The sequence below is a fragment of the Notamacropus eugenii genome, chromosome 1, assembly GCF_028372415.1.
Source record: "Notamacropus eugenii isolate mMacEug1 chromosome 1, mMacEug1.pri_v2, whole genome shotgun sequence".
Classification (NCBI taxonomy): domain Eukaryota; kingdom Metazoa; phylum Chordata; class Mammalia; order Diprotodontia; family Macropodidae; genus Notamacropus; species Notamacropus eugenii.
Window position 1 is genome coordinate 418,133,776 of NC_092872.1, and position 144,179 is coordinate 418,277,954.

General features: G+C 41.4%; 2 protein-coding genes across 13 annotated transcripts; one reads left to right on the forward strand and one right to left on the reverse strand.

Annotated features, from left to right (window-relative positions):
• Positions 1-779: 779 nt before the first annotated feature.
• RALY (RALY heterogeneous nuclear ribonucleoprotein) lies at positions 780-64,168 on the forward strand. 12 transcript variants are annotated; one of them, XM_072631288.1, is made up of 10 exons: positions 780-1,256; positions 51,419-51,683; positions 52,744-52,816; positions 55,629-55,676; positions 56,119-56,280; positions 57,137-57,294; positions 58,538-58,651; positions 59,207-59,346; positions 61,974-62,021; positions 63,675-64,168. In XM_072631288.1, the coding sequence occupies exons 2-9, from the start codon at positions 51,428-51,430 to the stop codon at positions 62,016-62,018; spliced, it is 996 nt and encodes a 331-aa protein (XP_072487389.1). In that variant the 5' UTR covers positions 780-1,256; positions 51,419-51,427; the 3' UTR covers positions 62,019-62,021; positions 63,675-64,168. The 12 variants fall into 12 exon arrangements, with proteins under 12 accessions (XP_072487389.1, XP_072487391.1, XP_072487390.1 ...); XM_072631290.1 differs by lacking the exon at positions 63,675-64,168 and adding an exon at positions 62,303-62,775; XM_072631289.1 differs by lacking the exon at positions 63,675-64,168 and adding an exon at positions 62,401-62,775.
• A 15,328-nt stretch (positions 64,169-79,496) lies between these two features.
• Positions 79,497-99,110, reverse strand: EIF2S2 (eukaryotic translation initiation factor 2 subunit beta). Its single transcript, XM_072631287.1, has 10 exons — positions 98,812-99,110; positions 98,228-98,622; positions 92,502-92,679; positions 91,299-91,402; positions 87,603-87,738; positions 85,274-85,374; positions 84,562-84,710; positions 83,953-84,009; positions 82,205-82,290; positions 79,497-81,397 (listed from the first exon to the last, which is right to left on the reverse strand). The coding sequence occupies exons 2-10, from the start codon at positions 98,240-98,242 to the stop codon at positions 81,222-81,224; spliced, it is 1,002 nt and encodes a 333-aa protein (XP_072487388.1). The 5' UTR covers positions 98,243-98,622; positions 98,812-99,110; the 3' UTR covers positions 79,497-81,221.
• Between the last annotated feature and the right edge of the window lie 45,069 nt (positions 99,111-144,179).

Here is a 144,179-nt window from a genome sequence, read left to right on the forward strand (position 1 = left end):
CTTTAGGTTGCAGTTTTTTTCATCTGCAAAATGAAGATAACAGTAAACCCTGGTCTTGCCTCATTTACAGGGTAGTTGGGAGGATCAAATGAGATAATGCAGAAGTGTTTTGTAAGCGTCTCCATCTGGCTCAGTTACACACACAGAGAATTATTGTTGTTACAGGCCTTTGTCTTCCTCTTCAATTTTAGGCAAGTTTCTTCCCCTCAGTTTCCCCATCTGCAAAACTGAGGGTAAGTGTAAGGAGAATCTCCGATCTTTGTAGCTCAATATACACACGATCTTTCCAACCTCGGTGTTTCTACAGATTCAAAAGGTACCTGTCCCAAGCGTAAAGGGGGTTTAAGTTGGGTTGGGAGACCAGGCAGGCTGGGACTTGGCCTCTTTCGATCAGGGGCATTCAGGTGCACCTGGAGGAGGGCAGGCAGGCCCTGGACTAAGCTGTCTCCTGCACTTGCTGCGTCCAGCCTCTCGGAGACCAGACAGAGGCAGAAAGCAGGAGATGCGGGGGGGATGGGGTCCCCCTCGCTAGCTCAGCTCCGCAGCAATCCGCCCATGGATGAGGGCGGGGCGGCTCTGCTCCCGGGAGCCCGGTCCCCATCCCCGGAGAGGGTGGGGCTTGCACCGGAGGGCTGCCCCCTCCCGAAGACCCTCCCGGGTTGCTCGCGCCCCGCCCCTGGCCCCGCCTTCCCCCGCGAGACCTAGGGCCTATCCAAAGCCGAGCTGAGAGAAGGGGTATCGAAAAGCCTACCCTGTCCAAGCCTCCTCCCGGCTCGGTCGCATCTCCTTCAGCAGTGCCCTCAGATGCAAGGGGAAAAGGGCGTTCGCTGAGTGGACAGGAGCGCAGGGGGGTCGAGCTGCGAAGGTGCCGATTCGTCCTCATCCTTCCCCTCTGAGTTCCCCCTCCTCCTCCCGCCTCAGTGGTGTGGACCGCGAGAACGACTAGCCACAGCCCGACTGGCGCCGCTGTCAGTGCGTCCGGGCTCCCCAGCGGTGTGCGCGGGGGGCCTGCTGGAGGCGGCAGCGGCGGCGACAACGACGACGACGACTTACGGGGGCGGCCACCTCTTCTCTGGCCCCCACCCCAGCATTAGTTCCCTCAATTGCCCCCGCCCTTGGGCTTTTTCTGCAGCCCGTGCGAGACTCGCGGGCTCTCCCGCCTCTCGGTCCCCTCCTCCACCCGGCCCTCGCTCCTCCCCGCCTCCGCCTCTCGTTGTTTCTCGGAACCTTTTTTGCTCCCGACCTTTCCTCTCTGGGTGAGTGGGGCTCGGGGGTGGAGCGGGGCGGGTGGGTCTTGCTTCCTCTTCTTTGGGTGTTTTTTCTTCTTGGGTTCTCCGACCACCCCCACCCCACCCCCACCCCCTCCTATTTTTAGAAACACTTTCAGCTCCGGGAGGGAACCACGTGCTGGCCCGGGACGGAGTAAATACACAAATAAATAGAGGCGCTGGCGGGGCAGGGTCCCCGAGGCCTCGGCGGGCCCCGTTCTGGGTGCTGCAAGCCCTTGGCCGAGCGCGGCTCCGATGCGCCCCTCTCGGGCCTCGGTCCCCAGAGCCGCCGCCGCCCCGGGCTCCGGCTCGCCGCCGGCAACGATGGTGGCCCCTGGGGCTGCTCTCGGGGCCGGGCCTGGGAACTGGGGGAGGGGTGGGGGACCGAGCAGGAAGGAGGGGGGTGGCGATGGCGTCAGGGCCGCTCCGAAGGGATGCTGCTGGCGTCGGACCCTACGAGCGGCCCCCGGGCTCCGATGCTTGCCCTCGGCCCTGGGCCCAAGCGGCTGACCTCCCCGCAGTGAGACGCGCCCTCCCCCGGCTCTTCCGGGCCGAGGCTTGGAGGCCGCCCCAGCCGGACGGGGCCCAGCGTGGGGGGGCTGGCCGTGCCCCAGCGAGAGCGGGGCCGCAGGTAGCCGGCTCTCCCGCCCTGCCCAGAAGCGGTCCCCTACTAGAGAGCCCCCGGGGCCTTTACCAGGGAGATGCTCTTCCCCCGCGCAACGAAAAAGTACTTTTTATAATCTAATGTGAGTTATAGGGAACTTAAAGGGGGTCACCCGTACAAGCTCCCAGCCTTTAGGAATTATTTTTCCTGTTTTGACTCCCAGACCAGCGAAAATGCAAAGAAAATTAAAATTATTTTAAGACTTTCTCGGTACCCTCTCCCCCTACCCCCGTCGGCTTCTCCGGACTTGGGGAGGGGAACAATGGGGAAGGAAGGATTTTTGAGGGGAAAGAGGAAAAACAACAATTCATCCCTAACCACGACTCTGGAGAACTTTGGAGAATTTCTGTCCAAGGGGTCGGTTCCATCTGGAGACCTGGGGTGGAAGATAATATAGCTATAAATTTACCTTCTCATAGAATGTAAGATCCTTGAGGGCTGGGGCTGTTTTTCCTTTTGTCTCCAGCACTTGATAGGCTCGTTGAATGGAATTGTTGGATTGCTGCCATCCTGTTGGTTCTTTGAACTCTGGGGAAGTTCCTGGCAGGGTGTCTCTTCTGATATGTTTGGAATTAGGATTGAATGAAAACTGTGGTCCCTTACTGCTTTAGCATCCTGTCTGAAGCCGGTTTGGGGGCTGGCTAAGCAACAAGCAGGGCCTCTCAGTCCTTAAGAGGTCTCAGCTGGAGATCCCCTAGAGCTGGAAAAAACGAGGGGGCTGAGCAGATCTTTCCCTGACCTAGCTGGGACCAAGGAATGGACTGGCGATTTGGGGAGGGAGGATCTGGCACCTCTTTGGTTAAAGGGAGTTGGGTAAGGAAAACTGGATTTGTGGGAGGATAAGGTATCCAAGTTTGAGCTTTCAACGCAGCTTCCTCTCTGCCTTTGGAACTTCCAGAAACTCTTAGTGTCTCAGTGAGTTTGACCTAAAGCCTCTCATGAACTGGATGCAAAGAGCATTAAAAATTGTCTTCTCTAAGTATGTCAGGGAAAGAAGGTATAAGGTAAGCTGCTTATGCAGTCCTGGGGAGTCAGCTGGTTTCAGTCTTCTACTCCATTCAACTTCTTTGTACTGAGCAGAAGGCATATTCAGAGAGGAAGTGACAAAGCATAGTAAAGTAGCTGAGACTGGAACCCAGTTCTCTTGGCTATTAGTCCAGATCTTCTCTCCCCTCCACCCCCACACCCCTCACCACTGCTTAGGCCCCTGTCTAGAGGAAGGTAAGATCTGAATTTAAAACTCCCAGTGGTATATAGATCAAAAGGATTACTTGGGTAGATCACCTTTCTGAAAGATTGTTCCCTTAACCTTGCTGACCCTGGGGAGGGATTAGTTCTGGGGGAAGGATTAGTTTTTGGCAACTGCAAGAATCCTGACCTACAATGCTAGGACCCAGTTAGGGGCAGCATTTGGCTGAGAGCCTGGGCTTAGGAAGAGTTCCTCACATTCTTATCAGATGCAAACAGGGTTTTGAAGGGTTGGGGCAAAGGATATAAGGGAGGTGGGCAGTGTTTCTCATACAAGATGCAGCTGGTATTCAATGCCTTGCTCTGGGGTGGCAGAAGATAAGAGATGGGGACAAAGGAGTTACTTTGACCACAAACTCCTGGGACCTTCAATGACCCAAATAACTGCTCAGGCATGGAGGACAAGATCAAGATTTAGATAATGACGATGTTGTGTGGTCATCAAAAGATCCTAGCAGTACTAGTATTACCGTAATGATCTGTGGTGGTGGAAAAGCAGCCTGGCATATCATCTAGAGCTGTGAACTGGGAGGCAAAGAAGACCTGACTCCAAGTTTAAGCTTGTATTGTTCTAGCTCTCTGGCTATTGGCAAATCACTTAAAGTCCCTGAGCCTTAGTTTCCTCTTCTGTAGAATAGGGATAATGGAGAATCAAAGGAAATAAAGTATGTAAAGAACTTTGCAAACTTCTTAAGTGCTATGTAAACATTAGCTGTTATTTATTATTCTCCGGGGGCTGCCTTTGTGCTTTCTGGTAGAAAGTGACCAGAAACCTGTGCCACGTGGCTTAATTTGCCCAAGGTCTTTTTAATGTAGTAGGACCAAGGAGGGAGCCCTAGCCAGGGGATCTGAAGAATATATGGTCATTTCCCCTCCATGGGCCTCAGATTCGATGTCTTTAAAAAGAATTCAACTAAAATATCTCTAATTTCCCTTTCTGTTCAGAGTCTGATTCTGTGATTATATGAGGGTGAAACTGAAAGAACTGAAAGCAAAGATTGGTGCATCTCTCCCATTACCTTTCATCTCAGCACTGATGGCAACTTCTTGGTCCTGTGTTCCCTTATTTCCCAGAATGTTTCCATGCTTCTCCCTCTCTACTTAGCTGAGTTAAAGGCAGCCTTTGTGGGGGCAAAAAGTGATATACATGGTGTCATGTCAAGAATAAATTTGTGGGCCTAATTTCTGGCTTTGCTGCTTACTGCAATCTTGAGTAAGGTGCTTCTGCCTTCTGGGCTTCAGTTTCCTTATCTGTAGAATGAGGGGTTTGGACGAGAGTCCTCCAAATACCCTCCCAACTCTAACTCCTATGATTTAGGGAATGAGGATCATAGATCTAGTGTTGAAAGGGACAGTCTAGTTCAACCTTCTCATTTCGCAGATGAGGAAACTCAGACTCAGAAGAGGTTAAGTGACTTACCTAGGGTCCTACAGATAGAATCAGAGATGGGAGTTGAACACAGGTCCTGTGACTCCAGAGGTATTGTGGTTTGATTTTGTTTTTTCCAGTGTCCCACAATGCCTCCTGAAGTCATGACTAGACAAAACTGCTTGTGTCAAAAATCTTGAATTTACAGTGAACTGCAAGCCCAAAATGAGTTGTGTGATAAGAGCATTCAGAAAAGTTAATTCAGTGGTGAGCTGCATTAATAGAAGCACAGTGTCCTGAATGAGGATGGTGATAGTCCTCTGACACTTTGCCCAGGTCAGACCACATCTGAGATACTGTGTTCAGTTGTAGGCACCATATTTTTAGGAAGGATTTAACAAGCTGGAGCTTGTCTAAAGGAAGACAGCCATGATGATGAATGGACTGGGGACCATGATATATGATGATAGAATATGGGAAATCAGAATGTTTTCACCTAGAAAAGGGAAGACTTAGGATGTGATTACTGCCTTCATGTGTTTGAGAAAATGTCACATGAAATCAAGAATAGTCTTGTTTTGCTTTGCCCCAAGAGACAGAGCAATATGTAGAAACAGTTCTTGCTATAAGGGAAAACTTCCTAACAATTAGAGCTGTCCAGAATTAAAATGGTGACTCTCCAGTAACTATCACTTGTCAGTATCCTAGAAAAGATTCTTGTTAGGGTATGGATAAGGTAGATTGGAAGGCTTAGGAGATCCCTTTAAAAAAAGTTTTATTGATGTTCTTTTCTTTTTTTACATTATTGTCTCTTCCCAGTCACATCTTTCCTATGTAAAAGTGGATATAGTCAAGCAAAGCAAAGTGTTGGCCATGTCGAAAGTGTATGCCTCATTCTATGTCTATAGTCTGCCACCTCTCTGCTTAGAGGCAGGATACCTATTTCACCATTATTCTTGTAAAATCTTGATAGGTCACTGCTTTGATCAGAAGTTTTGAAGTTTTTCTCTGTTGTTTTCTTTGACAGTATTGTGGTCATGAAAATGAGACACCTAAGTGACAATCAGTTAACTGAGACCCAGAGAAGGGAAGAAACTTGATAGAGCTAACACAGTAGGTTAGCTTCAGAGCTAGGATTAGCTTCCAAGGCTCCTGGGCCCTTTCTACCACACGATTCTCTTGCAAAAATTTTTTCTTTCATAGTTCTCTGAGTAGAGATAGTCCCAGTGATTAACATCATGCTTAATCTCATTTTGGGCCAGACCATTGAGTTTTTAAAAAATTATATTTGTTTTAAAGTATTATGAGGTTAAAACTTTCTTAGGTGGGGTAGAGGGACCTTTCCTTAGGCCCCAGTGAATCCTGGTCAGGATTGAGGTATGAGAAGTGAGATCTCAAGGAGTTTACAGTCCAAAGAGTGAGGAGGATCTCTGGATTTGTAGTCAAATGACCAGAGTTTGAGTTCATTTTTGTTATAAGATGTGACAAGGTTGGACTAGATTATTTCTAGAACTTCTTCTAGTTCTGACATTTGAGGATTCTGTAAACACCATTTGTAAGGACGGAAACCCTGCTTGCTACCTGTCAGGATAAATCATTACTACATTCTCATTAAGTATTCTTCTATTAAAAGACTAAATTTAAGTTCCCTACTATTGGCTAAGTAATGTTTATCCTAGAGGAGTTTATCTCTTGTTTTCTAGTTTCTTGTTTGGGCTTTTTGACCATGGGCTTTGCTTTATTTCTGTTGATCTTACTTTCCTTTGTAGCTTGTAGGGAATCAAAAAGGGTCATTTCTCTCATTCTCCATCTTTATCAGAGTAGGGTTTTCTCTAAGCAAGATTTGTCTAGGCTGTGGTGAGAAAGAAAACAAAACCTGCCATGTAAACAGGCCAGTTCTGTATTCTGGGGCTTTTTACAGAATATCCTGAGGAAGCTCCAGTAGAGGAGAACTCTAAATAAGAAAATTTTTTTCCTTATATCTTAAAGACTCACTCTGAATAGATTTTTCACAATTTTTGTTCCCTTCAGGTGTGTAACTGCACTAAAATTGTTGTTCCGTCATCTTGGTCTGTTCAACTCTTTGTGACCCCATTTGGGTCTTTTTTGGCAGAGATACTGCAGCATTTTGCTGTTTCATTCTCCAGGTCATTTTATAGATGAGGAAACTGGGGCCAATAGAGTTAAGTGACTTGCCCAGGGTCACATAACTAAGTGTCTGAGGCTACATTTGAACTCAGAAAGATGAGCCTTCTGACTTCAGGTCCAGAACTCTACCCCTGCGACACCTAACTGCCCTGCACTGAAATTAGCTTCTCAGATTCTGTTCCTGGCTGAAGGAAACTTTTAAAGTTATGTACATTTATTTAATCTTCTTCAGCCTTCCCAAGTAAACCTCATTCATTTATCAGTACTTAGTATTGCTGGGCCCAGTGCTAGACTGTCAATCCTAATGATAACTCTTTTATATAATGACTAAGAGTTTACACATATGCCATAATGCTGCTATCTCATTCAGTAGACAGACTTGTGAAGTAGGTACTGAAAGGAGGTTTTCTTATTTTGCAAATGAGGAGACTGAGGTTCAGAGAGAGGTTTACACAGGCTTATAAGTCTCAGAGGCTTCTGACTCAATGCATTATTCTCTTTGCCTGCACCTCTCTACCCTTCTAAAAACAACTCACATTTATCTAGCCTTCTGTGATTTAAAAAGTACATTATCTCATTTGATATGCTGTATGAATGAAATCTAGTCCCTGCCTTCAAGGATAGCACAAACACTATAATTCATCTTGGAGCCAGTCAAGTACATGAAAGAAATACAGATTATTATGAGGTCACATGGAGGGATGGGGGTGGGGAAATCACTTTAGGCTTGAGGAGATCCTGGAAAGCTCCATGGAAGCAGTGGCAATGTTAGAGTTGAGTTTTGAAGAAAAGAATTCTAGACCTAGAGATGTTTCTGAGTTCTGCCGCAGGCATTTGTTAACCCGAGACCCAGTTTCTTTTTCTGTAAAATGGGCATAGAGAATACTTGCATTGCCTACCTGAAAAGGTTGTTGTGGGAGAGCATTTTGCAAACCTTAAAATGCTATACAAATGTGAGATGGTTATTTCAGTAGGTGGAAATGATATGAGCAAAAGTATTGAGTGAAGATAGAATGAAATTTATATGGAAAACAGTAATCCTTTGGGGATAGACTATATAGGGTGCATGGGAGGGAAACGTGAAGTACGAGATCCCTGAAAAGAGAAGTTGGAGCAAAACTATGGAGGTCCTTGAATATCAGGCTGAAGAGGTTGGACTTTTATCTTGTAGTCAGTGGGGGGAGTGGAAGGTTTTTTGAGCTACGTAGAGATGTGGCTAGAGCAGGGAGGGTATTAGGAAGCTGAATCTGGTGGCATGTACTGGATAGATTGGAGACCAGTTTGCAGCTTGACTTCTATTAATGACACTCATTCTAGAGAAGAAATTTGTCTCAAGAATGAGCAGTTCCCCAAAGGGTGTATTGCAGGAGGGTTTCTTTTCTATTTACAAACAAACAAGAGTTAGGGTCTATCAGCATTCATCCATTAGTTGTATGTTTGGTCAGGGAAAAAAATATAATTTCTTTGTCTGCTTTTATCCGCCTTGTGGACCTGACTACCTGTTTATGTTCTGCAGTTTTACCAAATCACTTTGAAGACTGAAGTGAACATGGGTCATATCTTAGAGCTTTTCTCTTCTCTTTGTTCTGTCAGTGAATATTAGAAAATGTGCCTTGAATTACCCAGCTTGGAGAAATAAAGCGGCTCTGCCTGTTCCCTGGTACACTTTCATGTTTCACAGCAGTCAGGTCAGCTCCTGCTCAGTTTGGCCAGGCCACGGCTGCTTCATGTGTTTGGGGCCCACAACTGTGGTCGGTGAAAGTGGCTGATGGATCCTAGTTGGAGAGCTGCACGGGGGACTGTAGAGGTCATTTAGTCCAAACCTCTTACCTCACAGAGAAGGAAACTGAGGCCCAGTAAGGTAAAGTGACTTTGGTGAAGGTCACATGGGTAAAAAGTGACAGGGCTAGGATTCTAATCACTTTTTCCACTGCACCACAGTGCCCTTTAGGGGGAAGCAGGACTGACCAAAACCACATGCAGCACTATAGGTGTGGATTAGATTTTGATCTGATCACTCAGTAATGAATTTCCGACCAGCTAATCTGTGCAGGCCTTGAGCTGGGTGAGGACACAGATGCGTGAGACCAGTGACCTGTCCTGTAGGTACAGTGATAACACACAGGTAAAGGAGAACTCCCATTTCTATAGGGCTCTAAAAAAAAAGCACTTCCCTTGCAGCAGCTCTGAGAAACCTGCTGTATAGTTATTTTATAGATGAGGAAAGTGATGCTCAAAGAAATTGACTTGCCCAGGGCTACACAGTTATTGTTAGAACCAGGATTTGAACCCAGGTCCCCTGATTCAAAGGTGAGTGCTGCTTCCACTATGCCATGCTGCCTCAGATATCTGTAATACAAGGTTGTACAGGATAAGTCCATTGTGGAGGTGATAGCAAAGTGCTGGGAGAGCTTATTTTTAGCCAAAGGGATCAGGGAAGGCTTTGTAAGGAAGGTGGCCTTGAGCAGGGATTTGAAGAATGGGTGAGATACTGACAGGCTGGAGGAACAGCATGAATGGGGCCTCGCCAGTCTTTACCAGCAGTCAGTCAGTAAACATGAAGTGCTTATTGTGTGTCAGGCACTGGGAGGACAATGAGAAGCAAAATTAGAATGTAAGCTCTGCCATCAGAAAGCTTACATTCAAATTGTTTTTACATGTAATTAGAAAAAAGCTTATATTCTGAAAGAGACAACATGTGAACAAGCATATATGAAATATATACACAGTATCTTTGACTTCACTTCCTCCAGCTACTCTGATACTGTAATCCCTGTGGCCTGAAACATTCTTTTCTCTTAGGCTCTGTAAAGGACTCGTGGTGGAGTTAACTATGTTCTTCTGGGTTTACCTCTTGGGTTTCTCTCAATCTATAATGCTTTTTCATTGTGTTTGGCAGTTTTTTGTTTACTTATGTCTCCAGCCTCAGTTTCTGGACTAGGCACTAAGCCTAGTCACCACCTTCTGCAAGAATTTCTGGGTTTGAACTCAGTCTCCTGGGCTTTGGCTTGGACAGTTCTCTCTCTCTCCCTCCCCTTGTGCTTTCCTGAGCCCAGGGTTGACTTTGTTCCTTACTGACAAGCCCCAACCAGATGATGTTTGTACTGGTATCAGGCCTCTTGAGAGGCCCCCAGGTGCTTTTCTTCTCAGGTACAGTGCTGGTCCTTTGTTCTTTAATGGCTCTAGCAATGGGCTACCTAGGTTCTGGTTTGGCCTTGTCTCCTGCTGAGCCTTGCGAAGGGCTGCCTGGTCCTTTGCCTTGTGTCTTGTGGTGGCTGGGGTGTAAACTGGATGGCCTGGTTCTGTCGCTGGTTTTATGCTTCACCTTCCACTCATCCTGGGTTTTTTCTGCTTATAGCTTCTGTAGGGTTCTGGCAGGATTTTGTGCTGTATGGAAGAGCTTAATAATAAGAATTTTTTATACTTATCATTATTCCTTCTGCTACGTTTATTTTTAAGAGTTTTATTAGGATATTTATAAGTGATCTGGGCTCCAGTAGGTCCATAAATGCTGCCATCTTCTCACAATTAGATACATATATACAGAGTAGATAGAAGTTACTAGTAGCTGCAGGGAGGAGGGGGATCACAAAAGGTATCCTGCAGATATTGAAGGAATTGTATCTTGAAGGAAGTCAGGATTTCTAAGAGGCAGAGTTCGGAGGGAGACACAGTAAGACACAAGATGGAGTGTCTTGTTCATGGAACAGTAAGGAGACTATTGTCCTTGGATTACAGAGTGTGGAGGGGAATAAAGTATAAGAAGAGCTTTCAGTGCTAAATAGAAGACTTTGCCTTTGATTCTGGATCAGATAGAGTTAGGGACAGAGATGGGACATGGTCAGCCCTGCACTTGAAAATCAGAGTGGCAGCAAAGTGGAGAAATGATTGGAGTCAGCAGAGGCACAAAATGGGATGACCACATAGAAGGCTATTACTGTCATTCAAGCAAGAGGTTATCAGGGCCTGAACTAGGGTGATCACTGTTATATGAGGGGAGGGGAAGTGATTTATAAAAGAATTGTAAGGGTAGAATGACAGGATTTGGAAGTAGATTGGACATATGAGGTGAGTGATAAAACTGGATGATTGAGAAGGTGGTGATGGTGACAGAGAGGCTCAGAAGAGGGGAGGGTTTGAGGGAAGGTAGAATGGCTTACTCATAGATGGAACAGGCATGTACCTACCTATAGGCAGCGGTGGAGAACCTGCAGCTTCCAGGCCACATGTAGCCTTTAGGTCTTCAAGTGCAGCACTTTGACTCCAAACTTGACAGAGCAAATCCCCTTAATAAAAGGATTTGTTCTGTAAAACTTGGTTTCAGTTAAAAGCCTGCACCTAAGGACCTGGAAGGTCACACGTGGCCTCTAGGCCACAGGTTCCCTACCCCTGCTATAGGGGGTGAATTCCAGCAACTTGCACCCTTCCCTTTAACCTGTGAGGAAGCAGCCATGATTAATGGCAAGTGTGGGTTTGGAATTAGAAAGCCTGAGTTCAAGCCCTCTCTCACATTTACCACTTATGTAACTTTGGGCAGTCCCTTTTCCTTTCTGGGCTTCAGTTTTCTCATTTTAAAACCAAGAGGGTTGGAACCTTTGGGGTCCTTTCCAGCTTTAAATCTTGTGGTGTCTGTAATTTCAACATTAGAACTTCATTCTGTGGAAATCCTTCTCTTGAAGACCCTAAGATGCTATAGCTCCTTCATAGAGCACTCCATGATCTCCCTGCCTTCCTGAGGTGAAAGTAACCTCTTATTCTCCACTCCCACCCCAAAATGGCACCAAGTACCTTGCCTGGACCTCACTTTTCCCCTCCTCTCTCTTTGTGTCATCATTACTTTTGTACTTCTCCACCCCATGTAAGTTCTATTCCATGTAAAGTCCTTGTAAGCAGGACCTGTAACTCTAGCATTTAGCACAGTAAGATGTGTCCTGCACATAGTAGGTGCTTAATAAATATTGAACAAATTAATTATTTTACCTCAAGGGTTCTTAACTTATGATTCTTGAAATTGTTTGGTTTCTTAAAAAAATTATTTTGGCAACTGTAGTTCAGCTTAATAGGTTTCCTTTGCCATCCTGTGTTTTGTTTTATGCATTTAAAAAACATTCTTCTGAGAAGTCATTGATAGATTCACCAGATTGCCCAAGTGGCTTATGACAAAAAAGAAGAAAAAGGTTGAGAACCCCTCACTGATCTTTGTTAAAAGGCCAATCCCCTTGAGAGGAATTTATATTCAGCTATTCTATGAAAACTTGAGAGCAAGTTTGGGTTTGGAAAAACTAGCAGTTAGGTGGCACAGTGAATAAAGCATGGGACGTTGAGTCAGGAGGACTTGAGTTTGAATCTTGCCTCAAACATTAGTTAACTGTGTGATTTTGGGCAAGTCACCTAATTCTCTGTGCCTCAACTTCCTCATCTGTAAAATGGGGATCATAATAGCACCTATCTCCCAGAGCTGTTATGAATAACAAATGAGGTTAACATATGTAGTGGGCTTTGCAAACCTTAAAGCGTTATATAAATTCTGTTTTTTATTATTACTACTAGCTGCCATCAGGACTCTGATACCTGAGGGGGAATAGAGAACTGATAGGCTCAGGGACTGAATTCGTTGTCTACTTTCAGAGTTTTGACTCTGGGATGATAGACATGGAGCCAAACCAACTCTGCCTAGCTCCACTTGGACTCCCCTCCTTTGAGGGGCAGAGCACAATGAAGTGACTACTTTGAAAAAGGTGGGAAAATTTTGAGTGTACTTGAAGGGCTGTACTGGAGAGTGCTGAGCTAAGCCAGGGAACTGGGTCTTCAGAATTTCTCAGACTCAGGGTTCCCTTGCATTGACCATACGTCTTTTGACCAGCCTTCCTTAGGGCTCCAGGGACACTGAACTGACTTTTTCAGGGACAGATTGCTGTCAGATGAGACTGTCCCAGGTGCTGAGAGCAGGTTCAGATTGCAGCCTTTAGGCTTTCTTACTGTCCAACTTGGTGAGCTTGGTCCCCTTGTGTGGTTTCCCCACCCACTCAATCAGTCTGAGTTTATAATACTTTGACCTCTTTGTAGCATAAATTTGGCGAAACATTGCCCTCCTTACGACTTTTCTTTCAACTTTCTCTAACCCCAGAAACCTGACTCCCATTGGCCTTCTTTGTGCCTCAGTTTCTTGATCTATAAAATGGAAATTATATCCTGGATAATAATTCCTGTTCTGGCAACCTTAGAGGGATGCTATTAGGATGAAATGAGATCATTCATGAATGTGTTTTTCCAATGCGTAAGGCTAGAACAGATGTGAAAGATAATTATCCCAGAGAACCAGAGGGAATCCTTGCTCTGCTTTACCGTTTGTGAGCTTTGTGGCCATAGACAAGTTGCTTTCCTTTCTCCTCTTTGGACCTATTTTCCCTTCTGAAAAATGAGAGAGTAGGACCTTCAGGTTCCCTTCCAACTCAAAATTCTAATAATCCTACAGTGATGGTCACTACTTTTATTCTTGGGGAAGCTGGGGCACAGAGAAACACATAAGTGATTCCCTCAGGCCCCTCCACTCAGGTATGACCCTCCTCAAGATATTTACATTTTGTGTTTGTAGAATTGGGGCCTGTTTTACCAGGCTGGTTCCTCAGAGGAGCTGAGAATACCACCTTCTGCAAACTTTTCTCAGTTCCTAGTTATCATTCACTCCTCGAAGATGTGTTGTTCACTCATGGTGAGCTCTAGGCACAAAGAGAGAATTTTCAAACAATGTATACCTTCCTGTATGGATATTCTGTAACCAGATAAAGATTGTTTTCTTCTGTTCTAGTAGAAAGCAGAGCTACGCTGTCAGGGGCAAGAGCAGGGAAGGCTTTAGCCCCCCAAATCCTATCACCTCAGTGTCTTTCCTAAAGGTTTCTTCTCTACATTCACAAGTCTAACAATTTGGTTTTGTCCTGTCCCTCGGCACATTTGCCATTCTATATTCTCATTGGCTCCAAGTTGCTTGTACTTGGCATTACACTTTCTTCATCTCCACCTGTTGGAAGTTCTTCCTTTAAGGAAGGTCTACCTCAAGTGCTGTTCCCTCTTCCTTCACCTTTCTAGCTAAAGGTGGCTTTTTCTGCCTTGTTTTCCTAGAGTATTTTTGTATATAGTGCATGCTGCGTTCTTGGAGTCCCATCCAACATCCCTTTCCACTCCCCCCCACCTTAGTTTGTAGTTTTGAGTACTGAGAGGCGCTTATTGACTTAACTTGATGGGAAAGGAGGGAGTGGATTGGTCAGAACTAATGCTCAAAGCCCCACTTCAGCTCTCACACTTTATCCTGTGGGTTCTCTCTGCTGTAGATTTCTACCTGCCTGCTCTCATAACTCATCCATGAGTCCTTTTCTTCTGGATCCTATCCATATGTACCCTCCTGAGCCTCCATCCCTGTCTCTGTGTCCCTGCCTCTCTTAACATTGGCAAGTTATGTGCCCTGATCCCTTATTTCTGGGTCAGTTCAAAGGATCATAGATTTAGAGCTGGGAGGGAACTTAGAGGTCATCATTTTACACATGAGGAAACTGAGGAACTGAGAATTCTCTGGGATGGTGTTTTTTCTCTAGGGGATAAGACTGGAGAGTATCTGAAGGGGAGATGCGTTGGAGACCGAGACCTAAAGGACCTGAGATGATTATCACTAAGGTTGCTCCTCATTAATTTTTATTTCCTTTCTTTCCCACCTTCCTTTCCTTTCTTTTCCCTTTTTAAACCTCTCCTGTACCAGTGGCCTGGAACCTGCCATTTGGTGTCTCCAAATCCCTTGGAATCAAGAACTAAGGCGGGCTGTAGTTCCATCGCTTCCTCATTTCTGTTTTTTAAGTCCTCAGACCACAGGCTTAACACTATTAACATCCACTTCCTTTCATGATTAGATACAAAATGGTAACATTACCCCTTGCATTGTAAATGTTAAGATCTGGTAGGACACAGCAGAATAATCACTTAATAACATTGTTATCTCAGACCATTTGACTGACTGGAAGATGCTTACACTAGTACCATCTCTCCTGTTGTTTTTTTTTTTTTAATGTAATTATTATTTTTTTTATTTTTTTTTTTAATGTTTAACAATCACTGCCATATAATTGCGATTTTATCCCCCCCGCCTACCCCCCACTACCCCCCTCCCTCCCCACGACTGCATACAATTCTGTATAGATTCTACATATACTTTCCTATTGAGTATATTTTCACTATAGTCATGCTGTGTAGTCAGACTAAGATAAATGAAAGAAATCATATAACAAATCAGAACATGATACACAAACACATACACATACACAAACATGATCTGCTACATTATGTGAGTGACTTCCATATTTCTCTCTCTGAGTGTGGAAGGCATTTTGCCTTGAGATCCACCATTGGGATTTTTTTTTTTTTTAAGAAGTTCTTGTGTTATTACAAAAATCTAAGTCTACCAGAAAAAACTCTCACACACTGTGGTTGTTGCTGTGCATAAAGTTCTCCTGGTTCTGCTCCTTTCACTCAGCATCAGGTCATATAAGTCCTTCCAGGCCTCTCTGAAGTCTTCTTGTTCATCATTTCTTATGGCACAATAGTACTCCATTACATTCATATACCATAATTTATTCAGTCATTCCCCAATTGATGGACATCCCCTTGACTTCCAGTTTTTGGCAACTACATAGAGTGCTGCTATAAATATTTTTGTACATGTGGGACCTTTTCCCATTTTTATGATCTCTTGGGGATATAGTCCTAGTAGCGATATTGCTGGGTCAAAGGGTATGCACATTTTTGTAGCCCTTTGGGCATAGTTCCAAATTGCTCTCCAGAATGGTTGGATGCGCTCACAGCTCCACCAACAATGAATTAGTGTTCCAACTCTCCCACATCCTCTCCAGCATTTATCATTTTCTTGTTCTGTCATGTTTGCCAATCTTATAGGTGTGATGTGGTACCTCAGAGTTGTTTTGATTTGCATCTCTCTAACCAATAGTGATTTAGAGCATTTTTTCATATGATTATAGATAGCTTTAATTTCTTCCTCTGAAAATTGCCTGTTCATATCCTTTGACCATTTATCAATTGGGGAATGACTTGTATGATTATACATTTGGGTCCGTCTCTCCTGTTATAAAGTGTCTTGCTGATGAGTTTAAACTACCCTGACTGCGGCAGAGCCTACTAAATCATCACCAAGGACTGAAGTTGACCCTGTGTTTCAGAGTCACCCTTTACCTAGATAGCTCACCTTCCATTTGAATATTCAAGCAAAATATTTGTATCTATGACTGCCTTGGCCTCAGAGTAAAGTGTTTCGTTCCAGTTGTAACTCTTTTCTTTTTCCAGTAGGCCATAAGCCTTAAAAGTACCTTGGACTTAGAATCCTGAAACCTAGATTTGAGCCCTGTTCTCAGCCACTTATTAGATGTATGACCTTAATTCTGTCTCTAGTTTTCATTCCTTCATCTGGAAAATGGGGAATAATTATACATATAATATTTATCTTCCACAGTTGCTGTGAAGATGAATGAGTTGAAGGATGAAAAAGAACTCTATCGTTGGAACGTACTGTATAAATGAGTTATCTCTGTCTCTGATCTGTTAAATAGCATTTATTAAACAACTGTTATATGACTGGCACTATGCTAAGCACTTTACAAATATTATCTCATTTGATACAACTCTGGGAGATAGGTACAGTTATTATATCCTTTTCATAGATGAGGAAACTTAAGCAGAAGTTAAGTGACTTGTGCAGGATCAGACAGCCACTAAGTGTCTGAGGCTCAATGTGAAATCAGGTCTTCCTGACTCCAGTCCAAGATGCCTAGGTGGCATCATAGAGTGCTGGATTTGGAATTAAGAACTGGATTCAAATCCTTCCTCAGTCACTACCTTTGTAACCCCTTCAGGCATCTCTTTTGATTTCTTGGAGTCTCAGTTTCCTCATCTGTAAAATAATCTGAATGCTTCCTAAAGCCCTGTCTACATCTTAAATCTATTGTCCTGTCATTCTTCCACCTATACTGCCTACTAATTGAAGTTCCTTCTGACATGTCTTTCTCTGTTAGCCCATAGCTGCTGCCAGGTTAACCTCTAAGTGAGGTCAGGAATACTTACACCCATTGTTCTTAGGAGGAGTGAACCTCATTCAGGCAGACATTCCCCTTTTGGTAGAAGCCTGGAGGACTACAGGTGGGAACAAAGATTTTTCCAATTCTTAGGAGTCCCAGGTGACCATACTCTTATCCTCGGGAGTGTGCAGAAAGAAATTTCCTCCTTCACCCTACCTCAGGTTCTCATACTTCTTTCTTTACATAGCATGAGCTATTGTTCTGTGTTTCTTTCAAGGTTCCATAATTTTGTTTCTATGAATGCTCCCTCCAGTGATGCAAATCTATACACTGAGGAGTTCATAGAATCAGAGGCTTAGGGTTAGAAGGAATTGTGTCCCATTTCCAACTCCCTGATTTTACAGAGGAGGAAACTGAGGCCCAGAAAGATGATGAGGTGATTAGCTTGAGATCACATGGGTATGCAGCAAAGTCAGGATTCAAATCCAGGTCCTCTAACTGCAAATGGGTGTAAGTTATAACCTCAGAGTAATTTCCCTAATTAGTGATTTGGAGCATTTTTTTTTTAATGGGGTTGTTAATAACATAGATTTCTTCCTTTGAAAACTTCCTATTCATATGTTTATTGGGAATGACTCTGTCACCTTCACGTAGAGTCATTTCTTGGAACGAAGAAGACAAAAAGAAAGGAAAAAATCAGCACAACCAACACATAAGTCAAATGAAATTGACAGAATATGTAACATTTCTCTATCCATACTTCCTGATGTCTGTGAGGGAGTGAAATACCTTTATCATCTCTCCTACAGGGTCAAGTGCCTTGGTCATCATAATTATAAAGTATCCATAATTATAAAGTATTTTTTGTTCTTTTTGTATTGTTGTCACTGTGTGTGTATACATATATATGTATATATGTTTGACTTACTTTAGTATGCATTATTTCATATGTCTTCCAATGCTTCTCCAAATTCTTAATATTCATTTTTTCATATATCACAGTAATATATTGCAACTTATCCAGTGATTCCCCAATAGCTAGGCATCTACTTTCCAGTCTTTGCTACCACGAGAAAAGTGTATATGGGACTTTTCTTTGTGTCTTTGACCCCCACTGAGTATACCTGTAGCTGTGAGGCCTTTATATCAAAGAGCATGGACATTGTTAACACATTTTTTAAAGTCCGGATTGCTTTCTAGAATGGTTAAACCAGTTCACAGAATACCAACAGTTTATTGTTAGTCTCCCTGGCAGCCAATTCCCCTCATTTAAGGTTACTTTCCATCTACAATGTATTTATCTTGTTATGTTCTGATTTACCTCTGAGTCTCCCCATTAGAACATATGCTCCTTGAGGGCAGGGGCCAATTTTGCTTATTTCTTTGTATTCTCAGTGCTTAACACAATGACTGGCACATAGTGAGCCCTTAATCAATTCTTAATGATCGGCCATCTTTCCAGCCCCTCCAATGACTTTGTCATACTTTGTCACCTTTGTTCATTTGTTGGAGATGATTAGAGCTTCTGATCTAACTCAGGACTCTGCTAAGAGGATGTCTCCCCTCAACATCCTTTAGCAATGTATCCACAGGAGGATGCGGAGAATTGGTCCAGTGGGTCTGTGTGGCTTTGTGCTTCGAAAGTTCACCTCTTGAGCCCCATATCTCACCCAGGACTGCATCACAATTTGGGGAAAGAAACTTTTCAAAATTATTTCTAAAAAAGAATTCAAAACCAAGCTGATTTTCCAAGTTAGTCCCTGGTCTGTTTCCTGTCTCACCTCTGAAAACTGGGCAGCCATAAGCAACAGCTCTTACTTTTCTAAAGTACTTGTTTAAGGAGTAGTTCTTCTTGATTAAAGTCTACCATATTTTCCACATAGTCTTCATGTGTGAAGCACCACAGTGATCTCCATAATAACTGGCTTTAATTTCCATAATAAAAATGGAAGGCTAATCATCTTGAAAAAGGCTTGACTGAATGAATCTTCTGTCTCGTGACACCAGTAGAATCACAGTGTTCAAGTTAGAAGGACCTTAGAACACAGAATACCCTCCTTGCTCAAGTCAGCCTCTTCGAATCCCTACCAGGTCCTTCAGAGCTCAGCTCCCCAGACTCTACGTGAACAAGACCCAACCTTGATGACCTCCTCCACAGAATACATTGTAATGGTGTAAGCTCCTTGAGGGCAGTGATTTTTATTTTTTCCCCACTGTGTCTCTTCAGGTGTATCCTTAGCACCTGACCTGGCACATACTTGGCACTTAATAGATGCTTATTGGTTGATTGATAGAATTTCAAAACTGTGAGGGACTTCAGAATGCCGAAGTCTTTAATAAAAATTAACTAGTATCTAATCACATGATTGTGTAGATTGTATAGAAAACAGGCTTTGGGAAAGAAAATGACTTGCCCACAGTCACATAGATAACAGATATCAGCTGGAATTTGAGTTCTGACATTTCTTGGTTCAGGTGTACAAAAGGAAACCATTACAATTGAAGATTACATGTCCTCTGCTAATTTGAGGTCAGAGTTCACTGTTACTTGAAAACACAAGCCTTCTGGCCACTCAGTCTTCTGCTAACCTCATGTGAGACATCATGTAGCCTAATATATTTTCCCACCTCCTTGTGTTTTTGCACAGCAGTATATTTCCTTTTAAAAAATTTTTATTGATGCTTTTCAAAAAAATTACTTTCTTCCCAATGACTTCCTCCTCCCCCCAGTATAATTCTCTCTTGTAGCAAAGAAGTACAGTTGAGAAAAAAATAAACAAAAACAGGCCATTTTGGAAACTAAGTGCTGCATTCTACACCTATCGTCCACTATCTCTCTGCTGAGAGGAGAGAGTCCTGCTTCACTGCCAGGCCTCTGAAGTCACAATTGGTGACTGTTATATCTATTAGATCCAGCTGATCTAAATAGTCCTATGAGGAAGACCAGGAAAATTATTGTTCTCCCCATCTTATAGACAAAGAAACCAAGGCCTAGAGGGGCAGAGGTGGGATACTGGGGTAGACAGCTGCCTGAGGCACAATACTTAGGCAATGCCACCAGGGATGTTTTTTAAAGATTTTTATAAATGCACATATTTTTAACACCAGAAAATCCCACTCTCCTGTGCCTGGAGGGATTTATTTTGTGAGAAGTCAAGTCACATATGTTACTGTGAAGGTTCAAGTTCCCCTATGAGCAGTAACACACTTTTGCTTGTACACTACTGTGAAAGAGAACATGCTTTTTCCACCATTCTCTTTGTCTTTCATTGATGGGTGGCTAACTGGGAGTACCACTCACCTGGTTTTAAAACCTAGCCTTTGGTACAGCAGTGCCTTGGCTCTGGGAAGGAGGTTATCATCTCCCACACATCTAGCACTTAATTCTGTGCTGCTAGTGTGGACTGAGGTAAAAACAAAACAAAACAAAACAAAAAATTCGCAGGTAACTGACTGAGGGAAGGCCTATATCAAGAAAAGGGGCTGGGTTTGTGGAGCCAGAAACCCAGCTCAGGTCTCAGCAAAACAAACCATCTCTAAGGCTGAGCTTGTGCCTGCTCTTCAACTGCCTGATTTGTAAATAGCTTGCCCCTGTGGAATTCAAACTGCCTGCACTTTGTGCGGTGACATCTCAGGGGCCCTCAGAAAACAGCCTGAAGGATGTTACTGACAGGAGAGCTCCTTTGAGTGGGGGTGGGGGAAGAGGAGAGCTGCATTCCCAAGCCCAGAGCTCAAATCTCCCTGGAGAGGTGGTAACCACTGTGTCTCTTCAGGCTGCAATTGATCTGCCTCTCTGACAAATGGGAAGTTCAGGGTGATGTCTGCCCACAAGCAATGGCAGGTCTAAGGTATCTACCCATACTAGAGCTCTGGAGGCTTCCTCAGCTCCTAGGGGCAGAGTCCAATCCCTTATTTTCCTGGCCACAGGTGACAGGAAACCCCAGGTCCCAACTCACTTGGTTGGCCCCTATCTAGTTTTACCTTTGATGAGGCCCCTACTTCGTAGAAGAAGTTGGGAAGTTAGATCCCTCCTCTCAGCCTTTGCCAGACAAGCCCTGCCTCAAATACCAGTCCCTGTTGATGTTTCTTGTTCTGAGGAGTTTCTGACTAGGGGCAGGAAGTCTTCCATATGTACAAGGATTGAGACAGACCTCCTTCATCCTAGGGGGAGGAGGAGGATGGGTTTTTAGTTTCAGTTGGCACAACTGGCTGTACTAAGCCTGAGTCTTAGTACTGAAGGTCTATTTCTGTAACATGCATGAAGGTGACCTTATTCCTCTGTCTGCCTAGAGAGACATTAAAGACTGGCCCAGTCCCCAAGAGTCTCCCTCCCCCCTTTCTCCCTCTGCTTCTTCCTCTCATAGAATCCAAAATTTAAGGTTTGGAAGGGACCTTTGACTATCTAGTTCAATCATCCCTGAAAAAGAATCCTTTCTGCAACATGCCTGACAAATGATCATTCAACCTTTGCTTGAAGACCTCCAGGGAAGGTGAACTCCCTACCTCTTTGGGAGCCCTTCCTGTGATTCCTTTCCATCTCCTTCCTTCCCCTCTTCCATCTCATTTTTTCTCTCCTTTTCTTTCTCATCTTCCATTTGTCTCACTATACCCTTCTCATTCTTCTTTCTCCCTCTATCTCATTCTTTCTCTTTCTGCTCTCTTTTCCACTCATCTCTCTATTCTTCCTACTTCTTTTACCTTTTCTCCTCTCTCCTCTCCTTTCCTGTCCTCTCCTTTACCCATCATTCTCTTACCTTACCAGACTCTGTTAGTGTTAGAGCCAGAAGAACCTTAAATAATTTGTCCAACACCTTCATTTTACAGAAGAATTATTTACAGAAGAATTTATTATCTTCATTCCAGAAGAATTACAGAAGAAGAGGCTAAGCAAAGGAACGTGACTCACTTAATGTCAAGAGTTGGTAGCACTAGAGAGTCAACTACAAAACTAGTCAAAATAATGAACAACTTTAGCAAAGTTACAGCCTATCAAATAAACCCACACAAATCATCAGCATTTCTGTATGTTACCAACAAAACTGAACAGGAGGAGATAGAGAAATTCCGTTTAAGATAACTGTATACAGCATAAAATATTTGGGAGTCTGCTTGCCAACACAAACAGGAATTATATGAACACAATTACAAAACACTTTATATAAATAAAGACAGAGCTAAATGACTGAAGAAATATTAGTTGCTCATGGGTGGGACGAGCCAATATAATAACAATGACAATACTACCTAAATTAATTTACTTATTCAGTACCATACCAATCAAACTACCAAAGAATTACTTGATAGAGCTATAAAAAAGTACTAACAAAATTCATCTATAAGAAAAAAGGTTAAGAACATCAAGGGAATCAATGAAAATAAGTAAAGGAAGACAGTCTAGCAATGAGATATCATTACATTATATCATCAAAACAACCTTGGTACTGGATAAGAAATAGAGAGGTTCACCAGTGGAACCCATTAGGTGCACAATATAGAGAAGGAAATGAGCACAGTATCCTGAGCGTTTGATAAATCCTAAGAGCCTAGCTATTGCAGCAAGAACTTGGTATCTGACAAAAACTGCTGGGAAAACTAGAAAGTCTGGTAAAAATAGTCATGGACCTGCATCTCACAGCATATACCAAGAGAATCTCAAAATAAGTACATGATTTAGACAGTAAAGGTGGTATAAGCAAATCAGAAAAGCTTGGAAGAAATTATCCGTGAAATCTATTGAAAGTTTCACAGAAGTAAAATGAATAATTTTGTTTACATAAAATTTAAAAGTTTTTGCACAAACAACTAATGCAGCCAAAATTAAAAGTAGGAAACTGAGGGTGTGGGATTTGAAGCAAATTTTTCTGACAGCGATCTCATTTCTCAAATATATAGAGAAATGAGTCAGATTTATAAAAATCTGAGCCATTTCCCAATTGATAAGGAAGTGGTCAAAGGATATGAGCAGGTCGTTTTCACAGAAGAAATCAAAGCTATTAATATACAAAAAAAAGCTTTAAATACTAATAATTAGAGAAATGCACATTAAAACCACTCTGAGGTACCACCTCAGACTCATCAGATTGGTAAAGACAGGAAAGGAAAAATGACAAATGCTAGTGCAGAAAGTAGGTACGTTAATGCACTGTTGGAGGAGCTGTGAACTAGGCCAATCATTCTGGAGAACATTTTGTAAATATGTCCACAGAACTGTGAAATTGTGCATACCCTTCAACTCAGCAATGTCACTGCTAGGTCTATACCTCTAGGAGATTAAAGGGAAAGGATCCATAGGTACCAAAGTAATAGCAAAGAACTGGAAATTTAGGGGATGCCCATCAGTTGGGGAGTAGCTGAACAAGTTATTGTATACGGATATGATGGAATACTATTGTGCTATAAGAAATGTTGAACGGGATGGTTTCAGAAAAATCTAGGAAGACCTATATGAACTAATGCAAAGTGAAGTCAGAACTAGGAGAACAGTCTACACAGTAATAGCAATATTGTAAAGAAAATCAACTGTGAAAGACTTAGTGACTGATCACTATAATGATCTACCATAACTTCACAGAACTCATAATATAAAATGCTCTTTCTAGGTAGAGAACTGATGAACTCAGAATACAGATTGAAGCATTTTTCCCCGTTATTTTTCTTACCGTTTCCCCCCTTTTATTAGATAACTAATGAGGAAATATGCATGACTGTATAGTATATCTATAATGGATGTCGTATTTCTTACCTTCTTAAAGGGAGGGGAGGGGGAGATAGGGAATGTAGAACTGAAAAATAAAATATAAATTTTAAAAAAGAGTTGTGACAAAGCTGGAAATAGAAGCCATATCTCCTGACTCAAGCTCAAGGTTTTCTTTTACACAGCATTTCTTGTCAATCTATATGATACCACAGCAAAACTTGGGATCAGGGGATGGAGAGTTGGACTTTGAATTGCTGGTGGCCTCTATAATGTCACACAAATGGACTGGAGGGAGAGGACCACAAAGGATGGGATCCTCTGATGGTACGGGAGTGGAAAAACTCCAACCCTGTGGCTCCTACCAGTCCCTCAACTTTGTTTTATCCTGTCTCTGGGTAATATTGTCATAGGAGATCAGGGAACCCTTTCACCTTGGCAGGCTCCTGTGAGCCTGCCCATTTCAGAGGAACCTATGGAGGATCAGGGATAAAGAGCAATTGACAAACTGTGAATCCTGGTTAATCAGCTAATTAAGCTTTCCCTGCCTGATAACTGAGCTCCTGAAGCTCATAGCTCAAATGATCAACAGAGCCCAACCGAATGTTTAGTTTAGGGTCTGTGCAATAGAAGTGAAAGAACATTGAATTTGGAGTTATCAGGCAAATCAGTTATCAGTTGAAATCTTTAGATGAAATTTATTAGCTGTGTGATCTTGGACAAATTGTCCAGCTTCCCTGAGCCTCCATAGGGATGATCAGTCTTGCACTGCTCTCCTCTCAGGGGTATAAAGGGGAAAGCAGACTGTGAATATGTGCCTGGAAAAGGTTATTGGCTGCCTTCCCCCACTCTTCCCTCTATCTTTGCTTGACTCCCTTTCGTTCTGTCTCTTCCTTTCCTCATTCTACTTCAGTGAACAAATTGTACATTGAGTGTGTGTGGTTCCCTCAGTGTCATTTTTTCTTGACTCTCTATGAACTAATAAAATTCAGTAGCTCCCCTGACCTCACAGTTACCTGCTGTTACTGGGAAAGAGCAGGCTCTAAATAGCTTATCCCTGCTTCTGGGCCCACCTGCTAATCAACCACAGACAGAATTGTTCTTTTTTACCTCAGGTCACTCAGTCAACCAACCTTAAAGACACTTCCTGCAGGCCTTCACTCATCTGCCTCATGCCTTGGTGTTTTGCCTTTTCTGAAGTTCTTGGTTTTGGACTAGCTAGAGTCATTCAAGGGTAGAGGCCTGTCCCAGCCCTGGGAACTCATCACTTTTGTTCTCTGTCCTCTGACGGAAGCAAACAGTACAATTCAAAAAACCTTAATTAATACCTGACTGTATACTGAGAACTAGGAATACAAAGACAAAGACAGACCCTCCCCTCAAAGAACTTACATTCTGTAGGGGTGAGGGAGACTTACAACATACAAGCTGGCATACTGTGGTTTACAGTTGGAAAAAGCATTTTGACATCCATCCATTTTTCTCATTTGATCCTTAACAAACATCCCATGATCAATGGAGGACACTAATTAGTCTCATTTTATTGAGGAGAAAATAGGCTCCTAGACAATATCCCACAGCTAGTAAGAAAGTCACGGCATCTGGAGCATCAGAGTCTGTTGAGTTCAGCTTCTAGCTGACCTCTCTATGTAGCATGAAGATCTAACATGGTAAGAGACAGTGTAAAAAGATTGCATTTAGAGTCAGAGGGGAGTCAGGGAACCTGGGTTCAAATCTGCTGTTCATGCCATGTGTAACCTTGGGCAAGTCATAGCTTCCTAAGTTCTAGGCTTCCTCATCTATAAAAAGAGGCATTGGATGAGATGGCCTTTAAAGTCCTTTCCAGTTCTAAACATATTATTCTGTGGCTCACTACCTCCTGAGACAGGCTCATCCTTTTTTGGCCAGCTCTAATTGTTAAGAAGTTTTTCCATAAACCAAACCTTAATCTCATTCAAACTTCCAGCCATTGTGCATAAATAGGTCTACCACCTTGGACTAAACATACAATTATAGGATAGTAGACTTAGAGCTTGAAGGAACTTTGGAGATCATCGGAGTTGGACCCTTTCACTTTGCAGGTGAGATAACTGAAGCCCAGAGAGGTTAAGTGACTTGCCTAGCGTCACATAGCTTTGGTAAGTATTTAAGGCTTCAAATCCTGGCTCCAAGCCTACCTACACCTTGGTGTCTCTTAACAGAGCAAGAGTACATGTTACAACCCTTCTAATGCAGCAGTCTTGTCTCATCCTCCACTCCCAAGTTTGCTTTTCTCCAGGTTTCAGTATCTGCAGTTACTTCTGCACACTGCCCTCACCAAAAGCAGTTTAAGAGGGTAGGAATGGGCCATTTAGTAGGCACTAACAAACATTAAGCACATACTGTGCTCTTGCAGGGCTGGTGAAGATTTAGAAGTGAATAAAACATGGTCCCTGTCTTCAGGAAGCTCACTGTTTAGTTGGGGGGGGGGGGGGAGGTGCAGTGAAACACTGGCAAATAATAGAATAGAGAGTGTGATAAGTGACTAAGGAATATAAAGTACTATAAGATTAGGTCGGGGAGCTAGGTGATGTGGTGCAGGGAGCACCAAGCCTGGAGTCAGGAAAACTTATCTTTCTGAGTTCAGATCTGTCCTCAGACGTACTGGCTGTGTGGCCTATGGCAAGTCACTTAACCCTGTTTGCTTCAGTTCCTCATCTGTAAGATGAGTTGGAGGAGGAAAGTTGGAACCACTCCAGTATCTTTGCTGAGAAAACCCCTAAAGTGGTCACAAAGAGTCAGACACAACTGAAAAACTGACCAAAAAACAAGTGAGTCAATAGTGAATTTTAGTGAAGGATTGGAAAGGGTATGAGCATTAGGGAAGGCTTTCTGGAGGAGGGGGAATTTGAGATAGGCTTTGAAGTATGGGTAGGACTTGAGCATTTGGAGATGTATGCATCTGTGGATTTAAGCTCAAGACAGTCACTGAACTTCATCTAGTCTTTTTCTTTGCTCTTCCCATAGTTGAAACCCTTGGTATCCGCACTTGCTAAGTCTGGATGGTCACCAGCTTCTGCTACTCACAGGAACTGGCCTTTTCAGCACTAACGCTGTGTCCAACACAGTGTTTTATCAAGTGTATCTAGCACATGCTACTTTTAGCAGTGTTCCCACAGCTTTTGTATCAAGATGTCCCCTTTCCACACACATGTTACCACACGAATGCCTAGACACACATGGCATCCTCTCATTTAGGCACATCCTCTTGTCAGTGTCTTCTTGTTGTTTCTTCCTCTCCCCTTAGGTAATCTAGCTTTTCTATAGACTGTGACTGTGTGTTTTACTCCAACACTTCTCCTGCAAAACAGTGCAGTGACTGGTGGATAGATAGGAGCATCTGCCTTACCAATAGCAATGTTTTCTTTGACTTCCCACTGCATTGAGGACATCTCTCTCTCTACACAAGCATTTATATTTAGAGTTTCTGGTCCAGCTTCTTCATCTTACATATGAGGAAACTGAGGCTCAGAGTCCATGTAATTTATCTAGGTCACACGTAGGCCCTCTGACTCCAAATCCACTGCCTTTTGCTTTGCCCATGCTTTTCTCTTAATCTGTATGTATGTTTTTCTGTGTGTGTCTCTTTGCTTGTCTCTGTCTCTTTAGATATGCTTTTTCTTTTTTATTTTTTTACTTATTTTTAAAATAATTGTCAAAATGCCAGTTCTAATGAGGAATATTTCCAGACAGGCCTGCCCCTCAGTGGTATGAACCTCCAGGCAAAGCTGGAGTGGGATGAGTCAGAAATGTGCCCAGTTCCCCCTACCTCCTATACATCTCCGCACATCACTGCCTCTCACACATACACACACATACACAACACATTTCTCCTCACATACCTCCACATGGACACATGCCTCCTTTGCACATACATCACAGCTGTATCTCCAACACTTGAGAGTAAAGAATAGGCTGGGAGTCAGGAGACCCAGTGTCTAGGCCCTTCTTTACTCTGTTAGAGACAGCTAGATGGCCTAATGGGTAGACCTATGGTTCTGGAATGCAGAAGACTTGAGTTTAAATCTGGCCTCAGACACTTACTGTCTGTGTGACCCTGGGCAAATCACTTAAACTCTATGCCTCAGTTTCCTCATCTGTAAAATGGGGGTAATAATAGTACCTATTTCTCAGGGCTATTGTAAGGTCCAAATGACACAATATTTGTAAAAAAAAAAAAAAAATTTGCTTAGTATGGTTCCTGGCTCATAGTAGATCCCCGTGTGGTTACTAGCCAAGTCCCACCCCCTCTCTGGGCCTCAATTTCTCCCGACTTTAAAAATGAAGGGGGCTTGGGTTTGGTGATCAGTAAGGTCCCTTCCACCTCTAACAGACTTCTGAGTCACCAGAATCTCAGTTTTCTGTCAGGGATTCTTTCTATTCTGCAGCAGAATTAGAATTCCTACTCTACCTTCCCCAAACAGGGACCTTTTTGCAGTTTAGAGGGCTCCTGGGGAAATGCTTTGCCTTGTTGTTCTCTCTGATCCCATCCCCCTCTGCTGACCCTTTCTCACAGAAGCCATCAATCTTTTCTGCTGATCAATGGGAAGACTCTCTTTCAGCTAAGGGTGCAGTGTAAGGATTCCAAGGACAAACCTGCTTCAAGAAGGGGTTCTGACAGCAACTTTCAGACTCAACATAATGGACAGAAAAGCTTTAGTAGACATCTCAGGCAGGGCAAGCCGTGTGAATCCCCTTCTTGCTGGGGACCAAGGGCGGGGCCTGCGCAGTAGGACGTTGTGAGGGAATGGATTTCAAAGCCTTTATCTGTGAACCCTTTGGGTTAATGATCCTGGATAGGGAAAGGGGAATCTTGAAACTGTTGCCTGAGATGAGAAGAAGTCGAGGGATCAAAATCAAAAAGAAATATAAATAGAGAAAACAATAACAAAAAAAATTCCAAAATGAAATACTATAATTATAGTGACCAAGTTTGGCCCTGAAATACCAATGCATTTTTCTTTAGTTTCATTAGTACATCTGGTGATCCAAGCCCCTCTGTATTTAAAGCCCTTCACCACCTGACTTTAGCCTGCCTTTCCAGCCTTATTAGGTATCACTCCCCATCATGAATGTACTGACACCCCATCTCCTGTCTTTCCATGCCTTTGCACTGCTTGATCCCCATGACTGGAATGCACCCTCACCTCCTCTTAGGGTTCCACATTTTCTTCAAAGCTTAGTGGCAGTGCCCCTTTTGTACATGAAGCCGCTCTCTATCCCCTCTCCCAGCTGCTAATACCCCCCCCCCGAAAAAATTACCTGGTATATATTTTGTCTATACTCATGTTTACCTTTGAGGGGAGGGATTATGTCATTTTTGTCTTAATATGCCCAGTGCCTGGCACAGGGTAGGGGCTTAATAAATGCTTGCTAATTGATTGACTGATTGTCTGGCATATAGTGAACCTTTAATATATCCTTGTTTTTAATAAATCCTCTGATAGTCACAACCTCATTGACCTCAGGCAAATCACCAGACCTCCCTGGGCCTCAGTTTCCTCATCTGTAAAATGAAAGGGTTGGACCAAATGGCTTCTGAACTTTGTCACCCTATGATTGACTGGTGGGATTGTGGCCCATATGTCCAGAGAAGACTGGATTAGATTGGATTAAAGAATGTAGGAGAAGAAAGTAGAATTCCCCTCTGCCCCAAAAGGGGCCTTTGCTGGAATCCAGGAAACCCAGATGTAGGGATGTGTCCCCTGAGCTTTGAGCCTCCATGTTCCAAGTCTTATCTGAGTGAACAGGATGGCTGCTAGGCGTCTGCATGCCAGGCCCCATAACCAGGCCCCCAGCTGCTGAACAAAAGGCTTCTCTCAGCTCCCAATAAATTGGTCCTCTGGGAACTGGCTCCGAGATTCTAATTGACGCAGGGAAGGAAAAGATTCATTAGTCTACGGACTCATTAAAATGCTCTGCTGTTCACCTATAATTTATTCTTGGCCCTTTATCAAGAAGAATTAAACAAGTTGGTGCCTGGGGAGGAAGCTTGTGTGGCATACATCCCACCATACCTCTTGCTGCTAAGGGTCTTTGGCCCCTATCCCATCAGACTGGACCCAGCTCAGGACCCCATGCTTTGCCTAGATCTAAAAAGAAACAGAATTTCAGAGCTGGAAGAGTCCTTAAAGGTCCTGAAGGATGTAAGGTATGATGGATTTGGAGTCAGAGAACTGAACTTTAAATCCCAGCTCTGCCATGTATTATGACATCTCTCCGATGTCTAGTAAGTCACCTAACTTCTCTGGGTTTCACATCCTCATTTGTTAAAAGAGGGGATTGGACTAGGTGAGTGACTTCTCAGCTCTAAATCTATGGTCCTAAGATCTAGTCTTGCTCCCTTATGCAAATAAGGAAACTGAGGCTCACTGTAGGAAAGAGTTTCCCTAGATCGCACATCAGCTGGTCATTGATAGAACTGGGACTAGAACAAGGGTCTCTTGGCTTTCAGCCCAGTGATCAGTGGAAGAATTTGTTTTCAAGCCCCAGAGGAATAATTGATATTCAGAATGTTGACCCTATAGCCCTGTGATATCCTGGGGAGCTTTCTAAATCACTGGGAAAAGATTCAGTTATGCTTATTGTACTTTTAATGATCCCTTGCATCTGAGTACTGTGATTTATGTATTTCAAAGCACTTTCCCTTCCCATTCCTTCATTTGATTTTCTCAGTAATGAGCAAGGTGAAGGGAGAAGAGGCCTGGACTGGGGAATCAGGAGGCCTGGGTTTTAGATTCAGCTTTCTTTTTACTTACTGGGTGGATTTGGGCAAGCTGCTTCCCTTTGAGCCTTATTTTATTCCTCTTTTAAAACAGAGTGATTGGATCAGACAATTCCTAAGGTTCTAGTTCTAATAGCATCTCTATTTGTTGACTGGGGAAGCTGAACCTCAGAGAAGTTAAATACGTTTCTCTTTTTTTGTTGTTTTGGACAACTTTTTATTTTTAATATTCATTTTTAAAATTTTGAGTTTCAAATTCCCTACCTCCATCCAGTCGTTCCCCTACCCATTGATAAGGCAAGCAAAATGACACCCATCATACATATTAAGTCATGCAGAACATTTCCATATTAACCATGTTGCAAAAAAAATAAAGTGAAAACAACATTCATCAGTCTGTGAAGTCACACAATTTAGTGACAAAGCCAGATCCAGTCTCTAACAGTATTTTATTTTATTCTTTAGAATTATTTCTCTAGTTCTTTAGAAATCAGTAATCTATGATACATAGAACATCATTGGTAAACATTTGGGGAGAAGCTATTAAAAATGGATGAAGAATGAAGAATTTTCTAGCAATTAGAGCCATTCAGTATGGACTGGACCATCAATCAATGAAGCATTGATTATATGCTTATTGTGAATCAGGAACTTGTTAGTCACTAAGGTTACAGAGACGAAAAATGAAAGTCCTTGTTCTCAGGGAGCTTAAATTTTATTGGAGAAAATGTACACATATAAATATACATAATATGAACACAAGGTTAATTTGGTGAGGAAGGCACTAATACTTAGGGGAATAAGGAAAGGCTTCCTATAGAAGGGGTTGCCTGAAAAGAATTTTGAAGAAAATACTTGATTTTTCAAAAATAAGTTTTTGTTGATATTTTGTTTCTTGCTTTACCATAGTATCCTATATATTCCTCTTCCTCCTGTCCTGAGAGCCATTCCATATGACCCCCCCCCCAAAATATTTTAGAGGAGGAAAAAAGTCACAACTGATTGATGCAATGAAACAGTTCTAAAATGTGTGCAGTGTGTAACACCTGTGTACCTTCTACCTCCTTGAAGGGGTAGGTTGGAGATGTCTTCTCATATCACTTCATTTGAATCCTGTTTGATCTTTATAATTTTGTTACATTTATAGGTGTGTGTGAGATTCTTTTCATTTATCTTGTAGTTACTGTGTAGAAATAGTAAATTCTTAGTATGAAGGAGTGAGCTCTTTAAATTGAGGTGCTATCACCACATGAAGGGGAAGCTATGTAGAAACAGTCCATGCCTTGGGCAGAGCATTGAATGAGATGCCCTCTTAAAGACTCTTTTAGCTCGAGATTCTGTGAGTCTATTAACAAGAACATTCACTTAACTGAAATGCTTCCGCTTTCCTGTATTACTAACAAATTGGAGGCCAACAGAGCTGGAAGAAGCAAGGTAAGAATTCTGGCAGCAGGTCCTCAGTGATGGGACTTCTGGGAAGCACTAATCAGCCAGCATTGTTACAGCTTCCAAGCCCTCCTGTGGATGCACTTACTTCAAGAGGGAGAAAATGAAGGAGTCACAGAATGTTTGCAAATAGCCAGGGAAACAGGGGTGGGACCACATGGTTTTTGGAAAGTTGCCCTACAGATCTAGGTAGTTTTCCTAATTTTTTGTTTAGGAACCACAGTTGTCTTGGGGTAGTTGAGGCTGAAGAATGAATGTGAAGGGCAAGTCAGGGCTGGGCTATCAGTCAGGAAGAACTCAATTTGACCAAGCATAGAGATCCTAGGACTTATTTGAGAGACAATATAATGAGGTAAAAAGAGCCCTGGGTTGGGCTATCAGGAGATCTGAGTTCAATCCTGGCTTAATGCTTACTTTATTTTGTTTCAGTTTATCTGGGTTTTCTCATTCCTTCCTATGTTCTTCATATTTATCATCTACTTCTACTATGGGATTTTGGCTTCTCCCCTCTCTGGGCCTTAGTTTTCTTATCTTCTAAATTAGAATAAAAACCTACCTTGCCAACCTCAGGATTGTTGTAAGAGATCATGGATGTGAAAGCCCTTTGAAAACTATGAAGTATCAGGCAGCAGCAACTCTTCCAGACTGGAATGGGCCAGGTCATGGTGTAGCCAGGTCATGATATGGAGACTTAAGAACACAAATATTGGGGCAGCTAGGTGGTGCAGTGAGTAGAGTGCCAGCCCTGGAGTCAGGAGGACCTCAGTTCAAATGTGGCGTCAGACACTTGACACTTAATAGCTGTATGACCTTGGACAAGTCCCTTAAGCCCAATTGCCTTGCCTTCCTCCTTCCAAAAAAAAGAAAACCCCAAAAAACAAAATCACAAATTTCAGTGATTGCATGGTTCAGGCAGGTTTATAGGACAAAACTCAGAGGTTATTGGCAAGTGAAAGAAGAGGGCAGATCTGGACAAGGGGCCAGTCCTGCCGTGTCACTGCCAGTCCTCACCATAATGGTGAGCCCATCATGGAACCAGAGGAACATATTAAAGCAAAGCAAACCCAGGAGGACTGTACAATCAGTCTGGAGGTTTGGAAGGCAAGAACTGATTGGGGGTACCTGGAGTCCTGTTCCAGTTGAATCTTTCACATGGCCTTTCTTTCTCTCCTCCCTCCTTAACTTTTAATTAATTTATTTATTACATCATTTAAAAAATTTTTGAATTCCAAATTCTTGCCCTCCCTTCTGGCCTTTCCCCACACTGGAGAAGACAAGCAATAGGATGCCAGTTATATATGTGAGGTCATGCAAAACATATTTCCATATTAACCATGTTAAAAAACAAAACATGAAAAATAAAGTTAAGAAAAGTATGCTTCAGTCTGCATTCAGAGTTCATCAGTTCTCTCTCTGGAGATGGATAGCATTTTTCATCATGAGTCCTTTGAAATTCATATGGCTTTTCTCGCAAATGCTACCTTTGCTGGACTAGGAGTTCTACCTTTTCTATAATATTATCAGTTCATAGCTCTAGAGCTGGAAGGGACCTCAGAGGCCAACTGGGCCAGCCTGTTTATTTACAGATGAGGAGACTGAGACCTAAGGAGGTTTTACCCCTCGGTCATACCACCAGGAGGCACAAAAAATGAGTTGAGCCTAGTTCCTCTGACTCCAGAACCAATATTCTTTCCCATGCTGTCTTCTCTGCTTTCCCTGTCTATTCTCCTCATAGTCTTTCCCAAGTCTAACCCTAGGCCTGCTTATCCGTCTGCCCCCTTGCAGAGTATCAGAACTTTTCCTGGTTTGTGTCATGAATTCATAACCTGTACCAGCCGAACCAACCTGGGCCTCAATTTCCTTATCTGTAAATATAGAGGATTGGACCAGATGGCCTCTGATATCTTACCTCTCACCTCTGCTGCCGTCATCCAGGTGGTTTTCAGTGAGGATGGGGACCCTTTTAATATTTTTTGCCCTTATTTGGGTTTTTTTTCCAGTTTTTGGCTGTAACTGTCAGGAACATTGGAATGACCCCCAGCAGCCAACCCTAGCCTCAGTTACTTGGTAAAGTATAGGGGCAAGGGAGCAGGTAAGTGGAGAAAGGACCAAGTATCTGCTTAGAATTTCAGATTCCGATAAGGACCTAGGACTTCATGGCATTCTAAGGCCCATGCAATGTTGTGGTCTGGTATTGTCAAAAGAGCATTGAACTTGGAAGTTGACACCTGATTTGGATATTGATGAGCTCTACATATGATTGTCAGCAAAGTTCAGAGCCTAAGCTTTTTCATTTGTTACAAGGAGGTAATAATTCTCTCACTCACTAACTCGTAGATTTGTAGTGAAGATGCTTTTGTACAATTTAAAGAGCTACAGAAATGGACATTTTCCTTCTGTAAACTTTAAAGTACATGAGCTCGTTTCCTCCTCTTTCTCCTTCTGTAAGTCATCCAGCATTTGCCAAGTTCAGGGTTATGTGCCCAGTACAGAAGAAGATATATACAAAGCAGAGTCCTTGCCCACAAAGCTTAGGGCTCTGCTTGGGGAGAAAGAAACTAATGGAGAATAATACAGGATGTAATATAATCTAAAATGACTCATGTAAGGTCAGGAGCATTTCTCTTTTATAAAGAAAATTAATTTTTACTGGTATATTTTGTTTTTAAGTCATGTTCATCCCCTATTCTCCAGTCAGAGAACCATTTCTTGTAACAGAAAAGTGGGTCAGGGAGCAGTTCAATAAAACTAATCAACATATCAATCAAATATAGCAGTATATACAGGGTTCCACAGCCATAGCGTCCTGACTCCTTAACTCTTCTGCCTCTCTCTTGTGTAAAGAAGGGAGGGAGGAATATTCTTATATTTTTTTTGAGGGGACCAAGATGGTCATTGTAAATTACAAAGTGTTCTCTTTCAGTTTTTTTCTCATTTCCATTGTTATAGTTGTATATGTTGTTTTTCTTGATTTGCTTTCTTCACTTTGCATTAGTTCATATAGATCTTCCCCTTCTTCATTTCCCATGGCTTAATAAGATTCCTTTTCATTTGTGCTCCATAATTTATTTGACCATTCCCCAAAGACCTTCTACTTTGTTTCCATTTCTTTGCTACTACAAAAAGTGTTTCTGGAATTGTTTTGGTGTATGTGGAGAATGTTTCTGTCCAATGGGAGCTGATATTTTATCAGGGGAAACGCGTACACACATAAATATGAATAAAAGAAGTACAAGGTGGATTGGCATGAGGAAGGCACTAGTAGGTAAGAGAGCAGGTAAGGAGATAAGCCTTTTATATAAAACCTTTATTCTCTCTGATCTCTTTAGGGTATATACTTAGTAGAGGGACCTTGACCTCTCGGGCCAAGGGTCTGGATGTTTTAGTCACTCACTTTGAATAATTCCAATTTTTTGGTTGGACCAGTTCATAGCACCATTAGTGTGCCTGTCTTGCTTCAGCTCTTGCAACATTGACTGTTCTTGTCTTTGGTCATCTTTGACAATTTGCTGAGTGTGAGGTGGAACTTTAGAGTTATTTCCAGTTCTCTGATTAGTCGTTTGGAGCAGTCTTTCATATGGTTGTTAATAGTTGGAAGTTTTTCTTGTGAGATCTATTTGTTCATCTCCTTTGACCACTTATACATTGGGGAATGGTTTTTTGCTGTTTGGAGTGCTGTCTAACGAACTCACATTTGCATAATCCTTTCACTTCCATTATTTTATAGTGTCACTACAATAACCCTAGGAGACAGGCACAGTTTCCATTATCACTCTCATTTTACAAATGAGGAAACATGTCCAGAGATTCAAGAAGAAGGGCCACAACTAGAGCCCAGTCGCCTGCTTTCAAAGTGGGTCTTTCCACTATGTACTTTTGCTGCTTCTTCCTTCTTTTTAAAGTTATGAAATATTTAGAGAAGTAAAGTGTTCTGCTCGGCCCCAGAGACTCAAACTAGTGGCAGTGGATGGAAGTTACAGGGAGGTAGATTTAGGCTTTGCTAGTAATGAAAAATTTCCTAACAGAAAGGTCTCTAAGTGGAACACTCTGCTCTGAGAAGTAATAGGTTCCCTCCTCCCTACAGGTCTTCTAATCAAGGGCAGGACTGGATGGCTTGTCCATATGCTATAGAGAGGACTCCCACTTAGGTATGGATTGGTCTTTGATGTCCCTTCCTTTTCTGAAATTCACCTGACCAAGATGGGAGCCAAGATTATAAGGGGCTGAAGCTATACCTTTCACAGCCCTATTTCTTGTAACCTACTGAATTTATTGTTTTCCAACTATGTTGAGCATCCAGGGGTTTACTTGAAATGTAGTGGATTGTGTTGTGTCATTGATTGGACAACCTTGGTTCTTGGGAGCTTCTTGAACTTGAATCTTCAGATTTATGCGAAACAGCATGCAAATTAGTACTTTGATCTCTTTGCCCATTTAATTAATGAGGCTGCAGGTATGAGTGTGACAGGTCAGACATGCACTTGGACCCAGTGTAAAAAGTCACACACAGGCACACACATGAATAGATGAAGTCCATGCCCAGGTAGAGCAGTCTGCATTATAATAAAAGTAGATCATGATTTATGTATACACCATATACCTACATTCAGACATATACACATATACATATATACATACATGTGTGTTACCTTTTAGCTTACAAAACACTTTGTTGCCATTATCTCCTGATCACAATCCATGTTACCCAGCAGCTGTGGACTCATGCAGGGGGAATTCTCATCATTAAGTCATCTATGGTTCATTTGTCCCCACTCAGAACTGAGAACTTCTGAAACTAACTCATCTAAATTATCTATTTCCAGACCTTCTAGCAAACAAGAGGTTACCAATAGCCTTAGACATCTACAATATTTATTCAGGACAAAAATGAATAATAAACTTTATGAGTACAGTCTCATTCTGTATCTTTCCCCTATCCCAAACACTTATGCTTCCAATGTAGAAGCTTGCACAGATTATCTCTGCAGATGGAAATGAGGAAAGATGGAGTTTGGAAACTGGCACATCTTTATCCCAGCTTGATCAGTTTCTGCTGCTTTTTGCATTTTTCAGCAGCCAGAATGTCTCCTTCATCGATCCTGCTTGCCTCAGGAGTGGTCCACTGCTGGTTACACAGCAGAAATTTGCTTCTGTAACTCCCACTCTGCTAGACACCCTTCTCACTCCCTATAGCTCTCCTCTTTCTGAGAAGCTTCTCTCTCCAGACAGAGGCTAACACAGCACCTGGTTGGGAAAGAGTGGAGAGGTATTCAGAATGTAAAAGTGCCAAGAGAGCTCAGGGAAATGGATGGAGACCTTGCTCTTTTCTAATGAATACTTGTACTCTCTCCTTCCCTCACTCCCTACTCATGTACCATGGGAAATATGGTCCTTTGCTTTTTGGGCATGCTTGTCATAAATTTATGTAGTGCTTTTTGGTTTACAAAGCATTTTGTTTTCATCGATTCTTGCAAAAGCCCTGTGAGGTAGTAGGGCAAAGACTGTTCCCATTGTACAGATGAAGAAATTAAGATTCAGAGAATCTGAGTTCACAGTTTTCAGTGCAAGCAGAAGTTGTACTGAAGAACAGGTCTTTTGACTCCCCGGTTCAGTATTTTTTCATGACAGTATCTTAAATATTTTTAGGGACATTTCTTGCTGATCTTTAACAGTATGAATCTTAATCCTTTCTATATATAGTCTTATAGTTGTAATCCTTTTCTCTGTATAGTCTTTTTTTAAAATTTTCATTAATTTTTTTTCAGTTTTCAACAATCACTTCCGTAAGTTTTAAATTTTCTGCATTTCTTACCCACCTTCCTCCCTGAGACAGCATACAATCTTATATGGGTTCTACATATATATTCTTATTAAACACATTTTCACATTAGTCATGTTGCATAGAAGAATTGAAATGAATGGAGAAACCATGAGAAAAACCAGACCAAAACATAACATAACATGAGAGAAAATAGTCTGCTTCATCCTGCGTTCTGACTCCATAGTTCTGTCTCTGGATGTGGATGGCATTTTGCATCGAGTTCTTTGGGAATATTTTAGGTCCTTGCATTGCTGTGAAAGGCTAACTCTATCAGAAATAGTCTTCGCACACTGTGATTGTTACTATGTATAATGTTCTCCTGGTTCTGTTCATTACACTCAGCATCAGTTTATTTAAGTCTTTCCAGGTTTTTCTGAAGTCTGCCTGTTCATCATTTCTTATAGCACAATAGTATTCCATTACATCCCTATACCACAGCTTGTTCAACCATTCCTCAATTGATGGACATTCCCCTGATTTTCAGTTCTTGGCCACCACAGAAAGAGCTGCTATAAATATTTTTGTACATGTGAGACCTTTTCCCATTTTTATGATCTCTTTAGGATACAGCTGTAGAAGCAATATTGCTGGGTCAAAGGGTATGCACATTTTTATAGCCCTTTGGGCATAGTTCCAAATTGTTCTCCAGAATGGTTGGATCAGCTCACAGCTACACTAACAGTGAAGTAGTGTTCCAACTCTCCCACATCTTTTCCAACATTTATCATCTTCCTGTTTTGTCATGTTAGTCAATCTGATAGGTGTGATGTGGTACCTCAGAGTTGTTTTGATTTGCATCTCTCTAATCAATAGTGATTTAGAGCATTTTTTCATATGATTATAGATGGCTTTAATTTCTTCCTCTGAAAACTGCCTGTTCATGTCCTTTGACCATTTATCAATTGGGGAATGACTTGTATTCTTATAAATTTAACTCAGTTCTCTACATATTTTAGAAATGGGGCTTTTATCACAGATACTAGTTATAAAAATTCTTTCCCAGTTTTCTGCTTCCCTCCTAAACTTGGTTTCATTGGCTTTGTTTGTGCAAAAACTTTTTAATTTAATGTAATCAAAATTAATCATTTTGCATTTCATGTTGTTCTATCACTTTTTTGGTCATAAATTTCTTCTGTATGGCCTTTAAAGAAAACATTTTTAGAAGGAGCATGGAATAATGACATAAATTCTAGACTTGGAATCAACAGTCCTGAGTTAGAATCCCGGTTCTGTCCCTAACTTCTCTGTGTTCTTGGACAAGTCACCTGCTGTCTCTAGATTTTATTTTCCTCATTCCTAAAAATGAAGATACTGGACTGTGTGGACTCCAAGGTCAGTTAGCAGTAGCTGAGTTGGGTCATGAACCCATGCCTTCTGATTCCCAGGTCCAGTCTTTGTACAACATCAAACTCTCACCCTAAGTTAGCGTGCATGGTCAAATCGAGCCTTCTTCAAAAAACCAAACCAAACCTATATAGACTCTTTTTTGAAGATGGGAGTCCCAGTTTCCTGGCACCCACCTTGTTGTGGGTGTAAGGCTCCACGGTCATTCTGGGGTGGTGTCTTCCTCCTGAGAAGAGACTGGGTCTTGAAAGAAGAGTAGAATTTCCAGACACAGATAGTGACATAAAGGAGGGATGTGAAGCACAGCATGACTGGAGAACAGGGAGGAGCAAAGGGAAGTAATGAGAGACAAGGCTGAAAATGAAAAGACCTCACATGTTAGTTTATAGAAGTTAGATTTTATTCTATAAGTAAAGAGATCCATTGAAGGAAGTTAGGCTGGTACACTGGAGGTCCCCACCCCCAACCCCAGTGAAGGGTAGTACATGGGGACTGAGACTTGTTTTGCCTCAGATTTTGAGTTTTTGCCCCTTAAAAAAAAATGATAGCCCCTTTGCCAAGGCTAGTCCATCTAGTGGAGAGTGGGATAAGAACTTGGAATTGTGGGTATTCAGTTTCACAGACTCCACCTTTTCTGGAATGATCCCAACTCAAGAAACCATGTTAGAGTTCCCACCCTGCCACTGACTCTCTGTGACCTTGAAGTACTTTGCCTTCTCTGAATTTGTTTCCTTGTGCGCACATGGGGATGGACCCAGTGGTCTCTGAGAGCCCTCCTTTTTCTGACACTGAATTTCTGAATTTATGGCTTCAAGATCACAAGAGGCATTAGCTCTAGGGCTACTTTGGGAATTCTCCTGGATGAGAATCAGCTGGAGGATTGCATTGGAACTGGTCCTGCCTTTGGCTGAGAGCTAGTATGTATGAGCTATGCACCAAATGTTAACCAGAGCTAAAATGCATTTCCTGTTCAGAGAATCATAGATTTAAAGCTGGAAAAGAATTCAGCCCATCTGTCAGCCCCCTCATTTTGCAGATGAGGAAACTGAGGCTTACTTAGGTTAAGTGATTTGCCCAAAACTACATAGGTGGGATTCAAACTCAGATCATCTTGACTCAGAGCCAGTGCTCACTTTGCTATTCCATGCTGCCTTCTACCTCTGTGCTGTTGGGCAAGTCACTTTAACCTTGACCTCCTTAATCTGTAAAATGAAGGGGTTGAACTAGATGGTCTTTAAGGTCTCTCCAGTTTTCTCAGGCTTTTGAACATCGATGGAAGCCAGGGTGGGGAAGGACTCCGAATAAGAGAATGGTCTTGTCCTATCTTCACACGTTTTAGGACTATGGCCATAACACATGGCCAGGGCCCCAGTGGCCTCTCCTGTGTGGCAACCATGAGACAGGATGTGACAGGGCCATCTGAGTTAGCCCATGGGGTGAGTTTTTTCCTAGCTATATTTATGAAATAAAATAAAACATGACAGGCAGGCTAGAAACTGATGGATGTTGCCCTGGTGAGGAGGGCAACTCCTTCAGGTCTTTCCTGGTGTTTTTAGGGAGGAGAAGGAATGTTGTAATGAGGAAAATATTGATTCCCCATAAAAAGATTTTAATCAAACGTTTGGACACCCCAGGGAGGAACAGCTCAGCCTCGGCACCAGATTAAACTTCCATCTTCCCAAGATCTCACTGCCTGGAACCCTACTGGAGGCTCCCAACCCTCATCCATCACCGAGAGTGTGTGCTAAATGAGGCCCCAGGGGTGCCCAGACCTCTTCATGTTGGGGGAAGTTTGGTGTTTGAGAGTATGACTGGAGACCTCAGAGCCCTGAGTGCTACTTTTACATATGTGGCTCCCCCTGCCTCAAGCCTCTCAACACTTTTCCTGCCTGGTTAAAAGGACCTCAGCTTCCTCCTCTACAAAATGGGCTCCTCCCTTCCCAGTCTGTTTAGCAGAGGGCATATTTAGTGGGATTTGGTTGGAGGAGGGAGCCCATGATTCAGTTGCTACCTTCCATTTTATAGCCTTGCTCCACAGCATCACTAATTTCCAGAATATTAATGAGTTTAGGAAGGTGAGGGAGAAAACTAAAGACTAAAAGAAAGGAGGAGAAAATGTGTGGAAGAGGACAAAGGTTAATATTAAATGATATTAAAAGGGAGAGACCGAGATCAAGTAAAGACAATAGAGGAGAGAAAATGGAAGGGAGGTAGAGATGAAGAGAAGGAAGGGAAAGAGGGAGGGAAATAATAGAAGAGAAAAGGAAAGGGAAGAAGGAAAGAAAACAGTGTATAAAATGCAAAATGAGAAAGATTCTCCTGAAGTTAGAACACTGTCTTATATGAAGCCAGAAACCTCCATTCCTCCCTCCACTTCAGTCCACCTAAGTAAAACTACTTTACTTCCCCGGAGCACTTGTCACTAATAGTTTTCTGCTTCTAGTAAACCATGCCCATCACATATAGGGTTAGGGCATTCTAACCTAAAAAACCATTTTGTTTTTGCTGGCGTCTTCTGGAATCCACCCCCCCCCCTTCCTGCTTCTACCCCCATTCCTTCAACTGTCCCAAGACTATTCTTAGTCACAGAGGTAGAGTCACAGCAGGAAAGTCAGGGTACCTTCACAACCTAAAAGAAATCAGTCAGTGGACCAGAAAGAAAAGGAATAAACTCTTCTCTTCTTTGTAGGTTTTATGGGAATTAGAGGCCTGTGGAGACACTGAAGGCACTGTGGTTCAGTGGGAAGAGCCCCAGATTAGGAGGCAGGAGATTTGCCACTGGAGTGCTGGTCGTGGCTGGAGCATGGGGAAGTCCTCCCTCTCAGGGCTTGAGTTTGTTCACCTGTAAATGGGGGATGGGGGGAAGATATGGTACAGATAGTGAGTCTCAATTGTCCTTCCAGCTCTGACATTCATGGTTCCAGAAGTATAAATTGCTGTTTTGGAATGAATATTATGACCATGAAGTATTTCAGTTTAGCAAACATTTATAAAATATCTACTGTGAGAGGCAACATGTAGCAGCTAACTGAGTTACAAAGCCCTGGGTTCAAAGACCCCTGACATCAGTTGTATAACTGCAAATCACTTAACTTCTCAGTACTCTAGACTGGGAGTGTCAATCTCAAAGACAGACAGGGGCCACCAATACACATATAAGGATCCCTGTGTTCCACATATTGACTTAAGTTTTAAAGTGCAATATTATCTATCTTTCATTGTATTTTTATTTATTTCCTATTTGATACCTCTACGTTTGCCCTAGGGCAAATAAGGTGCTCACCTGCATTAATAGGAGTTTTCCTCATATTTCTCAATATTAATAAAATCATAGGGTCAGTCTCTATCTCTGTGGTGTGTAGTGAGCCCTGTGTTGGGAGAGATACAAAATGTAGAAAAGTTACAGTCCACACCCTCATGACACTCACAGTACATATAATGTACAAGGTTACCTGATAAATCCATTATTATTTTGAAATTTTCTTGTGATTTCACTGTTATAGGGAGCTCTCAGTGAGAAAATTCCCTTCATCAGTGCAAATTGGCATCATTTCAGGTCTTAGAGTTGCCATAGTGTCTAGGGCACTTGGAGATACACTAGGCACTGCACTAGGGTCTCGGAGGCAGTACTTGTTAGAGGCAAACCTTGAACCTAGGTCTTCCTAATTCCAAAGCTAATCATTGTGCCTCAAAATTGCACTGTAGAGGTACAAAAAATGCCTTTGGGAATCTCAGGGAGGAGGTCATTACCCACAGATGATCAGAAAGAAGTGGCATTTAGGTTGGGCTTTAAAGAACCGGACTCAGCCATAAAAGGGGGAAGGGAGGAAGCTCACCCCATTCCTCCTATTCCAACGATCACCTCAAGGTCACACATTCAGGAACTTGGCGGGCAGAGGTTCCCAAAGGTCCTGACCTGGGGTCTGGAGTGACTAAGGAAGAGATACAGCAAGGACCCCAGTTTTTTTACTGCATAGTCAGGCTCCTTTCTGGGCTGGAGACACCCTGGGAAGAGGTGCCCGAGTATTGGTAAATGAGTAATGATAAAGCAAGGAGTTTTTTTGTCATTTTTACCCCCGTAATTGGAACTGGGCACCTCCTGGCCACATGATAGATGAGAGGCCTAGTGGGGCATTTGTCATTGCCCAGCTTCCTGGTGGGAACGAGGCTCATAAGTCACAGCTGACAAATCTTTTAATGACTTTTAAACATCATTTGCAGGGAAGAATGACTGTGATCAAGAAGGAGTGCTTTGTGACTAATCATGCCTGGGTTCCTGGCATTAGCTCCTGGGGAGCAGCAATCTCAAGTGTGGGGATTTGGGGGGCTTCCTGTTTAGTTTCAGAAGATAGTCTTTCCAGTGGGAATGGAGTGGGGCCAGGCCTTAGCAGATTTCTGTACACAGACTCTCAGAGCATCCCATGCCTCCTTCCTCACTTGAACCCTTAGAATTCTTAGCTTTCTTCAGTGCTCAGCTCAGGTACCACCGCTGAAGGGAGCCTTTCCTCATCCCCTGATTTGTAGATACACTCTCTCTCCTCACATATGTTGGCATATGCTTACCTACTTATGTGTTCTATCCCTCTCCTTGGTAGAAGGTAAGCTCTTTGAGAGCAGGGACTGTTTCATTTTTGTCTTTGTGTTCTCAGTATCTAGCATGGTGCCAGGTACACAGTAAGCTCTTAATAAATGGTTATTGATTGATTGGATTGGATTAGAGAGGTTGGGTGGTGATGAATAGAGGGGAGGACTTTCAGGGAGAAAAGAGGACAAGGGAGCCAGGAAGTAGAGCCCTAGGTTAGCACCTCACTGGATAAATATGGTGGAGAATTGAAAAGCTTTTGGGGAAATTAGTCCTGCCTGGCTGGTAATGATCATTTGGGCAGCACTAGATGACTGAGCCCTGCACTACCAGAGAATTTGAATGAGATTAATAGATGCTCTGTCAACCATAGCTTTGGTAACTAGGTGCCTTTCTACCAAGATGCCCTGAGCGAGTGACTGTCCTACCTAATTGCTTCATTTTCCTTCTAAAATATTTCCTACCACAGAAAGCTGCTTCTTTTCCAAGCCACATGGGTGGGACATCACCTAGCTAGGCTTAAGGACCTGGTGCTGATCTTGAAATCTAACTTTGATTTCTGAGCAAGACCAGAAAGAGTGGAAAGAGCCTCAAACTGAGAATTAGAAGACCTGTGTGTAAATGCTAGCTCTGCTACTGCTTGTGTTAAGCTGTGTGGCTTTGGCCCAAGTCGTGTTCCCTCCATAGACTTCAGCTCTTGCCTCTCTAAAAATAAGGAGTTGGGATAGATGTGGTGATGGATTCTATATGTATGTTATCTAACTACCAGCCTAGCTCATTGTAGACGGGCTTGAGTTTGAATTTTTTTAACTATGGCAACTCATAAATGCATCTACTAAGATATAAAGGGGCCTGAATCTCTACTGCTAGAGAGATCAGCCACAGTGGTGCCTGGTCGAAGTATTGATGTAAATTAAAGTGAGCAGATAGATCTGTGTTTAATGAAAGAGGATGGTGTCAAAAGATCTGAGTTTGCTAAGCCCCGGCTTTGATGCTTGTTAACTGTATGACCCTGGTCAAGTCAGTTTTCCTCTGTAGATCTCAGTTTCTTCATCTTTAAAGTGGGAGTGGTGGCTTGATTCAGTTAACATTAAGGGTCTTTTAGAAAGAGGGTACCATGCGTGGGGCTGGAGATGCAAAGACCAAAATAAAACAGGCCCTGTTCCTAGAAGAGCTCACATTCCGGGGGGACACAACATGTACACAGAAGCAAACAGAAGGTCGTTTTAGGAGGGAGAGAACACTAAGGAAGTGATATTTGAGCTGAGCCTAGAAGGAAGATCAGTATTGGAAAGGCAGGAAGTAGGGGGGAGTGGGGAGGAGTGCCTTCCAGCAGCGGGGATAGTTATACAAACGGAGACAGGGACAGATGAGTTCAGGAATAACTCTTAGTCCAGTTTGCCCTAAAGTACATGAGAGGAAAGTCATGTGAAATAAGGCCATAAAGGTAGTTGAAGCCAGATTATGGTCAACCTTATACAGCAGACTGAGTAGTATATTACTTAGAGGCAATAGAAACCTACTTGAAGCTCTTGAGGAAGGGAGTCACATGAACAGACCTGTTTCATAAGAAGTTTATTTTGGCAGCAGTGGAAAATGGATCAGAGATGGGGGAGAAACTAGAAGCAGGGAGGTCAGTTATCTAGGGAAGGCTGTTGTAAGAAAAGCTGTAGAAGTGTGAGATGTTATTAGCCTTAAAAGGCCCTTTCAATTCTAATGCATTAAGATACCTCACTCCATTATGACTTCAGCTAAGTTGAGTTGATTTTATTTTTGTTGAGTCAATTCAGTCATGTCCGACTCTTCGTGACCCCATTTGGGGTTTTCTTGGCAAAAATACTGGAATGGTTTGTCATTTTCTTCTCCAGCTCATTTTACAGATGAGGAACTGAGGCAAACAGGATTAAATGACTTGCCCAGGGTCACACAGTCTGAGGCTGGATTTAAACTCAGGTCCTCCAACTCCAGGGTCAGCACCACCTAGTTATCCTAGGTTGAGTTGCAAATAAAGGACATTCTAGGAGGAAATTGCCACCTTTGAAAGAATACAGTCCATGTTGTGGGGAACCTGTGAGGTGAATTTGGGGAAGTTGGAGTCACACTGTAAAGGACAAAGAATTTTAAATTGATCCTGTAGGCACCAGGGAGTCATAGAAATTTCTTACTTATGTGGTGGTAACAAGGGATAGAAGTAATAAATTGCAAAAGATAAAACAGATTTTGATTATATAAAATTGGAAAACTTTCCCACAAAGTAAAACAACACAACTAGGATAAGAAGAAAAGTAATTGGGAAAATGTCTGATAAGGGTCTGATATCCAAGATGTACCTAAAAGGACTAATATGCTTATATAAAATCAAAAGCCATTCCCCAGTGGAATATCAAAGGATATAAACAGAGAGTTCTCATAAGAACAACAAGTTCCCAGATCACTAATAATAAGAAAAACAAGAGTCAGAACAATGCTGCATCTACTCTGCACCCAACCTGTTGATTGGCAGAGATGGAAATAGTGTTGATGGGGTTGTGGAAAGGCTATTACTATATATTATGTTGGTGAAGCTATGAATTGGTTCAATGATTCTTAAAAGCATTTGAAATTAAATGAAGAAAGTATAGGGCTCTTAACCTTTTACCCACCAATCCCATTGCTAGGCATATACCCCAGGGTGGTGAAGGATTAAAAAAGACCCCTTTCCTTACACGCCAGAATACTTACAGCAGCACTTTTTGTGGAAACAAAGTAGGAGACCTGCTATTGGGGGATAGCCAAATAAACGTTTTGCATGAATATTATTGAATTGTAAAAAATAAAGGATATGAAGAATACAGAGAAGAGTGGGGAGACATAGACCAACTAATAGAAAGTAAAATAAGTAGAACCAGGGAAAAAATATACACGATTACTACAACAATGTAAAGGGAAAGAATGGGGGGGAATTGAAACTGAATGCTATATAATTGTAATGACCAAACTTGGACCCAAAGAAGAGCCATAAGGCTGCATCTCCTTTCCTTCTTCCAGGAGCTGGGGGTGGATGGGGTGAGGAACTGTGGGTATAGAGCGCTGCGTATAATGCCAGACTTGAGAGATATGGTTAGTTTTGCTGAATAGCATTTTCCCTTCTTGTTCATTCTTATAAAGTAGGGGGGTGGGGGAATATAGGTAATATGAAAATAGAAACATTAGTAAATTTCTTTTAAAAGTTATTGGGATCTAGGAGAGGGGGAATTAAAGAATGTGGGAAATGATGAAATCTGTCTCTTTGAGCAGATTTTGACCTTGATGTAAAGAATATATATAGGAGCTTTGCATTACAGCTCATAGAACTGGAGTAGGGGAGAGACAGAGGAGGTGATGTTAATCAGTGGTATAAACTAAACCATACAAAGTGATCCCTGAAGGCCCCATATTGACTTAGAAAACCACAAATTAATATTATTTATGTTGTACTGTCTTTTTTGCTGTTGTTAAATATTTCTGAGTTTTGCTTTAATATGAATCTGCAGTAGTGCTGGCCAAATGGGTGATGCCTCTGGTGTAGATGGCTCTATTAGCCACCTCTGCCACTGAAAGAAGCCCTCCCATGACAGCATCACTGTATCTCTGTGTATGTACCAAGGGCAGAACATCTACCACTTCTCTGACTTACTAAATCCCATTCACTTTTCCCAGGCTGGTGATTAGTGCCATCAAAATGGCTAAAATATTTCAGCTGAGAAAATGGTTTGGGTTTGTTTTTTTTTTTTTTTTGTAGCAGAAACGAGCTGTGTCCTCTAAGCTATAAATTATATTTCAAAACATTTGTCCAATGGAAGTGTAAATCAGCCTAAGGTCCAGTGCAGCTAAACTGGTCTAGTGACTGTCCCTTAGAGGACACTGACTTCCATCTCTGTTCCTTTGCACAGTCTGAAATGAACTCTGCTCACCTTTAACTGTTAGAATCACTGACTTCCTTTCAATGCTCAGTTCAAGCGCTCCTTCCTCCATGAGGTCTTTCTGACTCTCCCTGCCCCAATCTTCCCTTCCCCCCCCCCCCCATTACTTGTGCAATCAGTGAAACATGTGAACTCCCTCAACGCTCTGTAAGGGTGCTTCACTGGCCCAGCTCAGACATCCCAACACAGATTCAAGAATTGGCTCTACCACCAAGTGGCAGCAAAATGCAGTAGAAGGTGGGTGCAATGGGGAGTCAGGAAAAGCCACAGCTTGAAGTTGGCCTCAAATACTAGCTGTGTAATTGTGTGCCACTCACAGCCTCCCTGGGCTACAGCTTCCTCATTTATAAAATGGAGAGGATAATAGCAGTAGAGGGCAGTGTGGTATAGTGGATAGAGGAGCCAGCCTTGGAGTCAGGGAGACCCGAGTTCAGATGTTGCCTTTGACACATCTTTGCTTCCTGACCACAGACCAGTCTCTTCACCTCTCAGGGCCCCCAGACAGCTCTCCAAGCTTCTCAGGTCACAGAGGGGTTGTTGATTGGTGGAGTTTCCACACCAGGGAGTTCCCAACACTGATGAAATCACCTCCCCCAGAATAGCACTTACTTCAGCGTGAGGCTGAGAGGATCAGATGAGATAACATATGTAAATCCCTTATAACTTCAGCTAATGCAGTTCTTAATGTAGGGTGTGGGGGAAAGAACCCTGGGACTTCTGTTCACATCCTGGCTCTGACCCTTAACAACCTATGCTATCTGGGACAAGTCACTTGACATCTCTGTGCCTCAGTTCCCTCTTCTGTAAAAGGAAGGGATTGAACTAAATACTTTGAAGGTCCCTTCCAGCTCTAAATCTCTAATCCTATGAGTCTGTTCTTGTCTTTGTCTCTAACTGTCCATCTGTTTCTGTTTTGACAGTTCTGTTTGTTCATCTCTGACCCTCTCAATATGTCTCTGACTCTGTCTGTCTGTCTGTTTTTTCTCAAGCTATATTTGGGTTCCAGTCCTTGCTCTACCACTTATTTATTGTCTAACCTTGAGCCAAATCTTTCCCTCTCCCTGAATCTCAGTTACCTTATCTGTAAAATGAAGGGGTTCAACTAGTTGACCTGAAAAGTCATTTCTAGTTCTAATGTTCTCAGATTCTTTCCTCAGGTCCCTTTGAGCCCAGACATTCATTGATCAGTTGACTCTGATGGAAAGTCTGACTATTTGTGACTCGAAAGGACTCAGTTGCTCACTCTTGATAGCCTTCCTCTTCCTCCTCCGCACCTCAGGCACCCGGTTTAGTTCTCTGTCCTGCCAGGCAAAGCCAGCTGGGGCAGGGCAGGAAGAAATAGCGGGTCAAGAGGCACCTCAGGCTCCAAAGGAACCAAATGATGAGGTTTCCCTGGAATGGATACCTGGAACCACAGAAACTGGGTTTCTGAGAAAGGGGTTCTGAGACAGAGAAAGGCTGGTGCTGTGTTGAGGGATGATAAGGATAACATTTCTATACTGTAGTCCTCCTCTAATGCCTCTTGGTATTGAAGTGACCCTGGCTTCTCAAGGCTTTCTACCTCTGGAAGGCCCTACCATATTGCAATCTTCAGAGACAAACTCAGGGACAAATGTGTATTAGTTCTTAGCTATCCTAGCTAAGTTGAAAGGCTCATCACTAGAGTTGACCAGAAGATAATGAATCTTTTTCAGTCTCAGTAGATCATGAGGACTGGCTCTAGGGTTTCAGTCTGCATTGATGGAGAGAGTATTCTTACTTATGAAATCATAAATCCTTAAAATGTCAGTTTATTTCCTTGCAACAACCCAGGGAGGTTGATATTTTTCCCATTTTGCAGATGGAGAAAATGAGGCTTAAAGACATTACTTGACTTACCTGGGGTCCCATAGCTGATACTGAAACTCAAACTTGAACCTAGACCCTTGTTGTTCATTTGTTTCAGTCGTGTCTGACCCTTCATGACCCCATTTGAGGTTTTCTTGACAAAGATACTGGAGTGCTTTGCCATTTCCTTCTCCAGATCATTTTACAGATGAGGAAACTGAGGCAAATGGGCTTAAGTGATTTGCCCAGGGTCACCCATCTAGCAAGTGTCTGAGGCTGCATTTAAACACAGATCCTGAGTACAGGCCCAGCAGGGCTCTATCCACTGAGCCACCTAGATGCTCCTGAACCTAGATCACACAGCTGATACTCAAACCCAAGTCTCTTGATTCCAAAGACACTGCTCTTCTCAACATCACAAGCCAACTCAAGCAAATGTTTTATAAACTGTAAAGGATCATGTGGATGTGCACTGTGGTTCTTAATTTTCGGTCTGGGCCTGTCCTGTTATTTCATCAGTGGGAAAACTCCCAGTGTGGAAAATTCCTCTGTGGAATGCAGATCACCAGCCTGTCTATAATTTGGTCTTAATTTGTCCATGGTCACCCAACTAATAGATGTCAGTCAGAATTTGGACCCAAGTCTTCCTGATGCAAGCCCTACCTTATCTCCATTATACTGTGAGGCCTCTTCGTATAAAACAGCTGTTATGTGTTTGTGTTGAGGGCCAAGAAGAATCAGAAAGGCCTCAAGGAGGGGAATTGGCACCTTGAGCTTTGAAGGAAACTAGGATTCTTAGATTTGGAGGCAAGGAAGGTGTCCTGTAGGCATCAACAAAATAGACTTGTGAGAGTGGGTTACTAGACCAGTTTGACTGAATTATAGAGTGAGTGAAGTAAAGTAGTGTGTAATAAACCTGGAAAAGGTGGGCTAGAGCCCACTATGAAAGACTTTAAGTACTCAAGAGAAGAGCTGTTAGATCAACTCCTAGGAACAGTTGGGAGCCCCTGGATCTCCGGAGCAGTAGAGTGAAGTGGTCAGACCTGGGCTTTAGGACAATCAATTGAGGATTGGAGTGGGTAAAGTTTTAGAACAGAGCCCAATTAGGAGGATGTTTCACTAGTTAGTAGGGAGAGCTAATAAGGTCCAGAAATTGGCAAGTGGCTGTGGGAGTGGAGAGGAGACAAATACAAGAGATATTATGAAGGCTAAATTGACAAGACTTTAGTCTCATGCTTACTAGGAGTAATAACAGACTTCTCAAGTGTTTTAAGTCTTAGTTTCCCCACTAGTATTTTAGCTGCTAGAGGCCAGAAGCAAAAGCTTCTTTGATATTTTTTCAAGTCTCCTCTACTGTTACTAGACACTTCCCTTCCACCCAGACCTGTGACCCTGAGCTTCCCTTCTGGCTGCACAAGGTCCCCTTCAGTCTGAGACCCCACAACTTTTCTGAATGCTCTTTTTCTTTTCTGGCCCATCAGACTGACTGTCAGGAACCAGTTGAAGGCTAAAGGTTGCTTCATAATCTCTCCAGAGATCTGACACTTCTGCTCTAGGGGCACCAGGTGGTTCTGTCAAAGCTCAATTCAGTGCCAGATGTTGGCCTAGGACCAGGGAAGAGCTAGTTCATGGAAGTGTTTGCTGGCAAATATGCATCCCTGTGGAAGCAGCAGAGGGCATTATGGTGATGGCAATTCTGGGCAAAGGGTGGGCTCCACTTCTGCCTCCAGGTGAAAGGCAGCATGGTGCAATGGCAGGAGAGGGCCTGGGTTCAAATCCTGGCTCTGCTTCTGACAGTGTAACTTCAGGGAAGGCAGTTCATCTCACTGGGTCCCCATTTCCTCATCTGCGACAGGGGGATCCATCCTCAGCAAACTCTTATTAAGAGCTGCTGTGGGCCAGGCGCTGTATCTTTCTGGGGGAAAGATAATGAGGGCCTGGGGAAGATTACTTTCTGTTGTGAGAAGCATGTATGTGTGTAAATAGATACAAAATACATACAAGGTAACTTTTGGAGGGGGAGGTAACAAGGTAACTTGAGGAAAGTCTCTAGCATCTTGGGGTTTCAGGAAGGGTTTCCCATCTTTATGACTTAATCTCGCAGGGGTATTTAATAATATAGCAAACCCCATTGTGGTTCCCCTTTCTTACCCTCTGCCAGTCAGGGGACTGAGTAGGCGTAGACTGGCAGGTGGGTCAGTGTTGTGACCTCACTGAGTTTCTGTCTTTCTAGGTCATCGCCATGTCTCTGAAAGTGCACACAAGCAACATCACCAACAAGAATGACCCCAAGTCCCTCAACTCTCGCGTCTTCATTGGGAACTTAAACACAGCCATGGTGAAGAAAGCGGACGTAGAGACCATCTTCTCCAAGTACGGCCGTGTAGCCGGCTGCTCTGTGCACAAGGGCTATGCCTTCGTCCAGTATGCTAGCGAGCGCCATGCCCGTGCTGCCGTGCTCGGCGAGAATGGGCGAGTGCTGGCAGGGCAGACTCTGGGTAAGGACTAGGCCCCTGCCCCATCAGCATCTGGGTTCTGGCAGACCCTTACTCAAGCTCAAAGCTGACCTTAATTGTAGGTGAAATAGGCAAAAGCTATTCTGTGGTAGTTGTGATTTTGAGGACTTCTGAGAGTCTTCTCCCTCCAGTTCCTGCACGGTGCCTGAAATTCCTTTAACAGACTCAACCTTTAATTACACACTTAGAATTAAAATTTAAAATGTTCTTGAATGAAGCAGTCCAGTCCAGCAGTCCATATAAAACTATTTATATGCACCTTTAGGTACTCGGGTGGAGGGAGGGCAGAGGGGCCCTGAGAAATCTGGAGATGAGTATGTCAGGGCAGAGAAAACAAACTGCCAACCTCACACCTCTGTCCAGTGGATTGATGCCTGTCCTGGCCCTTCCCTGATCAGCCCCGCTACAGGTGATTGTTTTCTATTCCTGAGATGCCCAGGATCTTCCTTTCTGGCATGAATATGTAAATAGTCACCCAATCACCCACGACAAGCATCTAGAGTTCCTGTTAAGGCCAAGGAAGCCAGGAACCTGATGATAAGGATGGTACCTATCCAGGGAGTGGAAGGAAGAGTGGGGGGATGGATCACAGCAGAAAATCTTGACTGGTGAGGGCAAAAGCAGGCAGCATGCCAAGTTCTACCATGCCACCTAGTGGCAGAAAAGGCGCCCTGGGTATGTGCTGGTACTGGTGGGACTTAAATGTGGGAGTGCCCTTACTTGTGGATTTGAATCTGGTATGTGAGCATGGGTGTAGTGAATGTGTTTTTGTTTGTATTTTATGTAGATGAGTATACGTGAACTGTTCTTGCATGTGAATGAAGCCATGTCTTAGTGTGTATGTGAATGTTCATATATAGCTTGTGTTTGTGATGCCTACATGTGTGAAGGGTAGCCAGAGGCATTGGGCAAGGGAAGACTCCATTCAGTCAAGTCATCCTAGTATAAGACCATGTCTGTGTATGTAGGTGTGATGTGCCTGTGTGTGTGTGTCAGCAGGTGCTATCACTCCATCACCTGCCTTGACTTCTTCTTTGTATAGACATCAACATGGCTGGAGAACCTAAACCCAATAGACCAAAAGGACTCAAGAGAGCAGCTTCTGCCTCCTATGGGTATGTGTGTTTGCCCTGTAGCCTGTCTTTCTGTCTGTGGGGCCAGACCCTAAAGACAGAGGGGCTCCTTGCCTGCTGGTACAGTGTCCCAGGTCAGCAACGGGGGGATACATGTGGGGCTGGCACTGATGGTCTGACAGTTAAGGGGTGGCTTGGGCAGTTGGGGCTTGGGGGACTTGGGTCCCTGGATCCTGTGTGACCTCTTACAGAGGTCAGTGCCTTCTTCAATTCAATTCAACAAGCATCTATTGAGAAGCAGTGTGGCCCAATAAATAGAGTTGACCTTAGAGCCAGGAAGAGTTAGGTTCTAATCTTGTCTCTAACATAGATTAGCTATGGTGACTCTAGGCAAGTTCTTTATGTACACATTGAAGTCACAGATTGAAGGCCCCATTTACTGCTTACAGCACTTATTAAGTACCTACTGTGTGCCAGGCACTGTTCGTACCATGCTCCTCTCCTCCCCAAGGGCCTGGGCTGGATTCTCCCATACCCAGAAGAGTCTCAGGGAGGAGAGAGGAGTTCTACTGAGGGAGAAAGGGACTAACTACAGCACGGACTGAAATGAGAGGTGCAGTGTGCAGAGAGGGTGATGGTCCTACTGTCATCCATTGGGTCAGGACCCATGAGGAGAGCCATGTATTTGGTGCTGGGTGCCACATTTGAAGACAGATTTTGCTAGACTGCTGTGTAAGCAGAAGAAGACCACCAATATGGTGAAGGACCTGGACCCTGGGCCAGTGAGGGCCAGTTGTAAAGCCTGTGGGTGTTTAGCTCACAGAGGAGGCCAGAGGGAGGCGCCAGGATGCTCATTTTCATGTACTTGAAGGGCTGTCCAGTGGAGGAAGGGTCAAGCTTAGTCTGCTTGGCAGAGGCAAGAGCCGAGGCAGGAAGCTCATTTATATTGTACTGTTAAGATATATAGTGCATTTGGCATAAGTGATCTCCCAACAGTCTTGTGGGTCAAGGATTAACATCATCCCCATTTTACAGATGAAGAAACTGAATCTCATAGAGGTTAAGTGACCTGTCGGAGGTCACATAGCTAGACAATGTCACCATCATTCTTATTTTATACACAACGAAACTAGAGTTCAGGTGAGTGACTTTTCAAGGTCACGTAGCTGAAAATGTCAGGAGGGAATGGAGTCTGGTTTCTTCATTCTATCCACCAAACCACACGGTTCCCACTGCCAGCCCAGGAGGGATCCTACCTGGATTGTCTGTCATAGGAACCCCTCCCATTCGCTTCTTCCCCAGATGAGGCCCCACCAGGATTGGTGTGAGGTGAGATAGTAGAGATGTCTGGCTGTTCCAGGTAGAAGGATCCTGCCATTCACAGGCAAACCGTGGGGGGACACTTGTGCCTCAGTTTCTCCATGGCTTTTGCTGGGTGAAGGAAAGTAAGAAATTAAATCCCCAGATAAGCTTTAAAGACTCAGTGAAAGGAGGTAGGGGTCAGGCTGTCCTTTCCAACCCCTTTCTGCTGTTACTAAGCCACAAACCTCTAGATAGTATAACTCTTTTCAGAAGACTGAGGAATGGGGCAGACTCCACCTCTTCACTTAAACATAAGTAGCTTTTACCGGACCCCTGCCTCACCCCACCCCCATGTAAACTGTTAGAAGAGGCATTAATCCAGCACCAGGCAGGTGGTAGAAAAGGCCAGATATGGCTTGCGGAGCCTAGAGTTCAGTGGGGGATTACACAGTCAGAGAAGGCTGCAGTGGAGGAGACAGGGGACTGAGCTGGACCGGGAAGGGGAGGATTCCATGGGAACTGGGAGGGAAAAGACTGGGCCTGCCAAGCAGGGGGACCCACTGGACCAAGTTAACAGTAGAGTTCAGGAGCCCATAGGATATAGAGCTAAAAAGGACCTTCTTAAGTGGCCTCTTAATCCAGCCTACCATTTTATAAATGAGTTAACTTGAGTCCCAGAGTAGTAAAGTATCTTGGTCAAGGTCACATGGGTAGTGTGACAGGCAGAATTTGAACCCAGTTTCCTGATTCCAAATCCATTGCTCTCCCCACTGTACCACCCTATATGGTTGGCAATGTCCTGAGCACAGAATTTGGGGGAACAGTTGCATTTCTGAATTTTGGTCCCAACAAGATGATAGGAGGTGACTTGGCATCAGTATCCCAGACTCATATGAGCCAGACTTAACCCTGAGTGGCCTCTCCAATAATAATAACTCAGCTAGGTGGGTGGGAAAGTAGAGCACTGGGCTTGAGGTCAAGAAACGAGTTCCTTCAGGTCCTGCCTCAGACAGCCATTATGGGGCAAGTCTTGTGGCCTCTGTCAGCCTCAGCTTTTTCCTCTGCTGTCAAATGGAGATAAAAATGACCCTCACGAGATTGTTCTGAGGTTCATATGAAAGGTATAAAGTGCAAACCTATTGAAACTCTGGCTCTTGTTATTAAGAACTCCTATTTAGAGAGCAAATTGTAGCTTTCAGAGCACTCTGCACACAAAACCCCTGTGAGGTACATAATATAAAGGTTATTGTCCCCACTTTGCAGAAGAGGGGCCCAAGGCTCAAAGTGGACCCAGGACCACACAGGTCCCACACTCTTTCCATTGCACCTTGGGCCCCTGCTTCACCACCTGCTAGCCATATGACCTTGGGAAGGTTAATAACTTTCAGATGGTCTCCTCCTCCTGCTCCTTTCCTCATCTGTATGCTGGGAATGATGGCTCCTGTCCTTCCTACCTCAGGGATTGCTCTGATCCCAAGAGAGGTGGAGGCAGACACCAGCCCTTGGGCAGGAGGGAGACTAACCCTTGAGTGTCTCCCCTTTGTCTCCCCAGGGGCTACGACTTTGACTCTGATTACTACAGGGAAGACCTGTATGACAGGTGAGCGGAGAGGAGTAATGGGCTCATCTTGGCCACAGGAAGGGAAGGGGGAGGGTTCTGGGGCTCAGTGACTGCAGGCAAGGGAAGCTCCCATGCTGTGATTCAGTGCCCTCATCTCTCCAAACCTAGTACCAAGTTCTGCACACAGTAGGCACTTAATAAATGTTTGTTGAATTAAATTGAAAGTCAGGATTTTATGACTGGAAGGCACTTTTGTCTTGGGCTGGGAGAGTACTGGGGCTACTCTGAAAGCAGAAGGCCCTGAAGGTGCACCTTCAGAAGACCTTTCCCATCCTCCTCTCCTCAGCCCTGTCCCCCACATGAAGCCCACCAGGCTCTGCCCCTCACATACTGGGGTTACTGACCAGAGATCTTCATGCTTGGCCTGAAGTTCTGTCCTCTCCCCTGTTTCTCTTTCCTCCCCTTCCTCCCCCTGCCCCAGCCCCAGTCCCAGCCTCAGCCTCAGCCTACTCTTGGCTGCCCGGGAGAAGGGGTTTCCGGCTCCCAGCTCAGGAGTGCAGTCAGGACCACTGTCCGAGGGAAGGCATGTGAACCCTGGGTTCTTAGTCCCCAGATCCACCACGGAGCCACTGTGTGGCCTGAGGCAAGTTGCTTGCCCTCTCTGTGCCTCAGTTTCTCTATCTGTAGACTGGAGGGAATGGGGGAATGGAGGGTGGGCAATGGGTCAGGGTGGGTGAAGAGAGAGCAGGTTGGTAAGGCCCATAACTTCCTCCCTTCTCCAGGTGGGTGCCCTCAGGTCATCCTTTTGCTTTTAAAAGTGGTTTCTTGCTGGGTCCTTACCACAGCCCCTGTGAAGTAGCTTGGACAGGTCTCACTTCCCCCATTTGATGTATGAAAAAAATCAAAGCTCCAAGACTTCATTGACTGCCCAAAGTCACACAGCCAATTTCTTCAGTCCACTGAAAATCCCTTTTTTTCCACCCTCACCTGAGAGCCCTGCTCTGTCCTAAATTCTGCTTTCCATTTTCTTGGGCCACTGTTCATTATGTTTTTGAGGGGCTGCAAATCATCCAGAGGTTGGAGGTCTTGGGCCTGATTCAGAGGTTGGGAGGAATTGGGGGTGGGGAGGCGTGGAAGAAACCATTGCCTGGGAATGAGAGAGAGAGGAGCTCAGAACAGGGCTCTAGCCTCCCAACTGCTGGCCTCAGCTACATTCCAGGCCACTGGTCCCCTTTAGAGGCCTCTGAGAAGCAGTAGCAGCTCTTGGTGGCCACATCCCTTCCCCAGTCCCTCTGTTTATCCCTCATGCAACCTCCATCACTATATATTGAGTTCCTCTCCCTCCCTCCATCCCTCCTCTCTCGTTCATCCATACTCTGTCCATTCCCCATCCCTCCAGTCCTCCTTACATCCTCCATCTCTGGTTTGGCCATTGGACCCTTGGGACACGCTGCCTGGGACACCCAGTCTGCAAGTCTCTGTCCTGTTTTGAAATTCAGGCTTTTCGAGCCCCGAGGCCGGCTCTCTCCAGTCCCCAGGGTGGTTCCTGTGAAGAGGCCACGGGTCACCATCCCTCTTGTCCGTCGCATCAAAGCAACTCTGCCTGTCAGACTCTTCGCCCGCTCCACCACTTCCAGCAGCTCATCAAAGTTAAAGTGTGAGTGTCCAGGAGTTGGGATGAGATGGTGTGGGGAGCAGCTGGTAGACCTTTAAAGTTCTCTCCAAGTCTTTGAGGACCTCAAAAACCTCTCTCTAGTCCCAGGGATCCCTGAACCTTCCTCCCAGCTGTCTACACCTTCTCAGCATCTTTCCCTTGCATAGAGGACAAACTGGTCCCTAGAAATGTTCTTAGGAATTTCCTTGCCTTCATGATACAAAAAACTCCCAGGAACTTCCACCAGCCCCTGAGACAGATCATCAGAGAGGAGGCAGTATTTGAAAGAGCCTGAGAAGAGTGAGGGCTCCCCCAAATAAAATTTGACACAAGTGTAATGCAGTCAAAAAAGTCCAAGGTATCGAGGCAGGAAGCCTTAGTTTGCATCCCGTTGGTCCTATTAGGTGTTCTACCCTGGAGAAATCACTTCACCCTCTGGGCCTCAGTTTCCTTGTCTGCAAAATGGGAGTTCTACTCCCTACATCTCCTGCTTCACAAGGTTGCTGTGAAGAATGCACTTTGTAAAAAGCATTGTGGAAATATGAGCTCATGATGATACTGATTATAAGACTCAGAGATTGGGTTAAATATAAGGAATAACTTAAACACTCAAATGAAAGGGCATGAGGAGAAGGTATAGTCTGAATTCTTATTCACCCAGGATCTGGAGGCCAGGAAGGTTTAGTTAGGTAAGCTTGGACAGGTCACCAAGGAGGGCCAAGGTGGGGATTCTTCATGCCAGCAGATTCCACTCTTTCATACCCAAAAGTTCCTGAGAACTTGAACCCTATCTCAGTTTCTTGGACCCCATGTATCTTAAACATAAAAGACAACATAAGGTCTAGAGCTCAAGGGGAAGGCAAGTCCCTGATGCTGGTCATCCCAGTGGGGATTGACCTTTGGCTGGTCTAGTTCTAGAAGCCAGCCCTGATGGAGAGATTCTCCCCCCACTCCTCCTGAGCCATAACTAGGGTGAGGCCACTGGGCTTTTGTTCTAGGATGTGAAATTCAGAGCTCAGCACTAGCTCCTCTGCTAGATCTTGCCCCTGGCAGCAGCAGCATCCCAGAACTTGGTTCTTCCCCTTGAACAGTTTGGAAACTTTGTAGTGACCTGAGTTGGATTCCTTACTCCTGGAGGCTGTAACCTAGATGAGCCCCTTACCCCACTTGCCCTCAGAGCAGAAGTTGCTGATTAGAGTTCTGATAACCTCCTCCCTGTGCTTACTTTTTCTCCTTGTACCTCCAGTGAAATGTAGTGAGCTGCAGACCATCAAGACAGAACTTACCCAGATCAAGTACAACATTGAGGCCCTGCTGGGGCGGCTGGACCAGATCTCGGAGGAGCAGAGTCCTGGCACAGGTTAGACCCCTGTGTCTTGGGTGCTCAGCCCCAGGGAAGGGAGAGGGTGAGGGAGAAGAAGGGAAGCTGGGAGTTTGAGGATGAGACGGCCTGGTACAGTAGAAAGAACACTTAGCTTTGGAGTCAGAGAACCTGGGTTCAAATTCCATCTCCACCATTTACTGCCTCTTGGACCTCGGCAAGTCACTTCCCTTCTTAGATGACTGAGGTATCTTTCATTTTCTGGGCATGCAAGGTGAGGGGCTTATATCTCAAAGCAACTCCTAGACTCTGTTAGTTCTAAAATTGGAGAGCTCTGAGGCTGAGTCCAGTTCAGTCCAGCAATCTTTTATTAAGTGCCTACTGTGTGCAGGGTGTTGGGCTTGACACTACTGGGGAGGGGGGCTTCCAAGAAAAAAGTGATGATGGCAAAGGTTGAAGTTTCCTGACCAGGTGCCTAGAGGTGTGAGGAGGCTCTCCTGTGGGCCAAGCTCTCCTTGATCCTGCTCATGAGGCCCTGGGGTATCCACCCTGCCCTGAGCCTTTACTTCTCCCCTCCCCGCTCCACTCCCCAAGATGGCAAGAAGAAGAATGACAGCAAGAAGAGTGAGGCCCCTCAGGAGGACACGGCTTCTGAGGCGGAGACGCCCTTGGAAGAGTTGGTGCCTGGAGATGACGGCGATGAGGCTCTGGCACAGGATGACTTCGAAGATTTGGTGAGGGCCAAGGGAGGACAGAAGCTGGGCCCCTGAGCATCCAACCTTCAGGCCCCAAGGTTTGCCCAAGTAGGAGGCACCTGGCCAGGGGGCTTTCACCTGTTCAGTTTGATCCAGCGTGGGGGGAGAACAGATCCCCTCTCGAGCCTGCCTGTCCCTGCTCCTCCCAGCTCCTGGATCTAGTCTAGGCCCTTGTCCCAGCCTCTGTTTCCCAACCTAAAGACCAAAAAAGCCCAGTTCCAGCTTTTGTACAACTATGTTATTATCTGTCATATCTGTGTATGTAATTATATGCAAAATAAAAAAGTAAATTTTTCTGGGGGGCAGCAGGGACACTGGCAGCTTGGGGGATGGTGACCATGAACTTGGGAGCTTCAGAGCCATGGAGCCCACCAGTCAAGCAGAGACACAGACAGACCACCCAAAAGACTCACTGTCCAACCTAGAAACTGTATGCACCCAGACACACAAATGGGCGTGGAACTATAAATGGAGTTATGCTTTGGGGGAGCTCAGGGACCCTTAAACTGCCGTCTCCTTTCCTTTTCTTCTGTGTTTTATTAAAAACTTAACATTGGACATCCGAACAACCAGTGAAACTTGCTTAGTATAGATTTAGATTTAAATTAATTCAGGCACTAGTCTCCAATATAATTTCCTTTTAGAAATTATTATTGCAACACTGAACAGGACAGAAACATAAACTTCATTCAGAAAAGCTGTGAGTCACAAGAACTCAAAAGAACTTCTAAGTAGTTGTAGTAATGCTAAATTCTGGCTGTGCAGAAAGTTAAAAACAGTTCCTAGTAAGAGGAACATTTTCAAGATGGTACGTCATGTGACCTTGGGCTCCCTTCTCTTCCCCCCTCCCCTCATCCCCTGCCCCCTCCCCACCTCATACTTAAACTCTGGACTTGATTTAGGCTACAATATTTGTTTAGAACATCAGAGCTGGAAGGAATTGTAGAGATTGCTTAAGCCAAATCCTACATTTTCCAGAGAAAGAAACTGAGTTTCAGAGTGGAAAGGGATTTGCTTGCCCAAGGTTACCCACGGCAGCTCCAGGGCTCTCTTCCCACCACCCCCTGGTTTTTCCCTGTTTCTCTTCAAAGTCTGAAACTGCCCCTATATGTCCAGTGAAACGTACAGCAGTGGCACGAGCTGCCTGTGTGTGACAAGTGACTGTGGCAGAGACTGGATGAACACTCACACCCTGTCCCATCAGGGATGTACAGGAGGTACCTGGATTGGATTAAGATCTTCAAGCTCACTTCCAGCTCTGAGATTCGTAGTAAATGTTTTTTGAGGACCTAGTGTGTGCAAGGCACCATGCTAGACATTGCATCATCAGAGCAATCAGGGGTCTTCTTGTATGCAGCAGATTTCTCCTGTTTTTATTTAAGCCCCTCTCCTCTTTCCTGACCATCCATAGCCAGTGTGGACACCAGAGCAGCCTTGCCCTGGGGCAGTTCCTTTGCTTGAACTGAACTCGAAGGGCTCCAGAGGTCTCCAGTCCACCCTAGGTTCTGCAGCCTCTCCTTGAATACTTGCAGTGACAGCAGGCTTAGTAGCTTTCCTTTCCCTTTTCTTTATTTTTCTTTTTTTTTACTTCCTTTTTGCATTCTATTAAAAGCTTAACAGTAGTGCAACCGATTAGACTTGGCTTAGTAACTGTTGGCATTTAAAGCATCCTCATGTTTCGTTTCGTATTGGGGGCTCCCTCGCCAGGATTCTCCTTCCCTTTTTCTCCTTGGTGGTTACAGCTCCGCACCCTCCTCCCGGTTCTGCTGATTGGTCTGACTTTACATTGTTATGTAGGGATCTTCCCAGGTTTCCCTGAATTCTCCACACTTGTGCAAACTGTGCCATCGTATTCCATTGTATTAATAGGCCATTTGGTACTGAATCCAATTAACATATGCTAAGACTCTGAAAATCTTTTAACAGCCCTTTTATTTTTGATAACACTCATAGGATATATTCCCAGTAGTGGAATTATTTTTACAACTTTTATACTACTCCATGGCACTTGGAATAGATTCTGCATTTCCACCAGCAGTGAATGAGGGGAGGATACATTTTATTCCATAACCCTGCTTGCGTTAAGTTTCCTTGCTTTTAATTCATTTTTCTAGTTTGATGGATATGAAGGCTACTAAAAAACAAGTGAAGAGTTGTTTTAATTTGTCTCTCTTTGATTACTGATAATATTGAGAAGCCCCATATCTTCCAAGACAGCCCATCCCATTGTTGGAAAGCCTTGATTGTTTTATATATTGAGCCAAAATCCACATCCCTTTTACCTCCTCCTCCCACCCCCACCCCCCATGGTCCTGTTTTTGCCTTTTGAAGTGCATATTAACCCGTCTTCATAATAGCTTTTCAGATACTTGAGGACAGAGATCACATCTCCACAAAGTTCTTTACTTTTCAGGCTAAAAGTCCCAGATTCCCTCAGTGAATCACATGGCCTGGTCCTCCACTGTTTTATTCTGGTTGCTTTCTTCTGGGTGTTCCATCTTAGTGGTGACCCTCACAAAAATATGAACCCAGAACTGAACACAGCCCTTCATATGTGTTAACCTGTTGTCTCCCTCCCTCCATGTCCCCCCTTCTTTCTCTCTCAGGACAACAGCCGATACACAGAGCTGGATGAATTGACTCTACAGTAAATGGTATGAGGCTTTGGAGGGACAGAGGATTGGGAGGAGGGATGGGTGGGCAGGACTTTGGGTCTGTGGAGGTTTCATCCCATCCCATCAAAGGACTTCTAGCTTGAAGTCAGTTTTCCCAGCACTGACCAGGGCATAGTAATGAAAACTTCCTCCCTTTCCATTCTCCTTGTCCCCAGTCATGGGCTTCCTAGAATCACTGCTAAGGTGGGTTAAATGAGTAGTTGGTGGTGGGTTGGGTCCTGGCGTCCCCCTCTACTCCCTAACCTGACCTTGTTCCACAGGCCTGAAATGGTGTCCAGGACCTCTTAAGCCACCAAGAATGCCCCTTTTCCTTTCCCAAGACATTAACCTTCCCCACCTACTACCCATCCTTCCCTAGGCAACCCAGGATTCTTTTCCCAAGGATGAAATGTCCTCAGCATCTTGCATCCAACTAAAGAAGCATTAAAATGCACCAGGAGAAGCCCATAAATCTCATCTTAAAGCTGATGGAGAGATTTTTTCCCCCTCTTTCTCTCTGGCCTACTGGACAGGAAGGGATCATAGATTTTACATATGAGGAAGCTGAAGCTAGAGGGGAGAAGTCACACTGTAAATGTCTCAAGCAGGATTTGAGCCCAGCTCTCCCTGTGTGTCCAAGTTCAGCTCCGTCCATTGCCTCATGCCTTATTGTTAATGCTCCCTCCCCAGTGCTCAGCTGTGCCACTAGGTCACCATCATTATTATTAATAAATAATTGCTATCGTTTATAAAAGTGCCTGACATATATTCTCTCATTTGATCCTGACAACAACCCTGGGTGGTGCTATTTTTATCCCTTTTTTTCTGTTGAAGAAACTTGAGACTGAGCCAAGTTAAATAAATGACTTGCTGGGGGTTCCTACAGCTAGTAAGTGTCTAAGGCTGGATTTGAACTCCGATCTTCCTGACTCTGCTTGGGGGATACTTATGTCCTATCTCAGCTGGCCTTGGCATCTTGTTTTTACTTTATTGTAGCAAACTGTAGGAAAAGAGAAAGTAAACACCAGCTACCCCTTAGTTCAGTAAGAATAGCTGACATTTAATGTAGCTTTTGAAGTGTTGCAGCGCTCCTTACCCATTTCTCACTTGTTCCTCAGAACAGCCTCCGAAGGTAGGTCCTTTGAGTGTTAACATCCCCATGTTATAGAGTAAGCCAAGACGTGAAGTTGCCCATCGTGTAGCCAGAGGGTATCAGCAATAGGATTTGATAACAGCTCTCTCCTTATTCCCAATCCAGCCTTTCCCCACTGTACTGATTTCCTGTAACATCTTGAGTGTTTACAAGCTGGTTTTCCTCACAGTTGTCTTGTGAGGCAGGTAGTCCAAGGATATTATCCCCATTTTACAAAGGAGAAGACTGAGGCTCAGAGTAGGAATGTGACTTGTACCAGAACTTGGGCCCTGTGCCAGCTCTCCTGACTCCCAAGCCTAGGGCTTTTTTCCCTCTACCACATGGCTTCTCAATGTACTTCTCATTGAGACACAAACTTCCCTGGTGCCCTCTGTATCAGTTATGTTTTCCTCTCCACAATTCATGAACCCTGAACACGACCTGACTCATTTGTATCCTCCAAACATACTACTCTGTTGTGCTTGAAACCAGTGTTTCTTCCTTATCTTCCATTCTCACAGCGGGATAGGAGGGACTGCAGGCTGACCCGAGGAGGACGGTATGAGGGCAAACCCTGACCCTGGCCCCCTGAGCCAGGCACCACCCATCACCCCCCAAACCCCCAGGTGCCATCATCCCCAGCTGGGCAGCGGAGGAGAACTGTGGGTCCGACGGCTTCCACCCACCTGTCACCCATCAGTGCCAAATCCAGCCAGCCCCTTCTCCAGATGGACCTGGTACCCTCAACTTCTCACCTGGGCACCTTCCTGCAGGAGCAGATAGCAGGAAAACTCTCCCTATCCTCCCACCCCCGAGTCCCCCAACTAACTGCCTTCCTTCCTGCCTGGGACTGACTGGGCAGAGCACAGAAGTTGTATTATATCCTGGAGCAGGACACTGCAGGGCTTTGGGATTTTCTAGGGGTGTGGGGAGGGCAATCCACAAGGAGGGGACTTCACAATGACCCTGATAATAAAGAGTTTGGATCCTGAATGCTCAGGCAGATTGGACGATACATTTGTCTTCAGAGCCATCTTTCATACCATTGGCATTAAAGCAGAGATCTGCTTAACAAATTATTCAAAGCTAGGAGAGAATTGTTAATAGGCTAGACAAAAGAATTTGGTTCCCTAAAAGATCTCAGCAGGCTGAAATGGTGGACCTATTAACAGAATGGAATTGAATAGAGAGAAATTTTTAAGTCCTAAAATTGGGTTCAAAAAACTAGTTGCAAGAGGTCTCTAAGGTCCATTTCCAGCTCTGAATCCTATGATCCTGAGTACAGGATTCAGGGAGATGTGATTAAATGAAAAACTCAAGTGTTGGAGGGAATCACCAGCCCAGTAGGTTTTAATAATGTGACAAGGCAGCCCAAAATGTTACCATGACTTTGGGCTATAGATAATGTACAGTAGAGGCCCAACATCTAGAGGGAGAGAGCTTATGTCCACATTGATCTCTGCCCTGGTCAGATCACACACATAGTTATTGTGCCCAGGACTAGGACCATGTTTTAGAACACTGACAAACTGGATCATACCCAAGTGATGACAAGGCTAGAGAGAGGACTGGAAACTGCCACACATCCTTTGGAAGAACTGGGGATGTGCAGGCTGAAGACTTAGAAGGAATATGACAAGTGTCTTCAAATACCAGAAAGGCTGTCATTTTAAAGATTTGTTCTTGGCCTTAGGGGGCAAAATTAGGAGGGGTGGGGGTGGGGTGGGGCAGTGGACTAGCAAGCAGTTTGGGGCTCTATGAGAAAGCTTGCTAAACCATTAGAGCAGTACAGCAGTGAGATGGGCTACTTTAGTAGAGAGCGAGTTCTCCATCACTGGAGGTCTTAAAGCATCAGCTGCACTTAACAGGGATGTGTGCTGTTAAGAGGGTATTGATGCATTGGGCAGCAGATTTGACTTTACCCTTCCAACTCTGGGATTCTATGATTCCTCTTCATTAAACCACTTATCTTTTGTTAACCCTCTGCTTGGCTTCTTTCCTCCATCTCTGGACAGCTGGCTCCACACTTCGTCCACTGGGCCATTTTACCATCGTTTTCCAATGAGGGCTTTCAGGGCTAACACACAACCTACGTGAGGCCAAGGACATTTTTTTTTATTGCCTGTGCTCAGCTGTCGACTACAGGCCAACAACATATTTAAGGATAATATTTCAGAGCATTACCAAGCACAAGTGTCAGTTCACCATGGCAAACACGTTTATTTTTGTTTGTACGTGTGAATGCTGTCTGCTTTATAGAAGCCAGCAAGGGGACGGGGCAGAGAGTATAGGGCGGTGTGGTTGAAATAGCTCTGGACTTGGAAGTCACTGCTGGGAGCCATAGGTGGTCAATGCTAGAACTTTTCCAGTCCAGCCTGTTCATTTTACCCATGGGGTATATAAATAGGCTGAGAGAGAAGTGAACTGCCTGGCTAGCTGTGGGATCTTGGACAAATCCCTTCCCTCTTCTGGGCTGCAGTTCCTCTATCTAAGAATGAAAAGGGGGTGGACTAGATGATCTCTGGAAGTTCCTTCCAGAACTAACATTCCGTGGAATACACTGAGAGGAACTGGAGTAGCAAAGTGTCTCCACCAGCATAACCTGGCAACTGGAGGTGTGATGTTTTCCCACTCTCCCAGTGCTCTTTGTGAAATCCATAGTGTTGGTTGATACCTGAGGAGTGGAAATAGGAGGGAGGTTCATTGGTTCCTCAACCACAGCTTACCCAGACCTAGTCTGGCCCAGACCAGAGGTCACTTCAATCATCAACATTTAATTCTTCAGGTTGTCCTCTTCAGGTGATTCAAGTAGGTTCCCCAGGCTTGGGTAATTGGCATGTTAGGGCTTCATTGCTTCTCTGGGGGAGCATGAGGAACACAGAAACCTCCCCTTTCCCCCAAAGTAAAGTCAATGACAATGGTTTCAGTTCAGGACCTGGCACCAGAATGTAAGGAAGAGTTCTGGGTTTGGCATCAGATAATCTGGTTTTGATCCTCTTGTGTTTCCTTATCTTTAAAATGAAGGGGGTGTGTCTGATAGTCTCTGGAGGGTCTTCTAGTTCTACATTTATGATCTGTTCACTCACTGTCTGATGGTAGTAGAGATGGTGAAGATGTGTTGGTTTCTTAAAAGCTCTTGAACCAGTAAAGAAGAGAAAATTAGGGAGGCATGCCCAGCCAGAGCACAGAAAACGAGCTTTAACCACCATACCTTTATGTGGCACCTGTGTGTTTCCCAGGAGGGAGAATTTATCTTTAAAGACGGATCAGAAGCCCTGTTCTGGAAAGGGCTTGAAAGGAATTGTACTAGGTGACCTGTTGCCCTGTCCAAATCTACACTTTTCAATTCTGCCCATCCCATAACTGAGTTAAAGCATTAACACCCTGACCCTCTCTTAGTAGAGTGAAATATAGAAAGGACACTTGTCTGGAGATCAGAAACCTGGATTCTAGTCTTACCTCCTGATTAGCCTAGAGCCATGTGCCTCTAAGCAAGTCCTTTCTTCCTCTCAGCCTCAGTTTCCTTTTCTGTAAAATGACAGGGTTGGACTTGGTTGCTTTTGAGGCCCTTTCTAGCTTTGCCATTCTCTGATGCTGGGAACTCCTAAGCCTCTTACACACCAAGGCTGCGCTGCTGAAGTGCTGCTCATGCAAGCGACCCCTGGTGTCTGACATAGTAAGTGGGAGGGATGGGGTGATATCTGAGGAGAGGATCTAGAAGAAGGTCATTGTATAGTTTCTCATTCGTATGAGGAGCTCCAAGGAAATCGTGGAAATTCCCCTTCCCATTGCAAGTCAGCATCTCTGAAGTTTATAGTCTGAGAGAATTAGCTAGAGCATTGAGAGATGCCCAGGTCACAGACACTGACTGGTATTTGAGGTGGGGTTTCAGCCCCACTGGCTGGCTTCAAGGCCAGCTCCATCTACTTTGCCATGCTGTCTGTCTTGTGTTTGTTAATCAAACCAGAGCTTTTATTCAACATTAATTCTGCAGATCTATGATAAATGCCTACTATGTGCTGGAGTGGATAGAGCCAGCTTTGAGGAAGGCAATGGAGGGTCAGGAGAAGATTTCCAGACAGATTTTCCTGAGCTAAGGCCTGAAAAGAAGGATTCTAAAAGGCTGAGGTAAGGGGGGAGGGCATTCTAGAGATGCGGGCTACTCTAAACCAAGGGAAAGGTGTAGGAGACCATTGAATTCAGAAAGCACCTAATAGTCAATAAGCATTTATTAAATGACAGTGCTATGTGCCAGGCACAAGCTAAGTTCAGGAATAGAAAGAGGCCCTAGTAACAACTGGGACAAGTTCCTGTGGAAGGTGGCATCTCAGTTGGGACTTGGAGGAAGCCAGGAGGCAGAGATGAAAAAAGCACATCTTCCAGGTATGGGAGAAGGTCTGAAAACGACTGGAGCCAAGAGAAGGGAGGATCATGTCACTAAGTTGAGAAGAAAGAGGGGGACAAGGTGGAGAGGATGGTATGAAAGTTAAGAACACAATAAAGAAGGTTATGAAGGGCTTTGAGAGGCTAATTGAAGATTTTGTATTTGATCCTGGAGATGACAGAGCTACTGAAGGTTTGAGAGTTAGGAAAGTGACTCCTTGGTACCTGCACTTTCGGAAAATCACTTTGGCAGCCAGCGGAGGCCAGTGTGGTTGTACTGTACAGTACCTGAAGGGTGATGGTGTGAAATAAGTTTGGAAGTCTGTGGAAGGCCTTAAGTGCCAGGCTGAGGAAGTGCCTTTTTCCTAGAGGTGACAGGGATGTCCCAAAGACTTTTTAACACACTGGCAGGAGAACTGAAACCTGCTGAGGAACCTACTGGTGTTTTCCCAGGTATCTGGGCAATCCTGTCTCTCACCACACATGTAACACAGGCCTTACCAGCTAGCCACAGGTACTGCCCCCCCCCCCCCCCCCCCCCGGCCCTGCCATACACACACATAAGTATCTACCTTCTGCTCAGTCCTGCCCTGCCCCTCACACAGACCTTCCCTTCCTTGATGTTACAAGCATATGATCATAGGATAATGTAATCAGGGCTGGAAGAGACCTGTTCAATCTCATTTTACAGAGATGGAAACTGAGGCCCAAAGAAGTTAGGTGCCTTGCTTAGGGTCTCTTGGTAAATATCAGAAGTCAATGAGATTTCCAAAGTCCAGCACTCTTTCCACTATGCCCTGCTGGCTCTCAAAGAAGAAAAGTGTTAGATTTGGAATCAGAAAATCTGAGTTGGAATTCTGGTTCTGATATTAGCTGTGTGACTACAGCAACTCTCTGAACCTCAGTCTCCTCATCTGTAAAATGGAGATCATATATCTGAATTTCCTATTTCATGGGGTTAGGGTAAGGAAACTATTTTCCAAACCTTAAAGTGATATAGAAACCTATTAATAGGGAAGGAGGGGATAAGTATTTATATAGTGCCTACTATGTGCCAGGCACTGTGTTAAATACTTTTATAAATATTTTCTCATTTGGTCATCACAACAGCCCTGGGAGTTAGCTCTTATTATCCCCATTTTACAGTTGAGGAAACTCATATAGTCAAGTGACTTGCCCAGGATCACACAGCTAGTGTCTGAGATTTGAACTCAGCTCTTTTTTACTCCAGGCTCATTGTTCTGTCCACTTCATTGCCTCAAATAACATATGAATGGCTATTAGTCATCTCACCTTGATCATTACATTCTTCATCTAATTCCCTTAGGATTAAAAAAAAAAAAAGAAAAGCTGTCTTTTATTTTCCCATAGTACCTAGTATATAGGCTCTGCATGCAATTTAATCAATGTTTTTATGAGCCTGCAAGAAGAGAGTTAACTTTGGGAGAGCTGTTACTACTATTTTCTATCAGTTGGTATCCAACCTGTTAGATCTTAAATGTGGAGCACTTTTTGGATTTTCTGGGTACTGGCTGCAAGAGTATCTGGAAGCAGAACCCCACAAAATAGTAACAGTTTTGCTAGATAGAGAAAGGGGCACCACAAAGCACATGAAACATAAAGGAAATTCTTAGCTCAATAACAACCATATAAATTCAATGTATATTGAGCACATGGAAGACCAGGAGACATTTCTAATTCAGTACAAACATGCCAATCTATTTTTTTTAATGCTTCTTTGTTTTGAAAATAGAATTCTTGACAATAATCCTAGAAATAAAAGACACAATTACTTCTGAAAAGAAGATGGCAGTGGATTAACAAATGATAGATGTCCTAAGCACAAAGAGATCTCCTTGACATAAATGCACAGGGACTTCCCTATTTCCAACAAAGAGGAAAAGAAGGACAAGGAAAGGAAAGGATAGCCAGTCAGTCCTTTGCCGGCTAGGAAAGTAGCCCTTTGTCCATTTCTGTCCATCAAGAAATTAATGTGTCCTCCTCCCAAATTAATGCTCCTTCCTCCTAAGGAGAAGGAGCACCCCTCCTGTGTGCCCAGAAGGGAAGTGAATTGTCTTGAAGTCCCACCACTGCTCCTGATCAAGCCAAATCACAAGTTCTTGTTGGTTTCTTCTTACTATTTACCTACATTCCAAGCTCTTTTAGCTCCAAGGAATCAGTTTTGAATCAAGGAGGTCCTACCCTACTCATAATAGAAAGCTGCCCCTCCCATCTGTGATTTAGTGGGATCCACACCTATCTATCCAGAGCCAGGGTGGGGTTGAGGAGTAGAAATGCCCCTTCTATTGAAACAACTAGAAGGTATCAGTTTTTAAATATGATGGAGAACACATGGTACATTGGAAAGAGCAGTACTCTAGAATCTAGATGTTCAGTCCTTTCAGTCACATCTGACTCTTTGTGACCCCTTTTGGGGATTTTCTTGGCAAAGAAACTGGAGTGTTTGACCTTTCCTTCTCCAACTCATTTTACAGAGTAGGAAACTGAGGCAAAGAGGGTCCAATGACTTTCCCAGGGTCACACAGCTAGTAAGTATCTTGAGGTTGGATTTAAACTCAGGAAGATGAATCTTCCTGATTCCAGGCTGGCATTCTATCCACTATGTTACCTAGCTGCCCAGAATCTAGATGATCTGAGTTCAAATTACTTTTACCCCTATGAGCCTCAGTTTCCTCCTCTGAAAATGAGATAGTTGGATTGATTGGCCTCCAGGGTCCCTTCCAGCTCTGAATGGCATTCTATGAGGCTATTGTGCTAAGGATGGCTGAGCTTAGAAGGCTGTAAAATGTTAATAGACTAGAAATTATTTTATTTTTATTTGTCAATATATTTTAGTCCTGGGGATCAAATATATGTGGGGGCAGCTAGGTGGTGAAGTAGATAGAATATAGAAAACTGGCCTTGAAATCAAAAAGACTCATGTTCATGAATTCAAATCCAGCTTCAGATACTTACTAGCTATATGACCCTGGGCAAGTCATTTAACCTTTGTTTGCTTCAGTTTCCCCCCCTGTAAAATGAACTGGAGAAGGAAATAGCAAACCACTCCAGTATCTTTGCCAAGAAAACCCCAAATGGGGTCATGAAGAGTTGGATATGACTAAAGTAACTGAACAATAGCATATATATGTGTGTGTGTGTGTGTGTGTATATATATATATATGTGTGTGTGTGTGTGTGTGTGTGTGTATACACGTACAGTTGGAGGGTTTAGCTCTATAAAGAAGTAGCATGAAATATACCAAGGAGTGTAATCTCTTTGAGGGCAAGGGATATTTCGTAACCATCTCTTCCTCTGAGTCTAATGCATGGCTTAGTGGCTTTTAAGATAGGAATTTCATAAGATTCAGAGCTGTACTTTGGAAATCATCTAGTCCAACCTCTTCAATATGCAGGCGAGGAAACTGAGGCCCAGCAAGTGAGTGGTTTGCCCAAGGTAATAAGAAAAGAAGTGAATGAATGGAAAAGTATTTATTAAGTTATTATTTGTCAAGCACTATGTGACACTGAGGATACAGAATCATAAGTTAGACAATTCCTATCCTCAGGGAGCTTATATTCTAATAGGAGGAGACAACAGACAAAGGAAAGTGGTGGCCAGGGATGGGCCTTTTGGTTTGGGAAGTCACAGAGCCATAATGGGGGAGCTGAATGACACTCCCTTTCCAGTGGCAATGGTAGTATTGAGTTGATTGTGGTTTCAGAGTTGGGAGGGGAGGGACAAGGATGGGGTAGAAAGGTCTATATCATACTCACAGGATGAGAGTTGGAAGGGACCTCAGGGGTAGTCTAGTCCAGAAGAGGCACCAGAGGCATCCCCACAATCACGCTGCTGACCAATGTTTATCCAGCCTCTGCTAAAAGACCTCTAAAGAGGGGGACCCACCAATAGCCCAAGGTAAGCCATTCTACTTTTAAACAGCCCTGAATGTGAGGGCACATTTTCCTGATATCAGGTCTAAATTTTCCTCTTTGCAATTTTTCCTGTTGCTCCTGGTACTTAGTCTTTGCAGCCTTGCAGAACAATTAGAATCTCTCCACCACAGGATGGCCTTTCCAATTGCTTGAAAGCTTGACATCACTACTCTTCCACTCCCTAGTCATGGTGCAATGGCAAGGCAGATGGCCATATGGCCAGGGTAGAATGTGAGGCATGACTTGCATTGGCTGGCTAGGGTGGGCCACATGATTCTCATCAATCAGGACAATGCCAGGGAGCAAGGGGGGCAGTGTGGTGTCAAGGCATGGGAGCCAGAGCTGAAAAGGTTAAGTCTTCTGGGAGAATGGAGTAGCTGTGGGTAGATGGTAAGGTCTGGTGGTTGATAGTCTTTACTACAATCTACTAAGTATTTAACAAATACGTATGTTTGAAGGGTCTGTATAGTAGGGGTTAGGTAAAGGAATAAGACTGGAAAATAACCCTCAGTTTTATTCACCATAAACTGGGGCTGAATTGCAGTTTTGGGGGGCAGGGAAAGAGCATCAAAATCCTTTTTTTAAAGCATGATTTGAAAAATGAGTGCGATGAAGTTCTATTAATAAATGTTCATTGTTGATTGATCAGAGTAAGCAGAAAAGAGCGTGGGCTGGTTATACAGAAAGAATAGATAGGATAGAGGAGCAGCTGAGTTCCACCAAATATTTAAAAAGCAGCAGCCAGGAAAGCCTCCAGTGTGTTGACTGAACCCACTGTGGATGATTTACAGAAAGACACAGACAAGGCCTGACTAGGATACTTTCACCCAGCACCTAGGGTAGCGCCGTCCCAGAGACAGCAGGGATCTTCTGCACTGCTGGTCCTAAAAATATGGGCAGGGAGAAGGGAGGAGGAGCTCTCAGAGCTGGATAGAAAAGGCACAAATCCCAAGTTAGGCCTTTAAGCCTCTCCTTCCTACAGTAAAACTGACTCAGGGAGAGAGAAAGGCAGAATTAGAATTGGGAAAGACAGCCATGAACAGGGGTGTGAGTGTCAGGGTCATGATCTAGGAGCCAAGGCAAGCTTGAAGTGTTTGGTTTCAGTGTGTAATGAATATCCTTTGCTAGACCCACAGCTAAATCAGGCAGTATCTTAGCTAACACCAGCTTATAGGCAGGGTACATAGCAGATTCTAGTAGAAGCGACAGTGGACTAAGAGCCAGGGTTTGACTGCCTCCATCCCTATATAACCCATTTATTAGCCTCTCTATGCCTGTCTCCTCATCTGTAAAATGGGGTTAATAATCTGCCTGCCCTGTCTGTTTTAGGGGGCAGCTAGGTGGCACAGCACTGGGTCTGGAGTCAGGAAGACTCATCTTCCCGAGTTCCAATCCAGCATCAGACACTTACTAGCTATGTGAACCTGGGCAAGTCACTTCACCCTGTTTGCCTTGGTTTCCTCATCTGGACAAGGAAAAGGCAAACCATTCAAGTATCTCTGCCACGAAAACCTGAAATGGGGTCACAAAAAGTTGGATATGACTAATCAAAACAACTGAACAACAAGCACCTGACTGATTCACTAGGGCATCAGCCTGACAGAAAATGTAAGAAAACACTTGGTAACCCAGATCATTTATATTCCAAAGAAATCAAAGAAAGACCAAAAGGGTCTTTTATGTGCAAAAATACAAAATAGAATTAAAGTGGCAGTTCTTTTTGTGGTAGTCAAATATTAGAAACTACGGGGTATCTTCCTACCGGGGAATAGCTGACCAAATTGTGCATATGAATGTAATGGGATATCATTGTGCCGTAAGAAATGAGGAAATGGACAATTTCAGAGGAAACTCATGTCCTGTTGCAGAGCAAAGTGAGCAGATGTAGAACAATTTCTACGACGACGTTATAAGGCAAAAGGACTCTGACATACTTTAGAACTCTGAGAAGAATTCTAAGAGAAAAAAGATGAAACACGTCTCGTCTTCCAACAGAGAGGCGATGAATTTAAAATGCAGACATTGCCAATCGCACGCGGCCAATGCCAGAATTTGTTTTGCTAGACTATGTTGATGTGTATGAAGGGATTGGTTTTTATGTTTTTAAAAAATTTATTCAGTGGGATAGGGATATAGTGGGAGGAATAGGTTAATTGAAAAATTACTTTTAAAAGTTTTTAAAGCAATAAAAAATGAAAATGTTCACTAGAAAGTGTCTGAATATAAAAATTAAACAGTAATGATATGTGACACATGTACATGTACGATAGGATGTCCCAAAAGTCTTAGGGTAGTTTTAAGTAATAGTTTTAAACTATGTAATAGTTTTAAATCGTGTAAGTAGTTTTAATACTTTTAAACTATGCATGTAGACACTCACATATAAATATGTTGGTATGTGTAAACACATACATATATACATACATATACATATATGTGTATGTATATACCCACATATTTTTACTGGATCTGTAATTCTGTGGGGGGTAATCTTCCAGTGTTGAAATTCCTTCCACTCATGAAATTCAGAAGGGGGACATAAATGACAATTGGTTACTCCCCTGTTAAATTTAATATACATTAAAAAAAAACCACATGACAAATTCATGGTTTCCTTGTTCTTGGCATATTGAAATGTTGATGTTTGCTGGTGACCATTAAGTTAATAATAAAAAAAGTTAAAGCATTTATAAAATATTTTGTAAAAACCTGAAAAAAAAACCCTTAAGTAGTTTTGGAGAGTTTCTTGGGGAACTAAGCAGTTAAGTGACTTGCCCGTGGTCAAACAACTGGTAGGTGTCAGAGGCAGGGCCTATCTGACCTATTGACTTTAAGACGATCCTGCCTCTTAGTAGTGATAATAAAAATGACTAATAATAATAATTTCATTGGTATAGGGAGCCCTTCCCCACAATAAACTAACTCTCTCTACTATGGCAAATTGACACGTGTTCTGAAATTCAAAGTCTTAGGGAGTTGTCTGAAGGCACTATGAGATTATGTGAAATGCCCAGGATCACGCTGCCAGTATGTGTCAGAACTCCGCCAACCAGTCAGAGGTAGGATTTGAACCCAAATCTCTCTGAGTTTGAGATGGCATTTTTAATATACTAGCCTAGTGGGCTGACTGACAGACACTGCCTTTTCAATGATAATATGTCAGCTGGCATCTATTAAGCACCTACTATATACTAAATATACAAAGAAAGGCGACAACTCCTGCTGTCACAGAACTCAGTCTAATGGGAGAGAAAACATGCTAATGACCATATACAAACAAGATGTATAGAGGACAAATTTGGTGTAATCTCCAAGGGAAGTTACTAAGGTTAACAAGGACTGAGAAAGGTTTCTTGTAGAAGGTTAGGACTATAATAATGATGTTACTAATAGTAAATATTATAATATATATTATTATATTTAGCAAGTTTAGCAAGTATATTTAAAGTTTGAACTATGTCACTTAAGACTTTTTACAAATTGTGCCACCCTACCCCACACTACTATATTCCTTTGTTAAGAGAGAAAGAGAGAGGGAGAGAGAGAAAGAAAGAAGGAAAGAAGGAAGGAAGGAAGGAAGAAAAAAGAAAGAAAGGAAGAAAAAAAAGAAAGAAAGAAAAAAGGAAAGAAAGAAAAAGAAAGAAAGAGAGAAAGAAAGAGGTTCCCAGCTGAATGACACACGTTGGTCAACGTTCCCTGGATGTGAAGGCTGAATGGTTATGGGAGGTCCTAAGGAGCAAGATCCCATAACATCCTCAGCAGGTCTAGGCAAGCCTATAGACTGGGAGCCAAGACAGCTGTTGCCATGACAACAAGTATGGGCCTGCAGGGAGCGTGGTCTGGTTAAGAGGCCCCTATTGCAGGCTCAGGCCGCCCTCTGGTGGCCAATAAGTGTCTGCTTTTCATAGAGATGATGCCCTAAGTCCAGACCTAAGGGAATGGAATCAGGGATATATGGTCCCCTCATAGGCTACTTTGTTTCCTGTGTTATAGGTAAGTCTCCTTCCCCACCTCAGAGGGTGACATCTCTGCTATCTCCAGGGTCTGAAAGAACTGTCTTCATCCATTCCTCCACCATTCCCCACCCTTTCTCAGTCACATAATTTGGGTGGAATTGTGGTGTGACAAAATTTCTATGTAGAAACACCTTATTCTGGGGAGGTGGGGAGGGAGAGGGAGAGAAAAGGCATCTAACTTCAGTAAGCTCCCTCTCTAACTCCCCACAGCAAGTACCCTTTGCCACTGCCCTCCCATATTCCTTCTTGATTTTCCATTCAATTCCCTCTCCCCTTTGCTACTGCTCTGTAATAAAAACTCTTATTACAGCATACTTCGGCTATTGTCATTGCTTACTAAATGTCCTCATGCCTTCACTCTCTCCCCTCTTCTCACCAGCTCTTTAAAGATAATTTCATGGGTGCTCAATTGCGTGTTGAGTAAAGTTTGAACTATGTCACTTAATGCTTTTCACAAATTGTGCTACCCTACCCCACACTGCTGTATTCCTTTATTAACTGTGCCTTTTCTTTGCCATGTGAATTCATCAGTCAGCTCCTAACTCAAAATGCCACCTTCTCTATGAAGTCTCCTCTGATCCTTGACTGTTCAAAATTCATAGACATAAATTAGAAAGATCCTCAGAGGTCATAATCCAACTCTTTCATTTCACAGCTGAGGAAGCTGAGACCCAGAGAAAGATGAAGTGGTTTAATTATATCTCACATTTATATGGTGCCTTATCTCCTTTTCTCCTCACAATTCCTTGAGGTACAGCGATGATCCCCATTTTACAGATGAGGAACCTGAAGCTCACTGCTTCAGGTTAAGTGATCTGTCCAGGATTCACCCAACTAGTAAGCATCAGAAGCAGAATTTAAATCCAATTGTCCAGACTCCAAGTTCAACATTTCATTATCCATTACACCATTCTACCTCTCAGGGCTGTTCAATTCATACAGACAGCATGAAGAACCATGTTTTCAATACATGTCCCATGATTCCAAATCCAGTGTTCTTTCCACAGCACTACACTGCCTTCTGACTGCATGTAGCGATTTGCACCTGTATGTATATTATCCACATAGATATCCTATCCACTTATTAAGTCTGCTAAAGGTTAGTTAAAAGTGCATCTTCCCCAGCATCCACTACAATCTTGCATATACTATAGTCACTTAATATTTGCCACAGTTCTGTTATGCAGTGTTTTGCCTGGAGCAGTAACCATCCACACTGTAGCTGATCAATCTCTTGGGTGTCAATCCTGTCCTCACTACATGTTCCTAGTGACATGTTCCAACCCCTTAGGGCTGCTTCCCATCTGAGTTAGCTAAGCTTCATGTAGGGGCATTCATTTAACAGGCATTTATTAAGCACCTTTCATGTGACAGGCAATGGGGACACAAATATTGGACTTTTTATCCTCAAGGAAGTGGGGGCGGGGGAACAACTTCAATATTAAAAATAAGTACTACAAAATATGTACAAAGTAAATAATTTCTAGGTGTGGAGAAGGTCGGGAGGGGACGACTGGTGGGCAGGAATTTGATTAGGCAGTTTCCTATAAGCAGCATGAGCTGAGCTTTTACAGAAACTAGGGATTTTATGCAGTAAGAGAGGACACTGCAGATGTGAGACCCATCTTCTTCACAGGCACTCAGATGGAGAACAGTTTGGCTGGAACACAGTATGTGAAGGTGTGTAACAAGCAATAAACCTGGAAAGGCAGGCTCTAGAGCTGGGTAATATTGTTATTTTATTCCACAAACAGGAGGGGGGGGTCACTGAAATTTCATTCCTGATGTGATCAGACAGAGTTGTGCTTTAGGACATCAATTTGGGAGCTGCAGGAGTGAATGAGTCTGATCAGGCGATGTGAATGGAAAAAAGAAAGGATTCCAGAGATATTGTGGGGAGTAAAAAAAGCAAATAATCCTTGGCAAACTAACAGCATATGAAGGGTGATAGAGAGCAGCCAAAAGTCAAAAAAATCAAAGGTTATGGACCTGGGTACCTGAAAGCATGGTAGAAACTTCAGCAGAAACATGGAAATTAGAAAGAGGAGAAGGTTGGAGAGAAGAGTAATAAATCCGGCTCCAGATGCACACAGGACATTCAGTTGCTGTCCAGGAGGCAGATGGTGCTGAAGGGTTGGAGTTCAAGAGACACGATGGCTGGATAGAAGTTGATCTGGAAAACATCTACACAGAAGTGAACCCCTAGAAAGTGAAGTCACCAACGGCCTTCTGAGCCTCCCCTTTCTCTAAAATGGAGTTTAATACTTGCAATAGTTAACTCACAGGGCGGCTGAGAGTTGAAAAACAGTAAATCCAGGCAGTAAGTTGGAAGAATCTACATACCAGCTGACATTGTTCAGGCACCTCTAGGAAGGCTCCCTCCAACCACCTCCACCCACCTGGCACAATCATAACCCTTCCTTCTGTCCAGCCAGTCTTTCTGTGGAGCCAAGTGAGGATTACGCCCTACAAGACTGGCCTTGCTCTGTAGAGATAGGTCTCCTAGAATCCCTCTACCAATATCATGCATGTTAATTCCGTGTATCAGGACTTAATTTGCCTGTGACAAATGATTTGACCATTACTGGATCTCCCAGGAGGCTCACTGCCTCTGGATAACAACGTCCAATTATCCCCAGCCTTTTGAAATTGCTGCATAGTACCTAAATCAAAACTCATCACTATCAATCCTAAACCATCATAGGATGGGGAGTCAGGAGACTGACCTTGGGTAAGGGATCTTCCAGGCCATCTAGTCAAATTCATTCATTTTATAGATGAGCAAACTAAAACCCACAGAGAGGTTAGGTGCCCAGGCACATAGGTAACGTCAAAGTTAGGATCTGAACAAGGTCCTCTGCTAGTGAGTGATCTTTCCACAGTTCCAAGTTACTTGGTTTCTTTATCCATAAAATAGGGATAAACACTTTATCAACAGGTGTGATCTCATTCCTTCCTTCCAAGAACCAAACATGTACTGTCAAGCCTAAACCTCTTATATCATTACACAGGAAAATTATTTTATAGTCCTAAGTGCTGTGGCCAAGGCATCTCAGTCAGCATATCCTGTGACCTGTCAAATATGCTGAACAGACAGCATAGTACAGAAGGCTTGATTTGAGGCCAAATCCTGCTCTGCCCCTTCCTAGCTAGACCTTAAGCCAAGTTACAACCTCTCTGGACCTCAACTTCCTCATCTGTAATTTAGAAGGTAAGAATAGTTAATCTTACAAGATTCCTTCTGGTTCTAAACCCACAATTCCCAAGTCTGCCAGTCCCCCAACTTGGGTCTGACCAGGCCCTCCCGACAATAAATATTTGGAAACAATACTGGCCTGGGACACTTTGGATTCTAGCCTCAACTCAGACACCTAAAGGGAGTCCTTTCCCCTAAGCTTCAGACTTTTTATCTCTAAGGACCATTCTCTAGCTCTTAAATGGTAGGTTGAATCAACTGCCACAAGATTAACAGATATTCATGTTCATCATGGACATCAATGAAACAGAAAGGTGAATCATGGAAATCATATGGCTGTTAACTGGAAGGGACCTCAGAGATTTAGTCTAGTCCTGCAACACCCCCCCTTCCCAACTCCCTATTTTATAAATGCCTCCCCTTGAGTCAAAATATTATCTCATAGAACATAGGTAAACATAATTATAGTAATTTCCATTTTATTTTTATTGTCCAGAATAAATGAAAATCAGCAGTGATTTTGCCTTTTTTTTTTTTTTAAACAACTCAATACACTTAGGTGATTTGCACTCAACTGAACCCTTAATGAGTCAGCTGTGGTCCAAGGCTCAAGACTCACACTCAAGAGTCAGGCTAAGACTTCAGTCAAGACCAGGGTCAAAATTGCTGCTCCTGAAACGAAGTCTTCTGATCTCCCCCGACAATGGGGAAGGCAGCTATAGACCCTTTTCAATCTTCTTGACCCCTCTGGAATACAGGAAAGTGTACTAAACAAAGCAAGGCCAAAATAAACGAAACAATACAGTCCTAGGTGTTACACAAGAGGCACTGATCCTGGCTTTATTCACTCAAAGTTACATCCAACATTTGTTACAGCTCTTTTCTTCAAATTCCAAATGCTTTTAGAATCTCAAACCTGGATTCAAACTGTGGCTTTCAAATTGCAGTCAAGAATTTCAAATAAAAAAATGACTTGCCAGTAAAATTGGAAACTGTTAGTACAGATACAAAAAAAGTAAAATCCAAATAGAAACTTGTTGAATTCAAAAATAAGTATAGTAAGCAGCTGTCACCTTGGACTACCTAGGGTCTAGACACCATGGGTACATGCCAGTCAAATGAACCATCCACCCACTAACTCTTAGCCAAGTTTTCCTTCCTCTTGGCTTGCAGTTTAAAATTAAGGGTCACAGTGATTTTAAAATAACAGAGCTAAGTCATTTGGGTGCCAGCACAGCCTCTATTTATATAGTAACTCACTTAGGTGGCTTTCCAAGACTCTGGGTCATGAAAAGTAGACAAAGTTGGGAGTGTGCCCTTCTTCTAAATTAGCTTGTGTCAGACCAATGTGGCCAATGAGAACAGGCACACATATGTAATATTTCAACTGTTTCTCTTGGTTCCTAGAGGTAGAACAATCACTTTAAAATCAAATCCACTCAAAGTGGCATGGCACATTCATCTTCTACTGCTAGAAACCTGGAATACTACTTATTGGCTTGCTGGCAACAGTCTCTCTCCTTTAATGGGCACTCTGCTTTCAAAGTATGCAAAAACAGTTGTTCACAATGGGGCTTTTTGGAACACAGACTACAAGGTGAGGGGAAAAAAATGCTTTCTCTTAACATCACCATCCAGACACCGTCCAATACCACATACCATACAGGACTTTCACGTTGCCCTAGCGTCCCAGGGATGCCATGTTGAGTTTTAGAGTTAAAGTAGTAGCAAAAAGCTCAATATTGCTAAGACAACCCCAAGTTGCAGGGAAGAGAGAGCTCTACGTAGTCAGGTATTAACCAGCTTATCCTTCCATTTTCCACATGATAATAGTTAGAGGACACATGCATGAGGTGGAAGTGAGGTAGAAAGTAAACAATTCTCACATCTTAAAAGATAGTTCAAACCAATGTAATCATCCCACAAAAATGGGGAATGTCTTGCTAAGTAAATAGCTCCTCCTGGATCGCACACTCCTCCCATCCCTGTAATGTATTTCTTTGCCCATGAGAATCAGTGCTTCTCTCTCTTACTATGTCATGAGGAGTTGAGGAGCTGCATCTCTGAAGTCTGTGCTAAAGCTCCAGTCCTCAACACTAGGAATGTACAGATATTTACTCAAGAGTCTGCACATGGTCACAGTAAAATTTTTTCATTGCATGTCAGTTATGGTTTCATTATTTTGTTTATATATATTTATAAAAAGGAAACTGAAGGACAAGCCGGCATGAAAGAGTCACTGTTAGAATAACTTTAATTTATCTTGCATTTTACAGAAGTCTAGGAACGGTTTTAAAAAGCACCTCCTCTTTTCCCCATCATGTTTCTCTGACAGTTGTTAAAATATTCAATGAGCATGTGAACAGCTTGAGGATCTGCATCTTGCAAGGATTTCACAGACCAACCAACCCAATGCCAAATGAGAACTTGGCAGCTTTTATATCTTGCTTTTAATACAATGGAAAATCCACTCTGATTGTAAACCTGTCCAGCCACATCTCCAAAACACTTTGCAAAATCCAGTGTCGATTAGCAAATTAGTTAGCTTTGGCACGGAGCTGTGCTCGCTTGCCTGTGACGGCCTGGAACCCAGTTTTGATGCTGGCGACGGAGCAGCGAGAATGGCAGGTTTCACACTGTAAGAAATAGAGGCGTGTGTCCTTCTGCAGGATTGTGTCTGGTGACCGACACGTATGGCAGGTGACATACTCCTCTGTGGAAAAGCAAAACGGTGTCAACACAGTACTGCTCATAAAAGACACAAGGAAAGTGACTTGTGCTTTAGGCCAATCACAGGTATACTCAGGCAATTTATGAACTAACATAGAGGCACAAAACAGTCAAGACTGTTGGTCTAGTATCAGAAAACACAACCTGTCTCTTCTGAAGCTTTGGGCATTTGGGTACTAAAAAAAGCTGTTGTTGAAAAAGGGTCAGACCTCCCCAAAAGACACAATGGCCACATTCCCCAGAGGGAACCTGTCCAGAGGCCAATTACCATCTGTAAAGAGTTCTTACTGTTTCTGGCCAGGTGGAAGGACAATCATTTGACACTTTATCTAATCTGGTAGAAATGACAAATAAGTCTCTATATTGCTTTATTATATAAGTGGCGTTTAGGCAGATGGTTAAATCAGCCAAGTCAGGTTGCAATACTGGAAAGGTTACTTTGCTCCTTTGACCTCTGGGAACCAAACATTAGCTTTTGATTGTTACTTAAGATAATAATGATGATGGTGATGATAGCAGGTAGCATTTTCCCATGTGAGAGAACTAAGGCCGACAGAGGTAAAGTGATCTGCCCAGAATCACATATCCAATAAGTGCGTGGGGCAATATATGAACTTTTTCTTACTCCAGGCCTGCACTCTCTATCCACCGTACCCTCCATGCTGCCAGAAGGCCAAGTGCATTTAATCCTTTAAATACCACTGCTTCTCAAGGTCCCAAATCTTAGATCCATTCCAGTTCTGTTTTATGATGCCATGAGATACAGTACAAAGTCAAACTCTACACTTACTGATATATCTTCTCAAAACGTTTTCTATCTGTTTCTGTTGGAATCTTCCTTTGATTACAAGTTGGTTATTACCATCTATGGAACCACTATTAAGAGAAAAAAAAATCCATTATGAAAAACATGAGACAATCAAATCACTACATCTAGTATACCTGAGAGTTAACTGATGTTCAGTTATTTAAGATTTTCTAAGAATATACTGTTTCATTCATGCTAGGAGGGAGGTAATTCTGATAGAACAGAAAGTACATCTAGACTAGAAGACCAAGGTTTAGGACCCAACATTACCACTTCTTGTAACCTAAGGCAGATTACTTAAACTTTCTAGGTTCTAATTTCCTCATCAGCAAAATCAGGATGGTAATACTTGTACTATACTTCAGAGGGCCAGTGTAGGCAAGAAATGAGCTATATATGAAAGCATGTTATAAACTATAAAGTCAATCTCATTTCAACCAGATAGATTTTTTTGGTAACATAGAACTTTACTGGTTTCAAGTCCAAAACAAATAACCTTTGGGGATAGAAGTATATTATTTTATTAAGAGAATGAAAGGAAGGCCTCCACTGCACGAAGCTGATCCTCCCTTGGGCTTCAATGGAAAGGCACAAATAGCACCGCATAGTGGGTGTAGACAAGCTGCAGGCTACACTGCCCTTAGTAAGCACATCAAGTATCCATTTATCAAAGAAGACATCATACTTCACTGTCCACAAACTTTAACAGGCCTTAATGTCTGTGAGGAATGGTGGTGCTAGGCACTAGAGGAGGCACAAAGATGCCTAATACTAGTCACAAGGGGCTCTGCCCCATCTCACACCTTCACACTGCCAATGAACCACTTCCTCCTGATGCTTAATGGGGGGCCTCATTCTTAAGGCAACTCCACATACTTTTTACAGAAGTGGGGGACCAAGGATGTGGAAGACTGCATAGAGTAAGACATTCTTTATGTTGATTAGTTCTGATGGACTTTCCCGCCACTTTTTAATGTTTTTGTTAAAAGAGATGGCTCTCTGGGAGACGGAAATGTAGGATGATATGGAGAACAGAAAATATTTTTTAAAAATTAAAAAAATATATTTCATGGACTAGTACGGTATTCTATTTTTTTCTCCCAGACGTAGGAGCATAAGACTCTGACCGCCTTTCTTGGATATCTACACCTGTTCATCAAATCCTAGCTCCAATGAATCTCAAGAGTGTATTATCCTTCACTGAATCTTGATGGCAATAAGTGGCCCAAAGTTGACAAACTGATTAGACCAAGACTCTTATTTTTCTGTTGACAGTTGCTATGCTTCAATATACCCTGTGTGCAATTTTTTCTAAATAAAACCACAACCACTGTAGTCCTGCTTTTCTCAAGCAGTTTAGGCCATGTCTAACTATTCAGGTAGAAACTGAAAAGCAGCTGAAGGGTGTAGAAGGAAGGAGCACGCTATATTTGACTATTAGACCAAAAGGGATGACCCAAATGTAGTTAATTTCTGCTGCTAGGCACTCAGGACTCCACCCAGATGATTTTAAACCTTCTTTTAAAAGCCTAGGCTCTCTTCAAATCAGGTACTTTTTTCAGAGTAGCTAGTTTCACATTTAATAAAAGCATACTCTTCTTAAAACTGCACAAAACTCTGATTATATTTCACCAGTGTTTTCTTAAATGTGTTTCAAGTTCTTAAAAAGTCAAGAGAAGCTCTAACTAAACTTTTTAAATGTGAACTAATAAAACAAAATGTTCATTCACCTTGTACCCAATTCAGCCAATAAAAATGCCAGGAGATGTTTGGGTTGACGATGTAATCTAAAAAGAAAAAACTATATTTAACATTTACATTCTAAGAAAACTAACTTATCTGCACTTCTCCCCCCAAATATCCTGAATATAGAAAACACAAACTACTGTATGCATATTGTTTTAATAGTCTGTGGTCTTATTAATTAGACCTTACTTGTTGTTAGGAAGCAGCATCTACAATTAGTCTAATTTAAAGGTGAACTTTTTGGAAAATTTAAATGCATTCAGTTAGTAACCATAGGTAAAGTCACAAGAAAATACATATAAGAACTCAGCTAGGGATGGGGGAGGTGAGGGGGACCACAGGAACAAAAATACCAAAACAACAAAAGAAATATAAACAAAAATAACATTTGCTGACTACTGAGAAAAATGGAGAATAGTCTTAACAGTTCGACATTCATAAAAAAGTACTTGGACCTAGATGACAAAAATTTAACTTTCTAAGTACCTTTTATAAACTCCCATGACAACATCAAATTACAGAATGTAAGTGAAGGATCTGTTTGGTGAACTACACTCAAATTGAAATTGAGGAGTTTCCCAGGCAGTACTTACAGTTTACAGATATCTGTGAAGTTGACAAAAGAAGTTTTCTTGGTTCCTACTCTAACAACCTGGGGAGGTTTCATGACAAATTTCCTTTTTTCTCCAGCAACCATATCTGGATTCTTTTCCCGCATTATGTTGAATACTCGATTCAGCAACTACAAAGACAATAAGTAATTAGTGTACAAATTTAACAAGAGGTGACAGCTAACAGCTTCCGATTGTGTACAGGGTATTTAATGAGTGTTGAATGCCACAAGAGTTATTTGAGGGTATAAAGTTGCTAAAATCTTCTTTTAATTTTACTAAAGGTTAATTTCATTTTTCAGCTTTAAAATGTATGTATGTACATGCCCCTTATGTGCTAACAAGGAATGAGAACTCTATTAACTACTTACCTGTCCTAATTCTCTCCAATTAGAAGGGCCCAGGAGACAAAATAAATCCTATTCTTCAAGTCCTCTTAAACTCCCAATACAGACATGTGAATGAGTACATGATCTGACTCAATCTAGTATGGGTCAGATTAGGTTTTCTCATACTGCTGGCCATGAAAAAACACTGGAATTCTAGAGTTCATAATGGGCTTAGAGAGACTACAGTTAGTGTTAGCAGAGGAAAGGCTGAACATCACTGCCGAATGAAGTATCTGGGTACTTGGTTTATATAGCTAAGTAACAGATTTTCAGGCACTTTTTTCTCACAAAAAGGTGTATTTTACCTCATCATACGTGTAATCTCTTTCTGAGCCTGCCCATGCAGGGCCGGTCTGATTGCTGAAGGAGATTCCATCATCCTTTTTGCTGTCTTCATCCTCTAAAGCTTGAGATAAAAACAAAATAGATTCCCAAGGGAATTAAAAACTCTTCAATATTAATTTCTTTTCCCACTATAATTTCATTCACACATTAAGGCAGCTTAAAGCATACAGGCTACTTGAAATAACTGCCACATGCCCGTTTTTTTTAATACATGAACTGAAATGTAACTTACATTTACAGTATTTTAAGGCTGAGCATTTAACATGCATCAATATATTCAATCCTCAGAATTACCCTTAAAGTAATGTCATCATATGAAACCTTACATAATAACAGACCAATCAATGTCATTAATACACTAAAATCAAATTCCATCATATAATGTTGCTCAGTCCACTTGCAACGAAGTGTTTCCTAAACAAACTATATCCCTGTGGAATTCACCTAACTCCATATTTTCCTAAAACCAGGTATGGATTACATGTCTGTGTCCTGAGATGACAGCTGTGAAGCTTAAAGCCAGAAATGCTCCTTTCACTAGACCAGATGCGGGTGGAAAACCTTGGGAACAATGAGATGCATATCAAGGGGGTGGGGGAAAGAGATGATCAATACTGATTTAATCCTATTAAATATCCCCTAGAGTAGGAGCAAATGGTCAGGAGGAGGCAGAGTCAGAAGGGAGTGTTATAGAGCATCTGAAAAATAGCAAAGAGGCAGATGAAGGAATCATTTCTATGAATAAGTTTTGGATACAAAACACTTTTTCATACAGAACTAGGGAGTGTCAGGAACAATGGCTCAGAGAAAATCCAAACTGATTTCTAATTAACTAAAGCACAAAGTTTTGGGGGTATTCTTGGAGAAGTGTATGCCATTTTTACTAAAAATGTGATTCAAAGGTTTAATACTGTTTACAACAACGTATCTCCGTGAATCAGATTCTAAGTCCTGTTCTTAATCAAATCCAAAACAAGAAACAAACTAGAGTGTGAACATGACATAGAGGTATCTCTTTCAAAATCTATACCAAGGATAAATTAGTTAGTCGACTAGAAATCAATCTGCAGGGTTTCATTAATGTTCTGATATATATTCAACAACTTCATGATACAGCAAGTTCTCTCCCTCAGTAGACCATTCTGCAGATCTACGCTTCCTTACTGGGGGTTCCACATGGGCTCCCTGCTACCACAGAACCCTAGGACAGTTCAGGGTCCTAGGTCAGTTCAGGGTCCTGTAGCTCACCAGGGAGCCAAATAATGCAAATTTGCATAAAGCAAGAACTGTCTGTACTAAAAAATATTTCACATTAGTTTATGAAAAATTAATCACTTTTTTCAATTTCTTATTTGTACACACAGTAAACTCAAGAATTTAGTTTGTTTCACTCTGAGGGCATACCAGAGGGGACTGAAAGACAAGGAGCACGGAGGATCAGACAGGCTGAGAACCCTTGTATTATACCACCATGCATCCAAAGTAAGGTAAATCTTCCCATTCTCTGAATTCGGAGATAAAGCTACAAAAGATTTAAGGAAGTTTTCTAATCTATCAGGCCATAATGTTCTTCAGTTTAGCCAAGAAAAGACTCCAGGCAGTTTAGGTAACAAAAAACTCTACTCCTAAGCAAACTGATGTCTCTTTCTCATATTGTTCAGAGGTATGTTATAATGTCAAATATGTATATATGCGTATGTGTGAGATCCCACAAAATAAACATAAACTCAGAAAAAGACAAAAAATATTGAAGCTTAACACCTTATTCAACTTCACATAAAAATAAATCTTGAAGTACTTCACCTATGGAATACTGGCCACTCAAGAAATAAGCAATCAAGCATTTAAAATACACACTTCATTTTAATAATTGAATGTGATAGGGTGATAACTGAGCATGAAGAAAAAACTCCAATAGGAATGTTAGGACAAGGCTAAACTGATTTTTTCATTGTCTGGCCAATAATGTAAGTTAATAATGGTAATAAGTTTATAGGAAAGTATCTATGATGTTTGAGTACTTGGGAAGTAATGAAATTGTATTTCTTTACTCTCTAATTTAGAATGATCCTACCATTATTCAGACTTAACCAGTAACTCCCAAATGTCATTTCAGAGAAAATCAGCAATTTATTCCCCTACCATCTGTCTTTCCTTCCGGTTCCTTTCTTTCCTTTGTCCGCCAAGGGGTAGAGGGGCTAATGACAAAGAGCTGCTTTAAGAGGGATTGACAGATGGAGGTCAATAGTCCAAGAACCTATACTCTCTCCAACAGGTGATGCATCCTACCTTCATCTTTCTCTAGGATTTCATCCTCATCTGGGAACTTGACATTCTTCTTTTTCTTCTTTTTGTTGCCAAGCATGATATCAAGATCATCTTCTGGTTCTGCTGGTTCTTGTACATCACTTTCAATCTTTAAGTCCTAAAAAAAAAAAAAAAAATCAAGGCCATTTACAATATTTAAATAACAAAATATCCTAAAAGATCACACTAAATCATCTTCTATCTAGCTTGCATGATTTGAGGGAAAAAGAGAAAAATTTCAAAATATAAACATAATTATTACCTCCTCCAAGTTTAACAACAAGTTGTTGGCACAGTTAAAATATCACCTCCTTTCACAAAGCCTTCTCCCCAAACTGATCACTTAGAAGTAATTTCTCCCTTCTCAAATTCCAACAGCACTTTGTACTTTTTGCTATACTTTTAAATTTTACTTTGCATTAGATATTTGTATGTCTTATCTTCCTACTACAAAGTAAAGGACAGGTAAACTAGTAATCTTGATTCATTCAGGAATCCTCCACAAAACCTACTGGGACAGAGTACATTCTCAAATATCTGTTGAAGACTGAACCATAGTTATTTGTCAAAAAAACACTTATTAAATGCCTATGCTCAGTAGTCAAATCATGACTCATAATTTTTCAGCCTAGGATCACTTTGCTTCATGTCTCTTTCCATGTCCAGTTTTCTTAAATCTCCAATTTCCTAAATCTCATGTAACAATATCTTAGTTGGCTTTTCTTACTCCTTCTCCCTTCGCCCCCAAACAATTCTTTGTTAGAAGAGATGTCTGCCTCCTTAGGAGGAGGTAGGGGATAGATACAGAAGGAAGTGCATGTGATGTAAAACAAAAGATATTGATATACACAGCTATGTCTATATATCTATACATATATCATAGAGGTAGGAGAACTTAGTAGAAAGGTATGATTTAAAAAATTAAGTCCATTAAAGAGAAGTAAATTAACAGAGGCAGTTTATTCTTTTACTGCCTTTTGGAAACATGAAAATAACTCTCTTAAAATAGTTTTCCCACAAAAAGAAAAGCCTAAGTAGTTATACACTACTTGATAACATCATGAAACCTGATGGGACACAGAGAGATTTAGTGACAACTTCTGCTCATCAGCCTGCCTGGATCACTTTGCAGTTTAGCTCCCTGTTCCTACTAATCCCAGAAGCCTAAGACTAACAAAACACTTGTAACAGCCTTGGCAACATTAAATTCAGAGGTGTAAAGATAAGAATGTCAGTGAAAAAATATATATTAATAATTGAACATGTCTTAAAACTACTTAATATGGAAGAGCTAGGTGGCAAAGTAGATAGAGCACTGGCACCGGAGTGAGGAGGGCCTGAGTTTAAAATTCTGCCTCAGACACTTACTAGCTACGTGACCCTGGACAAGTCACTTAACCTCAATTGCCTTTAAAAAAAAAACAAAAGATAAAAGAAAATACTTAATGCCATACACCACTCTCAGGATCAAGTTTGGTGATGGCACTGACTAAATAGTATAATAAAAACAGTCCCAGATAGGAACCTGACCTTCTAAGAAGTCACTGCCCATTAATGATAGATTCAGCAAACAGCAGAATGACCATTTATTCCTATACTAGTTTTAAGTTTCAAGACCAAAAGACTGATTCATTTATTCTAGTTACTGAAGGTATTAGCTTCCAAACTACAGTCAATCTATGTTGAAGTGAAGAAGGACAGGGCACAGATCAGAGGGAAGGAGAGAAGATGAATAGAGGAAAGAAAATGAAGAAGGGTTGGTAGTGGCAGAAAGAATCATTTTCGAGGATCTGGACTTTCCAAGTTAATCCTCCCATGTACCAGCCATTTACTTATGTTTCCACAAAAATTCTTCAACTGTCTAAAAAATTCACCAAGAGAAAATAAAACCCTGAGTCTCTAATAGGGGTCCAAGCCAAAGTCCCTAGACTCTTAACATAAAATCAATTCAGAAGCTCTTCCATATTTAGGTTACATATGTATGGTAGGAGCAATAGCCTAAAGCAGGGATGGCAAAGGCTACATATGGCTTTCTAGGTCCTCAAGTGTGGCCCTTTGACTAAGTCCAACTTTTAACAGAGCAAATCATTTTATTAAGGGAATTCTGTGAAGTTTGGATTCAGTCAAAGGACCTAGAGGGCCACATGTGGACTCAAGGCCACAAGTTCCCTTAGCCTAAGGCCTTAACCCACACACTTTAGGCCAATTTTTGCTTAAAAGATATTGAAACCAGCCATAAGATTTTGCTTACTCGGCAGAATTATGCCTAGTTATTCATATAACTTCCTGGTGGCCTAAGTACAAAGAGTTAGTGCATGGATGGCCTAAGCAGCAATTCCCCTTAGTCTGACAGATAAGCATGGTCAACACAAACTATGCCTTACTGAATCAATGCTGTATCCCGAGTATCCTTTCCCTGCTATAACTAAATAAACCTATTTTCATTAACTGTTAGATGCTCTACAAGTGTCTCATTTTGATCCAGTCTTATAACTAAACTACATACAACATTAACACTTGTAAGAACACCTTCTTATGCTAGATACAACCAGTCTATTATGTAAAAATTTTTCCAAACATTTACCCTCAGCAGAAATAGTTTAGTTTAAGAGTGTTTGCTGATAGCCATGAGTACTTAGCTCTTTCTTTCTGTAAATGTATTCCTCCCTAAGTTTCCCTGTATTAACAAAACAATGATAAATAAGCAGTTCCCAAACTTAGTGAAATAATAACATGAATACAGGCAAAAGATATGTTGTACCCAAATCTCTGTTAGCTAAATCACACTTTTTAGAATATACAAAAGTCAACAAATTTTTTTCCAGTGATGATACAAAGCAAACATTAGATGTATACCATTTACAAGGAAACAGGAAAGTGGAAGAGGATGTAAAATGAGCTACAGATATGGTTTCCAAAATCTGCTGATCATGTTTCAGGGTTTTATGAGCTGAAACATTTGCCTCTTTGGTTAGAAGATCTTTCTGGACAGGGAAAGAGATTATAAAATGACAGCTTATGGTAAAGTTAAGCAATAACATTGATTGTTTTGTGGGATAAATTAATCTAGACAGTTCACTAATCCTGCAAAATCTAAGGTATTTACAAATTAACCAAGGGCGTTTAAATTTGTCTTTATATAGGGTGGATGGAATTGAGTTAGACCATTTTACAGTTTGGTGGCCCAAGTGCTCTCATCCAAGAATAAATCCTCACCAAAATTCTGCTGTCCATGACAAGACCACCCAAAATTTTATCATGACATGTGAGAATTGGATGAAATTTTATTAAGAATATTTATCATCATAGCTATTCAAATATAGACACATCTTACTTAGAATAGATGTTATACAGAAATACCCCAGCAAAAGTTAAGATAGAAGTATAGCAGTTTAAACTAAGGTCTGAAAATCTATCATATTGACATGGACAAAATAAAGAGTCCCACTATCATGGGATTCTCCCTACATTCCTCAAACTACAATACCTTTAAAATGCCTAATGTGACACGCTCTTAACAAACTGACAAAAAGAATAGTGACTATTAGGAGTTTGAGATAAAGCTTTCCTTTTTTTTCTTTACCTATCAATAGAGGACATATTATTTGTGACAAGGAATATTAGCAACGTCAAATTTGATCTTCAACAAGAGATAACACAAGATATGTGAACACGAACCTTTACACCTTCTTCAACTTCTTCAATATCAAATATCTTTTTTGTTTTTTTCTTCTTTTTCTTTTGATTGAAAAAGTTTAAGTCATCCAGGTCATCAGAAGCATCTGAAAAGGGCAGCCCAGGAATTACCAATAAGTGAACAGGCAACAGTCAGTGTTACTATTTATTCAAGCACTGAGTAGATAAAAGGCTATGCCAAGGTGCAGTTAGAATAGGCAAAAGGCATCACAGTTTGTTCAATCAAAATGGATGTGATACAAGTTTTACTACTAGTATATTTCTGCTTCATAGTGAACTACCTCAGAGAATACCACAGAGAAAGAAGAGAAATTCAAAGGATCCCCTCTCTTTTCCAAAACCCACCAATCAAAATGGTTTTAGCCAACACCTTTGACCCAACCTTTCTCTAAATCTTTTCAGATCTGTAAGAAGTCAAAAAGTTCCAATCTGTCTTTCAGGGCTAACTGAACATTACTCCCACGCAGACTATAGGTTCCATCCAAACTGACCTATTTATTGTTCTGCAATATTTTATTTCCTAGACTTAATCCTCACAAATGGAATACATTCTCTGTACAACTATGTATCTCTACCTTCAAGGATGAGCTCAGGACCACTTCCTACAAGAGGATTCCCCCCAGTCGTTTGTTCTTCCTGTATCCTCTTTGCCCAAATTTATCTTGTATATACTTTACATTTACTTTTCTGTGTACCTGGATCTTATGTTGCTTCTCCACCAGTAGAATATAAATTCCTTAAAAACTGGGACTGCATTATTTTTATCTTTGTATTTTTGGTGCCTTGTACATAGTGGGCATTTAATAAATGCTCAGTGAAGTGAACTGAATTTTTTCACTTTTTTCTGCTCACTACAGCCAACTAGGAGAGGCAAGAGGCTGCCTAGATATCTGCAAATTGAAAAACCAGTCGCCCAAGAGTTAACTATTACTTCCTACGTGATGTTTTATCAACTCTATGGCACACCAACTAATTATACATTAACAAAATTTAGCTTGAATAAGAACATGATAAATCTGGCAAGTGCAAATGAGAACAAACTCTTAATAACCATTTTTGTAGGAATAGCACAACCAGACTGAGAAATGCCATAACGTGACATCCACAAAATCCAAAAATAAAATGGAATCAACTGGACTTTAAATTTTAAAGTTTTACAATGATTCTTTCATAGTATTCTTCTACCTTTCTTTCTACCATCCTCTTCATCAGCTTCTACATCTTTGTCCTCTGTTGGCTCTGGTTCAGATTCTTTTGTTTCTGAGGGTTGTGTTTCTTCTGTCTGTGCATCTCCTTCTTCATCCAGCATAAAGGGCTTCTTCTTCTTCTTCTTCTTTTTGCTCATAGTAGGATCGAAAATCATCTGTTTGCAAAAAGAAAAAACACTGGATTCATTTTGTGACTTAAAATGCAAAAAGAAACCAAACTCCACTGATACCAATAGTATTCTATAATAACATCTTAAAAGTACAAGGGAAATTGCAAGAATATGCTTGAAATTTGAGATGCAACAAACATATGGTAAGCAATATGGTATAGGGGAAAAAATTCTGAACTACAAATTTTTAAAAAGTCCTGAGTTCTAGTCTCAGCTCTCATCGAGTTATTTCTTCCTCTTTGGCCCTATCAGTTTCCTGGAGGTGGTTGGACTAGGTAATCTTTGAAATTCTGCAATTATTTTATTTTTCAAGGTTATTCAATTATTTACATTTCAAGGTTAATCAAATCCCATTATCTTACATAAGGGTAAAAAAAAAAAATCAGCTACCAAATAAAGTCCTATTCTGACTCCTCATCTTGGCATGGAGGTGACCAATTCTATGACAGGTCTTGCCAAAGTGAACTGCTTAAAAGTTTGTTCCTCTACTAGCACTGTCCCAGATAAGTCAGTCACTGTGACAGAGTTCATTACTACAAAGATCACCAGTTGATTTGGGGGGGGGGGGGGGCCGGTGTGTAACTGAAGGACTGAAATCTACAGGAAATTTACATATCTATGAAGTCAATGAACATTTGAAATAGAATTAAAGGATACTTTAAAATAACTTCTTTCTACATTTGAGCTAAGTTTATAGTGTTTTGAACTTTACAATTAAGGTCAAATTCCATTCCTTCTTTCCTTTTTTAAAGCCTTATAACTACTTTAGTGATATTATGAACTGACCATTTGGTGAAAGTAAGGGGATGGTTTAACAGTATGCTTTCTTGAAGACTTCCCTTTCACTATTAGAAACTGAGGGTCAATCTTGCCAAAGCAGAATTCCCTCTCATGGCCTCAAGAAATCTTTTATTTGTCTTTTTCAATTCAAAGGCTATACCCTTCCTTGCCCCATCTCCACTGAAGTCTTTTTAAAAGCAATGGATTTGCATTAATTCAGTATATACCCCTTCCCCTCACCCCGGAAAAAAAAAGTATTCTAAAAAATCTTTCAAAGTAAAATTAACTTTAATCTACTTTAATTTTAAAAAATACATACATACAGCACTCAGGTTTAGGTAGACGAATCTGAGATTAAACAGTGAGATTACCAACTCTAAAAGGGTTATAAATTACTGTAAGAGTACACAGTAAGAGAACCGTGTACAACTCTAGTACATAGCTACAGAGTTCTGTCACATTAACATGGCAATCAGCATTTTCATATACATTAACTCCTTTGAGCTTAAAAACATTTCTGTGGGATAGGTATGGGTGTTACCAGGTGCAGACTTGCCCCAAGTTTTATAACTTAGTACCTGGCATTGTTGAGACCCCAAACCTCCTTCTGACTACATTCTACCATCCTTCCTTACCACACACTAATTCTAAACTATAACCAGTGGAGGACTATAACCAAAACTATATGCACACATATATATAACTATAACCAAAGAGAAATCAGTCATACACACTAAGTACTTCTTTGATATCTTCAAGAGATTACTAGAGACTAAAGGTTTCATAATCAACCTAGTCCATCTAGAAACTAACACAAAAACGCCCTCTCTGTATTTTTCCTGTTGCAAATGCTATTGCAATGACACTTGGCAAAACGTGAACCAAGATGTAACTACGGAGCATTGCAAGCAGCAAAGCTTGATTTTCACCTACAAAGAATTTAAAATAGCAAGTATTGGAAAAATTGGTGAAAGATATTCTTATTTTGCCAAAAATTACTTAAAAACAAGGGTGAAATATGAACATAATTGACCTGTTTGTCAAAAACCTCTTTGTTTTCCAAAAAGTAAAAAAAAAATTATTGAATTACTTCATTGGTTTAAGAAATTCTCTGTTACCATTCTCCCTTGACAAATACATATTGGTGATCTCATTGCAATTTAGTCTTACAGGAATCACTCAGGTAGTAGTTAGTAAAGGTACCATAGTGAAACAGGTAGAGAGCCTGCCTCAGGCTTTGATGAGGAAGACCTGCATTTAAAAAGTCAAGCTTCCAAAATATACAGGCTATATGACAATGGGCAAATCAAAAGAAGGATTTAAATGTAGAAAACAAGTATTTCTGAATGGCATTCTTCATTCTAACGATAACCATTAGCCAATTTAAAGGAGGCAGCACTAGGTTAAACCCAGGCAAACAAATTGTTCTCATCAGCGTGCTCTTAAGAAACAGTCTGATCTAGCAAAGGGAGAGCAATACACAAGGGGCAAAATTTTCTGGAATGGCTTTTGATAAATATTATTGTATCTCTGAAGCACAAAATGCTCTAGAATATTAATAGCCCTTTAATTAGACAGACAGATGAAAGATAAGACAGGGAAAAGGTTCTGATGTTAGGAATCCAAAACTAGTCAAATACCCAATTTTACTCACTAGGAAAAAAATACTGCTCATTTTAAAAGAAAACAGGGTAGCTGGAGTTTAACAAAAAGGGAGTATTTGCATATCCCTGCAATGCAACTTTCAGGGATAAAGCTAGAGCAATTTTCAACAAGCTTAGCATAAACTTATGGAGCAACAGAACGCAAAAAAAAAAAAAACAACTTGTTTTAAAAACAATTTTCAAATAGCTCAGATAAAGTGAAAATAGTTGTCCAGCAAAGTTTCGCTCAAATTCAGGAAATTTTAAATTCACTAAAAACTTTTCACTCAGTTTCTTAAGAATTAAGAATAGTCACTGTATAAGAATGAAAAACGAGGTCCACTACTTTTATTTATGTTTTATGTTAACTCTGTTTCTATTTAGCTAAAGTGTTCCAGAATAAGTAATTCAAAATTTAATTTTGAATTTTGAATGGGCACCAAGTCTAATGTTACTACTAAAAACATAACAACTCACTCAAATAGAATTTCTGTGTCTGCCTTCCAAACAAAAAAGACTTCTCTTCGTTTCATTTTACTATATTTACATTTTGTCTACATGGAGATAATTTGGATTTAAGAAGCTAACATTGGTTGAATATTGGTATTGTTAATTTTACCCATGTTTAAAAAAACCCCAAACAAACCAATTTTAACTTTATTAGGAAAAAACAAAGTAAAGGTAACACACAAAAGTGAAGTTTTATTAAGTTCAAAGCCCACTAACACATTACCTCCCCAAAAGATAATACTGTACTTTTAAAAAAAAAACCCTATCTACTACGTGGTTAAACACCATAGGCACTGAAGCTATGTTGTGGTTATTTAAGAACACATATAAAGCATGGTACCCATTTAAAGCCTCTTTTAAAAAGCACTCATATCAGAGATCAACACAGGATAACACCTTTGTTGTAACTGAAGACCTAAAACCAAAGCATTATTGATACCTTGTGAATGGGGGCCAATTACAGAAAGTGCTGGTTTAAAAACTGAACATTCTTCCAAATAAAAGCATACTGGTGGCTAACCTCTGACACCTCTGATACATTTAGACCCCGTATGAAATTCTAGGTAAGGCAAGAAAAAGGATCCTAAATAACCATGCATATGCAGCATATACTCATTAATTTAAACCTTGGCTAAAAAAATTATTTGAAATAGTTAAGATCTTTTCCTAAAAAAGAGCTCCCCTGTTATCTCTCAAATTCCAATCTCCTAAATCTGGGATTTAAGGTCTTCCATACCTTTTCCACCTAATTTCACCCCTACTCTCTTCTCTCATTTCTTATTTGGGGAGGTGGGGTAAGGGAAGTAAACCTGTTAGTAATTTGGCATAGAGAATTCTAAGAGAATAAACTTCCTCTACTAGCAAGCCAGCTCCTGCTCTCCAACTCTAAGGGAGTGCATGAGATACTGACAGGTTAGTGACTTGCCCAAGATCTTAGTCTGGGGCCAGATGTCCTTGCCCTCTGCCTACCATCATCCTTTAAGATCCAGGTCACATGCTACGTCCAGAAGAAGCCACCTTTGATTCCTTCTCCTCCAGTGCATAAATCATAAATCACACAGCACTTTGCCAATAATTCCTTTTTTAATGTCACAATCTGCTACCTATTGCGATTATTTGTGTGCATGTCTCATTTCTTCTACCAGATTACTGTTTTGTTGACTTTAACACTCTTGGATTATTCACTGCCTTTAATTATAGTAAAATGAAAAGAAGAAAGAGATGAGAGGAATCCAGAACTAATCACCAGGGAACAGTAGCACAATTACCTTGCTGACCTACTCAAAAACACTGCCCATCGTTTTACAGGAAAACACGGTAGTTGTGACAACAGAAGCATCAGTAAACATGTAATGAGTAATCTTACAATTTTCATATCTCCAAAACCACGGGGCTTTGCATAAAAAATAGCATTCAATAAACTTTTGCGAAGTGTTGAAAAAGCAAATCGAAACAAAGCACAGCACTACGCTTCTGCAAGTTCCTACAACTAGATAAGAACTTGCAAAGTTCAGAAAAATCAGAAAAATCTACTACTACCCTTTCCATTTCAAATGGAAACCACTGACAATTAGAACTTTTGGGTGTCTACCTAGTTCATAACCTGAGATTCTCCTCATCCCAGGACTGTATCGAAATGACATTTTTACTTTGACAGCAGTTTTACCTTTTGTTTAAGTAGATATCTTTTAAAACTATTCAAAGTCCAGGGAACCTGAGCTCTTCATTTTTGCCCAAGTTCTTCCTAAATCCTATCAGATTAAACTCCTGGGGGCTGGGGCTGTATTGTTTTTCGCCTATCTCCCCAGCACCTAGGTCAGTGCCCAGCCCCTAGCAGTGCTTTAAAACTATTTTTGTGCAAAACAGGTACTTAGTTATATGGCAGCAGGCTAAGGATAACTCACCTGAATGGTGCAAAACCACATTCTGAGGAAGAAGAAATCTTGAGGTCTGAAGACCCCCTTAACTCTCGAGGGGCCACCTGAGGAAGCCTGAGAAGAGAGTGCTGAGAAGCACCTCCCGGTAACTTTCAGGAGTCGCTCTTCTACCCAGGGCAGCTCCTCCTTTCTCGGGTATCGTGGCCCTCAAGCTCCCTCCCTCCCTGCCCTCTCTTAAGCACGCACCCCGCCCAGCCCCTCCCAGGAACCGCAGGGGCCAGGCAGGGGCCGGGGAATGGACCTGCCAGAGACCACCCGAGCCACCAACTTCCCTCCCTTCCGATCTTCCGCTGTCCCAGGGGCCAGGCCGGGCCTGCCTTCCTGCCCCGCCTCTCCCGAGGCCTCGCTCCCCCCACGACCCTCTCCTTCACACCCGCCCCGAGCAGCTCCAGAAGCTACGTGACCCCGGCCACGACCCCCGACGTGGAGGGCGGGAGGAAGGGTCCAGGGTTCTGATCCGAAAACCAGAAAGGAGCGGAGGGAAATCGGGTGGCTCTGATGCCGGGCAGGGTTCCCCCGGGCCTAGGCCCCGGCCTCCACCCCCGGCTGGCCCCGCACTCGCTCTCACATGGCGGCCACGGCTAGGCCGCAAGCCCAACCTCGCCGGCCCCTCACGCCGAGGCGACCGCTGCCCGGCCTCCGGCGCCGAGATCGGGCCCTCACCTCGTCCCCGGACATGGCTGCGGCTCGAAAGGATTCGGTGCGAACGGAGAGTCGGACGGCCCAGTCGCTGCTTCAGGCCCGGGTCAGGTAGCGCTGCTAAAACTCCTGCCGCTCCCAGCGCCGCACTACCTCTTGCATCAGCGAAAGGGGGTGGAAGTTTCCCCTTCGACCTCCCGGCGTCCGAGCTGCGCCTGCGCCGAGCCCGCCCCTTTCTACACGCGCGCGAGAAGCAAAACCCTACCGCCTCCCTGCTTCCGCTTTCTTGAAGAGCGACGCCGCGCCGGCCATGCCGGGAGTTGTAGTTTGGGCGAAGGAAGGTCCGTTGGAGAGAGGCAAGGAAGCCGGCTGCATGCGCATGCGTTTTACGAACGCATGGAAGAGTCCAAGTGGTACTCCTAGAAGGGTAGGGATGGGAAGTTCTATGAGATCGGAGGAAGGGGAGTGTCTAAATGAAAGGGAAACGTGAATGCCGAGGCTAGGCTCGCCTGGACTGCTGGGCTGAGAGCTCTGTCCCTCTTTAGAACTCAGATTTCCCCTCCGAAAAGTGTGCTGGCAGCGTTCCCCACCCCTCTCCTCTTACACACGTGTTTGTGGGGAAGCTTGAGCCGCCTGTGGGCACTGCCCCGCGGGGATCCCGGGGGGGGGGGGGGGTAGGAGCTAGAAGTAACTTCAGAGGTCACGTAGCTCCGGCGCATCCCAGCGGCCAGGCTCAGACGGGAGCCACTCGTCCGGGGGCGCGCAGCGGGCCGGACGGAGCCAAAGTTGGGCAGACCGCCGGCGCCTTCCGACCCAGGCCGCGAGAGGACCGTGAAAGAAAGATTCCTGGTGCCGACTGTGCGCTCCTCTTCAGAGCAAAGTTCTTAGATTATTCAAGGAAATGCTCACTTTCAATTAGCAGTGAATGGCCATAAAGAGGCAGCTCGCACGCACATCCAAGCGCCAGACCCCTGAATTCTATACGGTGGACCCCAGGTGAAGGACCGCACATTCTCCATGCGACCCCTCCCACCCTGCCACGCTTTGTCTAAAACATGGGGCTACGAAGAAACAATGAGGAGAAGCTTGTGTAGCACATGAAGTGTGTTCTCCAAGGGAGGAAGACCCCCCTTCCAAACCAGCCTCGAAACGGTACCTGGGCCTCGGTTCTCCCAGACCCAGTGGTTTCCTCTGTAAAATGGGGATAATAATGCCTGCGTCTAAAAAGGGGAGGAAGTAAACGTATTAAGCGCTTACTAAGTGCAAAATGCTAGGATACAGATACTAGCTCCTCTGGGAGCTTACATTCTAATAGGGGAAGATAATACAAAAAAGGGAGGTGGGAAAGGTACCCTGAGTGGAGTCAGAGTTTGGAAAGCCAGGAGACCTGGGAAGAGAATGAAGACTAGCTGGCCTGGGTCTCCATGAAAGGGAGGCGCCTGGAGGAACTCACCCATGGGAGAGGGCTATTCCAGAGAACCCTTTAGGGATGGTTGGATGTTCCCCAGTGAGGAGGTACCAGACACTGAAGGAAGTTCCAGGATGATAAAGCTGCTGAAGTACAGTTTTAAAGACCAAGAAAATCATCATCCTCCATTCACGGTTCTTTAAAGGGTTAAACTCTTAAAAAGACAAAAAGCCCTTAACTCAAAACTCAGAGAGTTAATACAAATATTGTCCCCATTTTGCCGTCCAGAAAACTGATGCCCAGACAGAAAGTCAAATGAAACACAGCCTGGCACCCCTATCTAGGCCTTCTTGGAGTAGCAATGATTTTGACCCTGCTGCAAGGAGGGTAGACCAAGCCCAGGTCCTGAGGTAGCTAGAGCTTGCACTGTGGGGGGCACTTTGTCTTAGCTCCTACAAGGTTCAGCATAGTCCATCAGCAAAAGTTAATAGTAAGATACCTAATGGTATTCCTTCTCCATCACCCAAAGTCACTTATTACTTACCCACTTGTAGGTGATGAGGTATTAAACTTTCTACTAAAGTCCTCCTCTGCTGCCTTGTTATGACCTGAATGTGACCCTAGTCTTTGGAAGGCAGTGACATTTGAGAGCAAGCTTTGACAGGTCCCACTGGAAAGGTTTTTGAGTGCACCTTGGGTGTGGGTCTACCGAGGAGTAGCCTATAACTGTGCTCAGAAAGACTCATCACCGGTTTGGCAGCAGGGCCAGTGCTCTTGTCAGGTTTCTTGGCCTCAGGATCCTGAGCTCAGGATCTGAGTGAGGGCAGGTGGTGGCTGAGGATGAGGTGGCTGCAGGTGGTTTCAGCTCTCTTGGCACATACCACCCCTTTTCTTTCCCTCAGAATGCCTTATTACTTCAGCTGGACTGGCAAAGTTAAGTCCTTGCTTCAACTTTGGTCTTGTGGTGTTCATAAGCTTAAAATAGAAGGTATAGGAAAAGGATGCAACCAAATGACTGTATCTTGGCTTAAGTTCGGTTGGGCCTTTATAGACTTCTTACCGTTTTCTTTGCACTTTAATAATTCATTTAATTCTAGTCTAAACCTATAAACCACCCAGTACACATGTTGTTAGATTGGAATACTAGTTCTAGAAATTATTTTAATAGGTTTGGGGAACTCTCCTGAGATCCCCCAAGGTAGATTTGCTCAGGACACATGCAGAGTCATGAACAATCATCCTTTTTTCAGAAGCCAGGACTCATCTGCATGGTGCCAGTTTTAAACAGATTTTGTTTTGCAGGACAAGAACCGCATGTCTGTCTGTTTCGGATACCGTATCATCCCTCTCTGCTCATTCAAGTCGTCAGAATACCTAGATTTACACTTGTAATGTTTATGCTATTATGTTGTTTTTCGGTAGTTTTTCAGTTGTGTACAACTCTTCATGACCCTTTTTGGGATTTTCTTGGCAGAGATACTGGAGCGCCTTGCTATTTCCTTTTCCAGCTGATCTTATGGATGAAGAAACTGAGGCAAACAGGCTGAAGTGACTTGCTCTGGGTCATACAGCTAGTGTCTGAGGCCAAATCTGAACTTGTGAAGAGGAGTCTTCCTAACTCCAGGCCAGGTGCTCTATCCACTGCACCACCCAGTTGCCCCTATTTATGCTGTAAATGAATGCTTTTGTTGATTATTCTGGAGCTGAAAGGGCACTTAGAGATCATCATGTGTAAAGCCTTCACTTGACAGGTTAGGAAACAAGCCTGGAAAAACTTTCAAACCCAAGTCCTCCGACTCCAGATTTGCAAACCACTTATCTTTCTGTGGAGTATTGGGGTCATTGCTACTTGAAAAAGCAAATTTGATGAAGAAGGGGAATACCGTGTGAACTCTCAGAGACAGAAAAGGAACTCTCCTTTTCAAAGGTACATATTTGATTGAGTGTGTTCATTCTTCATTGCCAAAGAAGACCGTGCCATCAGAGAAATGATGACATGACTTGCACTTGACTTTGTTTTGAGTGAGGGAGGGCTGTGCAGGTCACCAGCCTCACTTCTCCTCCAGAGCCATCTGAATCCAGTGACCAGATATTCATCAGGATGACTGGAGATGACCCAGGATGAGGTAATTGGGGTTAAGTGACTTGCCCAAGGTCACACAGCTAGTGAGTATGAAGTGTCTGAGGTGAGATTTGAACTCAGGTCCTCTTGACTCCTGCACTGGTGCTCTCTATCCACTGCACCACCTAGCTGTCCCCTATTTGATTGAGTAAGATGAAAGGGGAGGAGGAAGGAGATACAGATTTAGAAAGGACCTACTATGTATCAAGCACTGTGCTAAGCACTTCACAAATATTATCTCATGTGATCCTTATGATAACACTGTAAGTTAGATGTATTATTATTCCCATTTTATAGTTGAGAAAAATGAGATAGAGGTTAAGTGACTTCCCTAGGGGGTCACACAGCTAGTCAATGTCTGAGATTACATTTGAATTCAGATCTATCCTGACTGCAGGCCTAGGCCTCTACCTACTACCTTACCTAGCTTCCTCTAAAGCAGACCTGCACAACTTGGTAGTAGGTAGGGGCCAAAATGAAGATGGGCTAAACTTCATGCTGCAGATAGGTTAGACTAGAGACAGCCTGACTGGAGCTGGTTGCCACCATCACACATGACAAACAGGAGAGTACCTAGTGGCAACGCTACATTTTTCAAGGGCTGCAAGAAATCCTTTGTCTGGCTGTATGTTATGCAGTCCTGTTCTAAAGAGAGACAAACAGAAGGGAAGAAACATAAGATGGGAAAAGAAAGTTGTCAGTAATTACTTGAAAGGGGAAAGAGAAGGAAAGAGAGGAAGTAGAAGATAGGATCATAGATTTTGAAGAGGTTGGAAGTCATCTAGTCCAATCCTTTCATCTTATAGATGAGGAAATTATCATTTGAAGACTTACCTAAGGTCATTCAGGTGGTAGGTAGCAAAGCGAGCATTGACACCCAGATCCTATATGGAATCCTAGTTCCAGCATACTTTGCATTTTGTACTGTGTTGCATTTCTGTCATACTGATGGCAAGGAGAGGGAGAAAGATAGAAATGAAAAGAAGAAATCATACTTAAATTGTTCCTTTATTTATGCATGCCAACCGGATCTTTACTGAGATGGATCAAAGTGTTTCTACTCACTCTTCTGGAAATGCTGTTCTATCTAGAAGCCCTCTTGATAGAAAGGTCAGTTTCCCAGCTCTTGTACCCTTCCATGCAGTGTGAAGAGGGCTGAACTTGGAGTTCTAAGACCTGACATCTAGTCCCAGCTATATCATTAATTCCTATATATCTCTGAGCAAGTTATTTTATCTCTGTGGGCTTCAATTTCCTCATTTGTAGAATGGGCTGGTTTAAGAAGCATTGAGGGGGTTGTGAGTGGAAAAAGTTTAAGAATCCCTGGACTAGAGGACTCCGAAGGTCATTTCCAGCTCTAGATACTTTGGTTTAGTACTAGGTGTCTCCACCTTGGGTAAGGCAGCAAGAATGTCTCATTATCTCATTGATGAATCCTAGACTATGCATTGGTCATAATAACTCATTTTAGAGGAAATTCTCAGGTTTTAACTGAAATTTCAAAACTCACAGAATGGTGGTGTTGAAGGAGGCTGAACTTTCCCACGTATCCCAGGAGATGGAAGCCCATTTAGGCTAAACTAATAACAGCATCGACTCAAATAGTCACCTATATTTTTAGAGCCCCTTTCATCTAGGAATCTCCCCACATCTCATAAACATTAATTAGTATTCTCATTCTAGTAGAAGTCATTGCCTTGTTCCTGTTTTATAGACACAGAAGTTAAGGCATGGTGATGTGGCAAAGCACAGCACTCTGAAAGTCTTAGTACAGTTCTCCCTTTTAATAACTTCAGAAATGTAAATGCAGCAAACTTATAAAAACCATCATTTGAAAGTGTTTTCACTTACATTTTCTTTATACTTATTTAATTTTATAAATTTTGAATTCTAGATTTGAAATTTTAATAAGTTGAAGCACCTTGTCATTATGCATTGCCTTTCTGGTAGTTTCTGGATGATACTTTCTCAGACTAGAGTCTTCTTGCCTGGTCAACTCAGTCACCTGATCTATATCCATTCAACTTTTCCTTGTGGATTCACATCAAATTGTTGTGTGCGCATCAAAATATCATTCTTTGAATGACCTTAAGGCTAGGATTACAAATGCAGTTCTTTCGGTCACCAAGTAACAATTGATGCAAGTTCAAAAATGAACTAGAGTAATGGATAAGTAAAGGGAGTGAGTTTTTGTTAAATTTAAATTTTAATCAATCTTTCAGATGTCTTTCTTTGTATATTTGTAGCTTATATGCTTCTGAAGTTATTAAAGCTGAGCCACAGTAAGACTTTTGGGACATACTGTATAGTGAGAAATTCAGGAAATGAACTCCTGGAACCTTGTAATATAAGATAAAACTTGGAAAGGCAATAGATTGAAGACATACTGTGAAGTGCTCAAGGAGTTTGGGTTTAATCTTATGGGTAATGGGGAGCTATAGTAGGGTTTTGAGGAGAGTAGTAATATCAGAATAATACGTTAGGAGAGTAATCTGACATGAATTATGATATCACAGAGCTAAAAGGGCTCAGAGGTCATCTAGCCCAAATTCTGCCTAAGCAGGCATCCTCTGTACAGCATGGCCATCAAGTAGTTATTGGCCTTGGCTCAAACATCCCTTCCACCCTCCCAAGGCAGCTCACCCAATGATTAGGAGCTTGGCTGGGATGTTCTTCCTTATTTCTTATTCCTTATTCCTCTTAACTGAGAGCTGTTTTCCTGTCACTCTCCCTTGTCTTTCCTTCGATCCTGGTTCTCCCCTCTGTGGTCACCCAGAACAAGCTTAAACAAGTAGCCAAAGGCCTTTCTGTCTGGGGCTGGGCTTTTCCTTCAGATTCTTAGCCCCTACTGGCATGAATTGGAGGTGGGGGATGGAAAGTAGAGGGGAGAGACAGCTTCAGGAGATTGAGTTGACCAGGCAAGAAGACTCTAGTCTGAGAAAGTATCATCCAGAAACTATCAGAAAGGCAATGCATAATGACAAGGTGCTTCCTCTTATTAAAATTTTAAATCTAGAATTCAAAAGTTACATAATTAAATAATTGTAAAGGAAATGTAAGTGAAAACACTTTCAAATGATGGTTTTTGTAAGTTTGCTGCATTTATATTTCTGAAGTTATTAAAAAGGAGAACTGTACCAAGACTGGTTGAACAGGTAGAGCTGGAAAGAACCTTAGAGGTCCTCTAGTCCAGGGATTCTTAAACTTTTTCCATTCATGACCCTCTCAATGCTTCTTAAACCAGCCCATTTTACACATGAAAAAACTGAGGTATGAAGATTCTGAATTTACTACAGATGTACCAATCTTCACACTTCTAAGGCAATCCCAGAGATAATGGTTCTTCTAGGATTCCAGTGTCCCTGATCTTCTTTACACTTGATATAAATTTATTTATTTCACAGTAAATGATCCCTAAAGAGGATGTGTAGCTACAGTGTGGCTGGCTCCATTTAGAGAGGAATTCTGAGTGTGCTGGCCCCACCCTTCCAGTCTGAGCTGTGAGGTATCAATTAGCCCCTTAGTTTTGTTAAAAGGTAAACTACAGTACAAGCGTTTATGAGAGCTGCTGATAAACCAAGGGGATAATTATGGGACTTGTGGTGCCTGATGAAATATAAGCAACAGGAGTTCCAAGTGAGTAGAAGGAAGTAGGTCCCAAACTTGGGCAAAATTCCATCCCTGATAATTGTTTGGTGCTGACATATTCTCCGAGGATTAAAGAGTGTCCATTTCATACTCCTTCCTGACCAACAAAATGATTGTTGATGTTCAGTCATTCTTGTGACCCTGTATGAGGTTTTCTTGGCAAAGATACTGGAGTGGTTTGCCATTTCCTTCTCCAGTGAATTAAGACAAATAGAAGTTAAGCTACTTGCCCAGAGTCACACAGCTACTGAGTATCTGATTTGAACTCAGGAAGATGAGTCTTCAGACTCCAGGCCTGGTTCTCTATCCACTGCATCACCTAGCTGGGATTTAATAAACTTTTTTTCAGAGGATCTGAGGAAGAAAGGAAGTAACCCTTACAGTAGTAATCCTCAAGAAAAATAAAACCCAAATGATCACAGGCCCTACCAACCTCACCCCCACCAGGAGGAGGAAAGTCGTGTAGACCACATATTAAGAAATAGTCCTTCCAGCCAGCACTAGAACAGGCCTCATAAACTTTAGGGCATCGAAAACAAATAGGGATTGGTAGTTAGAGGACATGGTTTGTTCCTATTTCTGACTTTTATTTCTGTGTGATCCAAGTTAGGTAAAAAGGGTCAAAAACTGTTTTGAGTTTCACTTTCCTCATTTGTAAATGGGGATAATCATGCTTTTAGTATGATTTTGAATAAATCTTGCTATCTCTGGGTTTTACTTATGTGAAATTAAACTAGTGTTGTAGGAATTGTGAAGCCTCAGCAAAATAGTATCTATAGATTCAGGCTCCATGATAAAGGAATGTCAGAGGGCAGCACCTGATAGTACATACACATTGGTTTCCTTTTTTTTTTTTCATTTATTTATTTATTTATTTATTTATTTATTTTGACATTTTTTTTTTTTATTTAGCTTTTAACATTCATTTTCACAAAATTTTGGGTTACAAATTTTCTCCCCTTTTCTCCCCTCCCCCCCCCAAATGCCAAGCATTCTAATTGCCCCTATGACCAATCTGCTCTCTCTTCTATCATCCCTCTCTGCCCTTGTCTCTGTCTTCTCTTTTGTCCTGTAGGGCCAGATAGCTTTCTATACCCCTTTACCTGTATTTCTTATTTCCTAGTGGTAAGAACATTACAGTTGATCCTAACACTTTGAGTTCCCACTTCTTTAGCTCCCTCCCTCTCCACCCCTTCCCTTTGGAAGGCAAGCAATTCAATATAGGCCAAATCTGTGTAGTTTTGCAAATGACTTCCATAGTAGTTGTGTTGTATAGGACTAACTATATTTCCCTCCATCCTATCCTGTCCCCCATTACTTCTATTCTCTTTTGATCCTATCCCTCCCCACGAGTGTTGACCTCAAATTGCACTCTCCTCCCCATACCCTCCCTTCTATCATCCCCCCCCACTCTGCTTATCCCTTTATCCTCCACTTTCCTGTGTTGTAAGATAGGTTTTCATACCAAAATGAGTAGGCATTTTATTCTTTCCTTTAGTGGAATGTGATGAGAGTAGACTTCATGTTTTTCTCTCACCTCCCCTCTTTATCCCTCCACTAATGAGTCTTTTGCTTGCCTCTTTTATGAGAGATAATTTGCCCCATTCAATTCTCCCTTTCTCCTCCCAATATCTTTCTCTCTCACTGCTTGATTTCATTTTTTTTTAAGATATGATCCCATCCTCTTCAATTCACTCTGTGCACTCTGTCTCTATGTGTGTGTGCGTGTGTGCATGTGTGTGTGTGTAATCCCACCCAGTACCCAGATACTGAAATGTTTCAAGAGTTACAAATATTGTCTTTCCATGTAGGAATGTAAACAGTTCAACTTTAGTAAGTCCCTTATGACTTCTCTTTGCTGTTCACCTTTTCATGGTTCTCTTCATTCTTGTGTTTGGAAGTCAAATTTTCTTTTCATCTCTGGTCTTTTCATCAAGAATGCTTGAAAATCCTCTATTTCATTGAAAGACCAATTTTTCCCCTGAAGTATTATACTCAGTTTTGCTGGGTAGGTGATTCTTGGTTTTAGTCCTAGTTCCTTTGACTTCTGGAATATCCTATTCCATGCCCTTCGATCCCTTAATGTAGAAGCTGCTAGATCTTGTGTTATCCTGATTGTATTTCCACAATACTTGAATTGTTTCTTTCTAGCTGCTTGCAATATTTTCTCTTTCACCTGGGAGTTCTGGAATTTGGCCACAATGTTCCTAGGAGTTTCTCTTTTTGGATCTCTTTCAGGAGGTGTTCTGTGGATTCCTTGAATATTTATTTTGCCCTCTGGTTCTAGAATCTCAGGGCAGTTTTCATTGATAATTTCATGAAAGATGATGTCTAGGCTCTTCTTTTGATCATGGCTTTCAGGTAGTCCCATAATTTTTAAATTGTCTCTCCTGGATCTATTTTCAAGGTCAGCTGTTTTTCCAATGAGATATTTCACATTATCTTCCATTTTTCCATTCCTCTGGCTTTGTTCTGTGATTTCTTGCTTTCTCATACAGTCCTTAGCCTCCATCTGTGCCATTCTAATTTTGAAAGAACTATTTTCTTCAGTGAGCTTTTGAATCTCCTTTTCCATTTGGCTAATTCTGCTTTTGAAAGCATTCTTCTCCTCATTGGCTTTTTGAACCTCTTTTGCCAATTGAGTTAGGCTAGTTTTCAAGGTGTTATTTTCTTCAACATTTTTTTGGGTCTCCTTTAGCAGGGAGCTGATTTGCTGTTCATGCTTTGACTTCATGTCTCTCATTTCTCTTCCCAGCTTTTCCTCCACCTCTCTAACTTGATTTTCAAAATTCTTTTTGAGCTCTTCCATGGCCTGAGCCCATTGAGTGGGCTGAGACACAGAAGCCTTGATTTCTGTGTCTTTGCCTGATGGTAAGCATTGTTCTTCCTCATCAGAAAGGAAGGGAGGAAATGCCTGTTCACCAAGAAAGTAACCTTCTATAGTCTTATTTCTTTTCCCTTTTCTGGGCATTTTTCATACACATTGGTTTCCTGAATGTAAACTATAGCCCTCAATGATTATGAAGGCTAAGGTAGAGCATGGGGAGAATTTAAAGAAAGACCTCAACAGTATGACTGTCACCTTTCTTTTCCAGTCTTAATTCCATGCTGTTTCTTTCACAAACTCTCTGTTGCTGTCAGACTGACTTGCTAGCTGTTCCTTATATATAACACTCCATTCTTGCCTTCATATTTTTGCCATACCGATGCCATGAATTCACTCCTTTCTCACCTCCACTTTTTAGAATTCTTAATTTTAATTTGGAGCTAGGACCAAAATGTTACTAAATTATACATGCCCTTTGACCCAGAAATACTATGAGGTCTATACCCCAAAGAAATCAAAAAAGGAAGAGGACCCACATGGACAAAAATATTTATATCAGCAATATTTTTTTAAAGAACTGGAAACCAAGGAGACGTCCATAAATTGGAGGATGACTGAACAGATGAATGAATTGAATGGAATATATTTGTGTAGTTAAAAAATAATGATGGTGATAGTTTCAGAGAAACCTGGAGGACTTGTCTGGATTGATGAAGAGTAAAGCAGACAGAACCAGAAGAAAACTGTATACAATAACAATACTCTAGACAAATCACTTTTAAAAAATCTAAAAATTAGGATCAATGCACTGACCAACCATGATTCCAAAGCACTCATAGCAAGACAGGATACCCACTTCTTGATATAGGTAATGGACTAGTGGAATAGATCGTAGCATTTTTTTAGACATGGGCGATGTGGGAACTTGTTTTGCTTGGCTATGAATATTTGTTACAAACGTTTTGTTATCTTTCTTTTTTTAATGGTGGGAGGGGTGGTTCAAGGGAAAGAGAATATATTTCTGTTAACTGAAAAAAATTAATTTTAAAAATTTAGCTTCCACCAAAGCACTTAACAAGTGTCATCTTACCCTTATACTTGACGAGTTTCCCGATTCCCTGAGTTGATAGTGCTGTCTCCTTCTTGATATTACTTTGTATAAAATTGTATATACTTTGTTTTTACTTGTCTACAGAGTATCCTTTGTCTTAAGACTGTCTTAGTCTTAAGACTTTGGGGATACTATATATACGTTGTATTCTCTCTGACAAATGTAAACTTCTTGTGATGAGGAACTATTCCTGTTTTGACTTTGTATCTCCACCAAAGTGCCTTGCATATAGTGGATGCTTAATCAATGTTTGCTGAATGACCTCCTGCCCACTGCACATTTCTGGTAGGATCCAAATCTCTAGCACCAAAAGAATACCCCCTAAGCCAGAGAGCTTGGTTTTCAGTTGTTGAGATTTCATCCATAATTCAGGCTCTGGATCACTTCATATTTCTGCTGGACTATTAACATTTTGTGAAATTTCAGTGTTTCACTTTGGCACCAAACTCTCTGCTAAGTATTTTTTTTATAAAATATTATTGCCTAAATTTACTCTCTGTCACTCTAGCATTTCTAAGGTTAGAGAAAGGCCAAAGATTCATTGCTCTGTGGGTTTCAGATATTCTCCCAGTAGCTTCCCACTTTCAGAAAGCTGACAGTTCACTGTAAAATATTGGTGTTATGCCCAAAGGCCTACAAAAATGTGCATACCCTTTGACCTGCTTCTAGGACTATATCCCCAAGAGATCATAAAAATAGGAAAGGGTCCCACATGTACAAAAATATTTATAGCAGCTCTCTTTGTGGTGGCCAAAAACTGGAAATCAGGGGGATGTCCATCAGTTGGGGAATGGCTGAATAAGTTATGGTATATGAATGTAATGGAATACTATTGTGCTATAAGAAATGATGAAAAGGAATACTTCAGAGAGCCCTGGAAAGACTTACATGATATGATGCTGAGCGAAAGGAGCAGAACCAGGAGAATTTTATGGCCAGCAAAGACCACAGTGTGTGAGAGTTTTTTCTGGTTGACTTGGAACTTCATTGCAATGCAAGGACTTTAAAAAATTCCCAGTGGTCTTTTAAGGCAAAATGCCTTCCATACCCAGAGAAAGAACTTTGGAATTCAATTGCAGAATGTAGCAGATCATTTTCTTTTGTATTACATTTTGCTTTGTTACATGATTTCTCCAATTCATTTTAATTCTTCTACACAACATGACAATAATGAAAATGTATTTAATAGGAATATATGTATAGAACCTATATAAAATTATATGCCATCTCAGGGAGGGAGGGGGGGAGGAAGGGAGAGGAATGGGGGGAGGGAGGGAAAAAATAATCTGTTATATGGTAGTGATTGTAGAACACTGAAAACAAATAAAATTAATATAAAAAATAAAATATTGATGTTAAAAAAGATTGGTTATCATTACCAAGACATCTGAGGTCGTTCATAGTGCTACATAATTTCCCAATAATTAGTTGAGTGTCACCAAAAGGGCAGTGGAGAGACCTCATTAGGACACTGCATGTAACCAACCAAGATCTGTACAAGAGGAAAAAGGATAAAAGAAGTCTCATAGATCTAAAAGGAACCTCAGGGGCTACCCTCTGAGGCCAAAGCCCCTCATTTTTCAAATGGGGAAACTAAGGCCTGGGAGGTTTAAGGATTCATGAAGGCAGTAAACATCAGAGATTCAAACCCAGGTCCTCTGACTCCAGAGTAAGTTTCCTTTCCATCATGCCATACTATGTAATCTAAAAAGAAGGTGAACTGGTCATATGGGGAGAGTGAGGGATAACTGTTAGACTACATTGTGTTGTGTGAACTCTTGGTAGACTCCTCTTGGATGATTTTTGGGAGGACACCAGTGAGATTACAGATCCATTGAAGTATCAACCATTCATTGTAATGCCCTGAAGGTCATATTGACCATACTTCTTGTAAATCACCCTCACCAGTGGCTGGTCCTCTCTAATCTAATGGGGAGGTAGTGTACAAAGAGCACCAGCCCAGGAGGAGAGAACCTGTGTTGTTTCTCCCTAGTGGTTTATAAATGCTCTGAAAGTAAGGTCTATGCCATTTTTTCCCATCTCTGTTTCTCTGTCCTAACACAAGAACTTCATGTTATAGGCATATAATAAATGTTTGGTGAATTGAATTGACACAATCCTAGATCCTTCTATTTGGAAGAGATCTTTCCCTATGTAAATCTCACTTGGCACTCCTTGTAGCTACTTTGCATAGTTTGATGTGTACATGACTTAACTTCCTTTTGTAGACATTAAGCTGTTTGAGTTATCTTATGTCTTCTTTTTCTTCATATAGTTCCAGTCACAGCACAATACCTTATACATGCTTATGTAGGTATTTATTATAAATGGATAAATACATGAATGCTTATTGATACATGAATGTCTTTTAATTAGAACAAAGCCTTTCATGCCATATAAAATGCAAATAATCTTTGGGGAGGTAACACTGTGGTTTGTATGAATTATATATCCATCTTCTACATAGCTGCTAAAGATATTTCTTGGGGTGCAGGCCTAAGTATTTTGTGTACAGCCATTGGGGGGACTTGTTTTGCTTAAGTAAACATATTTCTTACAGAAAATTTGTGGATTTTTTCTTTTTTAAAAAAATGGAGTGAGGAGGAAATAAAAATAGATTTCTATTAATTTTTTTTAAAATAGAGGAGGTGCTACAGATGTGAAATTTTGCTTGCAGATAAGGTCATGTATTAATCTTGCTTAACTGTTTTACTTTGTTACAAGAGGCCTCTCACAAAGTTATCCATAAATGTTTGTCATATAAAAACAAAAGTACAAAAGGAAGAAAAAAAACACTAGCAAGTGGTAATGCAGGAGAATTCTCTCTGGCCCACGATAAGGATCAGTGACTATACAGGAAGTAAAATGTCATCAACTTTTTTTGTAGCCCTTATGTTCATGTTGCTGTTCTGGCTCATGGCCACCTCTTACATCGTGAGACTGACTCACTGTAAATTATGAAGATTCAACATCTCCCACCACATGAATTCAATGGGAGAGGAGAGGGAAGGGGCAAAGGCTGGGATTTCAGGTATTCTCTAATATTCAGTCACTCCTTCAAGGGTGCTGTTACAAGGCTGCTGTCCTTGGTAGGTTTTTTGATGGTGGGTTTTTAAATTTTTGCAGACTTTAGCAGGAGATGTGACATGCTTGCTTCAAGTAAACAGTGTCAGGAAGCTGATACTGATAAGAGTATTAGAACTGATGCTGAGTGAAGTGAGCAGAACCAGGAGAATATTGTACACTGTAGTAGCAACATTGTGCAATGACCAACTCTGATAGACTCAGCTCTTCTTAGACTATAAAGTCTGAATACAAATTGAAGCATACTATTTTTCCTTTTTTGTTGTTTTCTTTTTTCTTTCTCATGGCTTTTGCCTTTGGTTCTAATTCTTCTTCACAACATAATTAATATGTGAATATGTTTTATATAATTGCTGATTTGTTCTCAAACAGGACCAAACTGATATCACTATCCTAGAGTCAAGTTTCATCATGTCTAACTGTGGCTGATCAGACCAACATGAGTTTGGAATGCTCTTCCACAAGTTGGGCTCAAATAGTCCTTGTGAACATTTGGATGGATTCTCTAAATTTGCACATCTTGTACTTCTTCTGGCTATTTCAATTCTGCTTTGCTCATAGATGTGGACATGCCATGCTAAGTGATCCTGTGCCAGCATCTCTCATCTCACACAATCACTTCCAAAGCTTAAGAGAGACCTTGAGAGTGTCCTTGTATCACTTCTTCTGTGAAGTGACTGAATAATATGATATCTAAATATTTAAAGGAAAAGCTAAATGAGTTACAGGGAGAAATAAGATAGTAGAACTATAGCAAGAGGGGACCTCAGTGTATTCCTTCATGACCAAGAAAAATCTGGCAAAACATGTGAACAAGAAAGAAGTTAAAGATCTGACTAAAAGTTTACAAACATTAGATATGATAGATCTCTGGCCATTATTAAATGGGAATAGCAAGACATATACATGTTTCTCAGCTGTATATGGCACCTTTACAAATATTGACCATATAAGAGCACACAAAAATTTCACAGATTCAGAGAAGCAGAAATATTAAATATAACTTTATAGATTATAATGAAAATAAAATATTATTAAATAAAGAGCTGCTGAAGAAGTGATCAAAAATAATTGGAAACTAAATGATTTAATCGTAAAGAAGGGGAAGGTCAAAGAACAAATCACAGAAATAATAAATAATTAAATTAGAGGTAATTACAACAATTAGACATCATGGCAACATTTTGGGAATACAAAGCATTCTTTAGAGGAAAATTTATATCTCTAAGTAAACACTTTCATTACTTAAAGAGAGAAATAACAGATTAATGAATTTACTATGCAAATTTAAAGAACCCTTGAAAACAAAAAAAATTTAAACACCCTAAATTAAACATCAAAATAGAAATTATGTGAATCAAAGAAGAGATTAATAAAATTGAAATAAAAATATTGAATTAATAAAATTAGGAGATTTAGAAAATAAACTATTAGCTAAAAAAAGAAAAGAGAAAACCAAATTACCAATTCCAAAGATGAAAAAGGAGACCACACCAAATAAATAAAAAAGAAACTTATGAAAAACTAATAAAACTAACAACTTAAATGGATGAATATTTATAAAAATATAAAATGCCCAGATGAACATAATAAGAAACTGAGAATTTAAATTATCCAATCTTAGAAAAAGACATTGAGTAAGTCACATATGAGCTACCAAAGGGAAAAAAACCTGAGAGGGATTTACAAGTAAATTTTATCAAACATTCAAAGAAAATTAATTCCAATATTATACAAACTGATTCCAAAAATAAGAAAAGGAGTCTTTCCATTTTATGATACAAGTATGGTATTGATACTTAAACTAGAAAGAATCAAAATAGTGAAAGAAAACTGCAGACCAATATCCCAAATGAATATAGATGTAAAATTTTCAATGAAATGTTAATAAAGAGGCTACAGCAGTATATCAAGAGAATTGTACACCATGACCAGGTTGAATTTATGCCAGGAATATAGGGTTGATTCAGTAATAGGAGAACTATAAACATAATAGACCATCTTAGTAAAAAGGACCAGAAAAAAATCATATGATTATATACAGAAAAAAGCATATGCAAAAGAAAAGCTTTGGATGAAATACAATACCCATTTCTATCTTTAAAAAAAACCCCACTAGAAAACATATAAATAAATGACCCTTTTTGTATATGAAAAGTAGTATCTACCTAAAACCAAGAGCCAGCATCATAAGTAATGGTGGTAAACTAGAGGCTTTTCCAGTAAGATCAGAAGAAAATCAAGGATGTCTATTATAACCGCTACTACCTGATATAATGCTGAGAATGATAACTACAGCAGTAAAAGAAGAAAAAAGAAATTTATGGAATGAACACAGGCAAAGTGGAAATAAAATGATTGCTTTTTGCAGATGACGTGGTAGTTTACCTGGAACTTTAAAAAAAGCAATTGAAATTCATTGAAGATACAATTTCAGCTGAGCCTCATAATATAAAATAAATCCATACAAACCATCAGCATTTCTATAAATTGCCAACAAAACCCAGCAGGAAGAGAAAGAGAAATTCCATTTAAAATAACTGTCGTTGTTTAGTTGTTTCAGTTATGTTTGACTCCTTTTGATCTCATTCTGGGGAATTTTCTTGGCAAAAATACTGGAGTGCTTTGCTATTTGCTTCACCAGTTCATTTTGCAGATGAGAAAACTGAGGCAAACAGGGGGGAAGTGACTAGCCAAGAGTCATATTGCTAGTAAGTATCTAAAATCAAATTTGAACTCAGGAAGATGAGTCTTCATGACTCCAAGCTTGGGCCTCTATCCATTGCACCACCTAGCTGCCTTAAAATTCCTTTAGATAACTACAGGATATATAAAATATCTGGTTATTTATCTACTAAGACACACATAGGAACTAGAGGAATATAATTTGGAAACACTTTATGGAAATAAAGAGATCTAAATAATTAGGGAAACATAATTGCTCATAGGTAGGCTAAACCAATATAATAACAATGATAATACTAGCTAAATTAACTGACTTAATCAGTGCTGTACCAATCAAATTACAAAAAAAAATTATTTTGAGGAATAAATATGAAAAAACTGAAAGTCATCTGAAGGGACAACATGTCAAGAATCTTGAAGTGAAAACAATTTTTTCAATGAGAAGTAAGTGGGCCCAGCAACATCACATCAAAAACTATGCTACCAAGTAGTAATCATCAAAATAATTTGTAACTGGTTAAAAACAGATAGGTTTATCAACTGTATAGATGAAATATTGGTTGGTTGTTGTCCTGCATCTTCAAAGAGGACCAAAATGACATCACCATTGTCAGTGTGTCCGACTGTGGCTGAACAAACCAATACGAGCTTGGAATGCTCTACCACAGGTTGGGCACAGATAGTCCATTTGAATATTTGGGGTGAGTATCCCAAATTTGTGCATCCTGCATTTACTTTGTGCTGTCTCAATTCTGCTTTGCTCAAAAACCACAGCACCTTTTCTTCTATGGGTACGCCATGCTGAGCAATCCTGTGCCAGTGTCTCCCATGTTGCACAGTCAAATCCAAAGTCCTTGAGAGAGACCTTGAGAGGGTCCTTGTATTGTTTCTTCTGGCCACCATGTGGTCACCTGCCCCATGCAAGTTCTCCATAAAATAGTCTTTTTGGCAAGCATACATTTGGCATTCGAACAATGTGGCCAGCCCATCAGAGTTGCGCTCTCTGAACCATAGTTTGAATACTTGGCAGTTCAGCTCAAACAAGGACTTCAGTGTCTGGTCCTTATCATGCCAGGTGGTCCTCAGAATCTTCCTAAGACAGTTCAAGAGGAAGTGATTCAGTTTTCTGGCATGGCACTGGTAGACTGTCCATGTTTCACAGGCATATAACAATGAGGTCAGCACAGCTCTGTAGACCTTCAGTCTGGTAGTAAGTCTTATACCTCTTCTCTCCCAAACCTTTCTTTGGAGTCTCCCAAACCCTGAGCTAGCTCTGCGAATGTGTACATCAACCTCATTGTCAATGTGTACATCCCTGGAAAGTACACTACCAAGGTAAGTGAATGTGAACTCAAGTGATCAATCAGTCAATCAATCAGCAAGCACTGATTAATCACTCACTACAGACTAGGCACTAGGAACTAAACATGAAGACTATAAAGAACAGTGCTTGACCTCAGGGAGCTTACATTTCATCAGATACACTTCTTAACTTTTATTTCATATTGTGATTATTTATATTGTTTCTATATCACATGCATGTATATGTTATATACTGAAAGCTCAGTAAAAGAAGAAAACTAGTCTTAACCATCTTTCATCTGCCTTACTGCCAAACAAAGGGAGGGCTCTGAAGGCCATAGAGGTTTACTAAAAGTTTATTGACTTAAATTGAATGTTTTCCTCAGGGTCTCCCCACCTCATTAAAATTTTTTGCTTCTTATCTCAATGTTGTACTTTCCTTAGCCTGCATAGACCAACAAGTCTTTATTGTATCCTTCTGGTGTGTCCTTGTTCAGTTGTTTTTTCAGCCATGTCCAACTCTTCATGACCTCATTTTTTGAGGATTTCTTTTTGGGCAAAGATATTGAAGGGGTTTGCCATTTCCTTCTCCAGCTCATTTTACATACGAGAAAAACAGGTGAACAGGGTTAAGTGACTTGCCCAGGGTCACATACCCAGTAAGTGTCTGAGGCCAGATTTGAACTTAGGAAGATAAGCCTTCCTGACTCCATACTCTGCTCTCTATCCATTGGTCCACCTAGTTGTCCAACCTTATCTAGATCCTATGGGGAAAACAAGAAGAGGACAAGCATAGTTCCTGACCTCAAAGAACTCTTATCCATGATCCTGGGTTGGGAGAAGAGGATATTTTCTCTTGAAGAACAAAAGCAGAAAGTTAGCATAACATGTAGGAGGTTTTAAGCAAAACTATTCCAATGGTAGGACTGAAATGCTGGTCTCTCAATATCCACACTTCTCCCACATTTCTGAGTTCCTTTTCATTCTCATTCTTTCTACTGATTCTTCTTGAAACCCTTTTCATCCACTTCTTTCTCCATCTTCTTCTTGAACTCTTTCTTCATTGAAATCCCCTACCTCAGTGACTGTAGCCTTTGTATGAACTCCAGAGGTGCCACAGGATGTCTTCACAGGAAGAAACTGTACAGGGCAGATTTGCTTGACATGCTTGGGTTTGCTCTGGGACTGAGGGTTTCTGTGGGTTGCTAGAGAATGGGAATGAGTATTCCATTTCCCATTAGGGAAGTCCTTTGGAATGTGTGGGGTGGTCCATAGTGAGGAGACATAGATCTCCCACGAAGACTATCTGACAGGCAGCTCTGCCACAGTCATTTCCTCATTTTCACAGAACTAACCAGCTCCTAAGTTGTTGAAAGATTCAGTACTGCCTAATGAATAATGGGAAATATTATTGGCACTATGTTTACTGAGTGTTTTGAACTAATGAACTCAAGAGGAGAATTTGGCTTCTAGGCAAGGTATCAGGACCTAGAACCTGAAAATAGGAGCATAATTTTCTACTTCTACAGCATGCTAGAAAGAGTCCTGATGTACATAAGCCCATGGATATTCTTTTAACCTGAAAGAAGTGGAAGGAATACTGGGTGTGAATCATGACTGCCATTTACCATCTGTGGGATCTTAGGCAAGTTCCTTCCCCATTTGGGGCCTCAGTTTTCTTTTCTGTAAAATGAAAAGTTTGGACTAAATGACATATGTACATTTCAATGCAACCTTTATTAATCACTATGTGCCAGGCACTGTGCTCAGTGGTGGGGATTCAAAGACAGTCCCTTTCCCTAAGAGCCTCAAATTCTGGTGGAGGAGATAATATGTAAATAATTAGGTACCTACACGATATATTCAGAGTAGATGAAAGGCAATCTGAGTGGGGATATTACTAGTAGCTGTGGGTAGGGCAGGGGCTGGAAGTCTTCCTGAAGGAGATGGGTTAGGGTCTTGAGTCTTGAAGGAAGCCAGGGAAGCTAAGAGGTGGAGGTATAAAGGGAAAGCCAGGCATGGGGGATACAGCCAATACAAAGGTATGGAGACAGAAGATGGCATTTTGTGTGAAGAAATAAAAAGGCAGTAAAGCAAGTAAAAAGTAAAAAGGAGGTAAGTAAAAAGTAAATTAAGTAAAAAGGAAGGAAGGAAATGAATATTTACTAACACCTACTATGTGTCAGGCATTGTACTATAAGTTTTAAAAACATTGTCTCATTTGATCTTCATGATAACTCTGGGAAGTAGGTGCTATTATTATCTCCATTTTACAGCTGAGGAAACTGAGGCAGACAGAGGTTAAGTGACTTGCCTGAGGTCACACAGTTAGTGTCTGAGGCTGGATTTGAACTCAGGTCTTTCTGACTTCAGAAAAGGCCCAGGTCTCTATCTACTGTATTGCCTTAGCTGCCTCTATCAGAGGATAGAAAGCCATTGTTGCTAGATTTCAGAGTGTATAGAAGGGAGTAAAGTAAAAAGATTGAAAATGTAGGAAGTAGCCCATTTATTAAGAGTTTTAAATACCAAACAGAATATTGTATTTGATTCTCGAGTAATAGGGAGGAGGTAGTGACATGGTCAGACCTATGCCTTAGAAAAGCAGCTGAGTGGAGGATGGATTAGAGAGAGGACTGACTTTAGGCAGGTAGACCAACTAGAATGCTATTGCAATAGAGTCCTGCACCAGGGTGGTGGCTGGGTGAGTGGAAAGAAGATGATATGTCCAAGAGATGCAGTAAAGGAGAAAAGGACAAGATTTGGCAAAAGATTAGACAGGTGGAGTGAGTAAGAGTGAAAAGTTGTGGAAGACACCCAAACTCTGAATCTCGGTCATTGGGAGGATAGTGGTGACCTAAACAGTAAGAGGAAAATTTGGAAGATGGGAATGTTTTGGGGGAAGATTCTATTTTGGACATATTGGGTTTCAAATATCTATGGGACATGTAGTTAGAGATGTCCAAGATGATGATGCTGGACAGCAGTTCCAGGAAGACTAGGGCCGAATATATAGACTTGAAAATTATCTGTGTAGAGATGCATAGAACTCCCAAAAGTCAATGAGACTGATGAGTGCAATAGCATCAAACAAAAAAAGAAGAGGACCTAAGTTAGTCTTGAGAGAGACTCATGGTTAATAGCAATGACATGGATAAAGATCCAGCAAAGAATACCAAGAAGGAGTAAGTAAATCAGGCAGATGAGAGAACCAGGAGAGAGCAGTATCATGAAAATTCAGAGAAAAGTAAGCAAAGAAGGTGGTCAACAGGGTCAAATGTTACAGAGATATCAAGAAGGGTAAGAATTGAGAAAGAGGTTATTTGATTAGGCAATTAAGAGATCACTGGTAACTTTGCAGAGAGAAGTTTAAGTTGAGGGATGAGGCCATTAGGCTATACTTTCTGAGTGCTCACCACTAGCTCAAATCTATTTTAGATGAGGAGGGTCTTACAGAATTTGTGTGCTTTAAACTAGATGGAATTGGGGAGAGAAGGTAGAGGAGGCTAGGAAAGCTGCTACTTAAAGAGCATAGAATATGACAAACTAACAAGAGTTGAGTCAACACAGCCAGCTAATTGAAACTTGAAAAATTCTGAAGCTGCCCAAAGCTCAACAGCAGAGTTTTGAATTCTGCTACTCTGTAGAGAGCTGTCTGGGATCATCTACTGCTGGTGAGAAGGGAAATCTCTATTGTCATTTACTTTCCTCTTTGGTTTTACAGGGAGAAACAGAGGGCAGGAGATAAGTTTTACATGTGCTTTCCCATGATTAGTGTCTTGGACTTAATAAAAGCTGATTAGAGTAAACAGAATCCTCTGTTCTTTGAAGAACTGTCTGGGGAAGGTTTCCTGGCCCTGTTTCTATCTACAGCTTAGGAGACAGAAATTTCTTAGAGCCCCAGAACAGATCCAAGGAATTCAGCAGTTCTCTGACTTAAGGCAACTGCTTCTCATTGAAAGAGCATAACACTTATTCAGCTTAGTGGCAAAGGTGGTTGTGTGCTAAAAGATTTTCTCACTGCTTCAGTGACCCAAGAATATCAAAGAAGTTGCCTTTCCTGAAGAAGGGTTGTAAGGAACAGAAAGGGAACAGTTAATAGAGAAGTAGTTTTGCCTAGCAGGTGATACATGGTGCAGAGTATTCTCTAAAGAGACCAAAATCATTAAGGCATATTGTATTTGATTCTAGTGTTTTGGGTTGTTCAAGGAACATGGGTTGTGCCCATTACTCCTTCTAGGAAGTGTACATTGTTAGGAAAGTGTGACTTAGATCTTTGGGACAACTGTTATATTTTGATTACTCCTTCTAAGTTTTCCTTCTAAGTAAGTGTTGTGATTATTCTTGTGCCTTCTACTGAATAAACATAGTGCTTATTGTTGCCATCTGAATACAGTTTACTCAGTGGAAATTGGTTGGTTGTTTTCCTTAGTCTTTGAAGAGGACTAAAATGACGTCATCATTGTAAAGTGAAATTTCAGTGTGTCTGACTGTGGCTGATCAAACCTTGCAATGCTCTACCACAGGTTGGGCACAGATAGTCCATTTGAAAATTTGAAGGGGATATCCCAAATTTGCGCATCCTGCATTTACTTTGTGCTGTCTCAATTCTGCTTTGCTCAAAAACCACAGCACCTTTTCTTCTATGGGTACGCCATGCTGAGCAATCCTGTGCCAGTGTCTCCCATGTTGCACAGTCAAATCCAAAGTCCTTGAGAGAGACCTTGAGAGGGTCCTTGTATCGTTTCTTCTGGCCACCATGTGATCGCCTGCCCATGCAAGTTCTCCAAAAAATAGTCTTTTTGGCAAGCATACATTTGGCATTTGAACAACATGGCCAGCCCATCAGAGTTGCGCTCTCTGAACCATAGTTTGAATACTTGGCAGTTCAGCTCGAGCAAGGACTTCAGTGTCTAGTACCTTATCCTGCCAGGTGATCCTCAGAATCTTCCTTAGACAGTTCAAGTGAAAGTGATTCAGTTTTCTGGCATGGCACTGATAGACTGTCCATGTTTCACAACCATATAACAATGAGGTCAGCACAACAGCTCTGTAGACCTTCAGTTTGGTAGTCAGTCTTATACCTCTTCTCTCCCAAACCTTTCTTTGGAGCCTCCCAAACACTGAGCTAGCTCTGGCAATGCGTGCATCAATCTCATTGTCAATGTGTACATCCCTGGAAAGTACACTACCCAGGTAAGTGATCTTATCCACAGCATTCAAAACTTCTCCATTTGTTGTAGATAAAATATACAACATACAGAAGCAAATGAACTCTTTAGCCTATTATTTCATAATCCCAAAGGCCTCTAATCCTGTGATAAAGACTCACTATTCAGCAAAAACTGCTGGGAAAACTGGAAAATAGTCTGGTAGAAACTACTGTTACTAATAATGGCTAACATTTATATAGCACTTATTATGTGCCAGGCCCTATGCAAAGTTCTTTGCAGTTATTCCATCATGTGATCTTCACAATAATCCTGGGAGATAGGTGCTTTTATTATCCCCATTATACAGATGAGGAAACGGAGGCAAACAGAGGTTAAGTGACTTGCCCAGGGTCATGCAACTATTACATATCTGAGACTAAACTTGAATTCAGGTCTTCCTGACCCCAGTCCTAGTACTCTATCTATTGCAACACCTCACATCATATACTAAGATAAGCTCTACATGTATACATGACTTAATCATAAGAGGTGATATCATGAACAAATTAGAGGAGAATGGAAGAAATTATTTATAACATCTATGGACAGTGGAAGAGTTCATGATCAAACAAGAGATAGAGAGGGTCACAGAAGGTAAAATTGACACTTTTGATTACACAAAATTAAAAGGTCTTTGTACAAACAAATCCAATGTAACTAAGATTAGATGGTAAACAGTTAACTGGGGAAAATATCATTAAAGTAAACTTCTCCGATAAAGATCTCATTTCCAAGATATATTGGGAATTGATTCAAATTTTTATGCATGAGAGCCATTCCCCAGTCCATAAGTGATCAAAAGATATAAACAATTTTCTTTTTCTTTTTTTATTAAGCTTTTTACCTTTTCCCAAAAATTTATTAATTTATTTGTTTTCAGTTTTCAACAATCACTTCCAAGTTTCAAATTTTCTCCCCTCTTTCCCCTCTCCCTCCCCAAGATGGTATATAATTTTATATGGGTTCTACACATGCATTCTTATTAAACACATTTTCATATTAGTCATGTTACATAGAAAAATCCAAACAAATGGGAGAAACCATGAGAAAAATAAAACATAATAAAGGAGAAAATAGTCTGCTTCATTCTGCACTCCAACTGCACAGTTCTTTCTCTGGATGTGGATGGCATTTTGCATCATGGGTGCTTTGGAAATGTTTTAGGTCCTTGCCTCACTGTGAAGACCTAAGTCTATCAGAAACAGTCCTTGTACACTGTGGCTGTTACTGTGTATAAAGTTCTTCTGGTTCTGCTCACTTCACTCAGCATCAGTTTGTATAAGTCTTTCCAGGTTTTTCTGAAGTCCACCTTGAACAGACAATTTTCAAAGGAAAAAATCCAAACCATCAATAATCATATGTTCAAATCAGTAATAATTAGAGAAGTATAAATTAAAGCAACTCTGAGCTTCTACCTCCCACCTTTCAGATCAGCAAAGCTGTCAAAAAAGGAACATAACAAATGCTGGGGGAGTTGTGGGAAACCAACGTGTTGGTGGAGCTGTGAATTAGTTAAGTCATTTCTGGAAAGTGATTTGTAACTATGACCCAAAAGTTACTGAAATATATATATATATGTCCTTTGGTCCAGAGATAATATTGATACTACTAGCTCATCAAAGAAAGAGTAAAAGGATCCATATAAACAAAAATATTTGTAGCACCTCTTTTTGTGATGGCAAAGCACTCAAAGCTAATCAAAGCATATCATTTGGGGAATAGCTGAATAAATTATAGAATAGGAATATAATAGAATAATATTGTGCTGGAAGAAATGATGAAGAGGATAGTTTTAAAGAATCTTGGGAAGATTTGTATGAACTAATGAAGAGTGAAGGGAGCAGAACCAGGAGAATAATTTATGATAACAAAAACATTGTAAAGATAAATAATTTTGAAAGACTTAAGAATTCTGAGGACAGCTAGGTGGCACATTGGATAGAGTGCTGCGCCAGGAGTCACAAAAACTCATCTTCATGAGTTCAAATCCAGCCTCAGACACTTAACTAGCTGTGTGAACCTGGATAAGTCACTTAACCCTATTTGCCTCAGTTTCCTCATCTGCAAAATGAGCTGGAGAAGGAAATGGCAAACCATTGTAGTGTCTTTGCCAAAAAAAACCCAAATGGGGCCATGAAGAGTCAGACATGACTGAAAAAGACTCAACAACAAAAGAATTTTGATCAACACATTGACCAAGATAATTCCCATATTTCCTGCCTACCTCCTGACAGGAAGGTAAGGGACTCAAAGTGCATAATGAAACATATACAAGGTGTTCTAAAAGTCTTAGTGCAGTTTAAAGATTTAATAGCTCTAAACTGCATTAATATTATATTTTTGAATGTGGCCATGGGAATTTCTTTTGCTTGATTATACATATTTCTTACAAGAGTTTTCTTTTTCATTGAGAGGTGAGATGGGAGAGAGAGAAAAAAACAAATTTTTGTTAAATGAAAAAAGTTTTTAATGAACCAGTCCTTGCCCTCAAGGTACATACATTCTACCAGTGGAAACAACATGAAAGTACAGAGATATAGTGTCCAGAGATAATGCCAATGTTTTCTGCGCCATCTGGTGTATTGTTCTTGGGACCACATTTTAGAAGGACAAGGGCAAGCAGGAGCTTGTCTAGAGAAGGATAATCAGAATGAGGTCAATATTGGAGACTATGCCATATAAGAGTCAGTAAAGGAATTGGATTGAGATGGAATAGAGATTCCTAGAGGGGTGTCTCCAATAGGATCAGGGCATAGTAATTGTTTTTAAGCACTTGAAGGATTGTTATGTGGAAGATTCTGGCCCCAGAAGGAAAGTTTGGGATCAATAGATGGAAATACAAGGGATGGGTGATTAAAACTGCCTCAGGAAATAATCAATTTCCTGTCATTAGTGGTCTTTAAGTAGAGGCTGGTTGACCTCTCATCTGGGATATTTTAGAACTGAATCCCATTCAGATCCCAGTTGAACTGGAGACCTCTGAGACCTCTTATAGCTCTGAGATTCTAAAATTTTGTGATCCTATGGTCACTTTTGAGAGTCAGATCTTTTTTTAACAAGCCTCTGTTTTAGTCTGGCCAACTGACTTCAGTTTAAATGGTGGGACTACTACCTGGAGGGACCAGGACATGGGATCATCAGGAGAGCCGAATGACCTCTGTCCTAAATGTCTCAATGGATGTTATTGACAAGAGCTCCCAATGACCTTTCCCCCAATGATGGGGTGTTTGGGTGCATGTACTTGCATGTACTTCTAAAATCACATTTCTCTTTAAAAATCACATTTCTCACTAGCCTCAAAATACTATCCCAGGCAGTTTCTCCCCAGCCCAAGGACACAGCCTGCCCAGCAAGAGCTGTTTTCTCCTTCCTGATACAGAAGCCAGCTGCACCTTATTAGTCTGAACCAGTTGTGTACTGACTGAACTGGCTGTGTACTAGGCCATAACATGTACTACTCACTGACCAATCATATGTATCTGAGACTTAGACATGCCTATACTCCCATACATTTATCTTGTCTAACATTGAAGACAACAACCTGGTATTTCTGAGCCAGCCCTGACCGCTAGTTGACTTAGTAACATTTCAGGTCTAAAATCATACCTCCAGGTAGCCCCCATCCTGGGCTATTTCCCAATGAACTCTGGGTAAAATACCTGCACAGTAGATACCAAAAGTGCATATTCCTTTAAGAACTAACCACTCTTTAGCCATTCCTTAATCCCAAGATGAATCACCTTGTTAGCATATTTGGCACATGCTTCACTATGGAATATCCTATATAAACTTTACCTGTACCCCTTTAAGGTTGCATGTTACGTAAGAACTCTTGCCCACTGAAAAGAGTAATAAATCTTTACCTTGACCTCAACAATGCTTGAGTCTGCAAATTCCTTCCAGGTGGCCTATCCCTGGTACCCTGGTCTTTGTGGGGGTCTTACCACCCCCCCTTCCAGCTCTCATCACCAGCACCCTATATGCCCTTAGCTCCAAACATCCAAAGGCCAGCGTGAAGCATGGATGAACTTGGACCTTAATGAAAATAAATCACTACTAGAAGTTCAAACCCCTGTGTAGACTAGAGAGAAAGAACTGCTTGTCTTCCAGAACCTGGCTTTGGCAATCTCAGAGTAATAGGCCTGGGTTTTTCTTTTTTGTTTGTTTTTGGTGGGAGGGGAAGGTACAATGCCTTGTTTGAAGGCAGCAGCACACAAAATTCCATGGCTCCTCCCCCAAGCAAACTTAGCCAAAGACCAGTTTGCATCTGTACAACCTCCATATTCACATGTGTTTGTGTTTAGATGTAAACTATTTCCCCTACCCTTACTGTGTAAATAGAATTACTTTATATTTTTAAATTTTGTGATCCTATATCTTTGCATGGGGTCACTCTTGAGGAACAGCCAGATACTCAAGTTCCCAGGGCATGCCTGGGTGGGAGCAATAAGCCAGAGAAATGAAAGGTCCCCATATGAATCCCATCTGTAACACTGAAGAGAGATCAATATGCCTATGTCACATGAGTGGGTAGAATTGAACATAGACATCAGATGTCCTGAAATATCACCCACTTGTTTATCTAAAAATTCTTACCTTTTACTTCACCTTATCTCTGCATAGGTCTTTCAAAAGAGATGCATAACAAAGATATAGAGTTCCTTGGAGTCATTGCTGAATTGTAGTCTGAAAAGTGAGCTGGCAAAAGATATTTTCCCCATTCAGATCCTGCTTAATCCTGGAGGATTCCACTCACATTTGGCTTTGTTTAGTTAGTCACCCACATTCGCTTTTCTCAGAAAAGAACTTTATGGGGGCTCCCATGGCTTCTTGAACATCAAATAACCCTTAAAAGCAATACTGTGATGGATCAAGTGTGAGTGAATCACACAAGGATTAAATTTCCCTTGAAAACACATATGGCTTTAATAATTAGCAGAAAAAAGCCTTGGCAACATGAAGTTCTGACTTCAGAGTTACATCAGAGCCATTTGGGAAATGGGACCCAGTCCTTTTTCTGTGAATGGAGTCTGTGTCCCAATCAAGTTTGAAATGTCCAAAAGGTAACTGATAATATGGAACTGAAGTACAAGGGAAAGAATGAGATTTGTTATATAGATCTGGGGGTTAACTGTATAGAAATGATAATTAAACCCATGGAATACAGAGAGACATAGAGAAAGATAAGGGGAGAGAAAGAAAGACAGAGGTGGAGAGACAGAGAGGGAAAGACAGAGACAAAGAGAGGAGATGGGAGAGAGTGACAGACCGAGAGAAAGAGAGAGGAAAGGAAAGAGAGACAAAGAGAGAGAGGGAGAAGAGAAGAGAGCTAAGGGATCACTAGCAATTAGAAGGCGTAATTTGGATGATGGGCAGCAAAAGAGAATGGGAAGTGGTGGCCAGACAGGTAAGAAGCAAACCAGGACAGAAAAATGTCACAAAAAACCAGAGAAGAGAGATTATGTAGGAGAAACAGTTGGTCCAGTGTCAAATGCTGCAGACAGAATGAGAAGGATTTAGGACTAAGAAAAGACGATCAGGTCCAATGATCAAGAGAAAAAATTAAATGTGATTTGATTTCAGTAAATTAGAGAATTTTGCTGGAGTGATTTATGTTGAGACAAAGGAGGAGCATGGGGGTAGATGAAGGCAACAAAATAAGAGGGAGCAAAGTTACACAAAGGAAAATAAAGACAAAACCAGAATGGAGACCAGGCTTTCACCAAATGTCTCTTAGTTCAGTCTGCCCTCCAGTCCCATCTCTCCCAGTACAGGGCCCTCCAGGACAGGAGACAGGACTGGGTCTTTTCATTGTCATTTCATTGTCACTTGTTGTTGCGTCTGGCAAATGTCAGCCCTTTGTGAACAATGATGCTTCTGCTAGAAGATTCCTGGAAACTTTGGCTCTGTTATTACTCCATGCCAAAGGCGGAAGTCCTGGAAACACTAGACCCATCTTCTCCAGGATAATCATAGAATATTCATACATTTGTATCATTATTGTTTCAGGTAACTTCTGCTTCTGAAAATTCCTTCAAGCCCTAAGGGAATGGACAGGTTGGTGAAGGAAAGTATTGCCTTTGGAAGTTTGGCATATTTTCACTTGAGAGAGCTTTTGCTTTGGGCTGAAATGGTCACAATTCAGTTTCTGGGTGCTATTAGACTTCCATGACAGTCTTACCAAGGGTGTCTTCTGAAAACCAGAGGAACCAAGCCAAAATCGGCCCCATGTTGTGACTGGGAATCCCAAAGTTCAGCAGACCAGATTTCTGCAACAGCTCTCTGGAGCTAGGGTACAAGAATGCACTAGAAATAGGCTATTTGATGGAACCAGGTAGGATAGGTAGAATCCCTGTCTCTGGTTTCTCACTTCCTGGCTGATCACCAGTTCCAGTGATCCGGGCCAAAGCAGAAGACCACCATTGATTGAAATGCGTCTCCATCATGAACCCCAGAGCAGGAACTACATCTGGCCCTGATCACAGCTGGGGCATTCAGGGAACGAATCTGAGTCTGGAGTCAAGCTGTGTGTTTATTTTCAGTATATCGTTTTCAAAGGTGGACCCATTTAAAACCAAGTGAAACGTTTTCTCTGAGGATAACAATCATCGTAACTCATGCTCACATTATACTTTATGGTTAGCAAAGATAGGGGAGTTAGTTTCTAACCAATCTGCGAAACAGGGAAAACTGAGATGTAATCACAGAAAGTAAAGAATATATAACAAGGTGTAAATTTGCCAGTTGGGGTTCATGAGCAATAATTTTAAAAGTGTAGATCTACAGAGTACCCTAGCAGCCAAAGGAGCAGCTATCTTCTGGGAACCCAAACCGTGAGTGCCAGTGCCAGTCCAGGGAATAGTCCAGGATCAACGCTACATGAAGCACTTCTTAGCAATAATCCTTTGTCATAGATAGTAAAACTATTCCTATTCCCATTTTACAGATGAGAAAACAGAGCCTCTGAAAAGTTAAGTGACTTGTTATTTGGGACTTGGCCTGACTCAGGACAGTTACTTGGTACCTTAGGTTCAATATTTGAGCAAAGTGAGGTGTTCAGAGGTTATTCAGCAGTTAGCAAATGGAGATTTACTTAGCCATAGCAGGAGGAGGATATTCAACAAGGATAGGCATCTAGGACTCCCTAAATTTATTCAGCTGGGTGAAGCTCCTTTGCCTGAGTTTCCTTCTTGGTCTGTCAAACATCAGCTAGGTCCCTTGGTTTTAAGTGTTTGTTTTGTCTTCAGGCAACTAGAAGTGAACTTTCTTTCTAAACCTTTAAAGTTCCCTCAGGCAGCCAAGTCTTGAGGATGGTCTCAATGCCTTTAAAGGATAAACTTTGGATTTTTGTTCTGATTCTTTGCAACCCCATTTGGGGTTTTCTTGGCAGTGGAGCGGTTTGCCATTTCCTTCTTCAGCTCATTTTACAGATGAGGAAACTGAAGAAAAGAGGGTTAAGTAATTTTCCCAGGGTCATGAGCAAATGTCTGAGACCATATTTAAACTCAGGGAGTCAGGCCTGCACTATATCAGCTGCACCACCTAGCTCTCCAAGGTAAACGTCACCAAATTATAAAGAATGGGCATGGCTCCAAAGAGAAATGAGAAGACACAACCTCCCTCCTCCCCCAAACTCCTTTGCAGAGTATGAGGATCCTGAAGTATAGAGCATTGTATATATTTTCAGACTTTTTTGGTGTATCAATCAATTTTGCAATAAATTTCACTCCTCTTTTTCTCTAAAAATATTATTTATTTCTTTAAAAAATCCTGTTTGTCATATAGGATGGCCTCTGGGAGGGGGAATATTGGGAGAAATTCTGGTGATGTAAAAAAATTATCAATAACATTTATTTTTTTTAAAAACATAGCTAATTACCAAATGTTCTATACAATAGATGGTTATTTGTTTAGGAGACTAAGGGTATTTCAATATGCATATATCATGGAGTGGGGTGGGGGGAAATGGGAAGGAAGAAAGAATAACCCTAACTTGCATGGGGTCAGGAATTAGACTGCTTCTTTTATTAATAATTGCCCACAATCTATATATAACTAGTAAGTGTCTGATTCAAAGCTAAGTGGTCTGATTCCAGGCCTTTTTGATTGACCTTTCTGACTCTCTTTGTGTCTGTGTTCCCAGGGGTGCCCAGCAGAATGCCTTGCCTATGGTAGGTTTTGGCTACCATTTTGGAAGTGCCTCTCTTAGTCTCTCTGGCCTTCTCTCTGGTCCAGGGAAACCCCAGATACTTCATTATCTGACTTGTTTTGCTTCCCCACAAGAAAAGCTCTTAAGTTCCCTGGAAACACTTAGGCTAACAAGGATATTAAACGTAGAAAAGGTTTTATTTACAAAACAAATTACAGAAAAGACCTCTCCTTAGAGCTTATGAACAGTCAAGAAAATTCTTAAACATCCCCAAAAGGTTTTCTACAGTCCTTCCAATTAATATGTACCTTACAAGATCTTGCAGAGTTAGTACTCTCTTATCGAGACCTTCACTGTCCACAGGACTCACAGTACTAGCGAAGGGGAGGACTTTGTCCCTCCACATTGTGATTCTCTCTCTAGAGACTGTGTTAGTGGATACAGAATTTTCAGCACATGTGGCTCTCCAGGTCCATGCATGTTTCTTGACATCTGTTTCACACCACCCCCCTGTTTCAAAAGGCTGTGTACATAGTTCAGGCCCTCTAGAGTTTCACACATGACTTAGGATCTCCACCTCCATCATCTTTTGCCTGCCCTGCGAGGTTTTTCTCTTCATTTTTCTTCACCATGTTAGAAATAACCAAGAATTCTATCTGGCCAAGGGTGAATTAAAAAAAAAACTTTTTTTAAAATTTCAAGTCTGAAAAGATGGGAGGTTTGACTTCGAAGCAGAGCCTGGAGCAAACACGCCTTAAGCTAGGTACATAAATCCCTTTATAATTCATCCAGATTCAAATTTTGTACTTTGAACCCCATTGGCCAGCATTCCAGGGTTCACTAAATCCCATCTCTTGATTACATGTTCTCATATACTTTATTCTTTATATTTTTAGCCTAACCCAAATAGAGAAGAATTTGCAATTGCTAAGGGAATTGACAAAAGCTGTGAGTTTGAAGATTTATCAAGGATAAAGGTGGATTTATGGCCCTTATCGTCATCCTCTGTGAATGAGATCTGGCCAGGCAGTTGTCTTTGATATATTGGAAAAGGCCTTTTCAGAACAAAGAAAAATAGTAGATATGCTCATTTTCAGGTAGCCAGCCTCCCCCACTGCTTTCTCTACAAGCAGTTTTTGTCTCTAACGTTAGCCATCAGTATGTATTATAATTTCTGTTTTTATGTAATTTCTGTGGAAACTAAATTCAATCAGACCTTACAATTGGAACCTCTCCTCCTTGGCCCATCTGCTCAGGTTGCTGGCCTGGGAATCCCAGTATATAAGGACATTCTTCCATTTCTCCCTGTTAATTTTCCTGGTGATTCTGTGAACCTTAGGACTAGGGTCACAGGACTTGGATCTGGAAAGGGCCTTAAATGTCATCTAGTCCAACTCCTTTATTTTTCAGATGAGCAAAATGCAAATCAGAGAGACTAAGGACATTATTCAAGGTCCCACAATCAGGACATGGAAGAGCTGCTGAAGTTCAAATCCTCCTCCTCTGATTCCAAACAGTGTTTCTCTGTATGCTACACTGCTTCATGTTACACTTCATGGATAAGAATGTTTGAAAACTGCCACAAACATACCTCATTTTATTGCACTTTGCAAATATTACTTTTTTTTTAAACAAGTTGAAGGTTTGTGGCAACCTTGCATCAAGCTAGTCTATCTGCGCCATTTTTTCCAATGGCATGTGCTCACATGTCTCTATGTCACATGTTGACAATTCTCACACTACCTCAAATTTTTTCATTAGTATTATATCTGTTATGATGAACTGTGATCAGTGATCTCTGATGTTACTATTGTAATCATTTTGGGGTGCTACCCCCATATAAGACTTCAAAGTTAATCAGTAAATGTTGTGTGTGTTCTTATCTCTCCATCTCATCTCTCTTTCCTCAGGCCTCCCTATTCCTGAAATATTAAAATTAGGCCAATTAGTAACCCTACAATGTCCTTGAACACAAAGTAGTCAAGTAAAAGGAAGAATCAGTCAATGTGACAAACTTTTCTATTTTAAGAAATTACCACAGCCACCCCAAACCTCAGCAACCACCACCCTCAGCAGCCATCAACACTGAGGCAGGACCCTCCACCAACAGAAGAATTACTACTTGCTAAAGGCTCAGGTGAAGGTTAGCATTATTTTTAGTAATAAAGTTGTTGTTGTTGTCTGTTCTTCTCTCTTGAAGAGGACCAATGACATCACAAGGGCGATGTCTTGACTGGCATGTGAATTGGATTTAAGTGAGGCAGAGCTGTACAAAGTCATCTGCCTCCCTCTCATCTCCAGAGTCATCAGAGTCCAGTGGCAAGGCAAAAGTTAAGATAACTGGAGATGGCCCAGGATGCAGTGAATGACATTGGCCTTTTTGTTTTGTGAGATAATCAGGGGTAAGCGACTTGCCCAGGGTTACGCAACTAGTGAGTGTCAAGTGTCTGAGGCTGGATTTGAACTCAGAGGACCTCCCAACTCCAGGGTCAATGCTCTACCTACTGCACTGCCTTGCTACCCCAAGCCTGGCCTTTTTAAACTAAGATCTTTCCCAGGTCTCAGTTTGTCCAGGTAAAGCCCATTCAGTAATTAAGAACTAGATAAGATTTGAGACAAAAGATGGCCTATTTTGCATCATGAAAGAATCAGTCTGGGACAGAAAACAACTGCTATTTACATTCACTCTGAGTCATCAAAACCCAAACAATAAGCAAAAGAGATTTCAGCTAGGACCTATCATTGGTCATTCAGTGAATGCCAGAGTGATTTGTAAGGGGAAGAGTTAGAGCCGACCCCTGCCCAACGCAGAACGCTACACCAAGAGCCTGCCTAGGTAAACTAGCGGCTTGTCAGTAGGGGTTGAACTAGATGGTGCTAGGAGGAAGGGTCTCGTCCTTGTTGGCAACTTGGCAGTTCCGGCTACAGTTCTGGGTGTGATAATGTTTAATATAAAATTTTGGAATAATCTCTTTGTTCTCTCTGAAGCAAACTCAGAGGGTACCTCTTCCTATGTCAGCAAAAGCCAGCCAAGGCTGACTCTACATTCCTTAGGAGACCTTTAACCTAAGACACTATCTTGAATAATGGGACTTTCCTTTGTATCTTATTATCTATAGACACATACTATGTTATGGCATATTAATGGTAAAGAAAATATAGACATCTTAGGTTGTAATTTCTATTGAACAATGTTTACCCTTTCCTATGTCAGTTATCTGTTTAGGGCAGGAAGCCTCCCACTTACTAGTGGTGGGATTTCTTTCCTTATCACCGAGACATATGCTTACCCAGCCTGGAATCCCAAGGCCTGACCAACATTACTTTGTTAATTGTCTTGTCTTACTAAATTTATGATTTGTTCAACTAGAAGAGTTCCTTTCTCACAGCGAAATGTATATAAGCCAGGAGATTTCTGCACTGGGCAGCCAGAACATTTTTGGCTCCATAATGCATTATGTTACCATTTTCTTTAATAGGGAATTGATTAATTAATTAAATCATAAAATGTATGCATTTAGCCTGTTGCCTTTTCTTTAACCAAGTTTTCAGGTCAACAGGTGCACGGTGGATAAGACATCCATATAAGGAAAACTGTTAGGTGATAGGTTCATTGTACATGCTTAGGTATGTTCACATAATCTAGACTATATATGTATGTGAGCTAGACGGAATAAACAGAGTTGATCACCATCCTGCCTCCCACCTCATTCATTACTCACTAGATCAAGACTCTTGTTGGACAAGAGTCTTGGGTTTGGGGTTTCGGGACCAAGACCCCAATAGATTTGGGTTTAAAAGGTAGTCAAGTAGCTCCATTTGAATCACATTGGACTTTTTCAAAACCTGTTTTTTCAGAGCTATATTTCAAGAAATCAGATGAAATCCTCACAAGAAAAGAGTTAATTGTCCTACGTTTTGGGGGAAAAAAATGATAAAATAAATAAATAGGAAAAAAAATTTTTAAATCTAGTCCCCAAACCCAAAGATACCTTGCAAAATATGTGACCAAAAATTATCTTCTTTTGGACAGAGTACCCACATGTAAGGGTATGATTGCCCATGTGAACAGAGAGACTACATAAGGGGAAGGAAGAAGCAATAAAGTGGCTTTTTTTTGAAAATTAAGTTAAGTTCTTTGGTTTTTTTAGATATATTATTATTGACACTTAACAGACTATGGTGTAAACATAACTTTTATATGAACTGCAAAACCAAAAAATTTGTGTGACTCACTTTATTACAATAGTTGCTTTATTGTGGTAGTCAGTATCTGAACCCACAACATCTCCAAGGTTTGCCTGTATTTTGTTTTTAGCAAGCACATAGATCAGCTGGTGTTACTTAAGGTATCTTCTGATTCTTTTTTTAATATTGTGGGAAATTGGGTCAAAACTACAAAAGTCATTTGAGGACAAATCAACAGTTTGATAAGTAAAATTATTTCATCAAAAACTTCAAGGGTCTTTAGAGGTTGTCTAGTTTAAGTCCCTCCTTTTATAGAGGTAGAACCTTGAACCCAACAAGGTCAAGGGACTTGTCCAAGATCATACAGGTGGCAGAACTGAAATTTTGAACCTCAGTTACCAGTCAATAAGTATTTATTCAGCAGTTTCTATGTTCATAACATTGTGTTAAAAACTCAGACTACAAAGACAAAAATGAAACAAGTCTCTTTCCTCAAGGAGTTCATTTTTCTAAAGGAAGGTAATGCATACATATCTAAGTATTTATAGAATACTCACAAAATAAATACAAGGTACTTTGGTGTGAGAGGGGAGTCAGGAAGGGCATCTTGCAGAAAAGTTGTTCTTGAGTCATCAAAAGCATCTGGTATTGGTTAAAGACTAGAGAGACAGTTCAGTGGAATAGACTAAACAAGGAAGATTTAGAAACAATGGAACTCCATAATCCAGTGTTTGATGTAGTACAAAACATAAGTTACTTGGGGAAAACTCCATATTTGATAAAAAGCTGCTGGGAAAACTGGAAAGCATTCCAGCAGAAATTAGACTTAGAACAACATCTCACACCACACTCCACAATACATTCTAAATAGATATATGATCTCAGTATAAAAAATCATACTATAAAAAATTAGAAGAGAAATAGATCATGTGCTTCTCACAACTATAGGTAAGAAATGTATTCTTAACCAAGCAAGAGATAGAGTGATTACAAAAATTTAAAAAATTAACTTGGATTATTTGAAGCTGAAAAGTTTCTGCACAAATAACATTAATGCATCTAAGATAAGAAAGGAATGATTGAATGGGGAAAGAAGCTTTGTATTAAATTTTTCTGATAAGAATTTATTACTCAACATATAGAAGAAATTAATAAATATATATGCATATGATGGGGTTTGGACTCTGGGAGCCTCCTTGAGCTCCCCTTGAATCTTCCCACTTAATCTGGCCTTTCTTACTCAAATCTAATCTTCCCATTTGTTCTGGCAGTATCCAGAAGCCCAAGGGCTTTTCATTATCACTGTGCCCAGGTCTCTATTGCACTCTCCACCCTTGATCCTATCAAAACCCCATTCGCTAGGCTGCTGACCAGTCCCATCAGAATCCCCCCTGGGTTTGATCTATCAAGATCATCCCTGGGACCCCAGACTACCCTGCAACACATGCTTCTGGCCCAGGCCCTCCACTGTCTGATAACTCCTGATTGCCTCCAGCTGTTTCCAACCGTTAATCAATCCCATTGAGGTGCTCCTTGGACTTCTCCTCAAGACCTAAATCTCTCCTCTCATCACCCTAGACTACCAGACCACCCCCAGATCTCTCCTATAGTCTTTTCTGTATTTAAACTCCATCTTGCCTCCATGAAGATGCTCAGATTCAATCCAGCTTAGACTCTGTCTAGCTGAGATTCTATCTGGCCCACTTGTGAATACAAGCATTACAAATGCTTAGGTTCCTTAAGAGTCAACCCAAGGTGGCAAGTCTTTAATAAACTTTGTTTTCTTTGGCTTTAAGAAGGCTTGAGTCAAATTCATTCAAGCAGGACCTGGCATGTCAGTATTTTGGGGTTCCCTAGCACCTCTAAACCCCTACATAGATGCTCATATATGTATATACATACAAAATGAATAACTATTTGCCAATAGAAAAATAGTATAAAGGATTTAGACTACAGTTCTCAAAAGAAGAACTGCATAGAGTTCAAAACCACATGAAAGAATGCTTCAAATCACTAATAATAAGAAAAATGCAAATCAAAACAACTTTGAGGTTTGACCTCATACCCTACAAACGGGAAAATGACAAAAAATGGTGACAGTCATTGTTGGAGGAGGTATGGGATGATAAGCACACAAATACATTGCTAGTGAAGTTGTAAAATGGTACAACCATTTTGAAATTATGCAAATAAAGTGGCTTAACTGTCCATACCCTTTGAACCAGATACTTTAAGGAAGCCATTAATAAGAAAAATGTCCTTGTATAGTCTAAAATATTTATAGTAGCATTTTTTGTGATGGCAAAGAACTAAAAACAAAGCAGATGCCCATCAACTAGAATTGTTTAAAAAAAATTGTAATACATGAACGTAACAAAATATGACTGAGAATCACACAATGTGAGAATACAAAGAATCATGGAAAAATCTATATGAACTGATGCAAAGTGAAGGAAGCAGAGCCAAGAAAACAATATACACAGTAACTACAATTTAAATGGAAAGAACAATGACACACTAAAAAGTTAAAGGTTATAAAGATCAAATGGGATTTAAATGAAGAGATATAAGATTACATCCCCAAACTTCATGGAAGTGGGAGGTCCACAGATGTTACACATGGTGCATGGATTCATGTTGTCTCAATGATCAGTTATGCTGATTTTTCTTTTTCCTCCCCCAAAACAAAATGCTATTTGTCATGTGGGATAGTTCTCAGAGAAGGAGAAGGGGAGATGGAGGAATACATGGGATATCATGGTAATATAAGAAAAGAAAATATTGATAAAAATTTTAAAGTTGTTTATAAGTTGAGGCTCAAAGGAAACAAAGGATTCTAAGAGGTGGAGATGGAGAGAGGGTGGATTCCAGGCACTGGGAATTGAGGGGTGGGAGTGGGGGGAGAGAGACAGCTAGAGCATAAAGATGGAAACTAGAGTGTTATGCATAAGGAACAGACAGAAGGTCAATTTGGCTGGACCATAAACTATAGGAAGCAGGGCAATTAATTAATATGTATTTATTAAGTACCTACTAAGCACCTAATAAATGGGCTGGAGAGAGCTCATGCTGAAGTAGATTGTTAAATTTTCAGTGTGAGTATCTATACTTTTGAAATCAGTAAACACTACAAATCATGGTTTGAGTTATTGTTTTGCTGATTGTCTAGGCTTAAGAAAATGATGGAGAAAATATTAATAATGCAGGTTAAAGTTAAAAGTGTGTCCTGAGAACATTTCTTTCCAGAGAGCCAATTGTAGCACATGTCTGCTATGAAGTGTTAGGCATTATGCTTTAATGCATAATAAGGTTGGAAAGGTAAGTTAGGGCCTGATTTGAACTCAGATCTTCTTGACTCCAACCCCAGCACTCTATACACTGAACCATACAGTCACACCAAAAAAATTTCATCACCCCTAATGATTGTCAGTGTGGTTCAGTTGTATCCAATGCTTCATGACCCTATAGACCTCTGTCCATGGGATTTCCTTGGCAAAGATACTGGAGTGGTGTGCCATTTGCTTTTCCCAACTTACTTTATAGGTGAGGAAGCTGAGGCAAACAGGGTTAAGTGACTTTCCCAGGGGCACACAGTTAGTAACTCTCTGAGAATGGATTTGAACTCAGGTCTTCCTGATTCCAGGTGCAGTGGCCCCACAAAACTTACTGAGTGTCAGTTCCAATCAGGGCTCTGCAATGGTGATACAGAGTCAAGAGACATGGTCCCTTTCCTCAAGGATATTGTGCTTCCTGCCTTAGTGCAGGACCAGAATCCTTTTCTACCTCCCTTCATTTTAGTTTAGTCTCTCTTTTTGCCTTTCTTAGCACCCCAAATCCTAGAAACCAATTTGTATATCTGATAGGTGAGATTTCTTCTTATTTTACCCAGCCCAAACCTCTGAGCCATTTCTTAAATTCTTTCTCATTATTCTCAAATTGACTCCCCTCTTTCCCTTTATGTATTGTCTTCTCTCATTGGAATACAAGCTCTCTTAGGGCAGGGGACTGTCTGGCTTATTTTTATTTATATTCTCAGTGCTTAGCACAGTGCCTGCTTAACAGATAGTAAGTGCTTAATAATTTGTCTGTATGTCTTTAAAATTTGTAGTGTTTTCCTCAGAAAGGCTGAGTAAAATAGGTTTTGCTTATTATACAAATGCAGAAACTGAGGGTCAGAGATTGACTTTCCCAGGGTAACACAGCTAATGAGATCCAGAGAAAGGATTCAAAACCAATTCTCTACAAATTCTAGGTCTCTCAGTTCCTTCCTTTATACTATACTGGCTCATATTTACCACCACATATGACATAATTTTAGTTAATATTTAATAAACTATTCATATTCAAAAATGGAAAATAACAAACATTGGAAGGGCTGAGTTTTTCATTCAGGTGCATTAATGCACTGTTGGGAGATTTGTGAATTGGTGAGTGTGTGTTCATCCTTCATTGTAAAGAAGACCATGCTATCAGAGAAATAATGACATGACTTGCACTTGACTTTGTTTTGAGTGAAGGAGGGCTGTGCCGATCACCAGCCTCACTTCTCCTCCAGAGCCATCTGAATCCAGTGACCAGATATTCATCAGCATGACTGGAGATGACCCAAGATGAGGTGATTGGCATTAAGTGACTTGCCCAAGGTCGCACAGCTAGTGAGTATCAAGTGTCTGAGGTGAGATTTGAACTCAAGTCCTCCTGACTTCTGCACTGGTACTGTATCCACTGTACCACCTAGCTGCCCCTGTGAATTGGTCCAGCCATTCTGGAAAGCAATTTGGAACTATGATAAAAAAAAAAATCATTAAATTATGCATGCCATTTAACTCAGCAACGTCATTACTAGCCTTATACCCCAAAGAGCTCAAACAAAGAGAAAAAACACCCATACATGCAAAAATATTCATAGCAACTCTTTTTATGGTGGCAAAGAACTGGAAACTAAGGGGATGCCCATTTACTGGGGACTGGCTAAACAAATTAAGGTATAAGAATATAATGGAATACTATTGTGTTGTAAGAAATGGTGAAAGGGATGGTTTCAGAGAAATCTGGAATGATGTGTATGAATTAATGAAGAGTGAAGTGATCAGAACCCAAAGAGCAATTTATACAAAAACAACAATATTGCAAAAGGAAACAACTTTGAAAGATTTAAGAACTCTGAGCAATGCCATAACTAACCATGATCCCAAAGGGCTGATGAGGAAGCATGCTACCTCTCCCCTGCTGGAGAGGAGATGGACTAAGGGTGTAAATTGACATGTGCCTTTTTGGACTGGACAACACAGGAATTTATTTTGCTTGTCTATGCATACTTGTAATATGATTTTCTTTTTCTTTGCAATTAGAGTCATTGAGAGAAAAAATAAACGCTTTTTAATTGAAAAACTAAATTAAAATAAAAAAATAACCTATTTGTATTATGAGTCTTCTCCACAAATACACATATACCCTATCTCCCCACTGGGCCCTTATCTGAAGACTTGGGACATATCTTTGTGCCTCCAGTATAATTTCTACCTTTGGTAATGGGACAGGGAAGTACCCTCTTCATTAATATTTTATAGACTAATAAGTATAAGCATACAGTCTCATTACTTACTTAATCTTGTAGGAGTTCACCCACATCCTAGACCTTTAAAGTCTTTTCATAACCTATTTCCTAATTCATTCTGACTTCCACCCCCAGTGCCAACTAGAGTTCTCCTTTCTATCTCTTCTGGTCCCTGAGGAAGAGGTGTAGTGAAATAAGGACTGGATTTGAAGGCTCCCTATTTGATAAAAACTGTTGGAAAAACTAGAAAGTGATCTGGCAGAAATTAGGCTTAAACCATCATTTCCTACCATACTCCACAATACATTCTACATGGAAATATGACCTTAATATAAAAGATTATACTTTTTAAAAAGTTTAAAGAGAAACAGATCATGCGTCTCTCACAGTTATGGGTAAGAGATACATACACACACATATGCACATATATATATATATATATATGGACATATACCTATATGTGTGCCTATACACAATATACAAGCAAGGGATAGAGGCAATTACAAAAGACAAAATAGATAACTTTGATTATTTGAAACTGAAAAGCTTCTACACAGACAACATTAATGCATCTAGGATAAGAAAGGAAGTGATTGATTGGGGGAAAAATCTTTGTATCAAATTTCTCTGATAAATGTTTGGTATCTAAGATATGGAAATAATTAATAAATATCTACATATAAGACTAATTGCCATTCCTCAACAGCAAAATGGCCAAAGGACATGAACAAACAGTTCTCAAAAGAACTGCAAAGTATTCACAACCAAATGGGAAGAAAAGTGCATTCAAGGGATGGAGGTCAGCTTTATCCAAAGGTACATAAGTAGAAGATGGAATATCTGGTGGGAGAAATAGTAAAAAGATCAGTTGGACTGTGAAATTGCACAGAGCATAAAGGGGAAGACAGGTGGTGAAGAATTTTAAATGTCGCAAAGAGGTATTTCTAGTTGATCCTAGAACAAACAACAGGTCATCGGTGTTTAAACAGAGGAGTGACTGGTCAGATCTATGCTTTTTAAAAAAATTTATTTTTATTGCAAATTCACCAATCATCAACAATCACAAACATTTCAAGACACAAAGAAAAGATCAAAGGAGAGCATATAAGACCCACTGTGAACTTCTATCATAGACAGAAGTTTTGTTAAAACTTTGTTTTTGTTAAACATATATGCATATATATACACATACACACATGCATACATATAAATGCTATATGTGTGTACATATGTAGGTATGTATGTTTACATGTTAATGTCATTGTAAATAGCATGTGTGTATGCATATATTTATATAGTATATAGGTATACATATGTGCAAATGTGTATATAGTTTATGTATGTATGTATAAGTGCACACATGTGTATTTACATAGATGTGTGCAAGTATATATGTATGTATTGTGTATAGGCACACATATAGGCATATGTCCATATGTATAGGTATATACATATATGTGTGTGTGTATATATGTGTCTGCATGTGTGTATATAGCTAACCACATAGTAAAAAGAAAAAAGTCCTTTCTCTTTACCCCTTTCATTTAGGTAGTTGTATGGAAGACTGACTAAAGATAGGAGAGACCTGGGGCAGGGAAAGTGATCAGAAGACTGGTGAAATACTTCAGTGATGGGACATGAACCAAGATGGTGGCTACATGAGTGTAAAGAACCAATCTAATTGTCAACTAGAACCTATTAAGTACCAGGTGTTGTACTGGCAATGAGATTATTAAGACAAAAGGATTTAGTAAAATAGTGTCTGCCTTCAGGGAGATTAGAATCTATCTGGAGAGATCATGTGTTTATATAAGTATATTTGAAATACATCCAAAATAGACAGAAGATAAATTCTTTTTTTTTTTTTTGGTAAATTTTATATAACTTAGACTTACATAATTACCTTTATAATATAATTATATAATTATTTTTTCTATAGTTAATTTTTTCTTTTTAAAAAATTAATTTATTTATTTTTAGTTTTCAACATTCAGTTCCACAAGCTTTTGAGTTTTAAATTTTCTCCACCTCCACCTCCTTCCGCTTCCCCAAGACAGAAGATAAACTTGAAGGCAAGGCAGCAGCTGTGGAAGGGTGATTAGGAAAGGTTTCATGTAGAAAGTGGCTCCTGAGTTGAACCTTGAGGGAAACTGGAGGTTCAAAGGAGGAGGGAATAAATTCTAGGCTTGGGGACAGCCTGTGAAAAGGCATGGAGATGGGAGATAGAGGACTGGGCATGAGGAACTATAAGAAGATCAGAATGGCTGCACTGCAGTATGTGTGAAGGGGACTAATATGTAATAAGGATGGAGAGGCAGGTTGGGACTAGAGTGTGAAGGGCTTTAGGTGTCAAACAGAGGAGTTCATTTTTGATCTTAGAGGTAATAAGAGGTCACTGGAGTTGAGTAGGGGAATGACATGGAATGTTTCAGTAAAATGACCAAGAGGTGGTAAGAGCCTGATATAGTGTGAGTAGAGGAAAGGGGACAGATGAAAGAGGTGTTGTGAAGGTAAGAATGACAAGATTTGGCCATTGATTTGATATGTGGGGTAAGGCAGATGATGAAACCAAGGATGCTAAGCTGGGCAACTGGAAGGACAGAAGTAGAGAAGTGGACAGTTGGGGGATATGTTCTGTTTTAGATATGCTGAGTTTGAGATGACTATGGGACATCCAATTTAAAATGTGCAATAGGCATTTGGTGATGTGGATTAGAGCTCAGAAAGTGTCATGGTCCATTTGCAAAGAAAGTCAATAAGAAAAAACAGAGAAGGGCCCAAGATAGAACCTTGGGGACCAACCGCAGTTATGGGACATAATATGGATGATCAGTCAGCAAAGTAGACTGAAAAGGAGCAAGAAAGAAGAAAACTGTGAATATCCAAAAGGAATCAATAGTGTCAAAGGCTGCAGAGAGGTCAAGAAGAACATGGACAGAGAAAAGGGTATCTAACTTTATAATTCCAAGTTCAATGATAACTTTGGAGAAAGAAGTTCCAGTTGAGTGAGAAACTTGGAAGTCAAACTGGGAAAGGTTGAGAAAGACATGTTAGTGGAGTGAAAGTGTGGTCCTTGAATGTTTATTGCTTTTTCTAGGAGGTTTGCTAAGAAAGAGAGGGGAGAAATAGGATGAAAACTTGAAAGATTGAGAAAGTCTAGTGAGAGATTGTTTTTTTTTTCAGAGGTGGAGAAGGTCTGAGCATGCCTGTAGATGGTAGGAAAGAAGTCAGTAGATAGAGAGAAATAGATTCTTATAAAGGAAGAGGGGGAGACTGTAGAGGGTGTGGGAATCTGCTAAAGATGGGAGGAGATAGGATTAAATAATGATAATAGTGGCTAAGATTTATATATTACTTACTTTGCATCACACACTGTGCTAAGTGCTTTACAATTATTACCTCATTAGATCCTCACTACAGTCTTGAGAGGTAGTGGCTATTATGATCCACATTTTACAGATGAGAAAAATGAGGCAGACAGAGGTTAAATGACTTACTTAAAGTCATACAACTTTTAAGTTCCTGAGACCGGGTTTGAATTCAGGTGTTCCCGACTCCAGGCCCAGCCATGAGAGGATGGCTTTGGCAAATAGAAGGACCACCCCTTTATCTGACACAGGTGTAAAAAATGGTGAATAATGTCAAATAATGGAGAGAGATAGAGAAAGGGGAATTCATAGGGAAAGGTCTCAAAGAATGAATCAAACTCCTCAGCTGTGAGTGCTAGTTATGTGGGAGGCCCGAGGAGAGAAGAACAGGTTTGGAAGAGCCTCTATCCTGAATAGGATAGAGAATCAATTGGGGAGAAGCAAAAGTATTGCCTCAATTGAGATGAGATAAAAGAAATTAGCAATAGACAGAAGCATCTCAATTTGCCATTTTCCAGTTACATTCAGAAGCATACGAGTAGAAGCGGGTGGGATGGGAGGCATGAGAAGACACATTAGAACAGCCATTGTGGAGAAAGAGATGAGTCCACACAACATCACCCACCCATAAAGGAGGTACAGATCTGATAAAATCATAGGATGTCTGAACTAGAAGGGACCTTAAAGCATATCTGGTCCAGGGATTCTTAACCTAGAGTCTGTAAACTTTTAAAAAAAGGTATTATATTATATATGTATATGTATATATGTATGTGTATATATATATGCATGTATGTATATATTTGTTATCCTATATATACATATATAGGATATTAAAACCTTATTTAAAAGATTTTTATATGTAGCATATATAAATATACATGTAGAGAGAAAGAGAAAACACTCAAAATTTATAGAATGTATATATAGCATTTTAAAACCTTATTCTGAGAGGGGATCCATAGGTTTGCTAGATTACCAAAAGGGTCCATGACATAATAAAGGCAAGAAGCCCCGATGTAGTCTAACTCCACCCTTTTACACTGAGGGTATCTTGGTCTGGTGCAAGGAATCATTCAGAGCCTGAGGATTCAGATAAACATTTCATTAAATAAAAATGTATCCAAGAATCTCCAGTTAAAAGCAGGTCAAGAAGTGGCTTTTGAAAATGGTGAAGGAAGTAAAAGCAAGTAAAATTTGCCAGCAAGGAAGTTCTTTGGGGTTTCAGGAGCTACTTGCCAAGTCCTAAAATCATTATCCAAAAGTCTCAAAGCTGGATCCAGTTCAGTTTCCACAAGGACAGAGTCAGCTTAAAGT

Coding starts and splice junctions, on each gene's coding strand:
- RALY (XM_072631288.1), top strand. CDS start 51,428: ATGTCTCTGAAAGTGCACACAAGCAACATCACCAACAAGAATGACCCC. Junction 55,677..56,118: donor AGGGAAGACCTGTATGACAG/GTGAGCGGAGAG, acceptor CCCCTGCCCCAG/CCCCAGTCCCAGCCTCAGCC. Junction 56,281..57,136: donor GAGCCACTGTGTGGCCTGAG/GCAAGTTGCTTG, acceptor TTTGAAATTCAG/GCTTTTCGAGCCCCGAGGCC.
- EIF2S2 (XM_072631287.1), bottom strand. Junction 85,375..87,602: donor AATCCTAGAGAAAGATGAAG/GTAGGATGCATC, acceptor TTTTATCTCAAG/CTTTAGAGGATGAAGACAGC. Junction 82,291..83,952: donor TTGGCTGAATTGGGTACAAG/GTGAATGAACAT, acceptor TTCTCTTAATAG/TGGTTCCATAGATGGTAATA.